General features: G+C 35.0%; 9 protein-coding genes across 11 annotated transcripts; 2 read left to right on the top strand and 7 right to left on the bottom strand.

Annotated features, from left to right (window-relative positions):
- Window positions 1-13,177: 13,177 nt before the first annotated feature.
- Window positions 13,178-14,256, bottom strand: LOC128223432 (keratin-associated protein 6-2-like). The gene is made up of 2 exons (XM_052932713.1): window positions 13,908-14,256; window positions 13,178-13,275 (listed from the first exon to the last, which is right to left on the bottom strand). Exons 1-2 carry the CDS (start codon window positions 14,254-14,256, stop codon window positions 13,178-13,180), a joined length of 447 nt encoding a protein of 148 aa, XP_052788673.1.
- Window positions 14,257-26,375: 12,119 nt separating this feature from the next.
- On the bottom strand, window positions 26,376-27,173 carry LOC128223431 (uncharacterized). The gene is made up of 2 exons (XM_052932711.1): window positions 26,792-27,173; window positions 26,376-26,473 (listed from the first exon to the last, which is right to left on the bottom strand). Exons 1-2 carry the CDS (start codon window positions 27,171-27,173, stop codon window positions 26,376-26,378), a joined length of 480 nt encoding a protein of 159 aa, XP_052788671.1.
- A 5,493-nt stretch (window positions 27,174-32,666) lies between these two features.
- On the bottom strand, window positions 32,667-33,880 carry LOC128223430 (uncharacterized). The gene is made up of 3 exons (XM_052932710.1): window positions 33,608-33,880; window positions 33,138-33,251; window positions 32,667-32,768 (listed from the first exon to the last, which is right to left on the bottom strand). Exons 1-3 carry the CDS (start codon window positions 33,878-33,880, stop codon window positions 32,667-32,669), a joined length of 489 nt encoding a protein of 162 aa, XP_052788670.1.
- Window positions 33,881-44,552: 10,672 nt separating this feature from the next.
- On the top strand, window positions 44,553-60,925 carry LOC128224100 (sulfhydryl oxidase 2-like). Its single transcript, XM_052933761.1, has 10 exons — window positions 44,553-44,830; window positions 46,020-46,120; window positions 46,285-46,433; window positions 46,773-46,863; window positions 48,205-48,341; window positions 50,943-51,116; window positions 52,848-52,977; window positions 53,343-53,459; window positions 53,600-53,738; window positions 54,286-60,925. Exons 1-10 carry the CDS (start codon window positions 44,572-44,574, stop codon window positions 55,020-55,022), a joined length of 2,034 nt encoding a protein of 677 aa, XP_052789721.1. The 5' UTR covers window positions 44,553-44,571; the 3' UTR covers window positions 55,023-60,925.
- A 1,168-nt stretch (window positions 60,926-62,093) lies between these two features.
- On the bottom strand, window positions 62,094-67,953 carry LOC128224501 (ribosomal RNA-processing protein 7 homolog A-like). The gene is made up of 8 exons (XM_052934351.1): window positions 67,885-67,953; window positions 67,128-67,267; window positions 65,887-66,012; window positions 65,465-65,591; window positions 64,761-64,858; window positions 63,149-63,298; window positions 62,777-62,825; window positions 62,094-62,483 (listed from the first exon to the last, which is right to left on the bottom strand). The coding sequence occupies exons 1-8, from the start codon at window positions 67,919-67,921 to the stop codon at window positions 62,398-62,400; spliced, it is 813 nt and encodes a 270-aa protein (XP_052790311.1). The 5' UTR covers window positions 67,922-67,953; the 3' UTR covers window positions 62,094-62,397.
- Window positions 67,954-68,698: 745 nt separating this feature from the next.
- LOC128224200 (FAD-dependent oxidoreductase domain-containing protein 1-like) lies at window positions 68,699-83,986 on the bottom strand. 2 transcript variants are annotated; one of them, XM_052933954.1, is made up of 11 exons: window positions 83,863-83,986; window positions 82,021-82,202; window positions 81,500-81,692; window positions 80,899-81,028; window positions 80,081-80,180; window positions 79,356-79,450; window positions 78,303-78,478; window positions 76,585-76,730; window positions 75,835-75,970; window positions 73,485-73,589; window positions 68,699-73,002 (listed from the first exon to the last, which is right to left on the bottom strand). In XM_052933954.1, the coding sequence occupies exons 2-11, from the start codon at window positions 82,188-82,190 to the stop codon at window positions 72,748-72,750; spliced, it is 1,506 nt and encodes a 501-aa protein (XP_052789914.1). In that variant the 5' UTR covers window positions 82,191-82,202; window positions 83,863-83,986; the 3' UTR covers window positions 68,699-72,747. The 2 variants fall into 2 exon arrangements, with proteins under 2 accessions (XP_052789914.1, XP_052789915.1); XM_052933955.1 differs by lacking the exon at window positions 83,863-83,986 and adding an exon at window positions 83,692-83,712.
- On the top strand, window positions 83,890-106,209 carry LOC128224199 (uncharacterized). 2 transcript variants are annotated; one of them, XM_052933952.1, is made up of 10 exons: window positions 83,890-84,018; window positions 85,217-85,364; window positions 90,886-92,464; window positions 96,086-96,119; window positions 96,865-96,966; window positions 97,690-99,269; window positions 99,414-99,504; window positions 100,505-100,804; window positions 101,111-101,415; window positions 101,954-106,209. In XM_052933952.1, exons 2-10 carry the CDS (start codon window positions 85,218-85,220, stop codon window positions 102,148-102,150), a joined length of 4,335 nt encoding a protein of 1,444 aa, XP_052789912.1. In that variant the 5' UTR covers window positions 83,890-84,018; window position 85,217; the 3' UTR covers window positions 102,151-106,209. The 2 variants fall into 2 exon arrangements, with proteins under 2 accessions (XP_052789912.1, XP_052789913.1); XM_052933953.1 differs by lacking the exons at window positions 83,890-84,018; window positions 85,217-85,364 and adding an exon at window positions 86,237-86,287.
- Window positions 106,210-107,827: 1,618 nt separating this feature from the next.
- Window positions 107,828-110,846, bottom strand: LOC128224842 (complement C1q-like protein 4). The gene is made up of 4 exons (XM_052934921.1): window positions 110,408-110,846; window positions 109,803-109,950; window positions 109,325-109,437; window positions 107,828-108,093 (listed from the first exon to the last, which is right to left on the bottom strand). The coding sequence occupies exons 1-4, from the start codon at window positions 110,694-110,696 to the stop codon at window positions 107,897-107,899; spliced, it is 747 nt and encodes a 248-aa protein (XP_052790881.1). The 5' UTR covers window positions 110,697-110,846; the 3' UTR covers window positions 107,828-107,896.
- A 109-nt stretch (window positions 110,847-110,955) lies between these two features.
- Window positions 110,956-118,092, bottom strand: LOC128224841 (stomatin-like). Its single transcript, XM_052934920.1, has 9 exons — window positions 117,897-118,092; window positions 115,948-116,066; window positions 114,122-114,194; window positions 113,912-113,994; window positions 113,251-113,454; window positions 112,638-112,693; window positions 112,099-112,177; window positions 111,777-111,889; window positions 110,956-111,610 (listed from the first exon to the last, which is right to left on the bottom strand). The coding sequence occupies exons 1-9, from the start codon at window positions 117,934-117,936 to the stop codon at window positions 111,415-111,417; spliced, it is 963 nt and encodes a 320-aa protein (XP_052790880.1). The 5' UTR covers window positions 117,937-118,092; the 3' UTR covers window positions 110,956-111,414.
- Window positions 118,093-118,352: the final 260 nt, after the last annotated feature.

Below are 118,352 nucleotides of genomic sequence, written 5' to 3'. Positions count from 1 at the left end.
CACGATCCTCGCTGTTATTGAGCCTTGTCCGACTCCGTTCGACAGCAATTTTTGCGCGCTATTGTTCAAAAGATCCGCATGAATTTTACCCTACATTGGTAGACATCGCTTCGTACAGGTCAAGAATCGGGGTTTGTGATGGACCTGGACACATTTTGAGTGGTTGGCGCAGACGGTTTTATTGATATGATCCTCTGCATTGTCAAGATTTACGGTCATGAACGTAAGGGTTACAAAATCATTACGACTTGCACAAAGTGATACTAAGGTCCAGGTCCGACAATGATTCATTGAGAAGAACTGCATTTAACTAGTATGACCTATAAATAAAACGCCTGTGTGATGCAAAAAAGTCGAAAGCAAGCAGCACCGGTATTTATCACTTCATGTCGTAACTACTTTGCCTGCTCCAATGTTGTATTCCACATTCTTTACAGTTTGTCCGGATTTAGCAGTTTTGGTCATAAACAGTTTTCGTATGAAGAGATATTTAACATTCTTAACTTCAATGCTAAACTGTTCCAAGTAACCTGCAATTAAACAGAGAAAGTTCAACATTTCTAGGGAGACGCACTGTAACTGGCTACGGTATGCCGATAGTGAATTTGTGTTTGCACATGCAGATGTTAGGCACATAGAATTTAATTGTTCACCATTTAAAGATTGGAAAATGCTGTTAAGGGTTAAAATAGGTATCTTACCAAGTCACAACAGTTCTAAAACACATGTGTATTAAAGAGGTAACCGCGCTAGTGTGATATTTATAAAAAGTTTGTACAGGAAAAACAGAATCGATAAATGCGTTGTTGAGCACAGCTTATTCCGATAAATTATTCGAAAACAGACATGTTCTTATTGCCATAGTTCACCAAGTTATTATAACACTTTCATCACGAGAAATTCCTCTTAGAGGGAGGTGGTTAAAAGATCAAAACCGCGAGGGTAGCAATTTTAACTTCTTTATTAACTGGATAAGCAGACATGATGAACAACTTTCTAACAATCTGAAAAGTAGTCTAAAGAAAGCGAAGTATACATCGCAATTCCAAATGGAAACATTACATGTATGGTTGACTATATACGTGAAAAGATTGTATGTGATGTTTCAAAATGCCAGTTTTTTGGCATCATAGTTGATGAAATGACTGATATTAGTGTAACAGAACAGATGAGTGTTTGTGTGCGGTATATTGTTGGTAAGGAAATAAATGTTTTTTTAGAACTGCCACGAAGTGATGCAAGGACCATTTCAAACAACCTTATTGAAAACCTACACAACTGGACTTAGATCTAACGAAGTGGCGAGGGAAAGGGAAAGGGATTGATGTTGCATAGATAAGGAGAGGCAAATCTAATTATGCACTCAGGTTACACAAATTCACAATTGTATGAGCACCTTTCAACATCTTACTCACTAATCTTTAAAAAGGAAAACATAATCTTAACAGACACATGTCGGGTAAAAGCGCAGTGTCGACCTTTTTAGCCGATGCATCAGAGTGTGAGGAGGAAAACGGGGCTGTCATATTTCAATGTGCCTCGAAACGACAGACTCTCCCAACACTCAGTGTTTCATTAGTACCCTGTTGGTTCATTATGAGCATATGTACGACGCACTAAATGATACTGTTGAGGAATCGTCTGGCAAGTCAGCTATTGATGTGTCAAGTTATTTGTGGTCAATGGAAATAATCGAGTTTATTGTGGAGGCATTTTGACCAAATATATATTGGCATTCATAAGGCCACTACATGTCTGTTAAGCCTGTGACTTGTTACGGCCGGGCTCACATTGAAGCTAACAACCTTGATATCCGCAGAGGTATACGAGCCAAATCCGTCTATTTTAAAAATATCTATGACAGGTCAGTGAGAATAGCTGTACGAAAAATTATTGTGCAGTGTATGTTTATGAACTTATAGTTTTGCTCCCCATAGCTTTACAGAGGAAAAAAGGTATATATAGATGAATTTATATAGATTTATCAATATATACTTCTTATTTCAAAATCATGTGGCACGACGGTTGTAAATATTTGAATCAGTTGCAGGCGTACTGATATATGTGAAAAAGAGTGCCGGACGAGATCGTTGAGGATCTGCTTGAGATATGTGGGCAGATCCGCCGTCTCGTCGGGAAGGCGGCACTTAGTAGTGTCGTCGAACTCCTGCCGAGACGTCACGCGTCAGCTGAAGAGCGGCGGCATGTCTTCCTGGTCGTCAATTCCCAGCGGATCAAGACGGCGGCAGTTGTGCCAACCAGGCACATTTCAAGCGACGGTGTACACCTCACGCACGAGGGTAATCGCGTTCTGCTCAGGTGTCTGTATCATGCAGTACCGGTAGTTAAGGAATATAACGAAACGGCCCTTTTCAGGGCCAATAAAACATTACGTCTAACAATAATGTCTTACAATTGTCAATCAAACACCACCAGTTTCCGTTCTATATTCTGTTAATTAAGTCAAGTTTTATTAGATTTGTTCATACAAAATGACATTAAATGGCGATTAATTGGAATATATCAAAAACACTGTCTTTCATATTAATTATTTGTATCCCCTTTTTATACAAAACGGACAAACGCGGACATCATACAATATATACGTCTTCAATAATAATTCACCATCCTATAAGTGCATTGGATGCAGCGGTCTTACATTTCTCACGACTTACATTTCTCACGCCGTAGTGTGAAATCTGTAAGATCTTGCAAATCTCACGGTCTGATAATTCTCACGCTACACCGGAATGGAATAGCTACGTGCACAGCTGAATGAATTGAAATTTAATTTCAATTTCAATTTCATGATAAAATCAAATAAATGCTATACTGTCCTATTTATAAAGACTTGCCTGTCGCTGAAATCGAAAATAGAAACATAGATGATTTTGATAAAGAAACACTCCTTACAACGTTTCCAAGCGTTCTTGCACGTATGCGAAAGAGTGGCCCCATCTCTTTTAGGAGCTGTATATAAAGAGAGCGAAACCCATTCCGAGCTCGAGCAAAAGAGCTTATTTGCAGGGAATGCAGTGCCATATAATTATGTTTTATCTTCATACGTTAGTTCGGTTATTTTGTCATACTGTTAAAATGGTAATAAGAACGATTCTCGCATCAAACACATACATGTTTACAACCGAAAGTAGATAGATACTCATCAATATTAAGCGTTACTAAAGAAGCTTACATTCAAGATAATGCCAGTGTTAACGAGTTTTTTTTATTTTCTCAGGGATGAAAATGACCGCCTGTTTCCCGGAATAAGCATGTTAATACTCATTTTCTGGGTTGAGCTTGAGCCAAAAGCCTGGGAGCTTGAGCCAAAGCGTGGCGGCTGAGCCAATACGCTGCATGATAATGAACTCAAATCTAAAGTTAGCTTTTGCCACTGATTAAAGAGTAGGTCTTCGGTGGAAACTTACCAACTATATAAACGAATAATGTTTTACTCTCATAAAAACAACGTATAAAAGCATTAAATCCTGTGTTACAGTGAATTCAGAATTGTAAAATTGTTTCCAAAGTAGTATACACGTAGGTATCAGACAGGGGGAGCCAGTCTCCTCTATTGTTTTCCTTGTTTCTAAACGATTTGTACTACTAGTAATGTTTTGCAAGTAAAAACGTAGTCAGTACTGTACATTTACCTTCTACGGGCCGTATTCAATTTTCATCCTTCTTTATCTTGGTGATACACAAACTACATCAGCACTGGGGATGGGAGACGGGGGAGAGATATTTGTATATATAGAACGAATGAAACTTAATTCATGACAAAATGTCGGGTTGATAATATTCCTAAAATTGTGCTAAATGCATTCTCATATTTCGGTGCCAAAAGCGTACACAGTATGACCCCACAGCACCTACATGCTGTATAAAGCTGCACTCTCAGAGATATACCATTTTTACGACTTTTTTAATTTTTTGTCTTGGAAAGAGCAGATTTTTGCATGAATATCTGCAAGCCAATGATATAAGATGACAAAAAATCAGATCGTAGATTTTAATATTTCCGTTCGGAAATTTAGGTTTTAAGGCATAAACCCTTAGTAAAGGTTTAAGAAAAATGCAAATCATATGTTTTTTAACTTAAATATAAAAATCTGCGAACAAATTTTTTGTCAGCAGTCTTACATGACTGGTTGTCATGGATTTTCGCAAAGATTGGCTCGTTCCAAGACAAAAAATAAAAAAGTTGTCAAAACGTTCAATCTGTGAGAGTGCAGCTTCAAGGAATAATTTAGAAGTCGCTAGAGTGAGGTCTGCTTTCATTATTGAATGAAGTACAAAAACGATGCTGTGTTACAATGATTGGTGATATCTTTAGCGTTACAACAGGGAGGAAAAGAATTGTGGACATTCGGAACACCTCGGTCATTTCCATCTAAAACAACCTCGGATCATGAGAAGTAGTTCGTAAAACTTTAAATAATAGTATAAAGTAATTAAAGTGTTTTAACGTGTATTTTGTATCATTTAGTTTAAATTGATTGTCAGTGAAGTGTACTATTGCATAAATAATTAAGATTACCAAGTGTTAATCATTAGGTTTATCTGCTAAATTCAAATTACTACGCGATCTACTTGCAGCGTAGTTAAATGTAAACATTTAACAAATTTAACATTGTAAACCGTCCATATACATCCGAGGTTGTTTTCGATTGAAATTGGCCAAGATGTCCCGATTTGAGTTGTGATTCATCAGGGTTTGTGTACTTATTTGAACTATTTGCCGTGTGTGATGTTACTCACGTATTAAATAATAACTTAAGTACCATGCGTCCTATCTAAAGAGGCCTCTTCAGTTAATATTGTATCTTGATCTTAAAATCATTAATTTCCTTAATGGAATGTTTAACTTTAAAAATAAAACACTATTTCAAAGCATTATTAGTCTTCACAAGAACTATGGCAATCCCAAATTGTATGTAATTATAACATCCAATTTGGGATTGCCATAGTTTTTATGATAGTTAGATGCCATGAATTAAAATCTTAATGATTAAGAATCGGCGGAGTGAGCTTAGCGAACGATCTTAGATATAATTCAAGTCAACTGACTTAGAATACAACCTCATTGACTGATACAGTGTAATCGCTAAATCTGACGCAGAGAGTGTGTATCGATTGAGTGGCAGTGGGCGGACCCTTTAAATACCCGAAAGTTGAAATTCTTAATGACTAAATCTAACAATTAATTAATGCTTTACTGCAATTGCATTGGCTAAAAAAGTAGGTTGTATTCTAGACTTATGTTAATCAATTGGGGAAAAAGGTCGATGCTTTTATAATACGGTCCCAGATTGAACTAAGAACAACTTAAAACGATCTCTTGATAAAAGCCCTTCGAAGAACAAACACAAAAGAAATGAGTTAAGATTTTTATGTTTTATTTTGTAATAATTTAACAACAATAAATAGATGAACAGCCATTGTTGAGTGTGATAACACCGTGGATCGAGATTTCTTTGGAAGCTGGCTGGACTGGATATTAATATCACAGATATCTGCAATAAATAAACACGAGTGCGAAATGTAAGAAAATAAGTAGTATTTTGTAATAAAATGTAAGATGAATATAAGCAATATATGGTAGAACATTTTCAGAGCGGACGTCTTCGATTTAAGTATTAAAAAGTAAATGTTTTTATATTTCTTCTTTGTTTATTTTACTCTCTTTTTATCGAGTTATTTACAAAAATGTGTAGTTATGCTGCAAATAAAAAATCTTGAAGTGTACATGTTATGCTTCCTCATCAATAACATGGAATGGAAAGTCAGCTGTACATATTCATGTCCAAGCCATTAAGTAGGGAATTTATAGCGCAATTTGATGGAATTAACAAAGGTGTCATACCATGATGCGAGGGAGTTTAACCCTCGAGTGTAGAGTTGACGAGGATGATCTGGTCCTGGGTGCCGGAGTTGCCGGAGAGCAGAGGGAACAGCACAGCCAGACCCAGCAGGGGAACTGGAAAAAAAAATATGATAATATTACTTTAAATAATAAAGAAGTCTTAAGAATGTGATTCTTTTTAGTTTGTTTTTCATTCAGTGACAACAATGGAACACCAATCAGTTAGAATGCAAACAATGAATAATATCTACTCACGGAAAGATCCAATGCCACTTCCGGAGCCTCCGGCTGCGGGGAGGGGCACGAAGGCAGCGCTCTGCCCAACACCAAATGAAGCGCCACCGTATCCGTAGCTTGAGTCAGATCCGTATCCGGACCCATAACCAGAACCGTATGATGCACCACCTCCCATGCCGTAGCCAGACCCGGAACCGTAACCAGAACCGTATGCAGCACCACCGCCCATGCCGTAGCCAGACCCGGCACCGTAACCAGAACCGTACGAATCCCCACCGTAGCCGCCAAGTCCACCGTGACCGCCGCTGATACTTGAAATACCGCCACCCATGCCGCCAAAGCCACCACCCATGCTCCAGCCGTCATCATTTCCCCAGTCGTCGTTGCCCCAGTTGTTGAACTCGTCGGCGAAAGAAATTCCGACGACGGCGGAAAGTGCCAAAGCAACGAAAGCTGTGATCTTCATGATGGAGCTGAAAGTAAGTTAACATGACATAATAAATAAATTAATTTATTTCTGAGTAGGTTATAGTTTATTCTTCACATGAAACATTGTGATTGATAACGATTTTATAAATTTAATAAAATAAAACGTTTGAACGTCAGATCGATCAAATTCGTGTTTGGTGTTTTCAAGAACTCAAAATTTAATTGGTAAAAATGTTCACACGAGGGAACGGTTTTGGACAATAAATACAAAAATAAAAATAAACATGGTGTAATTGCTTAATTAATTAAATATAAACGTGTCTGTTTATCGTTTTCATCAGTAGTTTAATACTCATCAATTTGCATATTTATAGATTTTGAGTGAACGTTGACTAAAATATTGTAAAAATTAAAAAAAAATAGCTTTAAAATGTACTGTGCAAAACTTTATAAATGATTGTTATAGTAAAATTATAATTATTTTACACCACTATCTATTAGTCTACTTACTGTGTTGTTTGACTGTCTAGGAAGATGTGACGATATGAGGGGACGACGGGGGTTAAATAGTTGTGAAGATGAGGCGGGGTTTTACTTCAGGTTAGATAATGGGGACCCAGACAGTCACGTGACTTCCGGGTAGGGCAGGTTGACAGGACTCGCCGCGTCCGCCTGTCAACAAATGTGAAGTGTACAGAAGATATTGGACTGTGATAATATTTAATTTAACTAACTGTTTGAAAATTTTAATTATATAAAACAACACATTTAATATACATAATATTCAAATATTCAGAATAATGAATTATTGGAACGCTTTACATATACACAATTGATGTTGACTGTTGTTTTTCGTTCGCTTTCCAGATCAGTTGTTTTTCGTTCGCTTTCCAGATCAAATATATTTATTTTCAATATATCGATCAAAAATCATTATAGTTTGAGCTATAGCCTATACTGTGTTCATTCAAAAGGATAATTCCATATCACAAAAAGCATATATTCAGTGCATCCAATTTGCTTCCATTTATACATATTATTTGTTATGATGTCTATAGATATTTTCGAAACCAAAACACTTCAATTGCTGATTGTTTTTTTTTAAAAGGGTAATAGTATAGAACGTAAAATCATCATCATCATCATCATCAACATCATTATCATCATCATCATCATTATCATCATCACCACCACCACCACCACCATCATCATCATCATCATCATCATCATCACAACCACCACCACCACCACCACCCCCATCATCATCATCATCATCATCATCAACATCAACATCATCATCATCATTATCATCATCATCACCACCACCACCACCACCACCACCATCATCATCATCATCATCATCACAATCACCACCACCACCACCACCACCACCACCATCATCATCATCATTGCAAATAGGCTCACTCAATGTGTGTGGAATAAAAACCAATCTATCGAATGAACTTAAACAATTTACAAATTTGCGAAATTGTTATCATTTATTTCACTGCACCGAAAGAACGTTGCCAGAATAAGATATGATTAATTTTGAGAGTCACACCTTTTTATAGCAGACTAGAAAACAGAAACTCTTGAAAAAATCTAGAGGCATAGGTATTTTTTTAATTAAAAACAATATTATCAAATATTTAAATTGGTTGGAAATCAGTCTGCTTATATTATGTGAATAAAAGTAAAAAATATATGTCCATATATAAGACTTAATATTGGGTACTCTATATAACGCCATAGCTCTCTAAAGTATTTAATCATGATGAAATGCTTATTTTCGAAAAAAAAATCAGGTTTATTTCACCTATAACTCCAGTAGCAGTCGATTAAATATAAAAATTGTAAAGCCCCCAGTCCATCGGACAACATATGCAACGAATTTATAAAGTGAACTAAAATTGTTTTCGAACCCATTTATGTGCATTTCTTCAATTGCATCTCATATACTGCATATTTCTCCAAATCTTTGGCATTATACAATTTACAAAGAAAGAGGATCATCAAACACCCTTGCACACCATCGGCAAATATTTCTAAGTTGTCAAAGTAAATTGTTTAAAGCTGTACTGAACGATTAACACTTTCAGATAAGTATATAACATATGTATATTTTTGTTATGGGATTAAACAAATGCCCATATACAAACCTATCCTGGTCGTTTGTTGATTACTTACTAGCTAGGGATGTGAGTCATAAAAGACTATATATTTGACCATTAAGCAGGTTTCAGTGAAAAAAACTCTCTACCTGTGATTATAATTTCACTCTGCGAATTTTAACTGTACATTTAAGCTTACAGAAACAAACACTATCCGTAGGATACTTTGATTTAAAACGTTATTTTGACACGATTCCTATAATGGAGTTATTCCAGAAAATAATTTCATTAGGAAAAGACGGCAAGATACTAAGGAGTGTGCGTAATATGCACTTCTAACATCAAATATTGTGTCTAACCTAATAGAAACACATCTGCGACCTTTGCTTGTAATATTGGACTTCGCCAAGGTGAAAACCTTTTACCGGTCCTTTTTTATTACTATCTCAATGATTTGTGTGACTTTCTAGGCATTTAAAATGATGACGGCGTAACTGTTGATTATTTAGGGGACAATTTAAATATTACTTAAAAATCTGAGTATAGTTGTACGCAGACAATATAAGTATACTGGCCAGAAGATATTTAACAGACAAAATTTCAGAAACGGTTTCAATGCCTATTGTCAACATCTGGAAGCATCTGGAGCCTTTTCGATAAAGATGTTATCTGATTTAATAAGTCGTAAATTGAAATTATCGTTATGTCATAGTCTTAATATCTAGATACATATTTTTGTGAATTGACCTTTGACAAACATTAAAATGGATCATTTTTGACGTTAAGTCAGATTTAAAATAATTTAAATACGACTAAAATTCTTGATCAAAACGGGTACCAATTAAAAGTGAATAAAACAAAAGGCATGGTGGATTTACCCTTGACAATGAGGAACCCGAGGAAATTGTGGATAACAATGGTCCGATTGCAAAAAAAAATACATTAAGATTTGTTTGGAAAATAACTAAATGAAAAAGTACACCTGCACAAATATGTGTATGGAGAACATTGTTGAGAATGCTGCAAAGTAAACTTAATTTCAAATGGCTTATTTATATCAAAGGCATTTTGTTTATTCCACTGGTAAATCATATTTGTTCAAAATCAATTCAATGTAAATGGTAAGAACGAAATATTATTTCAAAAACACTGAAAGACCAAAATTTTCAGGTCTAGCAGGGGAAAATAAGTTTGTATAATAAGGAAGATTTGACGGACGTTTTAAACAAGAAACTGTGCTAGAACATCATTTCACTATACTTCTCTTTAATTTTATATAAATTAGGAAGCTGTACCTTTAAATTCCAAAATACACGATCACTAAACGCCAGCTCCGACATTTATCGGTTTCGCCAAGAAATGAGCTGTCGAAAAGTAGCTGAGCTACTTGGTGCAGCTATGCCTCGTGTTTACTTCTGCATACGTGAATTTGATTTATATTTTATTTGCTAATTTTATTAATTGGACATATTTCGAAAATCAGATAATGTGGTACAGTGTAAGAACACTTTTACTGCAGCTTGGCTACGATTTTGTTTCAATAGTGTGCGAACTGTGGTGCCAGCAGCTTTGCTTCCGAATCTGACTTGTTCATATTTTGAGGTCAACTAGCATTTCAAGTACACTTCGTTGCCACACACCGTAAGAACGTTCTGGGGCATGCAAATATAACTGTTATGTTTAGTACTTACGCCGGAGCATATAAGCACTTCTATAAAAAAGGAAATATGCACATAATAATAAAAGAGGTGGCGCTGTGGCTCTAGTGATGGAGCTGTCGTGTGGTGGTGGCGCTGTCGAATATGTTTTTTTTTGCGCCCGAAGTAACATAAAGGTTTTGACTTGTTACATGTATCTTTTGTGAATATGTCACAGTTTACATTTAAGTAAAAGCATGTGAAAATTCAATATAATTACATGTTAACACAGGTATGAAGATGTGGGTTATTGGCGGCTTCACAACAGGATTGGAGTTCATCATTATACAAAACAAATATAATTAGTATTGTTAGTAAGGGGAATGTGGTTAGTTTAAGTAATATTATGTTTATAGAAAAACAAAGATTTTAACCAAAATTGCTGTTTTCCTTAATGTATCCGGGTTCCTACTATTTAAAACTTCACTAAAATTTAGGTCTTGAGTAAAAATGACAATGTATGTATTTTTTCTGATAGTATTTAAAAATGGACATGTAAGTAAATAGTGCATTTTGTCACCGATATCGTTAAGATTACAAAACGTACTCTTTCTTACTTGTTCATTGGAGCGTTATGTCTTAGAAAAAGCCACGCATCGATAAATACCCGTAGCATTTGTGGCATGCCTCCTAATTCATTATATTATAATATATTTCTGATATGGTTACCTATCATTTAATTAAAAAGTGTACAATTGTCTTTTAAGGCCTTCCAGGCGTTAAGTTGCCGTGCAGTAGAGACACTAGCAAGACAATGATATGAGTACGGTTCTCTGCCAGTCCGACACTGGGGGTAGTTATAGTTACGTATAATGCCGAATTTTCTAAATTCAAAAAATAAATTCATTCCGCGATAAAAATGGCAACATCCAAATAAGATCAAGTTTCCTCAATTGTTCAATACACGCAATATTAAAATGATTGTTAATTCGTCGTTGTCAGTTTTCGAAATATGAACTGCTTACATTTAGACCAAAAAAAAGACCAAAAAAGAAGACAGCGGAGAGATTTAACTTAAATCATTTCATAAACATGCAAGTCCATGTTTTGATGTTAGGTTTCGATGTACTTAGAAAGACTGTGTGGTGCACTAGATATATTATATTTGAACGGTTTTGTGATTGTGTTTTTGCCATTTTAACTTTTGCCGCCGATGACGTAGTTTCAATTCTTTCCTCATTTTTTCCTCTTATCAGCGAAATTCACTGTTTTCGACTGAGGCCAACACCATGACGTATGGCCTATTAATTAACAGCATTATTTTTGTTGCCATTGTTTTAATTTATATTTTATCATAAATTATTTTAACTGGGTGGTGTTACTAAAAATCCTCAAATAAACTTAAGTACTTGACCCCCAGTAAAGTTCTTAATGGTAACGAGCTTAACTAGTGTATTTCATAAACCTTATTAACTTACTTGATTTTGATTTAACTTACGAAAAGTTAAGTGAGATAAATTAAGAAACCTTTAAAAGTCCAAAATCTCTTAAAAATGCAACCTTTACACAAACAAACTATAGCAAAATAAGAATAATGAGCTTAACTTAATACTGATATAATGATGTTTCTATTGCTAGATGTTATTTTGATATAGACCAATTCCAGAAATTCATACTTGTGTTTACATTTTTTAACGTTTTACCCCAAAAATCATGTTGAACAATATTTGATGTGCCTTAATATAAGGTATGCTATGATGCTGTATAGTATCTATAAAAAGGAGTTATTTTGGGGGGTTAAATGCTAAATCCAGATAAGATACAGACAAATTCCAGAAATTCATACTTTTGTTTACAATTTTTAACATTTTACCCCAAATATTGCATTTTGCACCGTTAGATTTTTCTATACCTTTTTTCCACACACAGCAGTTATCGAACAACACAAATATGCAAAAATCATTTCTGTGCATGTTTTTCCTTTATTTGCATTTTCAGCCACAGGACCACTGGACTATAAGGGACCTGAGATGTTTCGAGAAGTTGGGAATAAGTTAATATTGTATCTTTCCATAATTGCAACAATTTCCTTCATTTGTGTCACTGGTTATATTCCTCCGGTAGAAACTGTTATACTTAGTCTATATTCTACAATTAAGATATAGAAAATTGTTGAATAAAATACTCTTTCAAAGCATGAGGTTTTTTTCAAAGCATGAGGCTTTTACACTAAAGTAAAAATATTAAAAAAAATACTTAGGATGCATTTGAAATAGGATCCCAGATTAAAAATAGAACGAATTTCAATACAAACTACGATTTTTATGTTTTTATTTTGTAATAACTTAACAACAATAAATAGACCAGCGTGATGAAATTTTGGATCGAGGTTTCTTGGACGCTGGCTGGAATCGATAACTTTATCACAGATATCTGCAAAAGAAAACATACGAATGTGAAATGTAAGAAAATGATATATTTTTTATAATAAAACTCCACAGAATATTATAACATCACACATTTTGAGATTGTATGTCTTCAATTTAAGTATTTAAAAGTGAATGCTTAAATATGTCTCCGTTGCTTTTCCACTTTAAATTCTTGTTATCTAGTAACTTAAATCTACCAATGTATTTTCATGCTGCACATAAAACATCATATGTTTTAGTTATGCTTCTTCATCAAGGACATGGCATTTTTGCTGTATATAAATATTCAAGTCTTTTAAGATTTAAGCGCTTCGGAGGATGAGGATATCTCTAGCAAGATTCGAAGTGTGAGTGTATGGGGGTGCAACGACTGAAAAAAAAAGTTCAAGGGTAGTGTGGTAGCAGAGAGTTTGGGGCGTGCAACGAATAAAAAAATATCATAAGATACATACTCAAATAAGAGGTTGTTTAACCCTCGAGTGTCGAGTTGACGAGGATAATCTGGTCCTGGGTGCCGGAGTTGCCGGAAAGCAGAGGGAACAGCACAGCCAGCGCAAGCAGGGGCACTAGAAACATTAAATGGCTTGATTAATTTAAAGAATAAGATATGATATGTATGAATTAATCAATTAACAGGCTGTAAAAATGACTTATAAAGAAAGAACATGTTTAAATAAGGATTTACTTTAGCATTTTTAAAACATGTCCATGAGCATGCTATCGAAAAGATAACTACGCGACGAAAATGCATGACGCGTAACAAATTACGAAAATCAAATTTAAATCTGACAAATTCCGACCATACAAACAATTCATAAATGGGCATTTTAAATTTCTGGCGTCGGTGGAACTGATCTATTTTAGATGTATTGGTACTTGTGACTTAAACTAGAACTAAAACTTAAACAGGATATTCCGTTTGGAATTAAATTTTTCAAAATGCGTTTCATTTTTTTCTCGCTTTATTTTGCAATTTACATTCGACTTTAGCATTGATAATGTTATCGAACGTACAGTACATTAAGTGTATGACTTATTTGCATTTATGAGATGTATAGAAGAATTTTTGCTTAGTTAACAAATGACCAAATACGAAAGCAATTACCATTTCAAGGACATGAATTTTCCCTGTTAGTCATATGCGACTAAAATAGTACACCAAAAAGTTAGATGCAGACATTTTATTATATCTACTCACGGAGAGATCCAATGCCACTTCCCGAGCCGCCGGCGGCAGGGACAGGCACGAAGGCAGCGCTGTGGCCGACACCGAGTGAAGCACCTCCGTATCCGTAACTGGAGCCAGATCCGTATCCGGAACCATAACCAGAACCGTACGATGCGCCGCCGCCGATGCCGTAGCCAGATCCTGCACCGTAACCAGAACCGTATGAATCCCCGCCATAGCCGCCGATACTTGAAATTCCGCCACCATAGCCGCCATATCCGCCACCCATGCCCCAGCTGTCATCATTTCCCCACTCGTCGGCGAGAGCAATTCCGACGACGGCGGACAGGGCGACGGCAACGAAAGCTGTGATCTTCATGGTCGAGCTGCAAGTGAGTTGACATTTTAATGATTTTCAAAATAGTTCCTAAAGTGGAATTAGTTTATCTTGCGCATGAACGATTGCGAGTTTTAACTTTGCTATACACTTTAAGTGACACTCGTATTTAAAATCAATGCATGCACATGTCTAACAAACATACATTATGAGTGATAAACCTATAACTACTTACTGAATAATGCATTTATGGGAAATATTAATTAAGGTTATAACCGTGTATTTAATAGCTAAAATATTTATATTCATTAACTTTCGTCTCATAAGGTAGAAATATTGCACCTTTCTTTCTAATTAAACAAACTAAATCATTCATAAGAACCATTTCATCCTTTTCGGTAAATTAAAACTATTGCATTAATTGCGAAACATCTTATATCGAAGTTAGAGTGCATCTTTAATAAAATGAAATATTTGAACCTCAGATTGATTTTAAAATCACATTCGTGTTTGATATTTTCAAAAACTCAAAATTAAATATCCGTGAAAGAATCGAAATCGGTTAAAATACACTTAATTTAATCAACTGAACAGACAGGATGCTTTTGCAACAATACGTGTGGTTTTAACGCGTTCATCAGAATTTAAAATTTTAACTGATAACAATGAAATATTGCGAGTAACAAAATGTAGAGAGCAAATCTTTGTAAATGACGTTTGCTTTCCATGAATAAATTTTATGAAAAAGAAAAAAAACATTTTCTTTTTAATTTAATTTAATTTTGAAAATTTAAACCCAGAAACACCAGTATCATTATAGTACACTTACTGCGCTGTTTGGTAGACTGCCTAGGTGAGGGGACGACGGGAATTAAATAGTACGCAAAGTGGGGCGGGTTTTACCTCACGTTAGGTAACGGAGGCCCAGACACTCACGTGACTTGAGGGCTCGGGACAGGTTGACAGGATTTGATTGGGTCCGCCTGTCACCAAAATGCAATTTATGTGTGAAGTTAACTGTAATATTCAAAATTTAATGAAATTGACTGCTTGAAAGGGAGTATTCAAATATATAACTAAAACTGTAATTTTCAAGCAGATATTAGAACGCATTTAATATACATACTGTTCATAATAAAAGTTAATTGCTAAGTCTATTGAATATTGATTTTTAAATAGCAACGAAAGCAATAACTTTAGAATTAAACAAGAGGGCCCTGAAGGTCCTGTATCGCTCACCTGATCCAATTCAACTGTGAAATAAGTGTTTTCAGGGCGAGGGCAATTGTGACAGGGGGTTAGATCCTTCCTAGTGACCAAGTTGTTTTTTTTAATATCACGGATGATTTTTTTAATATCACGGATGACCCAGTTGCAAACCTTAGCTTGCTGCAATAAGTACATTCTGACCAGGTTTCATATAGATAAAGTAGAAAATATGGCCTTAACAGTGTTTTAATAATGTTTTCTATGATTTGACTTCGTGACATAGTTTATGAACTCATGTTACCCAGTTTCAAACTTGACATAGACTTCATAAACACAAACATTCTGACATAGTTTCATGGTGATCAAAGAGAGAATGTAACCTCTACTGTGTTTACAATGTTTTTCTATGATTTGACCTAGTGGCCTGGTTTTTGACCTCTGATTGCCCAGTTTCAAACTCTACCTAAAGATCAACAAGAATAACATTCTGATCAAGTTCCATAAACATATGTCATAAATGTGGCCTCTAGAGTGTTAACATGCTTTTTTATTATTTGACCTAGTGACCTAGTTTTTGACCGCATATGACCCAGATTCGAACTTGACCTAGAGCTAATCAATATGAACATTCTGACTAAGTTTCATGAACATACAGTCATAAATGTGACCTCTAGAGTGCTAACAAGCTTTTTCTTTAATTTGACTTAATGACCTAGTTTTTTACCAACATGACCCGGATTCAAACATGACTTAGAGATTATAAATATAAACATTCTGACCAATCTTCATGAAGATACAGTTATAAATGTGACCTCTAGAATGTCAACAAGCTTTTCCTAAAATTTGACCTGGTGACCTAGCTTTTTACCGCATATGACCCAGATTCGAACTTGGCCTAGAGCTAATCAATATATACATTCTGACTTAGTTTTATGAATATACAGTCATAAATGTGACCTCTAGAGTGTTATCAAGCTTTTCATTCAATTTGACCTGGTGACCTAGTTTTTGACCGCACATAATCCAGATTCGAACTTGACCTAGAGATTATTAATATAAACATTCTGACCAAGTTTCCTGAAGATACAGTTATAAATGTGTATAATCTCTACAGTGTTAACAAACTTTTCCTTTAATTTGACCTGGTGACCTAGTTTTTAACCCCAGATGGCCCAAAATCTAACTCTATCATGGGGAAAAAAGTTTGTCTAATAAGGAAGATTTCACGGACGTTTTAAACAAGAAACTGCGCTAGCACATCATTTGATTATGCTTCCCTTTGATATTTAAATTAGAAACTGTAACTTTAAATTCGCAATACATGGTCACTTAACACCAACCTCACCACTTATCAGTGGTGCAAACAAATGAGCTGTCGACACTTCCGTGGTGCAGCTGTGCCACGTGTTTACTTCTTCACACGTGACTTTGATTTGTATTTTATTTGATTTTTTTTTATTGGACATATTTCTAAAATCGGAAACGTTTAATGTGGTGACGTTTAAGAACACTTTTACTATAGATTGACTTGCATTTCAAGTAAACTTCTTTGCTTACACACACCGTAAGAACATCCTGGCGCATGCAAATGTAACACAACTAATAAGCACTTCTTAGAAAGTAAATAATAAAAGTGGTGGCGCTGTTGTTCTAGTGATGGAGCTGTCGTGTATGTTTTGCGTCCGAAGTAACATAAAGGTTTTAACTTGTAACATATATCCATTGTGAAAACGGTGTTCATACGAGCGGTGTGTCTTAGTCAAAGCCATGCACCGATAAATTCCCGTAGAATGTGTATCATGCCTCCTAATTCATTAACTTATACTATTTTCCTTATATGGCTACCTATCATATAATCAAAAAGTGTGCATTCGTCCTTGAAGGCCTTCCATGCGTTAAGTTGCCGTGTAATAGAGACACTAGCAAGACAATGATAGGAGTACGGTTCTCTGCCAGTCCGACACTGGCGATAGTTATAGTTACGAATAAACATGCCGAGATTTCCAAATTAAAAATAATATATTCCACAATAAAAATTTCAACATCAAAATATGATCAAATTTCCTTAACTATTCTATACACGAAATATAAAAACGATTGTTTATTCGTCGAAGTCAGTTTTCTAAATATTATGTTAAGTACTTATATGTAGACATATTTTCCTAACACGTGCCGGCTACTTTTATTGTTCCGGCCGTCGGAACCAGATTTAACTTGAGTCAACTCAACTCAACTCAATATTCTTTTATTATATCACAGTTTACATTTAAGTAAAAGCATGTGAAAACGCAATATATATATGTTAACACAGGTATAAATATGTGGGTTAATGGCGGCTACACAACAGGTTTAGAGTTTATCATTATACAAAACAAATATAATTAGTAAGTAAGGGGAATGTGGTTAGTTTAAATATTATTATTATTTATTTATTTATAACAAAACTAATTCATTTATTTGACGTAGGATACAATATGATCGGTATAGTTATGAGATATCAAATGAAAAACTATAAAATACATGATCAGATTCGTTTAAAGTGATTAACTAAGATTTTAACAAAAATTGCTGTTTTCCTTAAGGTATCCGGGTTCATACAATTTAAAACTTCACTAAAGTGTAAGACACTAGGTCTTGAGTAAAAACGACTACTTATGTATTGTTTTCTGGTAGGATTAAAAAATGGACATGTAAGTAAATAGTGCAGTTCGTCACCGATATCGTTTAGATTACAAAACGTACACTTTCTATTGACATGTGGTACAGCATTCTGTCTCCATCTACCGACTTCGATAGGGAATTTATGATTACTAGTGCGGAAATGCAAGAATGTAAAACGTAGAGATTTGGGTAAAATATTAAGGTACTTCTCAAATTTAATATCAGACTTAAACAGAGAATACATTTTACCCTTAGACGAAAGATTAAATTGTTCAAAACAGTTTTGCTGAAATTGGTCTACAAGGTTAGATTTCACAAGTTTACTGATATGTTTTACAGGTACTCTTGTTTGGTTATGCCAAACGTATGAATAACCCGTTGAATCAAGTATTGACTTGATGTAACTGGTCCAGGCTGAATTATTACTATGTAAAATGCCTTTATATATCAAAAAACTTATTTTCGAGTCATGGGATGAAACGAGTTTACTCCAGTAACTAATCATTCTGGTTTTAACTATGGTGTTAAGGGGGTATCTACCCAGTTCCGAGTAGAGCATGTACCGTGGAGTACTTTTTCTAGTATATGTAATCCGTCGCAAAAAATTACAGTGAAGTTGCTCCAACAGATCAAGGTTTTCAAAACCCCAGACTTCACAACCGTACGTTAGAATCGGGACAATGGTAGAATCAAAAAGCTTCAGTTGTATGTCCAAAGGCAAGTCTAGGTTATTAATTCTAAGAAATAGAGCATACATTGCTTTGTTAGCCTGGCTTATTAAATATTTACGGCAGTATAAAAAGCTACCGGTGGACGAGAAATATACACCTAGGTATTTGTATTCCTTGACTATCTCTAGCGCTTGGTTAGCAATGCTAAAGTTAAATTTCTTTAGATTTCTGGCACCAAAGACAATTATTTTAGTCTTTGAGAGGTTAATATTAAGTTTCCATTGCACACAGTAGTCTTGGAAACAGTTAAGACCTTTTTGAAAATCACGTTCATTGTCTGCAAAAAGTACAGTGTCATCAGCATTCAAGAGAATAAGTAACTGTAGGTACATAATTGTCTCATTAGCATCTACTTCTATAGAAACACTAGAACATGTTCTTTTAAGGAATTCTTCTAAATCGTTTAGGTAAATAGAAAATAAAATCGGAGAAAGATTTTCTCCCTGACGAACTCCACACAAGCTTGGGAACATAGGAGACAGATGCCCATTGATGGAAACGCATGATTTTATATCATTATACATATTTTTTATGACTGTGAGGATTTTACCTTGTAGGCCAGTTTGCATTAGCTTATGCCACAGGCCAGCTCGCCAGACAGAGTCAAATGCGGCAGAAAAATCAATAAATGAGCAAAACAGTTTCTTTTTCTGGGCCCTTAGATTACTTATAAGGAAATGCAATGTAAGAATATGATCGCAGGTTGAATAATTTGCGCGAAATCCGGCTTGGTTCTCGTTTAATAAGTTATTATTATAGAGGAATGTGTTGATGCGTTCATTAAGGATAGACGTGAATAATTTGCCTAAACAACTAAGAATGGTAATCGGCCTATAATTTTGGGGGTCGGTAGGAGAACCCTTGTTTTTAAAAATTGGATTTATTGTCCCGATTAGCCATGCATCCGGGAGAATACCAGTTTCAAGAATTATATTGAAAAGTGTACAGAAGGTTGGCACCATATCGGCGCGCGAGGCTTTAAAATATTCATTGATAATATTATCAAACTGCGACGATGTTTTACCATTCTTACTTTTCAGTATCATTTTGTTAATTTCGTCATGTTCTATTGGCCTATTTAACAGATCGGTTTCGGCGCTAGAGAAGCTCGGGTGGTTATTATCCGATATATGATCATTCGCGTCAACGACGTCATTGATTTTTTTGAAATAATGAAAAAAATCGTCTATAGGGGGTGACTCATGTTTAGATACGTTGGTAACCTTGTTCAAGTGGTTCCAGTAATCTTTAGGATGTTTTGAATGGAGTTCTCGAAGTTTGTATTCTGCTGTATGCTTGTGTTTTGCGACATACGTATTCATTGTAACTTTATAATGCTTACTCGCAGTATGTAATTTTTCTTTGTTCGAAGTCGATTTATTCATATTATAAGCTTTCCGTGCTTTATTGTATAGCGACCGCGCCTTCTTGCACTGTAGGCCGAACCACGGCCTTTTCGTGCTATATGTATACTTTGTTGGATAGGTGTTATTACTTATTTTTTGAGAGAATGTTTTAAAAGCCGATTCTTTGAACAGATTAGCAATATCTTCAGTAATTGTATTGAGCAATAATCGCGTATTTGACCGTGGGGGATTACGCAACCGGTTATCAATAGATTCTTTGTCGGTACTGTTCAGGTTGAACACGAATTCCTCGTGTTTTTCCTGCTGCCATTTAGGATGACGGGTTGGATTTCGCGAGCTAGAGGTAATGTTTACATTTGTTTGTGTATTGGAAATATCGATAGTGACAATTGTTGACAGTAAGCTATGACCATCCGAAAAAAGTGGATCGACTTCAATTATTTCGAAGTCATTCACCGAACAGAGTAAATGAGATGATGCAATACTATAATCGATAACAGAACTATTACGAAATGTGTAATATCCAGAGTGGGCATCGTTACCAAGACGTCCATTTAATAAAAAAAGATTGTTGGACTTACATATATTTAACAACTTATATCCGTGGTTGTTAATTTTACGACATTGTGAAGTGCGTGACAATGGCAGATTCAGGTCAGTTAAAACTCGTGATGTATTAAGAGAACTTAATGTTTCTTCGTCTAATCTGAAGTGCTTTGATAGAAAATCATCAAAATCTTCAAAATCGGGCATATTAGATGTGTATGCATTACAGTCTCCTGTCAGGAAAATCTTTTTGTATGTTATACACTTGTCAGAGACATCATTTTGAAATTCTGAAAATTCGTCTTCGTTAAAAAATCTAGACTGATCGGGTGGGACATAGATGTTGCCTATTATTATACAATCGTTATTTGATAAGCTTAACTTTAGCCAATGAACATATTCATTATTAGATTGGATAATTTCCACTTTATGATTTAAACTATTGTGAACAAAGAAACCGAGACCCCCGGATTTCCGGAGATACTTTTGTGACCTTGGTTTAGAATAAAAGTGATAATTATCCAAACTTATGATATCAAAATTGTCAATTTAAGTCTCCTGGACACAGAAAATATTAAAATTCTTAATTAGATCAACAAATTCTGGATAGTTAAGCCTTGTCTTTAGGCCACACACGTTGAGTGAACCAATATTTAAATCTAAAGCATCATAACAGAGGTCATTCGACAAATTATTATTTCTATTTTCAGGATGCTGTATACTACGAGAATCACTTTTCATCGTTTCGTTATGGGAATTAATCAAAGATTGGAATTCTTCAGAAGAGATATGGGCACAATGAAGTTTCGAAGATGAGCACGGGCGTGTTACACAAACGTCACAGAATGCCACACTCCCCGCGCAACCCTAGAGCTTGGAGCTCTCCGTATGAGGAATACTGTTAGGTTGAGCCAACTCGATATCGGGGGAGCCACTGGGGTTCGAACCGGAAGTGATACTTGGTGCTTTACTTTTGAGGCCCGTCTCCGTGGGGTTGGATACATGCGACGTGGACACTTTGCTCCCCTGTGTGTTCATGGCTGGATGGACATTAAGGAGATAGCCGGGGGCTGTAAGGACAGGACTTGTGCCGTCGCGAGGCATCGCACGTCTAGTAGTACCTCCCTGCGGGTCAAGGTCGACTTCGCATCCTGTTTCGTCGCCTGAACTGCTGTCCACATCGGATGTCACTCGTGAAGACTCCATCGGCGGTTTAGGGGTGGGCTGGGACGCATACGATGTCGCCAACCTGACTTGTCGCTGCACAGACTCGATCTTGAGGGCGGACAGACGCTCACCGACACGAGCAACATTGTTGGCATTCCTCGATCCACGAAGAATATCATACCAGCCAGGAAATAAATCACGAACGACATCTCCATTGACCTTAAGAGCGGCAGGAAAAAGCAATTGGACATTTCTAGGACCACATCTTTTCTGTGCGTCCTTAAAATCCGGCCAAAGCTGCTGCCTGGCAGTGCGAATTTCAAGCGGGTAGTCCCGTATGACACTGTAGGGGGAGCCCTTGAGTTTCCCAACGTTGCTCATAATAAAATTGACATCACAGAGGTCTGAAAATGTTACAAGCACACCTCTTGGGCGAGATCCCGGGCCACCACGCCGGCGGCCGATTCTGTTCGCCTGCACTATTCCGATTTTAGAAACGTCCTCAAACAATCGTTCACTAAGGAACTTACGGATGGTGTCAACACAGTTCTCGGCCCCGTTTGGGTCGGCAATGCCATTGAAAATTAAGTTCCCTTTCAACATCCTGGCCTCGTTATCTATACTTTTGTACTCCAAAAGGCGAAGGCGGCTCTCAATGACATCGGTGGTAGCCTTTGTGTGAAACAAACATTGCTCAATATTATCCAATTTATTGTGAATTGGACTTGTGTAAGTGATAAGGTCAAATAAACAGTCGAGTTTGTTGTCCAACGACATACAAGTAAACTCCCTACGCGGTGGTGCCGTCTCAGGGAATACAGATGGGGTGCCACGTCCACCATGATGACCACGCTGGCCATCATACTGGCCGATATCCGGACACGTGTCCGGACATGATGAAGCACTTGTCCCTCTACGTTTGCGCTTCTTTTCACTTTGCCACAAAGGAGAAAACCTGTTAGAAGTGCTGGCCATTGTGTTATAAATCCACACACAAAAAAAACTAGAATAATCCTGTTGTACACTAAGTAATTAAAAATTGCTTAGAGCAAAAAGCACGTGCCCGCCATTAACCAAGGGCGATAATCAGTTCATAATCATGCAAGTTCATATTTTGTTTGTTATGTTTACATGTACTTAGAAAGAATGCCTGGTGCAATAGTTTTATTATATTTGAACTGTTTCCGGCTTGTGTGCTTGCCATTTAAGCGTTTGCCGCCGATGACGAAGTTTCGATATTTTTCATAGATTTATCCTCACATTAGCGAAATTCACTGTTTTAGACTGAGGCCAACGCCATGACGTCATGTATGGCCTTTTAATTTACAGCATTATTTATGTTGCCATTGTTTTAATTTATAATATGTCAGAATTATTTTATCTGTGTGGTGTTACAAAAGATCTTAAGATATAACTTAAGTTCTTAATGGTAATGAGCTTAATAAGCGTATTACATAAACCTCATTTACTTTCTTAAGTTTCATATAACTTACGAACAGTTAATTAAGAAAAAAAATCAGAAACCGTTTAGAGTCCAAAATCTCTTAAAAATGCAACCATTACACATACAACTATAAAAAAAAACAAGAATAATGAGCTTAACTTTATTACTGATATAAGGGACTTAAGATGTTTCGTGAAATTGAGAATAAGTTAATATTGTATCCTTCCATAATCTGCAATTAAATCTGCACTTTTACCGACTGAATGTTTTAACAATTTTTGTCATTTTTTGTCTTGGAACGAGAAAAACGTTGCGAAAATCCATGGAAACCAGTTATATAAGACTGCTGACAAAAAATCAGATCGCAGATTTTAATAATTACGTTAAATATTAATTAATTAACTAATTAGGCTTTAACACTGAAGTAAACATATTTTTTTAAAAATATCTTAGGACGTATTTGTAATACGATCCGAGATTAAACATAGAACGAATTTCAATACAAACTACGATTTTTATGTTTTATTTTGTAATAACTTAACAACAATAAATAGACCAGCGTGATGAAATCTTGGATCGAGGTTTTTTGGACGCTGGCTGGAATCGATAATTTTATCACAGATATCTGCAAAAGAAAACATACGAATGTAATATGAAGAAAAATCAGATGTTTTTATTTTATTATTAAATGTCTGAACACCAGAAGGAATATTAACAACACACGCATTGAGATTTAATGTCTTTAATTTAAGTATTTATACGTGATTTTTTTAAATATATAAGTAAAGTTATATTTCTTCATCAAGTACGTGGCATTATTGCTGCATACACATGTTAAAGTCTTTTAATGTCTTCAATTTAAGTATTTAAACGTGATTTTTTTAATATATATATATATATAAGTGTTCAAGTTTTATGTCTTCCTCAAGTTCATGGCATTATTGCTGTACATAAATGTTCATGTATTTTAAGACTAGTAGAGGTTCAAAGGATGAGGATATTTATAGCGCGATCACATACCATGATGAGAGGGTGTTTATAGCGCGATCACATACCATGATGAGAGGATATTTATAGCGCGATCACATACCATGATGAGAGGATATTTATAGCGCGATCACATACCATGATGAGAGGGTGTTTATAGCGCGATCACATACCATGATGAGAGGGTGTTTATAGCGCGATCACATACCATGATGAGAGGATATTTATAGCGCGATCACATACCATGATGAGAGGATATTTATAGCGCGATCACATACCATGATGAGAGGATATTTATAGCGCGATCACATACCATGATGAGAGGATATTTATAGCGCGATCACATACCATGATGAGAGGGTGTTTATAGCGCGATCACATACCATGATGAGAGGATATTTATAGCGCGATCACATACCATGATGAGAGGGTGTTTATAGCGCGATCACATACCATGATGAGAGGATATTTATAGCGCGATCACATACCATGATGAGAGGATATTTATAGCGCGATCACATACCATGATGAGAGGGTGTTTATAGCGCGATCACATACCATGATGAGAGGGTGTTTATAGCGCGATCACATACCATGATGAGAGGGTATTTATAGCGCGATCACATACCATGATGAGAGGGTTTTTATAGCGCGATCACATACCATGATGAGAGGGTGTTTATAGCACGATCACATACCATGATATGATGAGAGGATATTTATAGCGCGATCACATGATATGATGAGAGGATATTTATAGCGCGATCACATGATATGATGAGAGGATATTTATAGCGCGATCACATACCATGATGAGAGGATATTTATAGCGCGATCACATACCATGATGAGAGGATATTTATAGCGCGATCACATACCATGATGAGAGGATATTTATAGCGCGATCACATACCATGATGAGAGGATGTTTATAGCGCGATCACATACCATGATGAGAGGATATTTATAGCGCGATCACATACCATGATGAGAGGGTGTTTATAGCGCGATCACATACCATGCTGAGAGGATGTTTATAGCGCGATCACATACCATGATGAGAGGGTGTTTATAGCGCGATCACATACCATGATGAGAGGATATTTATAGCGCGATCACATACCATGATGAGAGGATATTTATAGCGCGATCACATACCATGATGAGAGGATATTTATAGCGCGATCACATACCATGATGAGAGGGTATTTATAGCGCGATCACATACCATGATGAGAGGGTGTTTATAGCGCGATCACATACCATGATGAGAGGATATTTATAGCGCGATCACATACCATGATGAGAGGGTATTTATAGCGCGATCACATACCATGATGAGAGGGTGTTTATAGCGCGATCACATACCATGATGAGAGGGTATTTATAGCGCGATCACAAACCATGATGAGAGGGTGTTTATAGCGCGATCACAAACCATGATGAGAGGGTGTTTATAGCGCGATCACATACCATGATGAGAGGGTGTTTATAGCGCGATCACAAACCATGATGAGAGGGTATTTATAGCGCGATCACATACCATGATGAGAGGGTGTTTATAGCGCGATCACATACCATGATGAGAGGATATTTATAGCGCGATCACATACCATGATGAGAGGGTATTTATAGCGCGATCACATACCATGATGAGAGGGTGTTTATAGCGCGATCACATACCATGATGAGAGGGTATTTATAGCGCGATCACAAACCATGATGAGAGGGTGTTTATAGCGCGATCACATACCATGATGAGAGGGTATTTATAGCGCGATCACAAACCATGATGAGAGGGTGTTTATAGCGCGATCACATACCATGATGAGAGGATATTTATAGCGCGATCACATACCATGATGAGAGGATATTTATAGCGCGATCACATACCATGATGAGAGGATATTTATAGCGCGATCACATACCATGATGAGAGGGTATTTATAGCGCGATCACATACCATGATGAGAGGATATTTATAGCGCGATCACAAACCATGATGAGAGGATGTTTATAGCGCGATCACATACCATGATGAGAGGATGTTTATCCCTCGAGTGTCGAATTGACGAGGATGATCTGGTCCTGGGTGCCGGAGTTGCCGGAGAGCAGAGGGAACAGCACAGCCAGCGCAAGCAGGGGCACTAGAAACATTCAAAGGCTTGATTAATTTAAAGAATAGAATGTTATATATATGAATTAATCAATAAATATGAATCTAGCAAAATCCGACCATATAACAAATAAAGAAATGGGCATTTCAAATGTTTACCATCGATGGAACTGATTTATTTTAAGATGTATTGGTACTAGTATCTAAACTAGAATTTCTTATGAAGTTAACTTTTCAAAATGAGTTTCAATTTTTCGCTTTGAACAAATTTTCAGTACAAAAGTGTATACATAATTCGCAAATGGAACACCAAAAAGTTAGATGCAGTCATTAAATTATATCTACTCACGGAGAGATCCAATGCCACTTCCGGAGCCGCCGGCGGCAGGGACAGGCACAAAGGCGGCGCTGTGACCGACACCGAGTGAAGCGCCTCCGTATCCGTAGCTGGAGCCAGATCCGTATCCGGAACCATAACCAGAACCGATCGATGCACCACCGCCCATGCCGTAGCCAGATCCGGCACCGTAACCAGAACCGTACGAATCCCCACCGTAGCCGCCGCCGATACTTGAAATTCCGCCACCATAGCCGCCATATCCGCCACCCATGCCCCAGCTGTCATCATTTCCCCACTCGTCGGCGAGAGCAATTCCGACGACGGCGGACAGGGCGACGGCAACGAAAGCTGTGATCTTCATGGTGGAGCTGCAAGTGGGTTGCCATGACATTATAATGATTTTCAAATAGTTTCTAAAGTGGAATTAGTTTATCGTGCGCATGAACGATTGCGAGTTTTAACTTTGCTATACACTTTAAGTGACACTCGTATTTAAAATCAATGCATGCACATGTCTAACAAACATACATTTGGAGTGATAAACCTATAACTACTTACTGAATAATGCATTTATGGGAAATATTAATTAAGGTTATAACCGTATATTTTATAAGAACCATTTCATCCTTTTCGGTAAATTAAAACTATTGCATTAATTGCGAAACATCTTATTTCGAAGTTAGAGTGCATCTTTAATAAAATGAAACCTTTGAACCTCAGATTGATTTTAAAATCACATTCGTGTTTGATATTTTCAAAAATTCAAAATTGAATGTCCGTGAGAAAAAATCGAAATCGGTAAAAATACACTTAATACAATCAACCGGGCAGACAGGATGCTTGTGCAACAATACGTCTGGTTTTAACGCGTTCATCAGAAGTTAAAATTTTAACTTAGAAAAATGAAATATTGCGAGTTACAAAATGTAGCGAGCAAATCTTTGTTAATGAAAGCTGCGGTTAATTTACGATCGAATTTCATGAAACTTCATTTTCTTTCTAATTAAATTTCGACAATTTAAACCCTGAAACAACAGTATCATTATAGTTCACTTACTGTGCTGTTTGGTAGACTGCCTAAATGAGGGGACGACGGGGGTTAAATAGTATGCGAAGTGGGGCGGGTTTTTCCTCACGTTAGATAACGGTAGCACAGACAGTCACGTGACGTTAGGGCTTGGGACAGGTTGACAGGGTGTTGATTGGGTCCGCCTGTCACCAATATGCAATTTATGTGTGAAGTTAACTGTAATATTCAAAATTTAATTTAATTGCCTGTTTGTAAGGGATTGTTAAAATATATCACTTAACTTTAACTTTCAAGCAGTGAATTATATATATAAAAGCTTCACATATACACGAACATTGCGCTGTAGGACCTTATTGTTCCCAGATCATATTCTTCACATGTCTGGGAATAATGGGATCCTATTCTTCACAGTTTTAGACTAGTTTTCAAAATATAATTGACCAAAATGGTGGTAAGCAAGAAATCATATTCTTCACAGATTTTGTCGATGAAATTGCTCTTTGATAAATTTGATATTAAAAATAATATAATAAAAAGAAATAAAAAAAAATAAAAAAAATAAAAATAATAATAATAATAATAACAGCAGCAGCAGCAACAGCAGCAGCAGTAGCAGCAGCAGCAACAACACATAATCTTAAACCTACGTCTTATACAACTACAATAAAACATATTCTTACAACAACAACAACAACAACAACACCAATTCACTAAAATTTTCTCTATATTTATCTTGGTCAGATTGTGTCCCCGAGGGTGAATTGTTACACTATCGTAAATGCTCGACCATATCAGGCAAGCTCGGAACAGAACTATCTTTAAACCAAAGCTCTTCTGGCACTGCGGTATTCACTGGTAGCCCGAAATTTAGCCGTTAAAAGCGTTGCAAATACTTTATCCAGTACATCTGTCTATGCCAACACAACTCACGGCAACAAACACATTGCCATCTACCTTTACTAGGTAACACCAACTATTACGGTGCCAACAAGAACCAATACTATTCCTACTTATACCACAAAATACCCGTACAGCAACATCATAAATAAAATATAAAAAAAATAAAACAACTATCTCTACAACAACCGCCACTGCGCCTACAACTGCAGCCAACTAATAGCAACAGCAACAACAACAACAACAACAAAAACAGAAACGACAACAACATAATCAACGATTATTTATGACTAGAATATATACGCATACATGTTTATCAACAAAATATATCTGCAATACTGGAAATAGCAATCTGTGACAAATGTGACTCAGTTGTAAAATTTACTTTGTTAAAAAATATGTGATTTCATGGTACATGAAAAACCGGCTTCGATCACAAATTTTCCAGGAGCTGTGAAGAATAGGATCCTATTTTTCCCAGGTGGGAAGAATATGATCTGGGAAAAATAAGGTCTTACATTGCGCATTCAATTCTTGTTTTATAGTGTTTCTATTTGATTGATGACTGGTATTTTTTCGATCGCTTTTCCTAATAATTTTATTGATTTTCAATATATCGATCTGAAATATTTATCATTTACGCTAAATCATCATCATCGTCGTCGTCGTCGTCGTCGTCGTCGTCGTCATCGACGTCGTCGTTTTCGTTCTTATCGCCGTCGTTGTCGTCGTCATCGTCACCACCAACATCATCATCAGCAGCAGCAGCAGCAGCAGCAGCAAAAGTTTTCAACATTTACACCTAAGTGACGGCAACTTCCAGCCAACGCCAAAGAAACGGGCCAAAGACGAGCTTTAATAACACCACGTCGACCGAAGGGGCACGGACTCTACCATGTTAACCGAGCCCCAAGCTCTAGCACAAACCAAACAGTGTATACATCTCTAACTAAAAGTAAAACTCCTATTTGTAACATCTTAGGGGTTTTAGGAATGAAGATTCCACACGCTAAAGGTCTATATATTATTACTTCTAAAAAACTACATGTTTTCTAAAAATCTACTGAATTGAACTCAATTATAATATTTGTAGGTGTTGCCAATATTATAATAAAAAATGGTGTAAAATAAGAAGTCCATTGAATAAATGGTATTGGAGATCTGAATTAAAACCCAAAGTTGCCCTCAAACTTTAACCATACTTTTCGAGTCTATCAAATGCCTTCTTTTGTATTCAGGCTAAAATGGTGTAATGCAACCTAATTGTATGATGGTTGTCAACAATTGTGTATAGTATGAAGTCAATTAGTTTAAGGATATAATAATGAGTTACCGGTGAATATACAAAATCACCCCCAAACTTTAACAAGACACCATGTGCCATAAAACTTTAACGTCAATTAGCGGCCGTAATTTGTAGTTTGTATGATATGGTGTTATGTAAACTAGTTGTGTGGTGGTCCTGAACAACTGTCTGAAGTAGGAATTCAATTGAATAATTGGTATATGACTTGAGTGAAAATGCCAAATTGCCCTTAAAACTTTAACCGGACGCCGACGCCAGGGCATGTATACGTATACAAAAGATCAGATCGCAGATTCTCATTATGTCCATTGTATACAGCAGCGTTTTGAGTTGATTTTATAACGCCAAGTTCAGCTTCATAAAATCTTAAATGTATCCTCTCCCTCCAACTGTGTAGATTTTGTAAATCCCTATAGTTCGCACCTGTATATAACTATATATACATTGATAAAACAAAGGATTTTTTTAAATAAATGACAACAACATGTTCAGTGTTTTTAAACATTTACCATACAGAGTTTGGTATATAGTTCAATGTAACACCTAAAAGTTCATCTTTTTAATAATCTCCAAATGTTCATTTCCATATACCCAGTTCTTATTTCGGTTTGTACCACCTCTTTGTGAAACATTACTTTTTTGTTTTAGTAATGTACTCGTATACCTCTAAACCTCAGCTATTACAGTAACTATGGAATATATCTAGTGACATTTGTAAATCTTCTGTGGTTTCACCAAGTACAACAATAGCATCGGCATATAATAATAATAAAATTAGAACGTATCTCCCCTTGTCGTAATGCTGTCCACCCTGCCAGTCCAACATTGGCGATAACTATCATAACGTATTAAAGTTGTACATTGTAGATTGTTAATTTAAACTAATTCACTGGTAATTGAATTACATGTATTTTAATCCAATAGTATGTCTTTTGACATTAATAATAAAAAAACATATATGAAATGTATACAAATAAAAACATATTAGCCTTTATAAATTTGCCTTTTTCAATTAATAGCTACGTTCAATATAGGTTAAAGAGATAAATAAGTTATTCATTTATTTTAATTTTAATGCATTATCATGTTTATCTCATTTGACTGTCATGATCAAAATAATAATAATAACAATAATAAAATGATTTGTGTACAGATAAAAATGAATTTTAAATTAGTACACACATTATTTTTTTAATCACTTAAGTCAAAAAGTGTTCAACATGAAAATGCATTAAAATAAGAATAAACTATTTTTGCATCAATCTTTATTGTGTATAAGTTAAGTAAATATTGGATCTGCACCTACATCCTAGTAAATACATCATGTATTGTAATCGAAACTATATTTGTTCTCCCAATTATCCAACCTACTGAATTAATGAAAAGATAACACTGTTTTGAAAATAATTTTATTGTTCGAATTAGAAATTCTGGATAAGGTTTTGCATATAAGCACACGGGTTCTTAACCTCTACTTGGATGTATTGCATTGAGACTTTATAAAACGGTACTCAACAATCCAATCAACTTACATACCTAAGTAAGATAACTCTATTTCGCATGTAACCACAGTTAAGTCCACATCTCAGCAATTGTATTGAAACGTTGAGCATGTGTTTCCAACTACCAAACAAAACATACTTTATTGATTAAACTATATAAGTATATATCGAATATAATGTATAGTGTGGCCCTTAATTATTTGGCTAAAACCTCTGATCAAGGTTTTTACATGGAAGAACATGTTGGCTAATATTTCAGTAACTACTTGATGTTTTGCATTGAAACTTCATACAACGGTACTCACATATCAAACTTACATACTTAACCAAGTAAGACAACTCTATTTTGCTTATAATGCAAATTATGTCCCTTTATTGTTTGACTTAGAAACTCTGCTTAAGGTTTTGCATGTTACCGCATTTAAGTCTATATATCAGCAAAAAATCCTTTCTTGCATTGAAAAGTGTGTTTCCAACTATCCATCCTACTTAATTAAACAAGTTAGATTACACTTTCTTACACGTTATGGCTCTTTACTATTTGATATAGAACTTATGATTAAGGTTTTGAATGTATGTACATTTAAGTCAATATCTCATTAACTACTGGATGTATTGCATTGAAACTTCATTCGATCAATATGACAACTGTTTTTGCATGTAATGAAATGTATTGACCTTTATCATTCGACTTAGAAATTCTTGTTAATGTTTTGCAGGTACAAACACGTATGTAAATATCTTAACAACTTCTCCATGTACTGCATTGCAACTTTATACAACGGTTTTCAGCCATCCATCGTACTTAATTAGCCAAGTAAGAAGCATAATATGCAAATTATGGCCGTTCATGATTAGGTTTAGACATTCTAGTCACGGTTTTGCATGTAATCTAAGTTTACAGTCAATCCTTAAAAGTTTTAAGCGGCGGAAGAGTCGAGCGCGCTGTCTCTGTGACAGCTCTTGTTTTTCAAGAAATTTAACAATCCCAAATTTAACACTTAAAACATGTTTTTTAAATCTTAAGATGCTTTTGTGATTCAGTCTCATGTTTAACTTACATCGAGTAACAACGACGTCTTGGTAAAAGCACATTCAAGAACAAACACAAAAGAAATTACGATGTTTATGTTTTTATTTTGTAATAAATTAACAACAATAAACAGATGGCCAGCCATTGTAGGGCGTGATGACAACGTGGGTCGAGATTTCTTGGATGCTGGCTGGACTGGATAATAATATCACAGATATCTGCAATAGGAAATAACAAGTGCGAAATGTAAAAAAGTGAAGTTGTTTTATAATTAGACGTCAGAGAAACCCGACTAATATTCACATTTTGAGATTTGATATTTTCAATTGAAGTATTTAAAATTAAATTGTTGAATATGTCTGTGTCTTACAACATTTTTTTTATCGAGTCTTTGTTGTAAATGCTGCAAATTAAACATCTTTAAGTACAAAAGATATGTTTCTTCATCAATTTCATTGACATTTTGCAGTACACATTTATATTGACGCAGGGATTCGGAGGATAGGGATATTTAAAGTGCGATTTAAGGGTAGGTGATAGCAGGGGCTGGGGCGTGCAACGACTAAGTATTTAACATAATTACATACCATGAGAAGAGGAAGTTTAACCCTCGAGTGTAGAGTTGACGAGGATGATCTGGTCCTGGGTGCCGGAGTTGCCGGAGAGCAGAGGGAACAGCACCAACAGGAGCAACAGGGGGACTGGAAACATTTTCAAAGACTTCATTAATTTCAATGATAGGATTTGATATGTGTGAACTATTAAATAAACATACTGTAAACATAACATATAAATTAATAATTTTATTGAAATAAGGGTTTCCTTCAGTAGATTTTAAAACAAGTCCATCAGCAGATCACACGCAACAAACTTCATTTATATATTTCAAAAAGATAATCAAACTGATTTTAATACTTTTTAAGAAAAATATGCGAGTGGTTGCCTTTCAGGCATGATCGAAAACGAAAGCTAGAACTCTTTTTAGTTTGATGGTCATTGAAGTACAAAATTCCTACACCAATAAGTTCGATGCAAACATTTAATTAAATCTACTCACGGAAAGATCCAATGCCACTTCCGGAGCCGCCGGCGGCGGGGACAGGCACAAAGGCTGCGCTTTGGCCGATACCGAATGAAGCGCCTCCGTATCCGTAACTTGAGCCAGATCCGTATCCGGAACCATAGCCAGAACCGTATGATGCGCCACCGCCCATGCCGTAGCCAGATCCGGCACCGTACGAATCCCCGCCGTAACCGCCGTATCCACCGAGACTGGAAATGCCGCCACCATAGCCGCCGTATCCGCCACCCATGCCCCAGCTGTTATCATTTCCCCACTCGTCGGCGAGAGCAATTCCGACGACAGCGGACAGGGCGACTGCAACGAAAGCTGTGATCTTCATGATGGAGCTGCAAGTTCGAAAACATAACATATGATTATAATTTCAAATCACTTCTGAAGTGTAATTAGTTTATCTTTCATATGAACCATTGCGATTTTAACTTTGCTATAAACTTAATAGAATAAAACCTTTGAACATCAGATTGTGTTTGATATTTTTAAAAAATTAAAATTGAAATTTTGTAAAAAAAAAGTTTACTCGAGGAATCGTTTTAAATACAAAAAAAATCGAAATGGTGTTTTTACTCAAATAATTAAATATATGTGTATGTTTAACGGTTTCATCAGTAGTTAGATACTCAATTATTTCTTGAGTAAACGATTGCATTTAAGAGTTCTCTTTAATATTGTAAATATGAAATATTGTGAATTTTAAAAAGTATCGAGTAAATCTTTGCATGAGATGGTTGCAATTTATTAATGATTTAATTTCGTTTGCCACCCAATACATTTACAACAATTTAAACCCACAAATATCACTTTCAATCCACTTACTGTGTTGTTTGTATGACTGTCTAGGACGAAGTGGCGATGTGAGGGGACGACGGGGGTTAAATAGTTCACTTCATGGTAGATAAGGAAAGACCAGACAATCATGTGACTTCCGGGTGTAGGACAGGTTGTCAGGACTCGGGTAGGTCCGCCTGTCATCAAAAATACACTTCACGTGTATAATATACTGTTGATATTGTACTGTAATAATGTTAAATTTAATTGATTTCTTGAAAAAGGGATTTTATGTATATTTTTGAACGCATTTTATGTACATAATATTTAAAATTAAGATTAATTGCAACGCTTTACATATACACGTACATAGCCCGTACAATTTTCGATTGTGTACTGTTATTTTATTTCAACTGCATTTAATAATACATTAATTTGTTTTCAATATTTTAATCGAAAATATTTATAATATAGGCTGAACTGAGGCCGGTTAAACAATACGTTCATCTAACAAAAAAAAAATATTATAATGATCGAGTGTTTCCTATCCTCATGAACATCATTGTCGTCGTCGTCATTTCGTCGTCGTCATCATCATCATCATCAGATAACGGTGTCCCTTTCATTTTCATACATCCTTTATATCATTATATCATGTTATATATAAAAAAAATATAAGCGATATTTTGGCGCTTGGAATTTTGTTGCCACTAAGCTCTTAAAAAACATTGATAAAAGCTATCATTGTTTTATCTGTACCCAAAAAATATGCCTTTTTGTTTATATCATTAAATTCAAATTTCTTAAAAATAAAAATGCATAAAAATGAAAAAAACATTTGTTGGCATCAAGCTATATTGTGCGCCTTTAAAGCTGTACTCTCATAGATTTATCATTTTTACAACTTTTTTATTTTTTATTGTCTTGGAAAGAGCATTTTTTGCATACATATCTGCAAACCAATAATATTAGATTTCTGACAAAAAAATCATATCGAGGATTTTCATATTTCCGTTTGAAAGTTATTGTTGTATGGCTTAAACCGTTCCTAACGGTTTAAGAAAAATGCATAAAACGTCATTTTTTTATCTTAAATCTGGACCAATAATTATCTTACTCCCAGCTTAAATATAAAAATCTGCAATATAATTATTTGTCAGTAGTCTTATATAACTGGTTTCCATGGATTGTCGCAAAAATTGGCTCGTTTTAAGACAAAAAATAAAAAAGTTGTCAAAACGTTCAAACTGTGAGAGTGCAGCTTTAACGGTTCAGTATGATGCGGTTTCACATAGGTTTGATAACATTTGGAAACAGTTCTGAATCTGTTCATCTAGAACTTGAATAACTTGCTAGAGCGTGATTCTGGCAACGTAATCATCGGGATTTCTTTAGATTTAAGATTGGTTCATAATGCTTTATTATTCGTTTATTTTCACCAATAATGCATAAGAGCATTCAGTCACGAAGTGTGGTAGCATTACACCCATGTATGTATGTTTTATCATTACATCATTGACATGTTTTGTAGTTCGGTTATATCGAACCTTCGTAATCTCGAAGAATTTCCTGACGTCCCGACCACTTCGACATAGCGAGTTTTTACTGTAATATTGATAGCAAAAAATGGTACAAGTTGTAAAAATTATAAAACCAAAACTGGTTTTTGTAACTATTGAACCCCCCTCCCGAGGTTTCGTCACAACTTCATTTTAAACCACGTGATATGCCTAAGTCTTTCATTGTTAAAACTATCATCAAAATATCGAGATCTCAATGTATACAGTCTAATTTGTTTTTGCAGTTTTCTTTAAAGAATGCCTTAATTTATATAATCTTCAATAATTTGATATACGACGTCAACAAAATATATTTAAATATATTTCACATGCCTTTTTGTAACATGTTGCAATAAAAATAAAGATTAAACTTTAGAAAAATATTATCAACTCTAAAATGCATTGCAGAAAGAGAAAATTACTCGATTTCAATAGAAGGGAAAGAAGAAATGTTAAGAATATGTGTGGATGAATGATAGTGAAGAAAAGTGATAATAATGACATTGTGAATAGCAGTTTACCAAAACGTTATATTAATTATATTAATTGTAATACAATCGAAACTCGCTATCTCGAACTCTGTTATCTCAGTGTTCCGGTTATATCGGCCTTTTTTCGAATATTTTGGGTTCAGTTTGACATGTTTTGTAGTTCGGTTATATCGAACGTTCGTTATCTCGAAGATTTTCCTGACGTCCCGACCACTTCGACATAGCGAGTTTTGACTGTAATATTGATAGCAAAAAATGGTATTAGTTGTAAAAATTATAAAACCAAAACTGGTTTTTGTAACTATCGAACCCCCCCTCCCGAGGTTTCGTCGGTTTGTTCCATCCGAATCCTAGTTAACTTTTAAGAAACAACATGGCGGACAGTGATCCAACACATGCGATTACTCACTATTTATGTAAGACAGACAAATGACCATCTGCGATATCATTGTTTAAAAGAAATTTAGAGGTTATGGCTACACGCAGAAGCTCCATCGTGCAATTGGAACTGTACACACAACCATGCATTTGTTGCTGCAAGCAAAACTTTCGAAACATGTTTCCAAACCGTCAAAATCCTTGAAACCAAAATTGAAACTCGTTTGGTATCATCAAAAACGCCCTTAGATGACATATTGTAACATGTTACTAAAGAATGAATGGGCGGGTTGAGTGCATGGGCGGGGCCTTCATAATCATTAAAATATTACTTCAGGTCATCTAACTGTCTTATAAGACTACCTCATTGGCTGACACATTGTCAACGCAAAATGTTACACAGGAAGTGTGTATCGGATGAAAGGCAATAGGTGGACCTTTAAACACGAACGAAAGTTGAAATTCCCAATGATAAGCCAAGTACTGGAATACGATTTATTGGTTGTATTCTCATTCATGTTCGATTACATCAAATAATGATGTAGAATAATTAACCGTGTTAGTGTTAGTATTAACAACTAAAGTTCTTTAACTATTACTTTTGGTATTCTATCTGGTCAGGATTTTTTTTAAACTAGGACAGTGTTTTAATTCAATACGTTGTCCGCTAAGCACAGATGAGTTATTTTTGATAAACTTACTTATTACCAACTGCGCTAACTCAGCCTATTCTTAATCATTAAGAATTTACTACATGTTTTCTAACATATCCTGTTTTAGCAACGGCTCAGAAATATGGGGTCTTATAAAAAGTCAACAAATAGTAGGAGCTCATTTTTTCTTAATGGGTTTCTTAGGGTAATAATACAAACTCTAATAATATCGTTTATTTCGAACATATGTAGGCAACGTGCTTAGGCGTACACAAGCAATACCGCATATTTGATACATTACATAGTCAATGGTCAGCCAACTATATAGTTATACAACTTTTTTTAAAAAGTGTATCGATCAAAGGTTGTTCAAATATACGAGGGACATTGGGTAAAGGTCAATATAAAATTAATTGCTAGATTTTCATCCATGTTTTTAAATGGGGATGGGGTGACATTGTTTTTCTTAGACGACTGTTTCGTTGAAAATGTATCATGCTCTTTTTTATTGCATATGGGACCATATACATGTGTGTCTAGACGATATAACGAACACGATTGTAACAGTTCTTGTTTATAACATATGAATATTATACATCGACACCGTAGGTTTAAAAAAAAAACGCCGTTCCCGGACAGTACTGGACTGATACACAATTACAGATACTAGTTGTTTTTTTTTTTATTTGATTCAATAAAATTTAGGGGGCGGCGGAAAAAAGAGGGGGCGGGTGGGGAGGAAAATCTAGCAATTGAATTATAGTCGCTGAAATATTTTCTCTTATTCCATTCTTTTTGTCTTTTTTGGCGTAAATATCTGCAAACCAATTATATATTATTGCTGACAAAAATTTAAATCGTAGGAAAATGCATTAAACATCAAATTTTAAACTTAAATATAAAAATCTGCGATCTAATTTTTGTCAGCAATAATATATAATTGGTTTGCAGGTATTTTCGCAAAAATATGGCTCGTTCCAAGACAAAAAAAGTTCTCAAAACTTTCTATCTATTAGAGTGCAGCTTAAACTCTTTCTTGGGAAATGCAATTATGTTTGCAATATTACACCTCACTGGCAATCAATTTAAACTTTGATCAATAAATACAACTCTGAAACACTACATTTAATAAATGATATTATTAAAAAAAATACGAACTACTTCAACTGACGTGCCGGCATACCTCATTGGTTGTTTTCGATGAAAATGGCCGTGGAGTTCCGAATGTAATAGGGTAGCACATACATATTCAGGCGTCATGTTTCTCATAAGTTTTAACGGTTTTCGGACTATTCTTTTTACATCTTATGTTCGATTTTTTTCTTAGAATAATCCTGACTTAAGCCATAGACAAATCCATTTTCAAGCGCGAAGGCTAATTTCTTGCATTGCTTATTTAGCAATATGTTATAGCATATTTAGTCCAATGGGATGACAGTAAACTTAATTCAGAAATTCAGCCATCATTTATTTTTTTGTTAATCAGCATTCAGTCGTTATTGATTTTAATTAAGTGAATAAATAATATAATTATATTTCACAGACAGTAGACAAATTATAATCTGGAACACTTAGCTGGTTAAACTTAAAGGGTTATTAGTAGTAGATATTGACCAAAGATGTGACTGCGTAATATTCAACCGTTTATTTCAAGAAAAAACATACTAAAAACCTTTTACCATTACTGCCATTTACTTATAACTATAAGAAACGATATTTTGATAACTAACGACCATGGGCGGTTCCACAATTGGACGTAAGAGGGAGTGTAACTCGGGGTGCGTTACCTTGCGCCCTTACCTCAGAACAGAACACAATTTGGTTTAAAGTGTTGACAGAGGGTGTTGGGGGTATTCCCTCCCCCATTTTTTTAACAATTTCTAGTCCGAAATGGTGATTATTGGACGTATTTTATTACTTATTTTCTCCTTTATTGAACTAAAAAGTACACTAGGCTTCGCTAGTGATAACAGTAAATTAATTAATTAATTAATTTAACGGATAGGTGTTTTTTGTGCTCTGGCAAACGTATTTCATTATTGCCGAATATATCTTGAACATATCTTGATAGTTTGTATTTTTTATGCCAAAGGCTTTCTTGCCGACTCACCAACAAACTCTAATAAACATAAAATAACCGAGTTATAACTTGTATGTTTTATTTTGTAATAACTTAACAACAATAAATAGATGAACAGCCATTGTTGAGAGTGATGACATCGAATATCAAGATCTCTTGAATGCTGGCTGGTCTGGGTAATAATATCACAGATATCTGAAATAAAACAAACCAAATCATTAATTAAGTTGTTTAAAACTAGCGTAAAGAACTCTCTGTGCTTGGTCGGGTATATGACTAAGCTTATATTAAAGTGGATGGTTGTGACTGTATTAATTCTCGGTCGCACCCGGGCAGAGACAATTAATCGGCTAGTGACCAGATAAAATTGCTAGTTGTGTAAAAAAAGTGTATTTTCTTATCTTTTTCTTTTTTCTTTTCTTTTCTTTTTTTTTGGAGGGGGGGGGGGGTGCGGATTGGAATCTTACCCTTTATTTGTCGATATTTATCCCATAATCACTATTGACCAATGAAATTGCTTTGATGTGCAAACAAGCCAAAAACACACGTTATTCACTTATCGAATTGTGTACATAAGGTTGAGGATGTCTAATTATATGGATTTGGGATGACAAGTTACCCCATATGTTATTTGTTATCAATTGTGTAGAGAAAGAATACATCAAAGTCATACTAGATAATAAAATTATGTTCTAGCTTTTACATGATATAAACATAAGTTACATACCATACTGAGAGGAGGTTTAACCCTCGAGAGTGGAGTTGACGAGGATGATCTGGTCCTGGGTGCCGGAGTTGCCGGAAAGCAGAGGGAACAGCACAGCCAGCGCAAGCAGGGGCACTAGAAACATTCATTGTCTTGATTAATATAAAGAATAGAATGTGATAGGTATGCATGTACCAATAAACATGCTGTTAACATGACATTTAACGTATTAATATTACTGGCCCCAATTTCTCGAAACTTCTTAAGTCCCTTATAACAGGATTAAGCTAAGCTCTCTATTTTTGCTTTTCAATAATTTGCATAATGTTTACTTCTTTAAGAGTTTTTATACTTAAGATAGGAGTTATGTTTATGATTATCACAATTAACCATTTTTTATTTATAAAATTTCAATTTCAGAATGTATTTTGACGTATTGAAATAAGCTACTTAAGCCTGTTAAGCTTAAGAAGTTTCGAGAAATTGGGGCCTGATGATCATGGGCATTCTTCGGCGTTTTTAAAACATATCGACTTACAGGTAATATATAAAAAAACAATACTTCAGGGCACGAATCTTTTCAGTTCTTTTGTCATAAAATGATAAAAAGTGTAACACCATATAGTAGAATGCAACCATTGAATAATATCTACTCACGGAAAGATCCAATGCCACTTCCGGAACCGCCGGCGGCTGGGACGGGCACAAAGGCGGCGCTCTGGCCGATACCGATTGATGCACCTCCGTATCCGTAGCTTGAGCCAGATCCGTATCCGGAACCATAGCCAGAACCGTACGATGCGCCACCGCCCATGCCGTAGCCAGATCCTGCACCGTAACCAGAACCGTACGAATCCCCACCGTAGCCGCCGAATCCACCGTGACCGCCGCCGATACTTGAAATACCGCCACCCATGCCGCCGAAGCCACCACCCATGCTCCAGCCGTCATCATTTCCCCAGTCGTCGTTGCCCCAGTTGTTGAACTCGTCGGCGAGAGCAATTCCGACGACGGCGGAAAGTGCCAAAGCAACGAAAGCTGTGATCTTCATGGTAGAGCTGCAATTAAATAAAAAAAAGTTTTAAATATAACATCCATTTAGTTTTATCAACATGCCATAATTATGACGATAACTGGAAATAGGTGATCTTTCAAAAGAAGCAATTGACATTGCCAAATGAAGCACATTCTTACGTATAAACTTAGTTATCTAAACACGACATTCAATTAACCAGTTATAAGTTCATATTTATACGATATGAGAATTATAAACTTAAATTTTGTTATGTGTTCAAAATTATATTTGTCTATTGGATAAATAACGAAAGACGGCTGTTTTTTCCAAAATAAATGCAGGAAAAAAATAAAAACACTACCATTCCATATGACAATATACCATTTTGAACAAAATAAATATTCAATAAAAAATGTTTTAGTCCACTTACTTGTTGTGTGTTTGACTGTCTAGGACGAAGTGACGATGTGAGGGGATGACGGGGTTATATAGTTGTGAAGTTTGATCTTTGCATAACAGGGGCCCCGGACACTCACGTGACTTCCGGGCCCGGGACAGCTTGACAGGACTTACCATACTCTTACACATTACGTGTGAAATATACAACATCAGATCGTGTTCTTTGATAACGTTTATTTTAATTGGATGTTTAATACAATGAGTTTGAAAATGAGTTCTTTTTGGTTTTGATATAAATTGTATACACATATTTTTCTGAATAAAGATAAGTTGTAGCGATTTGCGGCAACATATAATACATTACTAAAAGATTAATTGTAGCGCTTTGCAACATATGTACATTGCTTAAACACTTGCTCAAATTCAATTATCTTGTATATAGTTGATCTCTATTGTTGGATTGCACTTCATAATTATCTAATTCATGATCAAAAATATAATTTTAACTATATTGTGTCCTAACTGGGACCAATTTCAATCCTTCTCCTTATAATAATAATAATAATAATAATAATAATAATAATAATAATAATAATAATAATAATAATGATGATGATAATAATAATAATAATAATAATAATAATAATAATAATAATAATAATAATAGTAATAATAATAATAATTATAATAATAATAATAATAATAATAATAATAATAATAATAATAATAATAATAATAATAATAATAATAATAATAATAATTTTCTTTACAAATATTTAGAGATGGAAATTACATTATGTCTTATCAGATCTGGGTTGGTTTTTTTCAAACATGTCATACATTTATTTCGGCACTCGGATGTTATTCATTTTAATCAGTTGATCGGTAAATTAAAACAGAGGCTGGATTCGATGACGAAATATCACCTCAAATACTAAGCTAATGAAAGGGTCAATAGTATAACAAAAGCGCCTTGAGCTTTGACTCTTTACCATTGCCAACGAATCCCACCGAAGCAAATAGGGTTCTTATATGTCATGAAAACAGGTAAAATACATCCGTATGATGTTACATGATCCTTGGTCAAACCGCTCTGTGCTAGTGAACTTCTGACATATTTAAACGTACCAGGGTTCATCTCCTGGTCCCAACTTCTCGAAACTTCTTAAGTCCCTTATAACAGGATTAACCTAAACTCACTATTTTTGTTGTTCTATATGCATTGTATTTACTTCTTTAAGAGTTTTTTTATAAATTATATAAGAAAAATCTGTATGCTAATTAGAAAAAAAAAATCATTTATCAAACTCCATTATTAGTATGCATTTTGGCTAATTGAAATAAGCGACTTAAGCCTGTTAAGCTTAAGAAGTTTCAAGAAATTGGGGCCAGATGAAACATGCCAATAAATTTTCACAGAAAATACTATTGTCGTGGTATTTCTAGCGCAAATCTATAAGAGCAAGATGTGTTTGTAAAACATAACGCACCACCTAGTCAGTAACATTTGCATCGGATTGTACAGAGGATTAAAAAGAAAAATGTTGACAATGACCTTGACCTAAACTGATTTAACCCCAAAAACATTAGGTTCATCTGCTGGCCAAGTGCAACATACCAGTGAAGTTTCGGGGTCCTAGATTTTAAGGTTAACCCGATTATACGAATAACCAAAGCAAAACTTGGTACATTATTAAGCATTTTTACTAAACGATATTTTACTGGTTTCAAGGGCTGAAAAAAGTGCTTTCAAGATTGTTTTTGGATCCACTCTTATGCTTGTGTCTATTTGCATTAAAGGGTCATTCTCACATTTTATTGATCTGACATAGACATTTTAACTGTATGCGGAATTATAATAAAATTCCTGTTAAAATGGTGGCACCTCAGGTTGAAACAGAAAATATTTTGTTCATATGTATGTGGGTTTTTTTTCATTTGAAACAAAATTTCAATAACAAAACTATTCATGATGATATTTTCTCAGGCACTCCGGCGCAGACCGTGCGCGAGGTATCATACTAGATTGTTCAGCTCATTTCCTCGTGCATACCAGAACACGAGTAAAACAGACGCTTCCGACTAATTATCCAGCGTGATTGGTTAACACCTTTTAGTTTCCACGTTTCTTCACTTAGAGGTCCGTGACCAAGTGCATTCCGAGAGCCTACTTTGTATGAACTTTGAGTTCCTTCGTAAGAGTTGTAGATATTAAATGTGTTGCTAAGCTAGATCGTTTGTTTCGAATCGTTGTTGGATCTACCCGTTCCCCTTGCATTTGAACTAATTGTAAGGGGTTCAGGTGATTTTAACTTAGTGGTTTAAGTACACAAGACGTTAGGTATTGTTAAACTACCCTCTTTGATAAACTCATAACTTTTTATTTCGTCCAATTCGGTAAACTATGTGAAAAGTTATGCCATTTTTTAGCTTCGTTATCGGGGGTCTATAAAGTTTATAGGTCCGTGTAATTATGTAATCAAATGTATCATGAAAATATAAAGGGTTTACGGCACCATTTTGATAGGGCTGTTATTCCGTTACAATTTAATGCTACATGTAGAATACATGTAGTTACACTTTCCATTTTTTGTGTAAAATTTAACGTCAATTACATATTGGACGTCGCAAACTGAACCCCCAACTAATTGGCCCTAGTTTTTGGCTCACAATGTTAATCACTTTCGTCTTAAAACCTGGTTCTAAGGTGTCATTTTCCATTCCTGCACTTGCGGTTGGCATAAATGCACCAGAAGAAATAATAAATAAAACAAAACTGCACGAGTAATTAAACCACGTAACTAGTGCGGCCAAACGGTAGGATTCTGAACGGAAGTTACGCGTACCCGGTTCTAGTACTCTCCAATTTAGAGGAAGATGAGACGTGGAAAATGTCAATGATGAAATGTTTGACATATTGTGTTTTAAATATTGTGTTAATCGTTCAAATTGCTCATAAATTAGCATTGTCTGAGACTCTAAAAGGCCTTTATGATAACAACGATAAAGTTTACGTGTTAAATCACAGGAATTTCGATAAAAATGTTGTCGGTTCTGAGTCCGTTTGGTTGGTTGAATTTTACAACAGTTGGTGTGGACATTGTATCAATTTTGCCCCTAAATGGAAGGAATTTGCTGCTGAGAAGACAGGTATGGTGGAAATCATTCATTTCCAAACGTTTCGTCGTTCACGTTCGTGATTTTCCTGTTTTATTATTAACTGTTTTTGCCATCATGACTAAATTTCGGATAAGTCGAAATTCGGACATTTTAAGAGGGTCTTGAACCTTTTTTGCATTTATTGGCTTAATTGTTTTCTTTTTACAGCCCACAGTATAAGTCTAATACTAGACCATTTTTTTGTGGTCCATAATGATAAGTAGTCCAAATAAAAAGCCGCTTCAGAGTCTTTGACGATTTTTGTTTTGGCGACTCTACGCGTCCATATCCCACTTGTTGTTTTCCTAGCCAAGAATGACAGATCCAAGTGCTAAGTATATTTAGCGGAAAAATAAAGGGCACCTGCTAGATAGTTCAAAAATGGAAAAGTTTTGTTGACAGATCAATCTAAATTTGTGTTTCATTAAACACTTAAAGAGAAAGGTATTGGCTAAAAATAATTTATGTGTAACTTTTGTGTTTTTATTTAACAATGCAGTGTTAAATATTGTGGAGTTACAGTTAAAGAATATGTTTTCAATATATGTTGGTATGAATCAGTTGACTTGTGTTCAGGGACAAAATGAATATCCAGATGTTAAAAAAAGCCCTATACGCGCATTATTGTGGCTATGCGCCTCTGGTTGTAAATTAAATTTCGCTACACATTTTAATTGTGCCATGTGTTAACATCTGGTAGATCTGTGATCTTGTCGAAAAAGGGGAAAAAACAGTAGGTCCGCATAGTTACATTAATAACTGTATATTATAGGCTTTAGAGGTCAATGCTCCTCTAAAAAAATATAAAAAAAATATTTAAAGGGGTACCTGGGTAGTGGGAAAATACACCGTTTCAGAAATAGAATGGGGCCAGATTTAATATAAAAAAATCTTAAAAGGGAATTTTTAACCTGGGTAGTGGGAAAATATACTGTTTCAGAAACAAAAAATGAGTGACGCAGAAAAAAAACACTAGACTTGTATTGAAAACTATATGCAGTTGATTCATGCCAGCCCTGTCTTGGTTCAACTTAAGTCTCCAAATAAGCAACATCACTTCAGGTTATGTGTCACAGTGAGGAGTGTAACCTAGTAACTATCATATATATATATTAGCATTTGACTTTACCAAGAAATGTTTCATTTGGGCTTTATAAGATCATACTTACTGTTTTTTCAGCATGGTGGCCAATTGTGCAGATAGCAGCTGTTGACTGTGCTGTGGAGGAGAACACAGAGTTATGTAGAGTCCAGAATATAAGAGGATTCCCATCTTTTAAGGTGAGGTTTAGATTTTTGTAGCAAATTCTAGGAAGCAAGTGCTTTTCTGAGATAAATTCAAGGAAAAAAAGAGAGTTTGTTTTGTTTTATATTATGTTTTGCCGAAATAAAGCTAATACCATTACTCTTCAGCTCATAACACAACTAAAATATCTGTATTGCAGTTGTTCCCACCGCGCTATAAGCCCAATGGTACTGTGGTGCAGTTCCACGCGCAAGAGAAGCCGGAGATCGAGGACCATGTCATCAACTTCATTTCAAACACCACACTGGTTGAACCTCCTAAATCCTGGCCCAACCTTGCACCTATCAAGTAAGTGGGAGCTCCTTAGACTCCAGTTTGCTCCTAAAGCTCCTAAGGAATCTAAGACAAAACAATAGAGATACTCAACTGGCAGTGGTCGAAATAAGCACAAGCCGGCAAGCCCTGCACTGGTAAAACACTTTCCTGGCTTGCTCAAATTCTGGATTTTATAAAGCTGGCCTTGTAAAATTGTTTGATGCCAAGCATAGGTTTAAAAAAAAAATACAGTTACAAAGCATTGTTTAAAAAAATCCTAAATTCTGACTTATAAATCAAAAAAGGCTAGGGTAAATTGAATGAGATATGGCAGACACATGTGTACTTAATATAGACTGATGTCTTCTGTAGGTCCATGGAGGATATCTGGGATGAAGCGAAAGATGAGCATCGTCACGTGGCCTTTGTGTGTGAAGACGAGGGATCACACATTGGTAGGCAGGTATGGCTGGCTGGTGCTTTAAAGAAATCTGTTACGTTTCCATCACTGGATTGCTTAATAGCTTGTATGGATACATTTCAACTTACTGTTACAATGAAATTAAAACTTATAATTTTGTCACTCAATCCTTTTATGGCTTGCATTGAAAATTACTATAACAAGATTTCATGTGTTTTAATAGTGTTGTTCAATTGATCGATTATAATCGAAAATTGCTTGGTTGGGCCTGAAAATGTTGATAATTGATTTTAATTGATAATTGACTTTATTTGGTCATTATTTTAGTTTTGATTTTTGTTAGAGCATCACTTCATTTATTAATGTATATACATACCTGTTAATCATATGACATTTCTGTTTCCACTGTAATATAAACATTGCATATTTTTTTTATTTTTCACCTTGACAATGATGTCATTTTGCCCTACTAATTTAACATTAAACTTTTTACCGAAAACTTATTAAAAAAAATCTGGTTTTATTTGTGATGAATCATGTATCACGTGATCAGAAGAATCATACACCTGTTGACATTTAATTCAGCATTTTATGAAAATCATTACAGACTGCTTGTTTCATCTTTTTTTGTATAAAATTGCAACTACTGTACAGTCCTATTCCTAAATAAACATTTATATACATTTAAATAATTGCAAAATGTTTTGATCAATTCCTAGATACATGTAAGTAGATAATATCACCTATATATAAAAATCTAATGAAACAGTTTTTTGTGATATATTTATGAATCAATAAAGTATTTATATTGATGTACTGGTTATCGTACATGTTGCCTATGAATATGATATTTTCCATTTAGTTTGTTTTGTATTTAATAATAATGTATACATACTTTCAATATTGATTTTGAATATCTTACATATGTCAAAATCTAGTCTACTTCTCTGAGAAAATATGATTTGTAATACTTAACCCCACTAGAGTAAGTATTATGTTGATGTGGGAGTTAAGATCTTATAATTGCTGTTTTTTTCCCAATACCCTGAATTTCTCTGATCAAAATTTAATTGACCATTTAATGCATTGCTTTTCTTAAAACTAATTTTAAAGGCCAATCGCTCACCCTTGTATAAACTTGAAGATAGTACCACTTACTTTTTGATGACTAAAAATAGGTGAAATACAAATTTATTTTTAGTCATCAAAAAAATGGTACTGATATTTATTCCTCAAGCGTAAATGTTATCATTCTTTTATTTAATGAAATAACAAATTTAAAAGAAAGAAAACAATACTTTGCAATGAAACATTATATTTCTCATTATCATTATGCCAAGTTGTTTAAGGTCTCTTACATAAATACCATCTTTGTTCTCGTAGATAATACTGGACACATATCGCTACAAGCCTCTGCTGGTCAGAAGAATGTTACGAGGGGCGGTCAAAAAGTTTGGGGTTGATGACCTGCCTGCTCTCTTCCTGATCAACCGGGATGGAACCTTCACAAATCTTGCCAAGTAAGTAACTGTTTAATTAATAAATTGGCTGTTTTGTAAATTTTGGCAAACATTTAAGAATATAAGGAGTCTTCTACAAAAAAACTCTTTTGGCATTTTTAGTTCGAAATTGGAATTTTTTTGATATTTTGGTCTTTTAAAAAAACTTGGTAAATTACTCATATCACCCAGGGTTATTTTCTGCCCTATTTATCTTCTGAAAAAGAAGACTAGTATATTTTCCCCCTGCCCAGGTAAAAATATCCTCTTTAAAAAAGGATTCTTAACAGTTAGCATTTATAGCAATATAAGGCCATTCATAAATACTACCATAGGTTTGTTGAATAAAAGATTTGAAAACCAGTTGAACTTTATATCAATCGTGAATCGTGATAGTATTATTCCCCCTTTTGCCAAAACGACACTATTTTTCCCCATTAAAGGGCCCCACTACCAATCTCATAAAGTTGAAAAAACATTGTTAACATTGAGTCCTCTTACAATAATGTACAGAACAAATATGCTGCTTGGGTCCGGAACAATAGCAATTGTGTTTCATTATAAAAATTGACATTTCTCATTTATTATGCCCCCCTTCGAAGAAGAGGGGTATATTGCTTTGCACAGGCATGTCGGTATGTCGGTCGGTCCGTCGGTAGACCAAAGCTTGTCCGAGTGATAACTCAACAATTCCTGGACGTATGGTCATCAAACTTCACATGAAGGTTGGGCCTGACCAGTAGATGACCCCTATTGATTTTGGGGGTCATCGGGTCAAAGGTCAAGGTCACAGTGACCTTTAATGGTAAAATAATTTTAAAGCTTGTCCGAGTGATAACTCAACAATGCCTGCACCCATGGCCCTCAAACTTGACATGGAGGTTAGGCCTGACCAGTAGATGACCCCTATTGTTTTTGGGGGTCATCAGGCCAAAGGTCAAGGTCACAGTGACCTTGAATGGTAAAAGGTCGTCCGAGTGATAACTTGACAATGCCTGCACCCATGGCCCTCAAACTTGACTTGGAGGTTGGGCCTGACCAGTAGCTGACCCCTATTGTTTTTGGGGCTCATCAGGTCAAAGGTCAAGTTCACAGTGACCTTGAATGGTAAAAGGTTGTCCGAGTGATAACTCAACAATGCCTGCACCCATGACCCTCATAATTGAATAAGAGGTTGGGCCTGACTAGTAGATGACCCCTATTGTTTTTGGGGGTCATCGGGCCAAAGGTCAAGTTCACAGTGACCTTGAATGGTAAAAGGTTGTCCGAGTGATAATTCGACAATGCCTGCGCCCATGGCCCTCATAATTGAATTGGAGGTTGGGCCTGACCAGTAGAAGACCCCTATTGTTTTTGGGGGTCATCGGGCCAAAGGTCAAGGTCACAGTCACCTTGAATGGTTAAAGGTTTTCCGTGTGATAATTTGACAATGCCTGCACCCATGGCCCTCAAACTTGACTTGGAATTGGGCCTGACCAGTACATGACCCCTTTTGTTTTTGGGGGTCATCTGGCCAAAGGTCAAGGTCACAGTCACCTTGAATGGTAAAAGGTTCTCCGAGTGATAACTCGACAATGCCTGCACCCATGGCCCTCAAACTTGACTTGGAGAATTAGCCTGACCAGGAGATGACCCCTATGGTGTTTGGGGGTCATCTGGCCAAAGGTCAAGGTCACAGTGACCTGAAATGGTAAAAGGTTGTCCTAGTGATAACTCGACAATGCTTGCACCCATGGCCCTCAAACTTGACTTGGAGGTTGGGCCTCTCCAGAAGATGGTCCCTATTGATTTTAGGGGTCATTGGGCTAAAGGTCAAGGTCACAGTGACCTTGAATGATAAAAGGTTGTCCGAGTGATAACTCAACAATGCCTGCACCCATGTAAAGCGAACTCGACAATTCCTGGACCTATGGTCATCAAACTTGACATGAAGGTTGGGCCTGCCCAGTAGATGACCCCTATCGACTTTGGGGGTCATCAGGCCAAGGTCAATGTCACAGTAACCTTTAACGCAAAAAAGTTAACAAATCTTCTCCCACTGATATCTCAACAATGCCTGAACCTATGATCATTAAACTTGACATGGATGTTAAGCCTGACCAGTAGATCACCCTTATTGATTTTAGGATTCATAGAGCCAAAGGTCAAGGTCACAGTGATCTTGAATGGTAAAAGGTTGTCCGAGTGATAACTCAACAATGGCTGAACCCATGGCCTTCAAACTTGACTTGGAGTTGCATCTGACTTGTAGATGACCCCTTATGATTTAAGGGGTCATTGGGTTAAAGGTCAAGGTCACAGTGACCTTGAATGAAAAAAAACTTGTCTGTGTGATAACTTGACAATGCCTGCACCCATGGCCCTCGAACTTGACATTTAGGTTTCTGGTGACCAGCTGATGACTCTGGATTTTGAGTTCATAGAGTAAAAGGTCATGGTCATAGCACACTCTATCCTCACACTTTAATGGTCATAATCTTAAAACTGCCTTAACGGCAACAAATCAGCTGTCATTTCGGTCCATGCATATTTCATATAATCCTGACAACATGGCGCTCAGGGGGGGCATAATGTTTGACAAACATCTCTTGTTTCACTATACTTCTTCCATTGTGTCGTCAGGAAGGACAACTCCCGCGAGGGTATGTTGCATGATCTACTAGAGTTACTCAGCGCCGATGAGCTGGGGGCTGGGGACAAGTACATTGCTCAGAGGGAGGAGGGCCGGAAGGCAGATGGTGTCATTGAGATGGAACAAGCACAGCTGGCAAAGATGGCAACCATACCTGAGAAAAAGTTTGTTTTTATTTTTAACTTTTATAGTTTTCTAAAAAACAAACTAAGTATTGTCATAGCCATGACTATGCTGTGAGAAACATTGACAGCTGTTGGGATCTACCTATGATTCTGTGCTTCAGTTTATGTGTTTTGGGTAGGAGAAGTGAGGGGGATGGGTGGTTTGGTCATGGTTTGATGGGGGGGGATGAATTAAATTCATTCAATTTGTTTAGACAGGAGATACGATTACAAATTATAAGTATTATTCTGGTGCTTATCAGATCATTCGACCTAAGGGCATGTGTTTAAGCTGGTATCAAGGAATGCCAAGTTACCACATCGAGGGGTGAAAGCGAAAAGGTTCTAAGTAACATTAAATAACGAAGCAGATAGAATCTTTTCGCTTTTACCCCTCGATATACACACTATGCTTTAGGGTCGTAATGTTCATTCTGAAACAGCATTATGATCTACAAATATGCAGTTTTGTACATTACACCAATACATGCATGCATCGTTGTAAACTGACTGCAATTTAATGTGAAATATTTCACTTCAAATAGTTCCTATAATTCATCTTTAGCTCAACTAATCGAAGAATAAGGCAAGCTATACTTATCACCCTAGAATTGTTGTCTCACCTTGGTTAATGTTTTGCATGTAAGCACATTTAAATTATTATCTCTGACAGCAAATACATTATGTATTGCATTTATACCTTAGATATTTATTCCCAACTATTCAACCTACATAAATTATGAAGTTAAATAACACCTTTTTAAATATAGTACCAAAAATAGGCCTGTATTATTTGGTTTAGGTTTTGCATGTAAGCATATATCTAGGTCAATATCTCAGTGAAAACTTTTGCATTGATACTTTATACAATGGTACTCACTCATCTAACCTATTTAAATAACAAAGTTAAATAGTTCTATTTTGCATAAAATGCAAATTATGGAAGCTTATTATTCAACTTTCTCAATTTGGGTTTTAAAAGGTTTTGCATGTAGCTAAATTTAAGTCATTTTAACAGCAAATACATCATGAATTCAATTGCATTGTAAACATGTGTTCCCAAGTATCAAACCTACTTAAAAAAATAGGTAAGATAACTCTATCTTGAATATTGAATATTGAATCTTTTTAGTTGGACTTAAAATTTTGTTTTAGGTTTTGCATGTACTCCTGTAACCTAATTTAAGTCAATATCTCAGCAAATACATCAATAATCATTAAATCTTTATGCAAGGACTCTTAAACATCCAAACTTCTAAATTAATCAAATCAGATAACTCTATCATGCATATAATGCAAATAATTTCCCTATACTAGTTGACAAATAAATTGTGGTTAAATTTTTTATGTAAGCACATATCAGTAAATACTCAGGAACTACTTCATGTATTGCATCGATCTTTTAAACAATCAAGTGTGATAACTCTATATTGCATATAATAAAAATTTTGCCCCTTTATTTTTTGTCTAAGAAATTCTGGACAAGGTCTTGCATTTAATCTGATTTTACAGTGATCCGTGTATGTTTTAGTAAAACTTCGCAATCCTTAGATTTGAATTGGGAAATACATGTAGTCAACACACTGTCTCTGTGACAGCTCTTGTTCAAATTGATTTTTAACTTTGTCTTAAATGCCTTGATATTATCAGATCGCATGCTGTTGCAAGATCGATTTTTCCAGTACCATCACATAAAAATTGCACACAACCTAACAATTTGCATTATTCCAGACCAGCTGTATATATGTCAGACCTGGAATCCACGCTTCACTACGCATTCAGACAAGAGGTCGCCATCTGTAGCCAGATCAAGGGGGAACAACTTACAGCCCTCAAAACATTCATAAATGTCCTTATTAAGGTAAAATCATACTTGTGTTATGAGATTTGAAGTACCCATTTATGGTGTAAATTTGAAGGGCCATCCGTGTATACTCTGAGGGGCTTTAAAACGCATTTAAAACATGCACTTTGAAAAAAAGGATAAAAAAACTGGCCTCTTGTTTTATATTTTAAAGAATAGAATTACTATAGTTAAAGTGCCGTATACCAGCCCTGAGTTCAGTTAACACTAACAGTTGCTCACAATGCAAGCATGTACGAGTTGTTTCCCCACTTGTATTGTATAGGATACAATAAAATAATGGAATAAACTTGGGAAGTTCCCATATATTCGAAGTTGCAAAATTTGCGATTGACAAAGGATTCCTATATTTCTTGTTTCAGTATTTCCCAGGTCGGGAATGTTTGCAAACCTACCTTGAGAAGGTTGCCGCCTGGCTTGCTACCGTGACAACAGAGATATCTGGGGAACAGTGGCTCAACAAGATTGATGAACTGCAGGTGGGTAGAGGTAGTTTTAAATGCAAACCTTTTTAAGTTACATTACTAAGATGTTTTTTGAAGAAGTAAAATATGTTTGTTTTCACCCTTAACCATTTTCTTGTACTCATATTTACAAACTGTTTTGTCTTCGCTTGCAGACAGTGTCAGATTACCTGAGAGACCGTGTTAGGTGGGTGGGGTGTAGTGGGAGTGAGGCCCGTTACCGTGGTTACCCATGTGGATTGTGGACTCTCTTCCACACCCTCACTGTCGGCATGTTCACACACACAAGGCAATGTGAGTAGCTGGTGAAATGGTCTTGTTCACAGATTTTATATTTAAGTGATGTGTTGTCTGTCTGTCTGTCAGCTTGACTTCCGCCTGTCTGCCAGCTGCCCGCCCGTGCGCTCGGCCATATGGCAACATGTGTCAGTGTCTGTCTGTATGTCTGTCACACTTAGAGGTCAGAGGTCATATGACTTTAATATGACTATATCATTTTTTTTATTACAAAAACAATTGTCTAGTTTTTCCTACTTTTACTGACAAACACCAAAAAGCAACTGGCCCTAACTTATTTAAATAGATTAATTTTGTAGATTTTAAATTTGATTTTTGCCCTTTCATTGTCAGTGATGCGAGCTTACTCCAGTGGCCTCTGGTCAGATTTTTTTTTATCCAGAGCGGAACGAATAAAATAAAGGCATAATTTCTTTCTCACATGGTTTTGTATTGGTTAGTAAAACCTATAATGTGTTTTTGTTCTGGCTATAAAAAATTATATCTACCTGTCTTTCTGGTCTGGATAGAAAAATCTGATATACATATCCATCTTTGTTTCTAGATCCTAAGGACTTGCCCATCGATGTGTTGTCAGCAATTGCTGGCTACATGAAGCATTTCTTCGGTTGCGAAACCTGCGTCAAACACTTCCTTGGGATGACCAAAACCATAACAGTCGGTGACCGGAAGCCTAGTGGCTCCATCTTGTGGCTCTGGCAGGCACACAACAAGGCCAATGCTCGTCTCCGGGGTGATATCACAGAAGACCCAAAATATCCAAAACTTCAGTTCCCACCAAAAACATTATGTCCAGAGTGTCAGAGTGATACAGGTGTATTCATCAAAAGTCATGTTTTTGATTTTTTTGTGAAATTTTATGGAAAATCTGCTATTATTTTAGAATCTGATGACTCATTCCAAACAGGAAGTGAAATTAATCCTGCAGTAACTCCTGAAAGGGATTTAGATTGGTGGGAATTGCACCAGAGAAGAAAAGATCTGGAAAAAATAAGATCTTTAAGAAAAATTAAGAAGGAAAAATCTAAAAGCAAACAAGATGACAGAATAAATGCTCTGGTAGCAGTCAACAGTAAAGCATTTCACCAAGAAGTTGGACAGGAAGTAGAGTTTACAGTCCAGCAGCAAAGGTATAGCTGGGGGTTCACCAACCTGGATATGGGCATGTGTGTGCTCTTCTATGTGCTCTGTTCTCTTGTCATTCTCATCCTGTATTATCATTTTATTGTAAGGAGAAAATACAGACCTTGTCATTTTTTTATGAAAAAAGTCATTGTATGATATATGATTATATTGGTTTCTGTTTTAGCATTTTAAACACTTTTCAAGGCATTTTTATTCAAGTTAACTATGGAAGAAGGTGCACAAGTTGTTCAGGTAGAATTTTAAAACATTCCAGGTCTATATTTAAAACATTAATGTACCTTCAGTTTTTCTTTAATTTTTCTTACATGAAAGTTGACATACTTTGGTTTTCATACCAACAGGATAACTCATTATTACAAGTTAACTTTAATTTATTAATTGATGTTGAGTGATTTAGTGTCACTAAAAACAATGCTCTTTTTTTCTTATATACACATTTTGGTAATACCATACCTTTAAGTATGACTTACTTTTAACTTTTACGCTCATTTTATGAAATTTGTCATATACAAATGCTTTACTGTTTATTATATTGTTAAAAAAGCCAATGATAATCAGCGATTACTGCTGAGGTATGTCTGTATTGTAATACTGTTGTTATTGCTTTATATTTGTTCTGTATTTTGAAACTGTTGATCATATTTATTTTTTTAACAATTTTTTTTTTGCCATGACATTTTAGTTAATTTTTTTTTGTAAATGAGGTTTTTAAACCTTTAATATTGCCATAGTTAAAAGTGCTGAATAAAGGTCAGTAAGTTAACTGAAATAAAAGTCAGCATTATAGTCCTGTGGGGGGGGGAGGGGGGGGGGGTGTGCATTCGAAGATTTAAGCCCCTATTTCTTGAAACATCTTAAAGCTTACAAGGTTGGAGTAGTTTATTTCAGTGAGGCAACATTACAAACTTAAAGTTTTGATCGACAATGGGTTTATTTTGATTATCAAAAATTATTTCCTTATTAATAAAGTCTAGAAACTCGTGATGAAGTAAATATTACTTAAATTATAGAAAAATTATAGTAAGCTAAGTCCTGTTTTAAGTAACTTAAAAAGTATGGAGACATATGGAGTCCAGAACTCATTTTTGTAGTGAGTAGAGGTGGGCTCAAAATTGTTCGCATTTTAGAAGAATAGTTCAAGCTGACATTGGTTGAAAAAAAGCACAAGCCCGCAAGCCCTGCATTTGTAAAATGAGTTCTAATTTTGCTCTGATTAAATGTTATAATATGACTTTAAATACACACACATTTTACATATTTGCCAGTTGAAACCTAACATTACTTTTGATTAAACACAATTATTTATAATAATGACTTTTTTGATAAATTCAAATTCTTATCAGCCGGATACAATGTGCACTTTTCTCCAATAGCACCATGGTCCTCTTCTGCATAAAAACCTGACTCAAACCCTAGTGATAGCCTTGTTATCAACATGGGCTTCAATATGTGAAAACTATAATCAAAGTTGTAATTTAAAACTGTTCCAAGATATCTGCTCATGACTTGGTACACAAGCTGCCAGAGACAATTTAAACATGTACAGCAAGGTGCTTAACACTAGTTTATACTTATTTCTTTTAGCTTGATAGTGACGAAAGCTAATAGCTTATAGAATCACTCTCAAGTTTGTTTACTTGGAAGAAACCAGTAGCGGTGTCCTTTTGGAGAGGCCGTGAGAAAGTATCCCTGCTGGGGATCGAACCAACAACCTTTTTTCATAACTCTGACTTGCATAATTGTTAAGGTGTTGAAGAAATTGACAGATAAGGGTAGGGATCTGCTATTGTTTGTGGTGTTATGATTTTCAACCATGCTTGTGCCAAAGTACGGCTTTCTTACATGTTCATACAAACTTGTATTTGAGTATCGTTATCTTTGATATGTGTAAGGATGGTGAAGTCACCGTTTTACTGTCTAGTTTCATATTTAAAATACCCCTTGATGTTTTCATGACCGGCTCATAGCCTTTGTTTCCTGGGCTCATGCTTACCAGTATTTTATGAAGCATTAAATTACCTTTTATTGAATTTGTCATGCAAGGGTTCTAAAGTTGAGGATTAATCCTGAAATCAAGATTGAGAGTGTTTAACCTTAGACTATTGTACAGTTGTAAAGAAAGGTTTTAGCTTTGAGGTTTGCATTATAAACAGTAGGAAGTACCTTGAAATGAATACAATGACTTTAGAAATGATTCAAATAGGGTTTCAACACCCTTACCCGCCCGTACTCAAACTGACCTTCAGCTACCTTTCTAGATTGACATTAATAAGCTGTTAGAACCCCTGGTACTCAAACTGACATTTATCAGCTGTTAGAACCCCTAGTACTCAAACTGGCATTTATCAGCTGTAAGAACCCCTGGTACTCAAACTGACATTTATCAGCTGTTAGAACCTCTTGTACTCAAACTGACATTTATCAGAACCCCTGGTTCTCAAACTGACATTTATCAGAACCCCTGGTACTCAAACTGACATTTATCAGCTGTTAGAACCCCTGGTACTCAAACTGACATTTATCAGAACCCCTGGTACTCAAACTGACATTTATCAGCTGTTAGAACCCCTGGTACTCAAACTGACATTTATCAGCTGTTAGAACCCCTAGTACTCAAACTGACATTTATTAGCTGTTAGAACCCCTGGTACTCAAACTGACATTTATCAGCTGTTAGAACCCCTGGTACTCAAACTGGCATTTATCAGCTGTGAACCCCTTGTACTCAAACTGACATTTATCAGCTTTTAGAACCCCTGGTACTCAAACTGACATTTATCAGCTGTTAGAACCCCTGGTACTCAAACTGGCATTTATCAGCTGTGAACCCCTGGTACTCAAACTGACATTTATCAGCTGTGAACCCCTGGTACTCAAACTGACATTTATCAGCTGTTAGAACCCCTGGTACTCAAACTGATATTTATCAGAACCCCTGGTACTCAAACTGACATTTATTAGAACCCCTGGTACTAAAACTGGCAATATCAGCTGTTAGAACCCCTGGTGATGCCTAGCAAAACATGAACATGTACATATATATTTTACATCTATATATTTGCAGTTTGAAAACATTGCTAAATATCTGTAGATCAGGTCGTGCAATGAAATCAAACTTTTTTCTCTGGTCAGAATGACTTCAACTATATTATGTAGTCTTGATATCTATTCTATGCTATTATTCTTATAAAGCCATTCTTGTCATTTTTAGCTTGGAATACGGTGCCCACCTGTAGTCAGATATACCTCAATACATAATTATGAATATAAATTTGAGTGCTTTGCGCAAGACATTTGTTACACCTGCTATTTTTATATGGAGTTATGACAGTCTTGCGATGGTTGCCTTTGCTATCATAAAGAGTTTGTACGCAGTCAGCTGATTGTTCAGAACTTTGTTTAAAGTTTGTTAAATTTTTAAATGTGAATTATTAGATGATGTGATCATATATTTAAAGATTTGGTACAGTTGGCTCAAATCTTGCTAGATATACGGTAGATCACAAGACTATCCATTTAACTTCCACAGCAGTAAAAATTTGAAATAATGACGTTAACAACATTGTATAACGATTTTGAACAATCGGCCTGATTTGAATGAATATCAGCAGGTTTATCAAATACACGAATTCATTCATCCTCATTATAATGACTTTTGATTGCAATATTTTATGATGCTATGTGGTGTTCAAGTCTGCTTATTGGTAAAGGCTGTATATTTATATTAATTTATGAGATATATTTTCTCTTTTACATGAATTTCTGTAAATCTTGTCAAGTTGAGATGTGTTTTGAGTTGATTATTGCCCCTGTTCTCTTTTACATGAATAACTTGTAGTATATCTTAAATTAACATAACTCTGTTGTGTAGTTTGAATGAATTATTTCCCTTTGATTTGTCAACAATCAAGAAGGGCTAAAACAAAATAATCACCAGCAGTTCAGTTTAAATGAGGATTTTTTTCGTTTTGGTCAGCCAAAATGTCTATTGATTGGTCTAAATTTATCCAATATTAACAAACTAAACTATCATTTAAATGTGAACACTTCAGTTAAGATGACTTTTATACAATTGGTGGCTGTACATAAAATAATGAGAATTAAATGTTTGTTTGCTAAACATATCATGAAAAAAATATCATGTTGTTGAAACTTATATATGTCATTGTATTGTTCATAAAAGTTTTGTAAATTATTCTGAAAACATTACTGGTTTCTCGATTTGAATATTATTGTGCTCAAGTATAATTTAGTTTATACTATTGTTTCGCATGCTTCTTTTATATGGATGGTTTCCTCGGTCTGTGAACTAGTCCAGTTTTATTATTTGTGATAGCTATTTGTTTTGTGTCCTTTGGTGGATTTTACCCCCAAATTTTTCTTATTTTCTTTCAGAAAATGACAAAAAACATCAGGCCTAGCCCGGGCGAGTAAGATTCTCAAATTCAAATATTAATCCTATTTATTTTCCAAAATGAAATGATTGCAATGATGTAAACAGTCAAATCGAAACGGCAATGTGATCTTATGATGGGCAAGTTATTTTGTATAATTTTGTTATCAAGTGCTCATGGAAGAATGCGGAGACGGTTTAATTTATTGTACGTTGTAGGTAATTCTTCTGGGAATCAAAGAACTGTAAGTACATAGGGTACATAGGTTCTTAATAATTAATCTTTTTTTTTTTTTAAATAATTTATAATCTGAATAATTTATAATTGATTACAAGCCGGTTATAGACAATCTGGTTCCCAACTTCCTCATAAATGAATGGCTGAGCAGTAAGTGGCCGGGACTAGGTAAAAGAACACTGTTTCTATAATCAAGCAAATCAAAGTTTATTGACTTTTAGTGTAAATGTGAGTGGCTGCAAAACTAGCATATATGTAATCAGTGTAACCTGATTTTGTTGAAAATATAGGGCAAGTAATTTTTGTGCAGGGCAAGTAGAAATAAGGTTAACTTGCCCAGCAGGCTGAGTGACCCAAAACAAATTTGTCAAGGCCAGAACATGATTTCAAAAATAAGTTACCAAGCAAATATTTTGGCAGCATGATTGCATACGGTTTATTTAAAGCAAACACCAACTATTATTATGTTTTCCACTTTGCATGTTTATAAACAGAATATGACATGATACAGGTCATCCTATCATAATTGATTGACTACTTTCATTAATTTTGTCTTGTTACACACATCTCTTAGTTTTAATCAAGGAATCCGTTCAAAACTTTACATGAAATTTCCTAGAATTTCCATTCCGGAAAAGGCGTTTATAAATGAATGATTTACTGCATTTGCTTGAATATAAACAAAAATCAGCAGTTGAATTCTTCAAGAATATTTTTTTAGGAAATGCAGTATGCTCCTGAATGAAGGTGTTATTGATTTATTACTTTAGTAAATATCATAAAAGATTACATTCAGACAATTGCCCAATTTAGATTTTTCCATATGGCCTGTTATATTTTTGCTGTTAGATATGGTCACTAAAATTGATAGGCAAAATATAACTATGATTATTACTCGAGGATACTGATCTGATAAAGTGATTGTATGAATTGATCATTGATGTGAATGTAAAAAAATTAATTGATCACTACATTTCTCTTACAAAATTAAATTTTTTATGAAAACCTTAAAACATACAGGATGAGAGAGCCACCAAGTTATTGATGCACAATATCTCGGTCCATGATTACGACCAGTCTCAAGTCAGTGTTAAAACTCCATCTCGGAAATGCACTTTTTTGAATTATAGAAAATCATACATATTCCGTTGGATTTACAAAAATAAATTTATACGATAGAACAATTTCAAATAGTGTTAATATTCAGTCAAGTTCATCATTGATACTCACTTCTCTAGAACAAGGTTCCAATAAATGAGGATTTACAGTATAGTCACTGGAGTCTCAATTCAGACTAATGACTGTTCGTAATCATTATAATCCCCAGATTTTTCTGTCTCATTGTCACTTATGTTTGTATGTACATGTATTATACATGATGTGAAAAGTGTGCAATAGAATTTTGAAACAAAACACTTTTCTTTCTTATTGATATAGATAGTAGTAGACACTGCTTCTGACCTAAAAAAAGGAGATCAGAAGACCCTGCTATCATCTATATGGAGTGATCCGTTAACCTATTAACTTGTGTCGAGATGGAGCTAAAATTTGTGGATTGAAATAACAAGAAAATGTATGGGAAGTCGGCGACATAGTTTACACTATGGCGGTTCCATGTATTGTCAATTTGCGTCTATCTGTCTAACTTGACTGAACTTTGACCGTGCATTATATATGTCATATATTTGACCATGCATTATGACTCAAAAAACTTGCCATGAAGGTTCATCATGATTAGGTGGTCTGTCACGCTGCGACCTGGGTCTGTACCTCCAAGGTAAAAGTTAAGGGGTTAAAGATTGAAATGATCAAATGAAATATATCTTGACCATGCATTATAGGATTTTCTAAACACTTGCCATGAAGATTCACCATGATGAGATGGCATGTCCCACACAAGACCCAGGTCTGTATCTCAAAGGTCAAGGTTAGAGGTTAAAGGTTGAAATGATCAAATCAAACATCTTGAACATGAATAATATGATTTTCAAAACAATTTCCACAAAGATTCACCATGATGAGATGTGTGACACACTGTAGGGGGTTTAGACTTGTTCTTATATGGCCAGTTGCTGACCCAGCTAACTAAATAATTAAGTACTGACCGAATCCTGCAAGGTTCCAGGGGGGGTGGAGGAATGGGGAGTAAAGATGTTCATATAGAAAGGTATCGCATACACCCAGTGGGTTGGTCTTTAATTTGGAAAGGCGACAATAAACAGGTGTAGTAATATAACTTTTTTCAATGTGTGTCTCATCAGTATATAAGTAAGCTTATTACTGATGAACTTGCAAATCATTTACTGATGAACTTGCAAATCATTTACTGATGAACTTGCAAATCATTTACTGATGAACTTGCAAATCATTTACTGATGAACTTGCAAATCATTTACTGATGAACTTGCAAATCATTTACTGATGAACTTGCAAATCATTTACTGATGAACTTGCAAATCATTTTACTGATGAACTTGCAAATCATTTACTGATGAACTTGCAAATCATTTACTGATGAACTTGCAAATCATGGGATTTAGTCACAATATGGATTTAGATAGACAGAGAAAACAAATAGGTTACTAAGTTTTATTTACAAACATAACAGCGAAGTTCAATTCTGGTCATCATAGCTGGACACTGGTCAAAAAGACAGGTCACTGACCAGTAGGACAACCAGAATGACTAGACATTCACCTGCAAGGCCAGACACTTGCCATTCTGTAGTGTTATACATGTATTAGCACAGTCAGCAAGTGTCAATGTGGTCATTCAAGCTGAAGTCAAAATGGTTGGTCAATGTGGTAAAATATATCAGTGACTGGTCAGACCACCAGTCAGCCAGGCCAGACACTGGTCAGTGTGACCATTCCCAATGGTCAGTAAGGCCTGAACTTCCTTGCCTCCTTCATAAGGGAAATCCTTTGCTTATCTTCCTCAAACTTCTGCCGCAGGTTTGCTATCTCTGTAAGGAAAAAATCATGGATATATATAAGTACTATTTTAATTTTTCTGGTAAGAATAATGTGTCAAGAAAATGGGCAAGTATTAAGAAATGATGAAGCCATAGTGATTTCAGTATGAATTCAACTATGGTAGGTATATTTTTTCATCAATGTCTATGTTCAGTTACCTGACTGAGTAAGGTTGTATTTACTTGACATCATTTTAAATATCAAATGTTGTTCAAAAACAATATACCAAAAATACATAAAAAACAACTAATCAAAAACAGGACATTCTATTAGTTACACTTACGATCTCTCTTTGTCTGCCTTATCTGAAAGCTGTAGAAATTCAGCAGCTCCTAGGAATAAACGATATTCAAGCAATTAGATACAATCTATATATGTTGTCAGCTAACTCACAGGCAATTGCAATTAGATACTATGCTGAAATATGTTTGCAGTTACAAGTAACTCACAAAAAGTTAGATACAATGTTTGTACTTTATAACTTATAACTTTTAATTCATTAAAAGCAATGTGGTCAATAAAAAAAAAACAGCGGAAATCATTCAAATTTGTTTGAATTTCAGTATAGCATTAGTGCTAGGTAAGGCCCCCTTCTGATCAAGTTGATCTTTCTGTTACCCCTAAAATAGAACCCAGGAGAGTAACATCGTCATACCTTTTCTTTCCTGCGTCTTTTCTCCTTCCCAGAGATTGCCTTCTCGTGAGCCTCTGTGCGGGGCGCAGCCTTGTTCTTACCAAACCTCGTCACAGTAACCCAGCCCTCGTCGTCCGGCACACCCTCGCTAGCCTTCGCTCGCTCCATCTCCTGAAGGGGTGTGAAATTAGATAATGATAGAACGATCATGTATTTAATAAAGGGCAAGACACCATTATCATCATCAGTGCCTTCACTCACTCTCCTGATATGGGTGTACGGTATATCAACACTTTACAACATCACCTTTATGTAAATTATACTGACTGGCTTAAATGGTCACCTGGCCCCAATTTCTTGAACATCTTACTACCCATGTTACAGGATTAAGTTAAGCTCAATTTTTTATGTTCTAATATAATTTGTGTAATATTTACATCCTCAAGAGATTGCAACTGCAAAGGGAAATTTCTGAACATTTCCATGAACTAATAATAAGTAAAATTAAGATTAAAGGGACTGTAAACCAGATTGGCACCAAAAAAAGTTTTTTTCTGTAACGAATCTCAGGACAATTATCCAATAAAATGTGTTACGCTTTGATATAATGATTGTAAAAAAAGTACCAAAATGTAAAAAAAAAAAGTGTCAGAGACTGGGTTTGAACCCATGTCGCCAAAATTGCAGTCCAGCGTTGTATCCACTGAGCTACAAAGACTTACTATAATAGGATGACATAATTAAGCTATACACCCACCTCGGTAATATCACGTGCTAACATCGACTAGTCAATCACGCATAAGGAATAAATTCTACCTGGTAGACATACCCAGTAATCTTTTTTAATGGAAAAATACGAAATAACTGCTGAACTTAAATAAATTGTAAACTATTTGGTACTTCAGGTAGTAAGTTTCAATGCATTGTACACATCAATGCCAAGTTTATGTCAGTTTTCAACAATTTTCTTTTTTTTCTGCTATTTCATCATACGGAGTACAGCCCCTTTAAGTAATAAATTTGCCTGAATGACATTAGCTACTTTCACTTATTACACTCATGACCTTTGAAAAATTGGGGCAAGCTTGACATTAGGCCTAAGTTTTTAGAAATATCTGAAGCATTTAAGTATCTTATTTCATTAAGCCAAATTTTTTGCTCAGACATCATGGTAATCTTAAATCAGAATCGGCATGATCTTCATGAATAATCAATAGGGGTCATCTACTAGTCATGCCCTATCTTCAGGTCAAGTTTGGTGACCATCCTTCAAGGAATTGTCGAGTTATCACTCGGACAAGCTATGGTCTACCGACGGACCTCCGACTGACTGACATGTGCAAAGTAATATATCCCTCTTCTTCAAAAGGGGGCATAAATATAAGTCTTTCTTAGATGTAATCAGTGTAAGCAATTGGCTTCATTCTTGATGTTTCACAAAATATTTGTTCGGTAGAATTGCAGATGATTGAATATTCCAATAGATTAGGTTGACCACCTCTCACAAACAGCCTCCATCAAGTGGCTTGACAAAGCTAAGCTCCAATTTTCATCATGTTAATATGCTGGCAAGTGTGACATGGAAACTCGTTTCTTAAAGAGTGTCAATCAAACTTGTAAAATCTTTTCCTACCTCCTGTACTTTCCGGTCATATTCCGCCATATACGTGTCTATCTCCGCTTGCAGGGTGGACCGATCTAACACGTCAGCCTGGTAGTCACTGCACCACTCTGGAAGGTAAAACAGTGACTTCAATACAAGGCATAGGTTACCTTAGCTTATTTATACAATCAGCATGGTTTTCACATTGGCTGAACCCTCGCTAGAATATTTTGATTACTCCACAGACTACACTATGAGAAAAAAGGCTAACATAAATTCATGAATATTCTTCTTCAAAAGTAACGTTATGTCAAATAAGTTATGTGCAGTCAATTTCCCGAAGGTACTCAGTAACGAGTAACATATCATGAACAGACTGGGTACTGACAATGATACAACTGTGGAAAGCAACTCTGATTCATCCCTTACTGATATTTCATCTTACTTACAAAATGTTGGGAGTGACACATAAGAATCAACATCTTTAACTTCATGTATAAAAAAATGACCTGAATAAAATTGAAAATAATTAAAAATTTAGGTACAATGACACCTTTATGAACGTCAAGTTCATAATGTTGCCTCTAGAACCTTAACAATGAATGTATTAACTGCACCATAACTATTGTATTATAATAGTTAAAACAACATGTATGCATAAAATACTGTAAAAGGAAAGCTACCGGTACAAGTTTGAAGAACAATTTTCCCAGCTTTGAGCCAGTAGTACTTACTCTCAATACCAGATTTGATGGTCGGGGCCCCTTTCCCTTGCATTATAAGGGGCACATCAAAGGGCAAGGACCTGGCTTTCTTCACAGACGAGGCCTTTTTAAACACCACATACCCCACCTTGTACCCCTGGAGGTAAAACACAATGTTCTATTACAGTTACAGTATGGTTAACTTTTACATGCAGTAGGGAAATCTTTGAATATGTGAAGGATCTCAATTGTCTAAAGGATATAAAATTTCAAACACTTTTCCAAGAGAAAATATGTCAGTACTAATAACAACAAACTTAAAACAAGTCCGTAGGTGGACAAATTTTTGCCCACAGCTATTAAATTTTAAACACACGTAACTGCTTGTATTTGTACTGTCAACTTGAATATATGTTCCAAGATTCATAACACACTACCAAAGAATACCTTACCTGAATAAGGGGAGCTGTAGGGAAGAAGTTTGACTGATTCACAGCTGAAGGTCCAGATGTGGGTTTATTGTGTAGGTGCACAGTCTGTACTTGGCCACATCCACTGAACATGTACTGTAACACCTCCTGCAGAAACAACACACACTCACAATAATTGATTGTATAACACATCAGTACGGATGCCAGTTTCAATTAGACGTCCATTAATGAATTGTATACAAATAATTAGATGTAACATCTTTTTGGAAACAAACACAAAGCAGAAACTGGCATTTACTCATTCAAACAGAATTTTGTCAATTCAAGTCTAAAATAATTTATCTTTCAATAGCGCAAGTCATTACTTACAATTTTTGGCAAAAGAGAGCATTTTCTGTCACATTATAAGTATTTCTTGACAAAAAAGCTCTAAATTTGTTAACTTAAGGTTATAAGCATTTCCTTCACATTTCACACAATTTCAATTTTGGCGAAGTCTGTCCCTAAAAAACATGAACTAAACCCTTTAAATAAATATGTAAAATCATAACAAAATGAGAATCTGATACAACATTTACAAGATTAAGTCTTCATTAAGATGGGTAAATAGATTAATCAGAGCTGCGGTGAATGCCTCCAGTTGCTGCCTGGAGCGTAGGTGCGTTACTTTTGGTGCTATACGCAACACAATATTTTGTATACCTATTTCTTATTAAGTCAAGAGCAATAACTCTTATTAGACCAATGAAATTTGACCACAGCCCATGCCGACCAGCATTCCATAAAGTTTGAAGTTTCTTGAGTGCAGATACAATTCTTCTGTTACTACATGTAACACAAAGTTTTTCAGACAATCTTTTTTAAATTCAAGGGCCATAACTCTTATTTGACCAAGTGAATTGTGACAGAAATGCAGGCGCACAGCAGCACATGCTGACAAACATTAGCATGAAGTTTCATGTTTGTAGGTGCTTTTGAGGTACATGTGACACAAGATCTTTATGATATTTTGTTTAACTGAGGTTGGAGGAATTGCATCTACCCTGGCCACCCATATAAGATAGGTTCATCTAAACTCTCGCATAGGGTACTTTGCAAAAACTTTATTTTGCAAAACAAACTACACTCTGATTGCGATGAACTGCATGTATCTTACACTCTCAGCCATGGAAGATACTTATTATCTGGGGGAGTATAAAGATAATTACAAATCATTTTACAATGTCTGTTTACAAGAGAAGAATGAATGTTCAGTAGGTTACCTCTGTGCAGTATGGTGGTATGTTGAGCACAAAGAGAGTACGGTCCCTGGGTTTGCAGGGATTGGCCTCTCTCACACTATGCTCCTTCATGTACAAGTAATGGCTGCCATGGCTTTTCTCATCAACCTTCATAGGAACAACTGTAAGTAAAATAATATGTGTACAGTGCCAGGGTTTGCAGGAATAGGCCTTCCTAAAGTTCTGTCCAAATAATTGTTGGTGGACCATTTTTTACGATGTTTTGAATGGCAAATCCTTCACATACAAACTGTTTGAAAGCCATAATTATCCTGTTATTCCTATTTGGATCCTGGCTTGAAGCATATAGTGCATATTTGTCAGTTGCTTAATTTGGTTGACAGCAACTAGAACCCCTTATTTAAGATAAATGATGTGATCTTAATATGCCAATGCAATCTTTCTTGAAAGACTTGATACAACCTATTGTTCTAACAAGCTCATTTAATTTAAATGATGATCGAGTAACAAGTAACAGAACAATAATCCAACGATCAACAATTATTTTGCAGGAAGGCAAACAACTAGTGATTATTTATTTATAAGTGGTTAAGACTATATACTTGTCAAAATTAATTAAGTATCCGAAAAATGAACACATCCGGATTTTATACATTATCATTACTGTTTACAAATTAATTAACAGCTAATATAGGCAGTACACATCATTTCACCTTATCAAATGCTTTAAATAATATAAAATAAATATAATGACATTGACGATAAAAGCAACATTTACCAGTAAATCCTTCCACAACTACATTTTCTGACGGCATGTTTGTGTTTATTTTTTGTGGCAGCAGGCAACAGTTTTAAGGGTATCATGAAAGATGTCTTCAGTGTAAAACGCAGTAGAGCTCGTTACCTTTATAAGTCAACACACAAAATTTATATGCGAACAATGTTTTTCTTATTTTATAAAATTGTTATATATTAGATCAGTCAGTACAAAATAAATTCTGACAAGGAGCACAAGCAGTTTTGTTGTTGTTTTTTTATTTATTTATTTATTTTATTTTTATTTTATTATTTATTATTATTTTTTTTTTTTTGGGGGGGGGGTGCGGGGGGGAGGGGGCACCATGTCAACCTAGATCCAACACTCGGGAGCAAAACCAAGAATGATCGTCCCACATTCTGATTAGCATTCCAAAACAGATTCCTCTTATACTCGCAAACAAACATTATCAAACATATTTACCATACCATTAGCAACTAATGATCTAGTGCCCTTCATGGGTTACATGTGGCTCTTTTGAGTTAACCGCAATGCCAACTGTTTTTATCGGATTTATTTCATTCACATTGTACAAATGCAGGGTTTGTTTTCTGTAAAAAGATTTTCCGATCTCTGCTTGTGCTTAGTATTTTGCCCATATTGCAAGAATACTCTGTTTTGAGGGAAGTGATTGCTTAAGATAATGGTGATGATTATGATGATGGGTGACAAATGACATTTAACCATTTAAATCCAAATGTGAGATTATTGTATCAAGACTAAGATTCCAAAGCATGGGAATTTTAATAAGCATTATGAAGGATTAATAGTTTTATTCATATGAATAATAATAATAATTAGCTACAACAAACTGATAATTATTACTTTAATATATCACAATAATATTAAAATGATATAAACAACAAGAGTGATTCAATACAAATTGATAAAAAATACATGAACAATGCTTATACATTTATCAATGCTGTCTTTAATGACTATCGAGATTCGTTTTAAATATAAAATTCCTAAATTATTTCATATTTAAATAAAAATTTATGTAAAAGTAGCAACATGACATGTTAACATACAACACATGACTTTGTACAATTAATGAATTACTCATTTTGAAACAAACCGTACAATTAAAAGTCGTTTTCAAAAAGTTGTTATCTGTACATGTTATTCTGAAAAAAAACCTTTACACACAAAATGTTTATTTTTTTGAAATGTAGAGGTAGTGAAAAAAAAACCACATTAAAAAGGATTACTTGCCTAAAGATAAAAATGACATCACAACCAGAATAAAACAACTCAAAAATGACACCTGGTATTAGGGATTAAAAATCAGCTGAAATAAGTATCGATCAATTTTTAACCATCAATTTTGAAATCAAAGTAAAAAATCGTTTATTTTCTTAAACAGAACTGATGCAGTATGAAATAAACAAGCTGCTATCTTATGAATAAAGATGAAATGACTGTATTCTGCAGTACTTTTGTATTCAAAATACTTTAATATTGATGGTAATCTTTATGTTTTAGGTGAATTCCAAAACAAATAGAGGACTCACTATACATTTCTAATTTTAGAGAATACCATAACATCTTAATAATTGATTCAGAGATTTTGCCAATAGTTATTGGGAACCTCAGTTGTTAATCATTTATTCAATCATCCCTTTATACTAAACGGCCAACCCCATACTATTATATACAAGTAGGGATTAAAAATTGGGACAAATACCATTGTTGATAATTGGAAATAATCAGAGATGCCGATTGATAGGTCCTTGATTTCAGATACTTTTAAAAACTGAAGATGTTGTACAAAAGTAAGTGTACAATACAGTTATTAATACCCGGTAGTTAAATTTTTAATAGTATTATAAAATGGTATTTCAGACCCCTAAGCATTGCAATAAAAGCCTAATGTGGGTGTGGCCTTGACAGATAGCTTGTTATGTTTAAATAAATTATTATATTTCTATTTTAAAACTCCCCTTGTGAAGATTTTAACAATAGACTATTATAGAAGACGATGAGGTAATGTTTCTTGTTTGCATATAACCGATTCTAAATAAAGATTTTTGTATCTTGCTTGCAATAATCACTTTCTGAAAATGTTATAGATTACCGCAGACTTCAGAGGCAAACAATCGATTTTCATCAAGACTAGATTTATCTGATTATCCTTATAAGTACATGTTTAATAGCATCTTGGTCGTATTTTAATTCTAATAAAACATTCAAAACATACGATACTCATGCATTAAATGAGACTTTTTATTAGTAAATTTGTTTATATCTGCACATAATGCAAGACTAGAATTTGTTCCTGGAACATTTCAATAAACATTCTATGAAAGACAATGAAAACAAAAAATAATTTGCTCAAAACAATGTAAAAAATACTGTCATTGCATAGAGTTCCACACTTGTTACATTTCAAATTTGCAAATTTTAAACGTTGACAAAATGGAATTATTTCTGTGCATTTTCTGTAGCAATTAAAATGCTAAATGTGTAGCTATTAACATGATATTATACCACGATTATTTTTACAAAGATTCTATACACTAACAAATAAAGAGACAAAACTTGTTCAGACAGCAAATTCATCCAAATCTGAACTATTTGTGGAACATTATCTGTGGCCAGTTCACAAAGTCACACAAAGAAAATAGTAACTTCTCTTGGTCACTCTTCCAAAATTTTGATTATGAAATACAGCAATTTAATTTCTTTAAAGTCAAACACATTTATTATCTTTGGATGGAAAAGTACTTCCACTGTTCATACATTTAATTAACACTAGCACCTGGACCTACATCTTGAGTTTTCATCTACTACACTAATTAATAACCAAATTTTACAATAGATAATACGCTATCATATTTCAATTTTAACCTATGATTTATGAGATCTTCTGAGATTAGCCTGAAATTAATTTTTTTTCAAACTTAGTTGCACTCTAACAGATTGACTGTTTTGACTTTTTTTATTTCTTGTCTTGAAATGAGAAAATCTTTGCATAAATGTTTTGAAACTAGTGATACAAGACTGTTGACAAAAGATGAGCTGAAAGTTGTTCATGTTTTATAATAATATGTTCCAAAGTTGATGAGTTATGGCTGAAAGCATTACTAACACTTTATGAACAAGAGCTGTCACAGAGACAGCGCGCTCGACTATTCCGCCGCTTTTCAGTGTAAGGATTGAAAAGTTTTGGCGAAACATGCATGGATCACTGTTAGATTAGATTTCAATGCAATACATGATGTGCGGAGATATTAACATAAATGTGGTTACATGCAAAATTTTAACCAAAATAATAAAGGGCCATTATTTGCAAAACACAGTTATCTAACTTGATTATTCAATTAGGTTGGGTGGTTGAATACCATTGTATAAAGTCTCAATGCAATTCATCCAGTAGATGCTGAGATATTAACCTTACATGCAAAACCTTAACCAGAATTTCTGAGCCAAAAAATAAAGGCAAGTACTTGCATTAAATGCGAACTAGAGTTATCTAACTTGGAAAATTAAGTAGGTTGAATGGTTGAGTACCATTGTATAAAGTCTCAATGCAATACCTCAAGCAGTTGCTGAGATATTAACCTATGTGTGCTTGCACGCAAAACCTTAACCAGAATTTCTAAGTCAAATAATAAAGGCCTATTATTTGCATTAAATGCAAACTAGAGTTATCTTACTTGGTTAAATAAGAAGGTTGGATGGTTGAGAACCATTGTATCAAGTCTCAATGCAATACCTCAAGCAGTTGCTGAGATATTAACCTATGTGTGCTTGCACGCAAAACCTTACCCAAAATTTCTAAGTCAAATAATAAAGGCCTATTATTTGCATTAAAAGAAAACTAGAGTTATCAAACTTGGTTAATTAAGTAGGTTGGGTGGTTGAGTACCATTGTATCAAGTCTCAATGCAATACCTCAAGCAGTTGCTGAGATATTAACCTATGTGTGCTTGCACGCAAAACCTTAACCAGAAATTCTAAGTCAAATAATAAAGGCCTATTATTTGCATTAAATGCAAACTAGAGTTATCTTACTTGGTTAAATAAGTAGGTTGGATGGTTGAGTACCATTGTATCAAGTCTCAATGCAATACCTCAAGCAGTTGCTGAGATATTAACCTATGTGTGCTTGCACGCAAAACCTTAACCAGAAATTCTAAGTCAAATAATAAAGGCCTATTATTTGCATTAAATGTAAACTAGAGTTATCTTACTTGGTTAAATAAGTAGGTTGGATGGTTGAGTACCATTGTATCAAGTCTCAATGCAATACCTCAAGTAGTTGCTGAGATATCAACCTATGTGTGCTTGCACACAAAACCTTAACCAGAATTTCTAAGTCAAATATTAAAGGCCTATTTTTGGCATTAAATGCAAAGTAGAGTTATCAAACTTGGTTTATTAAGTAGGTTGGATGGTTGAATACCATTGTATAAAGTCTCAATGCAATACCTCAAGTAGTTGCTGAGATATTAACCTATGTGTGCTTGCACGCAAAACCTTAACTAAGGGGTGACGCCGACACCGACGCTTGGGTGAGTAGTATAGCTCTCCTTATTCTTCGAATAGTCGAGCTAAAAATGAAATTATTGGCAGTTTACCTTAAAATTGAGATCTGCTCTATAGTGAGTTATCTTATATAACCAAATTGAAGACATTGATTGCAAAATCAGCTTATCCTGGGGCAATAAATAAAAAATGTTAAACTGCCAATCTGTGAAAGTGAAGCTTTAATACCATCTATGGTATGCAAGCAATAATTGTGATCAACTTTAGAGGAGAATAACCACCTACTATCTACAGTAAAATTCTGTTATAAAAATATAAGACACCAAACATAGGCTAGACAATAGCTTCCTCAAGAACAGGTCGTTTTTCTTTGAATCGGCCAAAATCAAACATGGAGAGGTCTATAGTTTTGTATTCAGAGTAGAACGCAAGTTCAAACAGCGCCCTTCCTATGGCGAGCCCTTGTTGCACCCCATGGCCACTCATCCCGTTTGCAAACAGGAAGTTACGGAACTTTGGGTGAGGGCCGATGATGAGGTTCTGATCAACAGTGTTGTAGTCATAGAAACCAGCCCATGCGCTCTTCAACTGGAAGTGGAGAGGAGAAGAAGGTATAATATCATTATAATATGATTTTTATACGCTTAAACCAAAAGCCATTTTGATATATGTTAAAAATCAATACATTTTAAAAACTTCTTCTAATTGGATACATAATTGAATTCAAAAAGCAGACTATTTTTAACATTATTCTATGTCAAATAGGCTATTGCAATTTGCATACACAAGTCTTATTTCCTCACTAAAAGAAGACTGTGCATATACTAACTGTATGCTGACCTTTTAGTTATCCAAACACTATATACAGATAAAGGAATTCACAGTCCACTACTAGATAGATTTATTATGCACAACAAAAGTTTATTTTAGGGGAATCCCATGAATGCACAGTAAGTTGGAAATGGGGTCCCTAGCAAGAAATTGAAGACAATGACTCAGGTATTCTGTTTCAGTGAAGTCCCTGACCTGAGAAGAAATACATGAAACTGATAGTGATCTCAAACACATACCTTTGAATTGTTGAATGCCGGTACCCTGTGAGCAATGCTGGGCCACACAACATTCTGGTAAAAGTCATAGTCAACGCTGAGATCAGCTATACTCGGCTCCTGATCCTGAAGGGAACACAGGGATGCAATTAGTATTAGAAATCGGTTCCACTCAAGTAATCAATTTATGATTATAATCGATTGTCAGAGCATCACTAGATGCAATGATGATGGTTCACTGTATGGACATTCAATTAATTCATGGATATTACCTAATATCATTATTGGGGATATTATAACAATGACATTTATTCCGTTAATAATTTTATGTAATGCGTCATGTAGTTTATACTTTTTTCTTGTAGCTGGAATAATGAAGACAAAAGCTGATGTACTAAAATAAAATTTTGATCAAACATATATATATGAGTAATTTAAAGTCAAAATTCTCTATGTCAAAATCGTTGCGACCTCAGGAAATACTTCCAAGAAAACGAACGTTCAATATATACGTAAAACAAAACATGTCTTTCTTAACCGAAAATATACCGTTAAGAAAAAAGTTAGACTTAACAACAATATCAAGATAACACAGTTCGACAAAGCGGGTATCCACTGTATGATCAAATTCCTAAAATAGTTTTATTAATTGAAAAATTGTGGAAATGAAAATAGTTCTAAATTGTTTTGAAACAAACTCATCATGATCTTGAACCATTGAAACAAACAAAACAAACTCATCATGATCTTGAACCATTGAAACAAACAAAAAAAACAAACTCATCATGATCTTGAACCATTGAAACAAACAAAACAAACTCATCATGATCTTGAACCATTGAAACAAACAAAACAAACTCATCATGATCTTGAACCATTGAAACAAACAAAACAAACTCATCATGATCTTGAACCATTGAAACAAACAAAACAAACTCATCATGATCTTGAACCATTGAAACAAACAATAACTAACAAACCAAAACAATTTTTTTTATACAAAAACAAATGTCTCCCTTTATTTCATCCCTTTGTTTTCAAATTAGTGTATAAATAGAATAACATGGCGCCGCAGTCCTCAAATACATACTGTAATTGAAACTGCATATATATCCAAAAAGCATAAATAATTTAAGTGATTTCATCAGAATAAATAATTGAAGTGATTTCACTAATATATACAAAACAATAAATGCACACCTATTTATACTAATTTTAACTATGTCAAGGCCCATTACTCTGCTGTAACTGGGGTTCAGCACCAACAAAACCTAGGTGAACAACTTCTCATGCTGATATTAGCATTCTTGTTATCTTTCATAATTGAAACTTAAATACTTTTGCAGGTAAGCACAAAACAAATTTGAGATGGACACACAGGCGGACGGACAACCCTAACGTCTCCCTTTAGTTAAAGAGGAAATATAACAACGTAACTTGTTACAGTAGCCTTACCATTTTCAAGACCTGACAAAAAACACACAAAATTTTGCTTTTGCTCAAATATAGTACATCTGCCAATAGAAACTCACATATAATAGCATGCTCAGGGCTAGGATACATTTTTAATTTCATTTAAAAACAACAATGAGGTGTGTTTTTCTTAATAAATACAATCAATCTTTAAACCAATTTAAAAAATAGAAAAAAGAAGGAGAATTATTAAGTACAAAACTACAAATGAATAAAAATAAATCATACATTGTACGACCCTTTCTTTGAAATCGGTAATTTCAAGCAGTTACAGTTTATCGTTAATTCCAACAATATGAACAAATTGTGTTATTGGTCACTTAAGACACAATTTATTTGAATTTGCAAATAACACTTCATTCGTTTAGTTTCATTAATATTTAGCTAAAATTCTTGATCACACAATATTTATATTTTGTCATATGCACATTAAAAAGAGTTATTTCCAGATAGTTTGTGTATTTGCTCTTTATTTTGATATGGTGATAATTAAAGAAGTCCAACTTCAACACAAATTATTTATTTATGAAACAACGTTTCGGCCATTCGGCCTTCATCAGGTTGTATGTATATAATGAACAGGAAATGACGTCAACATCAAATGACGTCAACGTTGATAACGTCAAAATATAGCATACATTTTTTGCGCAAAATAATGTCTTATAGGATCTAAAGAGATACAATTAATTATATTAATTATAATTGTATCTCTTTATTTTGACTGAAATTGGGTATTAAATTACCTATTTTCCAGTCTTTTAAAGCCAAAAACTTAATTGTTATACTTAGTGTATAACTTGATTTATTCACATATTTGTGTATCAAAAGCCTTGGTTAAAGAATTTAGAACCTGCTTAGTTTCTTCTTCTCCATCTTACTATCAACCTTAGATTCTCACCTCACTGGGTGAGGCCCCACAAATGTAGTGTCCCCCGAGCCCCTCCCGCCGGAAGTACGCCCCAGAAGTATCAATCAGGAATGGACAGTCGAGGGTCGGGCCTTCTGGGCAGTGTACAGTGTACACAAATCGCTTTCTGAAACAGTTTCAAAGGAATTGAAAGATTTGAATGCATAAATTGATTTTGCACTTTATATCAGATTAAGCTGAAATAACAGGTGTTCACAACTAAATCTAAGCCAGTTTATCATGGAAGATTCTTTGAAATCATAAACTTGATTGGTTACTTGATTTTTAACTTTGTTGGTGCAAATGAGTATAAACAAGAGTGCTGTAAAGTAATTGCTAATGCTTATCAGTTAAAGGATCATTCAGTCAAAAATGAGACATAACTCAATGAAATTTAAGCAAGAGTTTTTGGCCTTGAAAAACATGTGCATACTGTGTATGGTAATATATTGTACCAAATTTAAATAAAGCTATAACATTATTTAGTCATGAATGGGACATAACTCAATCAATATTTTAGCAAGAGTTATTGGCCTTGATAAGCATGTGTATACTGTGTTTGCCAATAAGCGTACCAAATGTAAATGAAATTAGTTGAACCGTCTTTGAGTTTTGAACAAAGTTAATTAAGGTTTTTGCAGAATGCAAATAATGACACTGACAAGACTGTTTTTTCTTCGAACAAAAGAGCTTAAAATCACAACAGAACATGTAGTCTTTCACAGTGCATCACCGGTATACCTGGGTTCCACAGGTAGGACAATATCGTCTGTTAGCTCTGGGTCCCCAATTCCGACCATTCTAGCAATCTCTCCTGCCCAGGGCCCAGCGGCATTGACCATGACTGAAGCATCACAGCCATATGTCTTACCATTTGGGTGCTCTACCTGGAGAAAAACAGGGAATTATATAAGGTATACATATTTTTGGTCTGTTCTGTAAAGGTACAACTATTAAGGTATCCAACAGACAATGAACTGTGATATTTATACCTGTTACAACTATATAATTTTGCTACCAGTTGAACTTGAGTAGAAAAAGAATATAAGTCACTTTGACAACTTGAAAACCTCGTGCCTTCATAGAATTAAATGCTTAAGATAATCAAATATATTTCTTTTGTTTCAATGAAAAAAACAACAACTCTGATTATAAGTACAAATAAATTAGACATTCAGCAGTTGTAACCTTTAAATACATTATTTCAAATAAACACAATTTTTGTGAAGTTATTGATGTTCCAATTCTTCACAGCCAGACACAATGTGCACCTTTTTCTCCCTGAAAGTAAAAGCACCCTGTCTGTTTTCTGCAACACTTTGTCTTTTAACAAAATCTGGGTAAACCTGGTGGTCATTTCAATTAAGGGTTTTTGTCAAAATTTCAATAATCTAAAATCCATACATAAGTCAACAAGAGCTGTCACAGAGACAGCATGCTCGACTATTACGCCGCTTTTTAGTGTAAGGATTGATATGTTTTGGCAAAACATGGGTCACTGTTTAAATAGATTAGATTTCAATGCAATACATGATGTATTTGCTGAGATATTAACATAAATGCGGTTACATGCAAAAATTTAACCAGAATTTCTAAGTCCAATAATAAAGGGCCATTATTTTTTGCGAAATACAGTTATTTATCTTTGTTATTCAAGTAGGTTTGAAAGCTTGAGTACCATTGTATAAAGTCTCAATGCAATACATGGTTGGTGAGATATTAACATATGTGTGCTAAAATGCAAAAACTTCACCAGAATTTCTAAGTCGCATAATAAAGGGGCAAAAATGATACAATATGCAAGATAGAGTTATCTTTCTTGATTAATTAAGAGGGTTTCATGGTTGGGAGCCTGTGTATAAAGTTTCAATGCAATTCATGATGTATTTGAAATTCTATTTCAAATAAAAAAAAGGGCCAAAATTTGAATTTAATGCAAACTATTTAGAACAAGTTATCTTACTTGGTTAGTTAAATCTATTGGATGGTTGAGTACCAGTGTATAAAGTCACAATGCAATACATCAAATAGTTGCTGAGATATTAACCTATGTGTGCTTAAATGCAAAACCTTAATCAGAATTTCTAAGTCAAATAATAAAGGCCCATAATTTGCATTATATTAAAAAAGTGTTATCCCACTTCATTAATTTAGTAGGTTAGATAGTTGGGAATACATATTTAAAGTTTCAATGCAATACATGATGTATTTGCTGAGATATTGACTTAAATGTGGTTACATGCAAAACCTTGACCAGCGAGAGTAGTAAAGCTCCCCTTATTCTTTGAAATAGTCGAGCTAAGAATGGCAACAAATTTATTTTTTTATTTTCTCTTCATTCTCATTTTAACAATTTACTCAAATATGCAGCAAAATAAGGAAAATATAACACTACGATGATTTCAATTAACAACTATAATTAACAAAGATCTTTACCGCCCCCAGATGCCCATACTCACATCTACTCCTATAGGTTGCTTGCTCATGCGGAACCCAGCCCCCTCTGTGGTCTGTACATCTTCATAGCGGAACTTGACCACATCGCCCTCACAGTAACGCACCCCTAGCTCGATGTTTTTTGCCTTCATGGCCTGCACGAGCTGCCAGGGGTCAAACCAACCCTCTCCCTCAGTACCTTGACAGGGACAAATAACGGCAGGCTTTTATTGAGTCTAATAACACAAGTTATAAATCTGGCCCCAGTTTCTCCAAATTTCTTAAGTCCCTTATAACAGGATTTAGCTAATCTCTCTTTTTTTCTTTGTCTAAATATTTCGTGTAATATCAACTTAAATAAGAGTTATAAGATAGGAATTACTGTTATGGTTATCACAATAAACCATATTTTATATACCAAAATCACATATAAGTATGTGTTTTGTCTAATTGAAATACATGTACGTTACCTACCGGTAAGCCTATTTAGCTTCAGAAGTTTCCAAAAATTGGGGCCAGGAATGGTGTGATAATGTAATAACATCAATTTTCACTTATTTTTTTTACATCAAATACCTTATGTAATAGATTTAGCTGACAAATCGTTATATCTTAACATTTAATAAACAGCTTTTTATATATATATATATTATAATACAATGTATTTTCACTACAATTTGGGAATAGGGCGGTAGCTTTAAACGAAATGACAGAGAAGATAGAAGATGGTAATAAAGTTTTTTCATTTCAAAATAAACAAATTCTTCTGTGTTGAATCAGTGTGATCCAATATTTTAATGAAATAAATTTAAAAAAGAAAGGAGAAGAAATTTCTTTCACTTTTGGGAAAAAAGTTATACCGTATGTCCAAGAATTGGCAATGGGGCCAAAAAAAACACTGTATTTGTTTCCTGACAAAGATGGATAGCAAGTGCTAGCCTGACCAGTCCACTTTGCAAGTAGCCTATTCAGTCGCCTACAAATATCTTTCTCTTGCAACCAGATAGCAGCTAAATCCTTTCTCATAACATTGGAATGTGTAAATATAGAAATGTTTATTGTGAAACTAGTCTTACCATATGAGCCACACTCAACCCCGTCCAGATTTATCCAAGGAAACTTCTCTGCCAGCTCTGATTTACCGAGAATAACGGTCTTTGCTCCCTGTTCTCTGCAACATACACCCATCAAAAACTTATAGTTCATCACTTCAAACTGGCAAATCAGAACCAAGTATTTTGTGCACTCAATTTTTTCTTATTGGTGTATGTGACTGAATCAATTCATATATTTGGCTGTGACATCATACTTAATGATTGACTTACCTGAGTTTCCTTGTCCCTTGGAATAAATTTGTTTAATTTGTAAGACATGAACTTTAATCTTTATACAGTGATCAAAATTAGCCTAATTAGCATATTAGCATAAGCCTGCAAGTCTGGAGCAAGCCAAGGATGGTTAAAAGTCTGGATTTTGTCAAATGTTTTTTCGAGTCCGAGGTTTATAATCTCAAAATAATATAATCATTAAGAGTACAAGCTTGTTCATGAAAACCTTAATTTCGATGACTCTTAAGGTAACTCTTAGAAATGACATTTGATTAAGTTTGTTTAGGATCCAACTCCAAATGTCTAGTTGAAAATAGGTTTACACAGTGTCTTTGGACATGGTCTCCCCAAAAATAATAAGCTTAGCTTAATCAAGATTTAAGGGACTTAAGTTTGTTCGATAAATTGAAAACAAAGCATTAAGTGCATGACATATATCAATTTCAGTTCTTCAAATTTACATTTACACAAACCTCTGCATTTGAACACATTCCAAGAGGAACTGAGCACGGTCTTCCGGGGCTAGGAACAGGTAACCATGGGGATGGAAGTCCACACACGGAGTGTCCTGGTCTGAAATAGGTCATACAAATTATACATGTCAAGACATGTGTGTCATGAATACCGCACAATGCGACTTGGCATTACCATGCATTTACTGTGATGTCACATGAACCCCCAATGTACATTCATTGATGTAAAGCAGGATTCAACATTACCAATGCAACATACCGAAACTTTCTCAGTTCATTATACAATAGTTGAAATAAATGATTCAAATCCAACACAAAGGGCTGATTGTTCAGAACTTTGTTAAAGTTAACAACGTGATCAACATATCGTTGTTAACTTTAACCTTTTTGATGATGTGCTCACATGTTTTAATAAAAAATACAGCTGAAACAGTTCTCTCAGATCTATTTTTAGAAATACAGCAGATCACAAGTATACCCATTAAACTTAGAAAAGAATATTTGAAAGTTAACAATTTTGATGTGTACAATGTTGTTAATTTAAACAAAGTTCAGAACAATCGCCCAAATGTTTCAATCCCCAGTTTTCATGGACCCTCCCAATATTTATTATAGATAATCTGTAATATTGAGGTTTAACATAAAAGTGCAATCCTACATAAGTCGATCCTAATTGTTCTTCAAGTAGGTTTTGCTTCATGGCATTTCTGGAAAATTATTCAAATTTAAGTTGTTTTCTTAAATTTATATATAATGCTTTCGGAAACATATTTCAGAAACATATATATATATATAGCCTAATTGATGTTTGACCTTACTTTTCACTCCGAGCAAGGTTTTGTAGGTTTTAAGGAACTCTGTGGTATACATAGACATCTGTACATTCTCTGGTATAGTAAACTGGTGTCGCAGTCCGCCTGCTGATAGCATGCTTGACGCTCGTGTGTACTGAAATGGAACATTATATAATTATTAGGTTGGAGCCAAAACGGGTATTGCCTCACAAAATGGACACCAGTACTTGTTTCTACCATGATAATGAACCAGAACGTGATTCTTATGATCAGCTTTTATCACAGTCAAGCATAACGAAATAAGTATAACGTAAACTAAAATAAATCCCTTAGTTTATGCTTTATTTTAAAGGATTTGTACAGTAATATTCTCTGAGGAATAATTACAGTAAACTAAGATTGAAAATATTAATTTCTTTCATTCTGTAAGCATATGTCAATCATAATGCTTGGCAAGACCAACACTTATATGACTAAAAATCTGTTTGCACAATTGCTTAATGAATATTGTTAAAATAGTTCACCTATCTTAAAACCTAGTTATAGCACATTACCATTGTCACTAACTTTGTTATAACTTTGTTATATTTCACGAAAAATTGAGACAGAATAATTATATTCTCACACAATAGTCCCTCTCCACAATTGTAACATCATACATGTCTGCGTGCTGTTTGAGAAAGAACGCCACGGCGGTTCCCGTCAACCCTCCCCCAATAATCAAAAAGTCTGTTCTTCGTGGCACTGTAGCATCCTGCTTCTCACCTTTCCCAAAAAACATTGGCTCGAACTCATTCTTAAGTACCTTCAATGCTGACCTGGGTAACGGAAAAATGGAAAGATTTAGTATAGCAACTCTTTGAAACTTCATTAACATATCATTAATTATATAAAATTATTGATCAATGCAATATTCTCCACACAACTTAACACAATATAACTATTTTTGTCTCACAAATGTATATATATAAAGAATGATTCCTTTCACTTTTTAAATGCAAAAATGTTTTTTTTTTAATTCAAACTCATAAACGTTTTATCTCATATCATGATATACCGGAATATACCCATATAATGGTTCTATTGCATGTGTAGTGGTAATAATCAACAATTGTGAGCACATAAGGATTTATCAACAAGACAAACCTTGGCTCGCTTCCTGGTCCCACATACTCCCTTTCTTTTACTTCTTCCTTCTCAACTTTGCCTTCCTTTTTATTTGCAGGAACTTTATCACTGAAAAATCTGCCACATTGCTGTAATACCCGGCTGTTTTGTCCCAACACCAAACTTCTGTACGTCATATTCAACATCATGATGCTGCTTCTCTGAAAAGAGGCATAAATTAATTGATAAATGCATTATATTAATATTGGCTACTCTGACAACAGCAGTACAAAGGGTTGCCATGTTGGTCTTTATTTCAGCTGATAAGGGGCATAACTGTAAAATGTATTAAAGCCTGAGTTATTGGCCGTGAAACAGGTATATTTTATACCTACTGTCAGTATTCATTGGTAGCGTGTGTACAAAGTTTCAATGACATGTGTTAAAGTGACACTCTTATTTAAAATTAAAACATACATATGTAAAACAGACATAAATTTTAAGTGATAAACCTTTAACTACTAACAAAATAATGCATTTATAGGAAATATTAATTACTGATAACAAGATTGTAACTGTGTATTTAAATGCTAATAACGCACAAATATTAAATGATTGGTGAGTGCTAAATGATTTACAATGATCAACTATCTCTCATATAGAAATACCGCTTTTTCTGCACCTTTCTTTCAAATAAAACATGGAATCATGCATAAGAACCATCGTTTGTGGAATTTAATCATCCTTTTTGGTAAATTAAAACAATTGTATTAATTGTGGTACATCTTATTTGGGAGTAAGAGTGCATCTTTAACTATTCCATATCATGAACATTTTTTAAGCTATGGCAAATGTGATCTACAACATTGACAATGCTGCCTCCAATGCTATTACAATACCATGACCTTAATTCTCCCAAAAATGGACACTCTAATCATCAGCTAAGTGTTGCTTTTAATTGATTGGGGTAATTTTATGAAAGTGCATTACAAATGAAGTGTTTTGTTTTGGAGTCAATAAAAATATTCAAATGTTAAGTAACATGGCACCTGCTTGTTATATGCCAAATGTCTATCAAAATCAAGATAATGAACCAACAGCACTGGCCAGTAATAATAAATCAACACCAACAGTCTTTTTTACATTTTTTTTTTTTGAGAAATTCAAAACATTTAGTTGCAGGTTAATTAAAAGGACAACATTTTCAGCTGAATTGGCTCCAGTAGGACTATCACCAAGTGTTCAAAAGGCAGGGCAGTCTTAATTTGACTTAGAATTGCAGTCACCTATACCTGATGTCTCTTTAAGCATTTATGAACCAGTCAATTGTAACCCCCGCACCCCAGAGACATCCTAGGAAATGCACATTCCCTGCTATTATCGGCTCATTCACACACCTACCACCTGGTATGTAAAAGCATGGCCCATTTCCCCCGCTATCACTTGTATACCCCCAGACCCTGCTTTGGTTTCATATGACCAGTAAAATGTTAAGTGACATTTAACCACAGAGATTTTTTTTGCTTCAGATTTAGATTGGAATTATGTATTTTTGTGATGTTGGGCCAGATTTTTCTTTTAACGGTAGTTCTATCAAAATTCAATTGCTATGTTACAGTTATATTAATGAGCTTTATGATTACAATTATGTAATTGAAATAACTGAAATAGTCACAGTCCGAATCTGTTTGAGTACGAATCAGTGCATACAGACAACAATTTCTATTTTCATCCCTTCTTCTTGATTGTCATGATATGTTACATTCGCTTTACAACAATAATTGTTTATGTCAACAATTATTTCACACTGTGTAGTTGGAAATATTTGTGATAAGTGCATTATAGACTCCAAATACTAAATAAAATGACAAACATGTTTACCTCTCTGGATCAGCACAAATTCCGATGACGTTTCGTGTTACTACACAAAGCTTTCATGAAAGTGAAAATACGAATATTTGGAGATGCAAAAAGTTCAGTGATTGACATGAGTTTTCAATTTTATGTGATGGGATAAAATTATTTACTGGAAAGCAGGTATAAATATACGTCTACGTTTTCAACTAAAATTAAGCGATTTTATTAGACACACCAAATGTGAGCCAATTATGAACGCACCTGTCTAATTGAGAATTCTGTGATCGATTATTCATGTACACTTTAATGAACACCATACAATAATAATGAAATATGCTTTTTTACACACAAAGCCTTTAATCTATTTAATTTACGGTATTATTTATTTGTTTATTTATTAATGTGTACAAATTGTATATGCATTTAACACAGACATATAAACCATAATTTATTGTAGAGCTCTACATGTACATCATAATAAAAATGTACTTGTTATTTATCTAATATCTGCATATATATGTCCTTATTGGCTTAAGTACATTTACTGACTCTGAATTTTTATCTTAATTTTTTAAAAATGTTAAAATCTTTGACTTAAGATTATTATTGTAATCAAATTCACATACATGTACCACATTTATTTAAAAAATAGTTAATGGGGCTGTACTCCATATAATGAAATAGCGAAAAAAAATTAAAACTTGGTATCAATGTGAATAATGCATTGAAACTTACTAACTGAAGTACCACATAGTTTACAATTAAAATTTATTTTCACAGTTTTTTGGTTATTTTTCCATTAAAAACGATTACTAGGTATTTCTACCTAGTAAAATTCATTCCTTGTGCGTGATTGGCTAGTCGATGTTATCACGTGATATTACCAAGTAAGTTATTTAGCTGAAATATTCCAACTGTTTCGAGTAAGCCTTCGTAGCACAGTGGACTGCAATTTTGGCGACCCCGGTTTGAACCCGGTCTCATGCTTATACTTGATATATTTTTTTACATTTTGGTATTTTTTTACAATTATGATATCAAAGAGTAAAACATTTTATTAAATAATTGTCCTGGGATTCGTTACAGAAATAAAAAAAAAATTGGTGCCAATCTGATATACAGTCCCTTTAATGTTTGTTTGAATACTATTTTGATAATACTAAGTTACAATTAATTATAGTATTTAGCAAAACTTGGAATTAAAAGTTTATGAGTATCAAAAACATGCATTTTTTAAAAATCAAAACCTGCATGTTATATGCTGCTATATATTATGACTTGATCAGTGGTCATAGTTTATTCTTATTTAAGTGGTTGGGAAAATTTGAACCAGCATTCCATTAATTATTGATTATTTATACTTTTTTTATTGTTACAGGATGGCGTCAATGTATGACCGTGGTTCACCCCCACGTTACAGGCGCCACACAACGTCCGTGCTCCAGTCTCTACAGTCACGAAGCGTTCCCAATTCTGCTAGACTCTCCTCAACACCTCGTCCTACATCGGCTCTGGACCGCAGAATGGTACGCTGACTTGCAGGGATTCCAGTATTATATCTAGATACAGTATAGGAAATTCTGATTTAACTCTCTGAAATTTCTATGTTCTGGTGTATTCTTTTAAATTCATTGTAAGGTTAATCCAGGTTTTAAAAGAGGCAGGGTACTGCAGTAAAGGGACAGAGAGCTGGGGATGAACGGGCACATTATATTGAGCAGTGAAGACTATATATATTATTATTATATAATTATCATTATTATTATTAAATATTATGAATCCGACAAAAAAAGAGCAGTTTTAGGATATATATTAAGTGTGTATGTATTTATTATCTCATAATAACAATACATCACAAAGAAAATGATTAATTGATTATCTAAAGCATTCAATTCTTGGCAGAAGGTTTGCCAATGCTGGTCTCCCCTATTTTTTTGTGCTCGAAAAGATTGCAACATCTGTCATTTCACGTCCGATTTCTGTTTAAATAAAGAACAAAAATACAAATCATAATAACTTTTGACTTTGACATTTATTTCACATATAGTAATAATCTGCAGGCAACACCCTTTTAGATAACACTAAACTTATACGGGGTCACCAGACACCAAGATTTAACATTATCGCCAATGGCATGTTAAAATGACAAGCTTATTGATATTGTGGATCGGATACCTCAATATCAAAGACAGCATTGATCAAAGCCAATAACGATGGTGCATAAGATTGGGATTTCTTGTTCTTCATTATCTTGTCCTATTGTTTGAGTTTGGTTTAAAGATGGCAGTCTTCTGCTGGGCTCACTGTCATAAAACATTGTGCCAAATATTCCGGTCATATAAAATGTAAATATTTACCAATTGAATACTTAACATGTCTTCTGCCGCTGTAAAGTGGTATTTTAATCTTAGTACTAGGCTCTTTAAATAGCTAAGGACAATGTTATAGGGTGAGGAATTTTAAATAGATTGTATGGCGTATGGGCTTATGTCGGTTATAATAATAATGTTTGAAAAAAATGATATAGGGCTTGTTATCAAAATCATTTTTGGGGCCTAAAAATTCTCTATTTTTGTTTTAGTATAATTTGTGTGAAAATTGTTCTCATTTCGAAAAGAGCTCTGAGATTTTTGAAGAAAATTATCTTTCTGATGATCATGATAAAAGATGCATTGGTCTACTTTTAGTTATTAAAAAAATAATACAGTTGTCAAGAAGGCTTTTCGAGAAATCGGAGCCTGTTTTCTATTCCTTTACAATGATTTAAAGGTACTCGCTTATTTTTTTGTAAAATGCACTTTTTTTGAATGACGAATTAAAGTGTGGCAAATCATTAGAGTGTGAAAACTAACATACCAAAAGCTGGAACCCTTCAGCAAATGTTGATATTTGCTCAAATATTGTCTTTAAAGACCACAAATTTCATTTTAGTTGTCTGAACGTTTAATGGATGCATGTGTGATTATTCCTAACAAGATTTGAAACAACTGTTTCGGCCATACTTTTTTATATCTTAATATGTGAGCACATAGTAAACATTTCACTTTTAAAGGTTTTACAGCAAGATTGTTACTTATGTTGTTAACTTTAACAAAGATCTGAACATTGTAGCATCATTGTTTAACCCCACGCTTGCTTTATAGTACATGTGCACGGTATTGAAAAAAAGTATTCCAGTCATTTGCCTTTTAAGCTTTCTTAAAATGTTTTTAATTGCTCTTAATGTATTTTAAAACCACAATCTAAGGAGAAAGGTTGCTGGACTTTAAATGGCTTCCAGGCAGTGCATTGACCAGGGATTATGTACATGTTGACCGAGTTAATTGTTTAAGGCTATATATATGGGCATCATAAAGCCAAAAGAAACTCAAATATTTGTCAAACCTAACCAACCTTAGTACTCTTGCACTATATAAATGAGAGTTAATCCTTAGATAAACATCTTCTCCAAGGTGTCAATATACTGATCTACAACTTATTGGAACATATTTCTTTTAAGCCACTTCAGTATACAAATGCTTTACTACCTTTAGTTAACTTCAAACGTAGTGACATGTAACAATTTGGTATGATATGATTCTTAGTTATTCAACTTCAAGGTGGGTTTTAGTGTTATTTTTTGGGATTTTGTTAGTGAGGATCAACCGTAATATTCTTGGGTAGAGGTAATTGACATCATAATTTATCATTACAGTTAAAGTGACACTCTTATTCAAAATCAATACATACACATTTTGTTTACAAACATAGATTTTGACTGATTAACCTTAAACTACTTACTAAATAATGCATTTATGGAAAATATTAACTACTGATTTAGAGTTTTATAACCGTGAATTTAAAAGCAGAAAGCGCAAAAATATTAAATGATTGGTGAATGCTTAAAGATTTACGGCAGTCCACTATAGTCTCATAAGGTAGAAATACTGTGTTTTATGCTCACTTCTTTCAAATTAAACTCGATATCCTTCATAAAAACCATTATTTTTGACATTTATTAATCACTTTTGGAATAATAAAACAATATTATTAATTGATGTAAATCTTATTTGGGAGTAAGAGTGCATCTTTAATGAAATTTAACTAATTTTATAATGATTGGTTTTTGAAGGGAAAAAAGGAGTAGGAATCAACATAAATGAATGTTTATGTATTTGATCTTCTAGCTTGAAGTGATGTTTTAAAACATACATTTACCTTTCATTTTATAAGATACTTTACATAATAAATATTTATGCATGTTTTTAATGAAAATATATTTAATATGCGAGTTGTAAATCTAATTTCTTCATCTTCAGATCGAGAAAACCAAATCTTCCCCATTCCAAGTGTATAAATATATGAAGTTACTTTTCTAAATTTATGTTGAAAATTGTATGTTTACTAACTTACATCATTGTAATATTTCTTTGAACTGAAAGCTATTGAACTAACATTTCTACATGAAGACATACAAGTAACAAGAGACTTCTAAGCCAATTTTCTTTTGATGTCTTCAAATTCTTCTTATAATAAAAGTGACAGTTTTATCCTACTGCTAATTATCCTGCAAGCCCATCTGCTATAATAGAGTCTCTGGGGGTGATGGCACCATATTGATTGTTGGATCTTGACTTATTGATTCTTAATTCCTTGCAGGTTTGTTAGACTTTGTTCTTAGTAAGTCATTATACAGTGTATTCTGTAACAAGGGCATGAGCTAAAGCAGGTGCCAATAGTATGTCATAATACAGTGCATACTGTAACAAGGGCATGAGCTAAAGCAGGTGCCAATAGTATGTCAAACTACAGGGTATTCTGTAACAAGGGCATGAGCTAAGCGGTTGCCAATAGTATGCCATTATACAGTGTATTCTGTAACAAGGGCATGAGCTAAAGCAGGTGTCAATAGTATGCCATTATACAGTGTATTCTGTAACAAGGGCATGAGCTAAAGCAGGTGCCAATAGTATGTCATAATACAGTGTATTCTGTAACAAGGTCATGAGCTAAAGCAGATGCCAATAGTATGTCAAACTACAGGGTATTCTGTAACAAGGGCATGAGCTAAGTGGGTGCCATAGTATGCCATTATACAGATGTCAGTGTATTCTGTAACAAGGGCACGAGCTAAAACGGGTGCCAATAGTATGCCATTATACAGGGTATTCTGTAACAAGGGCATGAGCTAAAGCAGGTGCCAATAGTATGCCATTATGCAGTGTATTCAGTAACAAGGGCATGAGCTAAAGCGGATGTCAAAAGTATGTCATTATACAGTGTATTTTGAAACAAGGACATGAGCTAAAGCAGGTGTCAATAGTATGGCATTATACAGTGTATTTTGTAACAAGGGCATGAGCTAAAGCAGGTGCCAATAGTATGTCATTATACAGTGTATTTTGTTACAAGGGCATGAGCTAAAGCAGGTGCCAATAGTTTGTCATTATACAGTGTATATTGTAACAAGGGCATGAGCTAAAGCAGGTGCCAATAGTATGTCATAATACTGGGCATTCAGTAACAAGGGCATGAGCTAAAGCAGGTGCCAATAGTATGTCATAATACTGGGCATTCAGTAACAAGGGCATGAGCTCAAGCAGGTGCCAATAGTTTGTCATTATACAGTGTATTTTGTAACAAGGGCATGAGCTAAAGCAGGTGCCAATAGTATGTCATAATACTGGGCATTCAGTAAAAAAGGCATGAGCTAAAGCAGGTGCCAATAGTATGTCATAATACTGGGCAGTCAGTAAAAAGGGCATGAGCTAAAGCAGGTGCCAATAGTATGTCATAATACAGGGCATTCAGTAACAAGGGCATGAGCTAAAGCAGGTGCCAATAGTATGTCATAATACTGGGCATTCAGTAACAAGGGCATGAGCTAAAGCAAGTGCCAATAGTATGTCATAATACTGGGCATTCAGTAACAAGGGCATGCGCTCAAGCGGTTGTCAATAGTATGTCATTATACAGGGTATTCTGCATGAACTAAAGCAGGTGTCAATAGTATCATTAGTATGTCATTATACAGGGTAAGAAAGGCATAAGCAGGTGTCAATTGGCCATAATGTTGTTTCATTCATAGGATTACATTTGTATCACAAGTACCAAACATTTGTTTTACAAGATGAACTGCCAAATGTCAATAAGATAATGTCTGTACTATTAAAATGTAATGCCGAAGTATCCTCAATCAACTTAGTTGATAAAATTTATTTACCATCAATGGTGCTCTAACAGTCATTCTGAACCCATAAATGGGTGGCTGGGGGTGTAGCAAGGTTATCAACCCCTATTAAGTACTTTAAAAACTCTTGATACTACTCTCAGAGCAGGTATTTGATACAATCAGCCATGTCTTTTATTACAGTAAACGAGATGGTCTGTACTTCTTAAGTTTTTTTGTCATGAAATTATGAATGGAACATTAAAAAGGGAGTGTTAGCGTTTCGTTGATGATGGCCTTAAACAATTATGATATTTAAATGACAGTAATTTGTTATATAATAAACAAATTTACACAATTATATTGAAAGATCAAAAAGTTAAGTGAAATAGTCACAATTGAGCCTTGGGCAATTGTTAAGATGTAATTACTGTGAATTTAATAGGCTGTACAGAAATAATGTTATTTCCTTTAGAAAATACACCAATACAAATATTTGTACTGGAGATTGAATTATGATCGGCTATAAGATCATAATGATAACCTTGCAATGAAAACATAATGTAAGAATTTTTGATATACTCTGAAATAGTAATAGTTTGGGGATTGAACACTTTTCTTAACAAAATGTGAAAACGTGGAATTAAGCTTTCACCTCAGTGTTTAAGACCTAAGATTTGAAAAGAACATTCTTTATGTGAGAAATAACATACAAATACAATGTCAAACAATTCTGTAAACTAATTAAAAAAAACTGAAGAACATCAAATGAATTATTGTAACACCAATATTTTTCAAAGGAATTATCATTCCAAATGAATTTCTCAATTTCCGATAATGTTAATACTGTTAAGTTGAAATTGTTCTGCTCATAATCTTATAATTTTCTTTCCTTCCAGGTCCACAGGTCATACGTTGATGTAACGACAGACATGGACTCACCCTCAGCACATTCCACCCATCAACAAGACCACTTCTACACAGAGCTGTACAGGAAGTACCCACATGCGTTTCGACGTCGCCTAGAGGCTCGTGATGCAGGGAGACAACTGTTCAATTCCAGGCACCACGTGAGATTCAAGGATGAGATTAATGATGAATCAGAAAATTCTGTCCATTTACACAATGGTTCTGTGTCGGCAAGGACTTTAACTAACTGGGATAAAGAAGTTGGGCATTATTTTAGACAAGGTCAAAGTTCAAGGTCGCAAGAACGTTTGAATTCAGATTGCGAGGGTTCAGAAATGTCTGTGAAACAGAGGCTGCGAATGAATTCTAAACACTTGAATAATTTGTTGAATGAAGGGTCTCCTTTTAGGAAAAGAAAGAGTGGGGATCATGTGCAATATGACAGTGGGATGGAAAACGGGCAAAGCTTGCAGGATTACATGCTAGAAAAAAGCAAGGAAAGAAGTCGACACAGGAAGAAGCATCATAGAATTATAATACAACGAAAAATTACCAAAGATGATGATAGAGATGAAAACAAGGAAAATGAAATCCGCCAACGCAGATGGATGAGCAAGTCAGCATCTCCAGTTGCCAGGAACCGGCTCACCTTCAACCCTTATGTGATGAGTTTACCTAGAGACAACCACCATGTTGATGTTGATGCTTTGATTTCAAACACTGATTTACAAATTGATACTGTTTTAGAAAATATCAATATAGCAGGTCAAGAGTCGCCGCCTGACAGTGCCATAGACATCGGGACACCCTCTGTGCAGTCACTGGTAACAACAGGCAGAGGGGTGCCCTTTAGTAAGTCTATGGAGAAAAAAGAAGAGTTGCCTTCTCCTGACTCTGAAGGAGGGAGAGTAAATTCAGGGGAGATAATTGGTGAAAATGTAGAATCCAGTCCAGGAAGTAGTGCTAGTGCATGTGTAAGAAACAGTAAGACAAATGAGGAAAACCAATGCACGAACAGTGAATCAATAATGAGTAATGTTGATATTAATAAAGAAAATGAAACAGTAGTAAACACAGCTATGAATACAACAGAGCCTGCAGCTGTTGCCGGTGACACATGTAGGATGCAGGAAATCAATGAGATTAACAAACTAGTTGAGGAATACATGCTTACCTCAGAACACATTGACCAGCTAGAATCTAGGCAGGGGGAGGCTGGTCTGTTACAGATCTTCAGTAAAGAGATGGGATATGACACTGAACACAGCAATTACAAGTGCAATGCTCCAGATATTAATTCAGACTTTTCGGATCAAAACAGAATTTCTGAATCAGTAGTAACATTTTCTACAGGTGAAACTTTGAGTAGTGTTAAAGGTGCTTATAAAGACAATACTGCTGAGGGGAATGATGATGGTATGGCAGTGAATGGTTCTAATTTCAATAATAGAGAGTTGACAGAAGCCAATTACCATGCTGATGATGAACGGGAGGGCGAGGAAAATGTTGCCATGGAAATAAGATCAAAGTCAGAACATGAAATAGCTTCAAAGAAGACGATGCATAAAGGTGGGCGGAAAAGTGTTTTGTATCAAACTAGTCTTTATAATTACTAATTTTAAAAGATAAAAATAATGTTCTAAGTTTATAAAAACGTTGTGGCTTTTGTATTGATTTTAAATGGAAATCATATGTCTTATTTCCAAACCATTTCCATAAAATTTAATCTTCTAAAAAGGTTATGAAATGTAATACCACTTTATGTTTTTTCTGTAAGTTGTCTTCAATCTTTTTAAGGCCAGAATATTTTTAAAGCTATATTAAAAATAACCTTTAACTTTTTAAACACATAAAAAATGACAACAGTGTCAGTTTTTAATTGAACTGAATGTATTTTTTAAAGAGCCCATTCATCTGTGCCCTCAAGTTGTTCAGTATTGATAGAGCCATTAACATTTCGATTGAAAACATTGAATACAAAACCAAACTGTTTTACATTTATCATGATCGCCACTTTGAGTATCAATTGAGAATTTGTATTGGCAATTATTTGTCATATTTCTCAATAGCATTAAATTATGCCCAATCACATAACTTAACGCTAGGAGCTGGTGCCATTAATTAAAAGAATTCAGATACAATTTCACACCCATTGGTGATACCTTATACTCCGAAGCATCAGAATACTTATTGAGCGATTATTTTCCGATAGTTCATGAATAATTGACTTAGATTGTAAAGTCATACTTTGATAGTGACCTGGATTGTATCAATATTTAGGTTAAAAACAGCTAATTATTGGCTTAATTTGATATATAAATTAAACTTGATATATATACAAAATTGGATGTCAAACAACAGTCTCTTGAATAGTCTATTATAAACAAAATTTGTTTTAGAGTTTAGCCAGGTTTTAAAAAGGGACAGGGTGCTGCAGAAAGGGTGGGAAGGGCATATTTTATCAGCCTGTGCAGAACTTAAAAAAATATAAATTTGAAAAAAAAAAATGTTTGAAATGTGTTTTACTAGAAGTAGTTTAATCTAATATAAAAGCTAGATATAATAAGTTTGTATGGATTTTTAATCATATAATAAGCTTTTAACCAAAACAAAAGAATTATTTGATTATCTTAAGCATTTAATTCTAACAAGGTAGAAGGGTGCGCATGCTGGTCTCTTTAAGGGCAGAGGGGCGCTACCAAATAAGGGCAGGGTGCAGCACCGTCCTACAACTCTTTAGCTCAATTTGTTTATAGATGAATTTGTCCGTATTTATTTATACATTGGTAAGTTACAGTGCTTCTGTTGTACAAGAAAATGCAACTTATAACGACAGGGCTTTTTCTATAGTACCCACGGGTCCGACTATCGGACCCATTCCCAAAGCAAAATATAAGATATTTTTCCCAATCTTCAGAAAAAAATCCCAATCCAAAAAAAAAAAAAAAATTGTTTTTTTTGAAATTATTTTTTCCTGTACTGGTTCATTTTCAACATCCTAATAAATTATGTCATGTGAAGTTTTTTTGGTAATTGAACTCAGAAATCATTGATTTTCATCACATTCAGAGATCGGAAATATGAAATATTATCTGTCATGATTTATTGCAATAGATATTTACACCCCAAGGATTGATATTTCAGCCATTGCGGGTCTTTTAAAGGGAAAAAAAAACTAATATTAAATCATTACCTATTTCGCAGGAGACTAGACAGCTTTTTCTTTTAACTGTAAAATTTCCCAATTTTGGCATTTTCACGACGCAAAATTTCCCAAAATGTCTAGGGTCTTTTTCTCAAAATGGGCAGAAAAAGCCCTGAACGACTGTGGTAGAAATAAAGGTTAAATTTAAAGGTTAAAATTAGGACATGCCGGCAAGCCCTGCAATTTTTCCGGACAGGCTCAAATTCTCGATTTTATTTAGCAGGTCTTGTTGAAACAAATGATGGCAAGCATCAGTTAAAGGAATCGGGCTTGTTCATTTAAATTTCTAATTTCTATGCCTCGCCAATGTAAAGCAAAGCCCATTACTCTTGCTAACATAACTGTGGAGTTATTTCCCTTGGCATCTTGTTGTGTGCTATTAATGCTCAACTTTCATCTTATTTTTTAGAACAGAATTATAACAACAGTAATATCAGCTGTCAGGGCCAACATGTATCCTTCTGTAATTGTTGCTTCCAGTTAATATTTCGAAAATTAATAAAATACCAGGCTTCTTTGGAATGCCATAATTCAGAATCAAATGACTGACATTATCAGCAAAATCATTAGGAAGAGCTCTTTAAACTGGTAGTTAATAGGCTGTTATCTCTTAAGTATTGCAAATCAATAATATGATTGATGACAAAATCTGCTTCATGTGTCTTTTTAGACTTAAGAACTCTGCACAATGTCCTTAAGCTTATCAAAGACAAAATTTATTTGTTGTATAAAATCTAAACGTTTCTGAAACAATTAAAGGCAAATCTACATGAGATTTGGTTTTGTTATAAAGCTAATGAAAACAATGTAGATTGGCAAAGCATAAAAAGTCACTGCTTTGTCCATCTACCTGTCTGTCACACCATTGTCCAAAGAATAACTTCAAAACTACTGATGGGATTGAAATAAAATGTTAGGCCATCATTGGCCCTCTTGTTAATTCATTGATTTTGTTCATTGCATTTAGTTAAACCAGAGTTATGGCCCTTGGATTAGCAAAATTGCCATTTCTGGATTTGTGTCCCTAAACCCCAAACTGTATAACCAAAGTCATGAAAACTTTGGGAATGTTGTTGGGTGATGAAGTTGTGCACCTGGGATTTTGATCACCACTACACATTGTAAAACCAAGGTTATGGCCCTTGAATTAATAAAAAATACATATTTGGACTTATGTCGATCAATACCCTGTACTCCAAAACTGTTTCACCTAGAGTCATGAAACTTGACGGAATGTTGTTCAGTTGATGAAGTTGTGCTCTTGAGGTCTTGTTTGCTGCTGCAAATAGTATATCCAGAGTTATGGCTCTTGAATAAGCAAAAATTGGTAATTTTGCATTTGTGTCTTTCAAACCTACAAAGAATTTCACATAGAGTCACGTTACCTGTGGGGAAATTTGTTGAAGCAATGAAGTTGTGCACCTGGAATAATTTTTCCTGCTGGATATAGTACAACTAGAGTTTGGTCATGGAATAAAACATATTATTATGATGATGATTTGTTGAGTTAATTCCCCTTGACAGACTATGGTAATTGAAACAGACAAGTGTGGGTCTATTTGTGGTGCAGCAGCTGTAACACATGTTGATATATTTATATCTATTAAGATGGATTAGAATTCAATATTTTTTATGGAGTTTTTATGCGCAATATTGTGTTTTTGAATAATAAACCATTTAAAATATATGAATACGGTTTCGGAAAGACTGTAATTCAAAATAGAACTTCTGGCTCTGTTTAAACGTAAATATGCATGCTTGTATGTTTTTCATCTAGCTCTATAAGTATAAGCATCATGCCACATTACTTTGAAATACTTGACAAGAGTCCAGGACTTTTTTCATCTTCATCAATCATTCATACCCAGGATGTCTGTTCTATTGTTAAAATTGAACAAAGCTATTTTTACTCGGTGACCTTTATATCTTCATGTAGAGTATAATATATCAATGACATCTCAGTATTTGAATGTTTAATATTTCAGACTCAGATGTCGACTCGGGCATCGGACATAGCAGGTATGATGAAAGAAAAGATATTTTTTTATATTTTTCAGTTTTTGATATTCTCTTAATGTACATTTTTTTTTATTTTTCAATTTTTGATATTCTCTAAATGTACATTTTTTTTATTTTTCAATTTTTGATATTCTCTTAATGTACCGTACATTTTTTTTTATTTTTCAATTTTTGATATTCTCTTAATGTACATTTTTTTTTATTTTTCAATTTTTGATATTCTCTTAATGTACATTTTTTTTTATTTTTCAATTTTTGATATTCTCTTAATGTACATTTTTTTTTTTTTTTCAATTTTTGATATTCTCTTAATGTACATTTTTTTTTATTTTTCAATTTTTGATATTCTCTTAATGTACATTTTTTTTTTTTTTCAATTTTTGATATTCTCTTAATGTACTACTATGTCTCTATGTCTATAGAGATTGGTATTCTTGAAGTTTGGATGTTTTGATAATATTCTATATTCATATTCTTCGACAATTGTTATGGACTGATTAGTGTAACATTGTAAGCCTTCCGCATTGGAGGTTTGCGTGTAGCTTGGTTTGTGATACGCATTGGAGTCAAATGAGTATCTTTTTAGTGTAACACCTTTAACGTATACACGCATAGCTAAACACTATTTTTGGGGAGAAATTCATTTCATTCTCATTGAGTAAAAGTCATGCCTTAGATATTTATTTGCATAATAGAAGTAGTTTTGTTTTTATTAAAATCGGCATTTTGACGGTTTTATTTCCAGTACCTGCACAGAATCACTTCCTCCGAGGGGTCGGGGCAAGTCAAGGGGGGTAACCATGAAACCACAGCCTGTCAGGGCTGACCACAGTATTCTCCCTTTGAGGTAATGGACACTAGCTTAGCTCTTGTATAAAGATTTGATAATGTTAAAACATGTTTTAGTGTTCATTGCATAAAATCATGACAGAAAAAATGAAATTATATCAATTGAAAACACAATTTTAAGAAAAAGTATCCTAGAAATGGCATTTAGTTTGATTGGGTTTCAACTGCCAAATATATTGAGTTTATATGAATTTGATAATCATATAATAAGCTTTTAAACACAACCAAGAAATTTGATCATCTTAAGGCATAATTTTTTTTTGTTTGTTTCCACTAACTCAACCAACCCTATTTTTCTCCTCCCAACCCTACATTTTTATTTTGCCGTAGTGTGGATTTTTTTTGGTAACTTCATAAGAGTGAACATGTAAAATTTTAAAAAAATTCTTAAATAGGAAATTACCCTGATAAAGGTCAAATTGGAACAGAGATCCAGGTTCTCAAAAGAAATTAAAACATTTATTCCTACCTACTGACCCTAATTTTTTGAGATGTTAGCGGAAACAACAAACTTTTTTTGCCGAAGCCTTCAATTCTTAAAAAGGAGGATGCACATGGTGGTCTTCAGAAGGGTGCAGCACCCTCATATGTATAAGTTCATATTATTTCTGTTAATACAAATGACTTGTGTTGAAGGCCACTAACCTTTTTCTATGCCTCATGAAGTTTAGTAGTTTTGACATTGAGCCCTTTCATTTAATTTGACTTGTTATTGATCCAGGTCAGATGTTGATGTCGACATAGCAGAAGAGGTTGACCTGATTGCAAGGCTGTCACATGACCTTGTCAGAGGAGGCAATCCTATAGACAAGGGAGATGATACAGACTTCTCCCTAGGCACATATCGCGAGTCCATGAGGGAAAAAAAAGTGGCAGAGAAATACCGCAAGGCCCGATCACCATCCCCATTCATCTTGTTGAAAACTGGCCAATCAGCTTACAGCAGGAGACCACTAAGTGCTCCTTCGTTTGTGAAGAGTGACACTGACATGAAGGTCGTAGATATTTCATTGTGTAATGAGAGTTTGTCTGACCTGTCTTCAAATATCTCCAGTCCTGGAGGAATTAACTCACACTCAATGCCAAACAGAACGAAGGTTAGTTGTGAATACCAACAAGAAGTGAACACTGCTGGAAAAGTTTCGGTTCAACAAAAGTATGCCTCCACCCCAAATTTGACAAAAAATGATATTCATCGAGACTTTCACAACAATGATTATGACTACCATAATCCAGTGTCTTCCAACGTGCAAAATTCCAAACATCAAAAACATTCAGTGACCTCCCTTTCGTCCCGAGGGAGTTCAATGTCTCCTATTAGTGAAAGTGACTCGGATCAGCCTACGCAAATATACAAGGAAGATTATCATACCCAGCAAACACAAAAAGCTGATAATGACAGTGCCATAACAAATCAAAGACATGCTCAGAAGCAGAGTGAATTGAATCATAAACCAAATGTAAATGGAAATGTGCATCATGTTGAAGCAACCATACATTATAACACTGACCATGTACACAGTGATCAGCATTTACAGACTGGTGCAGCGAAGATCACGGACAAGAGAGGAGTGTTTAAACCTGGTGTTACTTCACCAAGAGTGAAGGAAAAAAGACTCAAACTTCGCAATATCCTGAAGAACAAGAAAGGCAGCTTTAATCCCATCGAGAGTGAGAGCTGGGCACTGGCAGATGAAAGAAATGTTGTGAACAGGATCTACGCTAAAGACCGGGGACCAGAAAGTGATAGCAATCATAGAAGGTTCACAGACACTGGTATGGAACAGACCAGTAACCATGGTGATGGTTCCAGTGTTGGTAGTCATGTTTCCTGGCAGGACTCTATAGAATCTAGAGGCAGAAATGGTGCTTCTGTGTCTAACACTGAATCTACTCGAGGTGCAAGTACACCCAGTGTTGGTTATTCCCCACAAAGTAGTGTAGAAGAGCGATTGGATTTAAATAATTCACAAGACCATCAGAATACTGAAGGTTCAGTGGAATATATATCAAGTGAAAATGGTGCAGCTTTAACTAATAGTGGGAATAGTGCAAGAAATAATTCAAGACAAAGTGATACCTCGCCATTATCAAATTCCAACACAAGTATTGGTGGTGAGTCACCCCAGAAAGCCCTACCTCCGAAGAAACCTGCCAGGACAAAACAGAAATCTAACATTACAGACCTCAACTTCTCCAACTACAAGATAAAGACTCAGAATGGTCAGCAGAACCCACAACCAATGACCAGTTCCACGAGTGGAGTTGCCACCAGAAAACACCCAGCGTATGGAAATACAGGTATAGTAGCAATGGAAAATTTCTATAGTCAGTCTATGAACCGTCAGAAAACTACAATAGATGCATGTATTGTATTTTTTCGGAGTAACAGGTACAACCTCGCATTTTCTGATTCATTTAAATACATGTAGAACTGTTTTGCAGAATCACCCAGGCCAGTATCAAAGGAGGCAATATCCAGTGTACCACTACAGCATCACACAGAGGACATCATAGCTCCACAAGACAAACACAGGTGGGCTTTGAAAATTTGCGTTAATGAAGAGTGATGTGAGAGTGGTATTGTGGTATAGGTGTTCGCCTCTCACCTATGAGGTTGTGGGTTCTATGCCCACTAGAAGTACTTCCTAATGGTCTTTCAAAAAGGACACAGTTGTGGTTTCTGCCCAGGAAACGGACTTGAGAGTGATTATATAAGCTATCAGCTTTTGGCACAATCAACCTAAAATAAACTAGTAAATACTAAGACAGCTGAAAGCAGAAAAGAATCACTCTTGAGAATAAAAAATGTCTTGTAATCTTAAATACACGGCTGTATAAACAGTAAAAATAAAGTAAAAAATACACACATTTGAGCATTTTGAGAGTCCAAGAAGACATTTCTTTTGAAGGTGAGGCGGACAAAGGTCTATACCTCTAAACCACTTTCACCTTAGTTATATCAATATATGATTTAAAACAAATGATACATGTATAAGTAAATTGAATGTGTTAATTGGCTCATGTTATGTAAGCTGGCATTCCTAGAGGAAATCTTGTGGCTTGGTGACCTCAGGCAATGTTCAATAAGAAACTAAGATTCAATTTAAATTTAGGATTATAGTCCAAGTGTTTGGATTGGACTGTTAAAATATAAGGCTAAAAAATATATCAAAGCAACGAAGTATGACAGATGGTCATGAAGGATAAGTACTTGTATTATATTAAATATGCCCCTAGATCAAAATAACTAAAACTGAAATTGAAATTGGTTTCAATTTGACAAATTGGGCAACATAAATGTCATTCTAATACAAACTGCTCAGTGAACTTATGTATGGTCTATATAAAATGCTCACCATACAAATCTGTTCACTGTCGTATTCAACTCAACTTTTTTAGAATATTCAAGTATAGATATATCTTTCATGTGCTGTAATCTTGTGCAGATTGCACAAGTATTTCATTTAGAATTCAAATTGCAGTAACCATGGTACTGACCTTGAAATGGCATCATCTTTTCTTTCTTTTTCCAGTACCTTGGCCGAGTCCAGAGAGAAGAGTGCCTCCCGAGGATCCCTGCTGGAGAAAACAAAGGGCAAACTACGCAAGTTCCGTAATTCCGTCAGTCTAGAGAACGGCCTGGACAGTGCAGGGGTGGATGGTCATCCTGGTGGCAGTAGCCTTCCAAAGGGGAGTAATCCTAATAAACCTGCCAAGGGAGGGCACTCTTTCCTGCCCTTGATGAAGAAAGCTCCATCATTGAAGTCACTTACCTCCCTTTTTAAGAGAAAGAAGAAAAAGGGAAAGTTTAACATTGAAGACAGTGAACAAATGTGAGTAGCGAATTCAGTGAGCCAAAAACTTGAAAAAAATATTTGTCAAAATTGTTTGCCAAACAGTCAAAAACAGCAGGATAGTAATGGTAATGATTTTATGATTACAAGTAGTTATTATTTTGATAAAATTTTAGGTAATAGGAGTATTGTTAACATAAGGAAGCACTGCATTGCATGCTCTTGAAAACAGATGTAGTTAATTATATTTTATATTCTGGTTAAATATGTCTCTGTTAATACCAGTAGTATTTATTACTGCGTAATAATAATAAATTTAATATGATTTTGTCTTCCGATATTTAGGTACGATGGTTCTACCCTCACTCTCAACAGCGTTGGAACTGGCAACGCCCCTTTGTCAGCCAGACAACGACAGCAGTGGTCTTCATGCCACACTCTTCCCTCTAACACACCCACACACACCAATCAGCCAATCAACATGCAGCAAGATCCCACCCATCCAATCACAGGTGGCCAAAAATCAAATCATCCAATAGGAAGGCTTCAGAGGTTGAACCCAGATGGTTCCCAGCAAATACAGCTGGTGAAACCAGATGATGGCCCTCTTGGATTTTTTATCTCTAAGGGAAACGCCAAATTTGGAAATGGTAAAAAAAATCATCCGACACTTAAAATAATAAATATAGACCAGTTTCAAGTGGTTTAACTGTAAATATTTTAGCATGACATGAAAACATTGTTTACATTAAAGATAATGATACATGAAAGTTTTTTTAATACTTCCCTTTTGTATTTGAGTTTTTATGGTGACCCCATAGTATTTTGGTTTCATTTGAAATGATTTCGAGTGAAGAAAGAATATGTAAAAAATAAACCAAAAATTATGTCACAAAGTTTTTTCCGCCTTTGAAGATTGTAAATTAGGATATTCACATGCGATTTCAGTTGAAATACTAGACAATAATACAAACTTTAATAACTGTATCTCTAATACATTTTCAGTTATTTATCTTACACATGGGAAAGCCAGAATCAGGAAGCAATATACCCTTTCAAATTATACCAAAATTATATTGGGTCACCAGGATTCAAAATTCATCATTATTGTCAATGACTAAATTAAATGACAAGTATAAATGTGTCTCAAATACCTTAAACACTCAGATTATTTTATCACTATTACAGGAGTGTTTGTGTCCAGATTTTCAACTGTCAGACCCGAACGGAGTTTTGCTGGTTTACTGAATGTCGGAGATGAAATACTGGAGGTTAATGGCCACCCTGTTCGCGACCTGTCTCAAGACGCTGTTTACGAGCTGATCTCTGCTAGTCCTGTCATCGTCATGAAAGTTTTACCATTTATAGCCAGAACAGATGTATGAAACATCTATGTTTATAACGTTATGTGTATAAGGACAAACAAATGTAATGTTTTGTTTTACGGACTTTGACCAACGCAAATTGTAGTGAGCAAAATAAAAGTACTATCTTTTTCATTTTGCTTAGAAACAGAAGTGGGCAAAGGCAAAATACTGCTTTTTTTCTATATTTATATAATTATATTTAGAAAGATATTCACAAACAATAACAACATTATTTACCTATTTAATTGTAAGTTAAAGGAAATAGTCTCAACACGATATATATTTATTTGGCATACCTATTTAAGTCTCCCCGAAGTTCTCACAGAAGTTCTCATGGTTTGCATTGTTTTATGCATGTTGCCTTCACATAAAACTTTGTTTGACTTTATTTTTTTTCAATTAAAAACAAAGGCATTCATGAAAAATTGGTAAACATCTGGAACCAAACATCAGTTCGGGGTGATCATGTAATTTAAATTTCAAACACACTTGAGTGTAAAAAAAAATGTTAGCAGCTATTATAAAGGCGGTGTATTAGACTCATTCCAATTTTGGTTTACTGGTAATTGTTGTGTGAAATGTTTGATTTGTTTTCCATTTTTAAATTCATTCTATGAAAATATTTATGATCTTTCTATAAGAAATCCATTTAGTTAAGAAATCCAAAGGTTTGTTATAAGTTTTGTATGCTGTATGTGATTTTTCATTGCAAATTTTGAAATCTTAATGAAATAAACTTTGTGAGGAGAATGTTCACAGTATCTTTTACGCATTCGTATTTCCTTTTTTCATATAAACTATGAATTTAAGAACAGAACTGAAGTATGATTTATTTGGATTTAAACATTATAGCATTTCTCAGCTATAGAAGGCATAGACAAGTCCATATGGCTACATGTATATCTTAAACCAGGGTCGTCAGATACCTTACTGTACACTTTATTTAAAAAGAAAATAAATTTCTAATAAATGCATTTTATAAAAGTTAATTTGTTTTAATCTGTTTTACAATTTTCCTGTGAGGCAGATGTACGGCAGGCAATGATCAACTGTAAAAGCACATCTTAAGACTGAAACTATGGTTTATCATGATAAATGTTAAAAATAACAAATCGCCTAATGCGCAAAATTGAGGATTTAAAAAACAACAATTTAAAAAACATTTAAAAATGTGAAGTGATCATTTTTTTTTGTGGTACAGTGTACCGCCCGAGTTTTAGTTATAGCCATGCATACAGCTTTGTGTATGGCCTGGATTTTGTTACAACCATGGCATATTCATGTTTGTCTGCTCTTATGTCTGCTCTTGTTATATTCTTAAATTGTATGAAATGTTTTATCTCATAAAGATTTCAATGTTGAACTTTACTATTCTCCGTGCAAAATAGTTTTTGAAGATTGTTATCATATTGCAATATATAAAGGTGAGTTAAATTGAATTGCAATAAATGATACCGTAATTGTTTTTAATAGCCCTTTTTGTATGAAAAGCGTTTGGGCTAGGGTGATTGGTTTGGTGCTGTCTGCATGCAAAAACTACAAACTTGGCCATAACATATAAAAAAACGTTCCAAGGTATTCAAATGAAACTTTTTACAAATGTTTACCAGAGACGATACAAACATGTAATGCAAGGTCCACGACTCTGATTTTATCAAAGTTGTGCCCCTTCCAACAAAACAAAACAATTCAACAGGCATGCGATGGCATTCTCGCTGAAGCGCCCCTGTTTCATAGTTGAACTCAACAAAAAGGTGATATTAATTTTTATTTTTAGATCATTTCTTCATAATTGCCATAACTCAACTCTTTTTGTTATTTGTGTATTTTCGCGTATATTATTGTTCAATTTATCTGTTCTATAATTAAGGAAAATAGTTCCTTTTTGTACAATGTATTGTTACAATATTTGTCAAGCCAGTATGAATTGATATTTTATATTTTTGTATTCAACTTTCAAATTGACGTTAAATTTATGATTAATCTGATGGCCAGTGTTATGAGATAGACTTAGTATATTATAACTTACCAATATAGATAAATAGTATTGGGTCATTTCTTTAGTGATGTACATAAGTATTTGCCTTATATGCAAAACATATTACATCCACTAGTATATATTATAGGCCTTTTTTCATACAAGTAATATATTAGGTCACTCAAATAACTGATAATTCTTATATCATACTGACTTTAATTGTTGTCATCAAAATAGAGTAAGAGAGAATACCAGTTATAAAAAAACCCATCACATATACATGGGTCAATACTAACTATATTTCCCCGGATTCTGAAGGGACACCAGAAACTGCAATCAAGTTTCTTTCCTGAAGTCCGGTGTCCAAGTTAAAATTTGGACATGTTTTTCTCTAATTTCTCTAATGTGTTTACACCAGTTCTTAAGGCTAACCAAAAAGATTGCATTAAGTATGGTGTAGAAAAGCTCTTCAATTCTACAGTTTAGTTTATTATTGGCGTCCAGTCACATGCTTGTAATTAATGTGTCTTTAAGGTTCCTATCTATCTTAATGCATAAAATTTACGGTGCCGGCATCGTTGGATAGCCCTGATACACTGCTGCGCTTTGCTTATATGTGTACCATGGGCAATTTGGTTTGGAAAATCTTGTAATCATGAATAATTAATGAGGCAGTTTCATTGATTCCACAAGGTACCAATGCAGAAATATGCACAGACACTGAAAAAATATTATGGTGATTGCTTGAAGTGAACATGGTCAACAAGTTTACTACAAGAGCCACGAAGACCACTCGCCTGTTGAGCCAGCTGACAATTTAGATTTGTTTTAAGAGTGTTTAATTTTAACATCCTTTCATGGAAAAGAGAGTTGTCTCCCCTGACTCATGCATGGCCCTTAAAACGAGATTTTGTCAGTCAATTATATCCCACAGTATTCATTATTGAGTGTAATAACGAAAAAAAGTATCATGGTTGCTGATGCTGGGTGTTCCTTTGGGATGCTTGACTAGCTGGTTGTCCCTTCAGTATAATTGGTGTCCTCTGGATCCGGGGACACTGTTAGTGTACAACGGGGACACTGTTAGTGTACAACGGGGACACTGTTAGTGTACAACGGGGACACTGTTAGTGTACAACGCTGCCTATAATCATATTGAAATGTTATGCCCTATGTTATACAATAGAGGTAGTATTAAAATATAAAGTTAGAAGTATTAGCATTTAAATATATATATGTTAATAATACGATTTTTTTTTATGTGTAGACTTTCAAGATTGTGTTTTGTAAACAATTCAGACAAGTGTATGTTTTAAATGGGCCATGATGGGAATTCCGTCTTCGGACAATGTTTATTATTACCAATTTTGATTCAATTTTATAAATTTTTCTGTCTTTCTAATCAATCTATTTCAAGCTAATATCATTACATTTAGAAAAATGTGAGCGAAACATTATGTAAGTGTAGCTTCATGGAGGTTACATTTTATACGTTTTTGTATTTAAATCATGGTTAATGCTGTTTCCCTCCAAACATTTATTTGCGAGATATGTCTTTAGATATCACAAAAATAAGAAATTTGTCAATATGTTTTTGAACTTTATAAGTACCAACTGCTTTTTTTATGCTGAAAATTTAAGCATTATTATTTAAATGACTGGTCGCTATGGAAACTCATTCGTTTATTATGCATTTAATTATACAAATAATTGTATTTTATTCATAAAACAACTGACTGAGCGTAAAGTTAAATGCATACAAAACATAACATTTTCTGCCAAATTTGTTCATTTTATGATTTAACTTCATTTAAAAAATATCAATTTTGTCTGAAAGACCTAAATTGTTGTGTCGCGCCTAAAATGTAGTTGGATCATTATTTATCTACTTGCAAGTATTTTAGTACATTATTAAACAAGTCTTTAGGATAATATGTATATGTATATTTTGTATAAGATGAAAACTTTTAAATTAATTCTTCCAAACTCATAATAAATATATGTTAAGTGTGCTTATACCACCGAATATCAGTGGTACTCTGTAATTGTTTGTAATATCTATGTTACTCATAGAATGTTTACATAATGTATGTACTAAACAGCAAATACAAAAACATAACATTTATAAATTTGTGTTATGTTTTGATTTTGATTGGCTGTTAGCCTCTAGATGTGTGTTGTCAACAAGCTAGCTACAAAATCATCTCCCCTTAAACAGAGACTCCTTGATGTTGAATTGGACTCCTACCATTTGCAAGAAGGTAGTCCGACGTACTCTTATGCAGCCTAGAAGGATGGCCTGCTAAGTGTTTATTAATTGCCTGGTTCATTTTCCTGATGATCTCATGGACTGATAAGCCCTTTTCTAACCCTCCTCCTAAAATGGTCCAAGTTTACTTTTTATGTCAATATCAGAGAAGAAAAGTTATCAAATGGCTCAAATGCCATATAAATATGTAAAAGCATATGTGGAACAATATTGAGAGAAGATGTCATTCCACATCAATAAAGCGTTTGAGTCGGAGATGTACGGTAACGTCAGAAAGGGCGGACATCCGGTAGATGACGGTGACGAAGGAGTAAAACTTTTGACTTGCCTTCATGGCATAAGCTGATAAAACTCACGCTTTTGACTTGCCTTCATGGCATTAGCTGATACATACTCACAATTTTGACTTGCCTTCATGGCACTAGCTGATATTTACCCACACTTTTTACTTGCCTTCATGGCTTTGGCTGATATATACTCACACTTTTGACCTCGCAATTTTGACTTGCCTTCATGGCATTAACTTATATATACTCACACTTTTGACCTCACAATTTTGACTTGCCTTCATGGCTTTGGCTGATATATACTCACACTTTTTACCTCGCAATTTTGACTTGCCTTCATGGCATTAACTTATATATACTCACACTTTGACCTCACAATTTAGACTTGCGTTCGTGGCATTAGCTGACATATACTCTCAATTTGACTTGCCTTCATGGCATTAGCTGCCATATACTCTCAATTTGACTTGCCTTCATGGCATTAGCTGACATATACTCTCAATTTGACTTGCCTTCATGGCATTAGCTGCCATATACTCTCAATTTGACTTGCCTTCATGGCATTAGCTGCCATATACTCTCAATTTGACTTGCCTTCATGGCATTAGCTGCCATATACTCTCAATTTGACTTGCCTTCATGGCATTAGCTGACATATACTCTCAATTTGACTTGCCTTCATGGCATTAGCTGCCATATACTCTCAATTTGACTTGCCTTCATGGCATTAGCTGCCATATACTCTCAATTTGACTTGCCTTCATGGCATTAGCTGCCATATACTCTCAATTTGACTTGCCTTCATGGCATTAGCTGACATATACTCTCACTTTGACTTGCCTTCATGGTATTAGCTGCCATATACTCTCAATTTGACTTGCCTTCATGGCATTAGCTGCCATATACTCTCAATTTGACTTGCCTTCATGGCATTAGCTGACATATACTCTCAATTTGACTTGCCTTCATGGCATTAGCTGCCATATACTCACACTTTTGACCTCACAATTTTAAATTGTCGTCATGCTATTATCTGATATATATACTCTCAATTTTGACTTGTTGAGATGAGTGCATTCGAGTTTAGTTAAAAGAAAAAAAATATCAAGGTCTGTCATAACGACTGCGTGTCATATGAGTATATCTTTATTTTACGTCAGGTTCAGTGTAAATAAAAATTTAAACTTGACCATGCGGTTTCAAATAATAACTGTAGGAAATGAGGCGTCTTTACAACTGGAAAAGCAGGAAGCCTGTAAACGAAGTCGCCTTGTTTCCGGCGTCCACCGCCCCCGTGGTCATGCTGCTCACTTCAACCCACACGCGTTGTCCTTGGTTACATGACGTCACCACACAGTTACTTCCTTGGTCGTACCCGTCCCCAGTGTTGTCGCCTCTGGTGCCAGCCATGGTAAGGCTAGTACCCTCTGCAGAAATTGGTAGATTGTGAATCAGTCAGAAAAGCCATATATAATTCTAATAATTTCCATTTTCTAACCACAAGCAAATCTAGTGTGTGTCTGTGTGTGGAGGGGGGAGTGGGCGTACACTATTGTGCAAGTTTTGACGTCTGGTTTTGGACTGAAGTAAAAAACATCTCCGAAAAGGGAAGGTCGATCGGAATAACGTTTTTCAGTATCGTGACAATATAGTTTATGATTCATTTATTCAAACATTTACTCAAATTTTGCAATAGAACATTTGTCATAATGGGCCAATTGTTCAATAATTTGTTAAGTTAACAACACGATTAACGACACCGTTGCTAACCTTTAAATGTGAAATATTGGATGTTGTGCTCACACATTTAAATATGAACAAGTACAGGTGAAACATTTGTCTCAATTTTTGAGTGAAATACTGAAGATAACAAGTGTACTACTTCAAGACTTGTAACGTTTTTAAAATTACCAGCGATTACGTCAACAAAGTTGTTAATAAACATCTGAACAGTCAGCCAAATATTTTCTTCTTTTAAAAATGTTTCATATATTTATTTTAATAAACAATGGTTAAACTACTTTTAGACCAAGCTTCTGATTTGGCAGTAAAATAATAGCCACAGTTAGATAAATGGAAACAAACGTTTTATTTTGTACGCATTTTATATCGCAAGAGTTTGATATGGGATTATATAAAATCTCAGAAAGTATCGTAGAAAGTAATATCTATGGATTATTTTGTTTCTTTTATCGCTTATGCACCAGTCAATTGTAACCACGGCCCTCCCAGGCCCGGGGATAGCCGGGGAAACGGGCCGTGTTTTTACTTTCCAGGTGGCCCCGCAGTGCCGGGTGAATGCCGTGGTTTTGTCTTCACGCCAAAAATAGCGGGGAATGGGCCTTAATTAGGGTCCCTGGGTTGCGGGGGCATTTGGCGGGGATTTAACCAGCAGTTCGTCCCCGCAGGGCGGTGATCTTGCCCGGGCTAGGCTTGACCGAAAGTCCCCGCTAATTCCCGAACTGGGGGGGGGGGGGCGTGGTTACAATTGACTGGTGCATAAATCTTACGGCACAGTCGTAACATTTGATGTATTACGCATGTTAACGCAAGCGTTCGATATCGGTTGATATCAAATCTCAGAAAGTTTTTCATAAAGTATCACCTATGGATACATTTGTTTTAAAATCAAAATTTATTCTCTCAAGGGTCTGTTACCTTTGACGATATTGACCTTGGTGATGTCTAGACCTCGTGCGTACAATCCCGTATGGAAGAAATACACGCCGTTCTCTGGGCACGTGAACACGTGCTGACTGACGTCATATCCGCTACCTACATGCGGATAGTACAGGCACGTCATCATGTGCTAAGACCTCTTTAACTTCCTTTTAAATGGTATCTCTAAAATATCTTGATCAAACGGTTAAGTTTACAGTGCAAAGTAATTAGCCGTTGTGTAAGCCCAAATTATGATTTACACTATATACTGTATTGTGCATTTTTGATTACGCCAATTAAGCAAACATTCTATTCCAAATAATTGTACGTGAAGTGATTTTTTAGACTTTTTTGTAAGGCAAATTCTTTTGCGGCTATTATTTTAGACCAGCAAACATTCCAAATCTACCATAAAATCTAAATGTAAAATTCTACGTCTAAATTAATACGACACACGGGTTGTATAAAACTCCACATGCCTAAGTCAATATCCACTGTATTGTAAGGGATCTTGGCCTTGTTTGCCGGGGTAAATTGTGGACCGGCGACGTGCACGGAGAAGGCCACCTGCGCGTCCGGCGTCACGATAAACCGCTTCCTGGAGGCTGGGGGAGTTGGCAGAGCTGAAGGGTAGATATGCGTTGTTTAGAAAAAATGCACACTTTCTTTATGTCACAATAGTGTGATGATTTGTATGCATGTCTCATAAGGACAACTTTAATATAGTTAACATTGCACACGCATCCATATATATGAGGACTTATGGAACAGTATAAAAATCCGTAGCTCCTCAAGCAAACTTTAAAAAATTACAAACTTTCCAATTGTGTTGATTTTCAAAAGGATACTTTTTTTAGATTTTTTCTTTGCGTTGGAAATCTGTTTTGAAATTGTTATTTTATTTCTATTTTGCCTGCTTTTCGGAACTGATTACATGCACATGAAGTAGAATATGTTTTACCAATTATACATAGGGGCGGATCCAGGATTCCACATTAGAGGGGATGTAAGTTAGGGCCGTAACCTTTTTAATTGCGTCCCTCCCTCGGAATTGAAATAGGCAATTAATTAGTGACTTACAATTGCTTTCTTGTAGTCTAAGCTGTTCCTTAAAGTTTAAATTCTCGGCGCCCAATTCTGAAACCGTGTGTTGTAACTCGGAGTTAACTCTTTCCAAATGTTCCAACCGGTTATTGTCAATGGCTCGTAATTCTCTGAGTTCAGAAATGTCCTTCATGTACTCCTTCATCATCGCCTTAAGCTGTTCTATATCTCTCTTTAGATCAGCAACATCGTCAGTTTGTTCCGCATTGAGAGTTAAACAACAACAATAACAACAACACAATAAGAATATCCACAACTCGCGCATATCAAAACCTTGAAGTTGCCGTATTTCCAATAGTCTGTGACAAGATTCAAAACTGATTAATTATGTTATGAATATACATGCACACTATAGTCACTGTATTAGATGGCGTGTCAAAGATAAGAAAATAAAATTGGTTTAGTGTAGCCCATTGCAATTGGCGTAGATGGGACGATTTTTTTTTATTTATCCAATTAGTCTCTGAAATGCAAACATGTTTTATTCAAACATGTTATAAACCACTTTAAATGGTAACAATATAATTATTCTAAAATTTATTCGCAAAAACAATAATATCATTTATTTCTAGAATTTAAAATCATGCATACAAAAGTTAGACACCTTTATATATTATGGCTATGATAAACAGTCCCTTTACATAAATGAAATTTGAAAAAACAACGTTTGAAAACCAGTATGACATAATTTCCATAAAGGGACAAGTTCTTTTTTTAAGCGTTCTTCCCAAATAATTATCAAGAAAATTCTACCATCGGGGTGGTATACATCAAACACATATGTTTATAAAGATTCATTTAACATCATTAAGTATTTGTACTTTAAGTTGATACATATGTTCAATACAAATAAATCTGTTGTTCTTTAATACAATCGTTATTCCATGTGTATCCGGTCGGTGGATCGCTACACGTAAGCAAAGCTGCACAAATAAGTATTGCAAGCATCCGGCGGAGAAACTTCAAAAACAAGCAATATTGAATTAAAACGGGGTGTTAACTTCAGTGTCCATCACCGTCACCAGCGGTTGTTCAGCACTTTCGGTACCCTTGGTTCCCTGGACAATCTTTTGTTCCTGCATCCCGGCTCCGAGTAGTCTCGGTAAGGCAGTTTGGGCGTTTTGGAATAAACTCGCCGGTAAAGGGAAAACAATTGTGTGGTTCTGCTCTTCGGATATGCTGAAGGATAAAACATAAAATTAACGGTTTTAAGTCGCAATTGGGAACGTGAGTATGAGACGTTTAGACTAATGTCAAGACGTTTTGACTAATATGAGGACGTTTTGACTTAATTTGTTCCAAAATATCAATATTGAAAATACAAGGTAGTCATTAGTAAAATCACCTGTGAAGGGTCTGTAAATATCTGAGCTGAATTGATGCCGGTGATTCCTGGAGGACATCCGCGGCCTGCTTGATACTCCGGGCCGCCTTCATCTCGCCTTCCGCGGATATCACCTACACGTAAAAACAGAATATTAATTATCTAAAGAGAAACAATCGCTCATTGCATTTGATAGCTTTACGTGCTGCGTTTATGATCCAGCGTAACCATTGGGAAACTAACGCTTTTAGGTTTTTACACTTTCTTTGTGATCCAAGGGCGTAGGAAAATTGCTTGACAAACAAAAGGGCCTTTGAAACGTACAACAAACTTTTGCAGTTACCTTTGCCCTGGCCATCCTGCCGGCTTCAGCTTCCGCCGCCATGGCGCGCTGCATCTGAATAGGTAGCCGTACGTCCTTGCTGAAACATGTGCAACATGAAGTTGTTTTATGCACATTATTTAGATAGGAAAATGTGCAATGACAAATATACTTGTAACACACAAGTGTTGCATTGCAAGTGCGAGGTTCCCAATCGCAATAGTCTGGCAGCCGAAGTCCAGAACCCTGCATGGCGGTGTAAAGATTTTATTTTTGTGTGCATATTTTGGTATATCAGACATTCAAATAAAGAAACCGATTAGTAGCCATCAATCGGATATTGTATGTGAGCTTTGCAAACAATGCAAACAAAATATACAACGCCATGCCAGGTTTAGCTAAAATACCCCCATATGACAGCCGGACTACAAGTTTTGAAATGTTTGCTTTGCAATAAAACTATATTTCACTGTGGTTTGCCCTTGTTTAATGTATACATTCACGTACATTGGGCATAAAATGGTGAGGCAAAATAATATATTTTTCAAACAAGATCTTACATTTCAACCCTCTCCACTTTGACTCCCCAGTAATGTGTTGCATTGTCTAATGTGTTCTGAAATAAAAACAGACTATGAAATGTTTCCGAAACAAAATGGTATCAGAATAATAATTGTGTTTGGAAGTCGGAACGAAACATTTTCTGAAAATCAAAGCACTGAACGCACTTTTGGAAAGTCCCCATGCGAGTTATTTTTGTAATTTTTGAGGGCCGTGGCTTTGTCTGACATGGTCATCCTTATCTAACTCGAATGTGAAGGTATTTGTAAGCTGATTTAATTCACTCTCGGGTCCGTTTCCTGGGTAAAAACCAGTTCTGAGTATTTTTTGAATCACCAAGAGAAAGTACCCCTGGTGGAAAGCAAAACCGCATCTTCTTGGATGAGAGGCGGACACCTATACCCCAATACCACTTCACCATTGTCTATAGTCTAAATATAAGTATTATGATGTGCTAAAATTATCAAATAAACCAGAAGAGGTGAAATAGTTGTCTTAAAAAAGTATAGATTTGCAAGTTTATGACGATGACGTAACAACGTTGTTAACGTAAATAAAGTTTTAAGAAAACGGCTCATGGATTCATTCGACAAGGGTTATGAAATGATCTACCTGCATGTCCCTATCAATTCTATCTCTGTCCGACAAAATTTCCGAGAGGCCGACAGTTCCCAGCATCGTTCTGAGAGTTGTCGCCCCTAGCAGGTTCGTTGACCCACGCGCGTCCTTGATATTCACCGTTGCCATGGTGGCATCGTAAATACGTGCGTAGATTACAGCGTCCACCACAACAGTCACTGAGTCTCTGGTCAGAATCTGATAATTGAAAAGAAGTATTTAGTTCGACCTTATAGTAGCCACAATAATGCGCGACAAGGGAGCTTTTTTACCATTTTGACTTCATTATGTTTCCCTCAACGTAAAGTCGCCAAAACAAAAGACCCTGACGTGGCTGTTTATATGGACTATACTCTACTGTAAAGCAATGTATGTGATTCCTTTCTATGAGAAATACAATAGCTCCAAGACTTAAGCACATGCTATTATATCATTCACCGTCAAGGTTGTTTGAATTTGAATTTTTCGGAAACGTTACTGATCTTTTGCGAATTTCGCTAAAGCATAACGTCACATTCTTTGTATTAATATTATACACCTGGTACGTTTAAGTAAACTTGTCAATTCAACGAACCCTTCAAACACCATTCTAATGATAATGACACGAACATTCAAACTCAAATTGAACTACATAGACAAAGCCAACTTCGCCTACCTCCTGTGGTGGGATATTGAATGTAAATGTGCGCAGGTCCACCTTGATGAAGGTGTCCACACAAGGCATCAGGAAAAACAGGCCTGAAACACAGGGACAAATAGGGATTTAACAACATGGGGTCAAACGACTTTTGTCTTTGGACCGACGGCCATGCCATGTCCTAAAGATTTATGAGGATTGTGCCCAATGTGTATACATCTAACTTACCTGGTCCCTGTGCTCTTCGTCCCTTTATGCGACCTAGCCGGAAAATCACCGCACGTTCGTACTCCTGTACCACCTGTAACACCGAATGTACGGGTTTGTTAAGTAACATTGGTTGTAGGGGGTAGTTTATTTACACCGAATGCAAGTGTTTGATAAGTAAAAGTGAATGTACGGGTTGGTTTAGTGACACCAAATGTAGGGGTGGGTATAGTACCATTGGTTCCAGGGGTTTGTTTAGTAACATTGATTGTATGGGTTGGTTTAGTAGCATAGATTGTAGGAGTTGGTACAGTAAAATAGATTGTAGGATTTGGTATAGTAACATAGACTGTAGGGGTTGGTATATTAACATGGATTGTAGGGGTTGGTTTAGAAACATAGATTGCATAGGGGTTGTTTAAGTGACACTTAATGTAGGGGTTGGTTTATTGAGACTGAATGTAGGTGTGGGTTAATTGAGACTGAATGTAGGTGTGGGTTTAGTAACACCAAATGTAGGGGTGGGTCTATCGACACTGAATGTAGGGGTGGGTTTAGTAACACCGAATGTAGGGGTGGGTCTACTGACACTGAATGTAGGGGTGGGTTTACCGGCACTGAATGTAGGGGTGGGTTTACCGGCACTGAATGTAGGGGTGGGTTTACCGGCACTGAATGTAGGGGTGGGTTTGCCGGCACTGAATGTAGGGTGGGTCTACCGACACTGAATGCAGGGATGGGTCTACCGGCACTGAATGTATGGGTGGTTTTACCGGCACTGAATGTAGGGGTGGGTTTACCGGCACTGAATGTAGGGGTGGGTTTACCGGCACTGTATGTTGGGGTGGGTTTACCGGCACTGAATGTAGGGTTGGGTTTACCGACACTGAATGTAGGGGTGGGTTTACCGGCACTGAATGTTGGGGTGGGTTTAGGAACATCGAATGTAGGGGTGGGTTTACCGACACTGAATGTAGGGGTGGGTTTACCGGCACTGAATGTAGGGATGGGTTTAGTGACTTCGAATGTAGGGGTGGGTTTAGTGACGCCGAATGTAGGGGTGGGTTTAGTGACGCCGAATGTAGGGGTGGGTTTAGTGACGCCGAATGAAGGGGTGGGTTTACCGACACTGAATGAAGGGGTGGGTTTAGTGACGCCGAAGGTAGTAATATAGAATGTAGTGTTTGGTTGAGTTATAAAGAACACATGGCTTGTTTTAGTTATATAAAAGGTAGTGTTTGGTTGAGTAATATAGAATATAATGCTTGGTTTAGTAATATAGAATGCAATGTTTGGATTAGTAATATAGAGCACATGGTTTGGTTTAGTAATATAGAATGCAGTGTTTGGTTGAGTAAAATAGAGCAAATGGCTTGGTTTAGTAATATAGAAGGTAATGCTTGGTTTACCTTCGATAAACTACAAGTCGCTTATACTACCAGAAGGTTATAAGACATGTATTACATATTAAAACAATTTTTGCCATTCTTTTGAAATATCCTCCTTGCATGATGCGTTTTATTTGTTTAACATGACACACTAACCAGAAGCGATGACCCCCCCCCCCCCCCCCCCTCCCTCCCCCTTTAATAGCCCCAGTTTTCATTTTACTAATATAGGAGACAGAAGTAATAAAATACGATCAAAAAGCATCATTTCGGATTGCTAGGAGGAGTACCCAAATACACCCCCCCCCCCTGCCAACACTTTAAATCCAATTAGATTTCGATTCGAAGGGAGGGACGCAAGGCAAAAGGTTGAGCCTCTTAGGCCTCTTAGGTACGCCCCCTCTGACGTCACATCCTAGATCCGCCCCTGTGAAATGTACGTAAAACGCATGTTCTTACCTTGAGACTCCATATGAGAGAGAACGGGAAGAAAAGAATCAGAATGAGGCTGGCCATTGCCACGAGGACGTAGCCACATACTCCATAATGTGTCGACTCGTCAAATCCCTCGATGTCGTCTGAAACATAAATCACATGACACAAATAAAACATGGTGAAACTATGATGTAGGATTCTTAATGGGCGTCCGATAGGCAAAGACACATAATGCATTTAACAGTATCCAGCTTAGCTCTAAACCAACCATGAATAGCCACATATGGCACCCAGATCCATCTGTTTCAATTTTCAAACCATATATCTGCTTAAGTCAGATTCGCATTAGGATTTTGCTCTCGTCAAAACATTCAACATAAAAGTAGAATACCAAAAAATACATGATGCATGTCAGGTCACCAGAAAACATCCATGACCACAATAGCTTACTTCCATTGTGGTCTGAATGTAGAAGACAGAAACTGCATGTGTTAGCGCTTTAAGAGGGGGAGAGCGCATCAGCCCCCCCCCCCCAAAAAAAAAAAAAAAAAAAAAATAAGAAAGAAAAGAAATCGTCCAAGTTAATTGGGAATGTCAATTTCAGAGAAAAAAGTAATAAAATAAGCTCAAAATGTACCATTTAGGACAAGCAATTGTTAAAATGTTCTTCAGCGAGTAAACTCAGCCCCCCGCCCAACAATGTATGCCATATGCATTTCAGTTTTGAGTTTTGAGGGAGGGGTGCAGGTCAAAACATTGCGCTCCCTAAGCTACGCCCCCTCTAACGTCAATTCCTGGACCCGCGCATGGCATGATAATATTTTATAGTCCGTTGGTAAAAACACACCTTGAATGTGTGTGTGTTTTGAAATGTATTTTAGAGACCTTTAAAGCTTTATCGTTTAAACACAATATTACTTAAACGCCATTTCCCAAATGATGACACAAACGATCTTATATAAAGCCTAATATACAAAATAATAAAAACATGCCTACGTACACTACCTGTTTTAAAAAATAATGCTACCCTAACCAAATCATTACTTTTGGCCATTAAGATTATTAAAATAAAGATACTGATGGCTGGAACCCTTTAACAAATGTTGATATATCATTAAATATTGTCTTTGAAAAAAGTCCACCATTTTGAAAAAAAAAATCGTTACGGTAACGCGATTAAACAAACCGCTGTATCGTGATTTTTTACATTAACATTTGATGCTACCAATGTATTCAATAAATGTTAAAACATCCATCAGCTAACTATGAATCCTTGTGGGCGAGTGGATATGGTACGGTTTTCTAATATGTTTTTACTTAACATTACCACCTTGGGTTCGCTCTCCACTACAGCCAGGTTTTTTTTTAATACTTTAAATGTATTTTTTCTGCAATTTCGGTATCAAAGTGTAAAATAATTTAAATATAAGTGTTTTCAGCGGCATTACCGGGAAACCTCATTTCTGGTGCAAAAACATGAGCAAGTCCCTTTAGATGTCACGTTCTTGTCACGAGAAATATTTCTATAACTGGAAAACGGAAATTAAATGACGCGTAGATTGCATGTTAACCAGAATACAGTCATACACAACATAGCTTAGTTTAAATGTAGACAGAAATCGATGTCAAAGTCATGGCAACTCTTGCTCTTTATAAAAATCAGAGTAAATATTATTTGTATAATAAGTATTACTGACACAATACACTATTTACAATCTTAATTGATTTGCAGTCAACAAATTTCTTAGAAGTTCTTTTAACACAAATGCAAAAGAAAACCGTGTATTGATCAAGCATTTCGAAGTCACAGATTGAATCAATCACAAAGTAGATATATTAAAACAACACTCGTTTCATTCTTACGAGTGATAAAAAACATGTAAAATAAATATACAACATTTTTAAAGATTTTGCTATTATTTGAAGCATATACTTATAAGTACAATGTAGTATGATATTAATATTCTGCTTACTGAGGGGTTTGTGCTGTATTCTCGAAGACGTTTTATGCATCTCCACAAACTTTATAATCACAGGCAATTAATATCCAGTTAAACAATAGTCACATATATGTCACTTGTATGGTATAATACAGCAGTACATGTAAACACTGATTGCAACATTCGTTAACATCGAGTGTGTGTATACATCAGTGTATTTTGAAATAGATCTGAATCCTTCCGTTTCATATGACTGATAGTAATTATTTTATCTAATGAACAGCGTGCGCTTACAAAGGTCTCAATCTAGATTATCCTCATACTGAATTTTTGACTAATACTTTGATGATGATGATGATGATGATGATGATGATGATGATGATGATGATGATGATGTTGATGATGATGATGATGATGATGATGATGATGATGATGATGATGATGATGATGATGATGATGATGATGATGATGATGAAATGATGAGGTGAT

Source organism: Mya arenaria, chromosome 17 (assembly GCF_026914265.1).
Source record: "Mya arenaria isolate MELC-2E11 chromosome 17, ASM2691426v1".
NCBI classification, from domain to species: domain Eukaryota; kingdom Metazoa; phylum Mollusca; class Bivalvia; order Myida; family Myidae; genus Mya; species Mya arenaria.
This window is presented reverse-complemented; position numbering and strand designations above follow the sequence as displayed.

Excerpts from the sequence above, each read along its gene's own strand:
- LOC128223432 (XM_052932713.1), bottom strand. The coding sequence starts at position 14,256 with ATGAAGATCACAGCTTTCGTTGCCGTCGCCCTGTCCGCCGTCGTCGGA. Across the intron at positions 13,276-13,907 it reads AAGTGGCATTGGATCTCTCC|TGCCCCTGCTTGCGCTGGCT; the intron begins GTGAGTAGATAT and ends TAATGTTTCTAG.
- LOC128223431 (XM_052932711.1), bottom strand. The coding sequence starts at position 27,173 with ATGTCATGGCAACCCACTTGCAGCTCCACCATGAAGATCACAGCTTTC. Across the intron at positions 26,474-26,791 it reads AAGTGGCATTGGATCTCTCC|TGCCCCTGCTTGCGCTGGCT; the intron begins GTGAGTAGATAT and ends GAATGTTTCTAG.
- LOC128223430 (XM_052932710.1), bottom strand. The coding sequence starts at position 33,880 with ATGATAACAGCTGGGGCATGGGTGGCGGATACGGCGGCTATGGTGGCG. Across the intron at positions 33,252-33,607 it reads AAGTGGCATTGGATCTTTCC|TCCCCCTGTTGCTCCTGTTG; the intron begins GTGAGTAGATTT and ends AAATGTTTCCAG. Across the intron at positions 32,769-33,137 it reads TTAAACTTCCTCTTCTCATG|ATATCTGTGATATTATTATC; the intron begins GTATGTAATTAT and ends TTCCTATTGCAG.
- LOC128224100 (XM_052933761.1), top strand. The coding sequence starts at position 44,572 with ATGTCAATGATGAAATGTTTGACATATTGTGTTTTAAATATTGTGTTA. Across the intron at positions 44,831-46,019 it reads ATTTGCTGCTGAGAAGACAG|CATGGTGGCCAATTGTGCAG; the intron begins GTATGGTGGAAA and ends CTGTTTTTTCAG. Across the intron at positions 53,460-53,599 it reads ACAAGATTGATGAACTGCAG|ACAGTGTCAGATTACCTGAG; the intron begins GTGGGTAGAGGT and ends CTTCGCTTGCAG.
- LOC128224501 (XM_052934351.1), bottom strand. The coding sequence starts at position 67,921 with ATGCCGTCAGAAAATGTAGTTGTGGAAGGATTTACTG. Across the intron at positions 65,592-65,886 it reads CTACAGCTCCCCTTATTCAG|GGGTACAAGGTGGGGTATGT; the intron begins GTAAGGTATTCT and ends TTTTACCTCCAG. Across the intron at positions 62,826-63,148 it reads AAAGACGCAGGAAAGAAAAG|GAGCTGCTGAATTTCTACAG; the intron begins GTATGACGATGT and ends GTTTATTCCTAG.
- LOC128224200 (XM_052933954.1), bottom strand. The coding sequence starts at position 82,190 with ATGATGTTGAATATGACGTACAGAAGTTTGGTGTTGGGACAAAACAGC. Across the intron at positions 81,029-81,499 it reads TTGTGGAGAGGGACTATTGT|TACACACGAGCGTCAAGCAT; the intron begins GTGAGAATATAA and ends GTTCCATTTCAG. Across the intron at positions 78,479-79,355 it reads GGTTGAGTGTGGCTCATATG|GTACTGAGGGAGAGGGTTGG; the intron begins GTAAGACTAGTT and ends GTCCCTGTCAAG.
- LOC128224199 (XM_052933952.1), top strand. The coding sequence starts at position 85,218 with ATGGCGTCAATGTATGACCGTGGTTCACCCCCACGTTACAGGCGCCAC. Across the intron at positions 92,465-96,085 it reads AAAGAAGACGATGCATAAAG|ACTCAGATGTCGACTCGGGC; the intron begins GTGGGCGGAAAA and ends TTAATATTTCAG. Across the intron at positions 101,416-101,953 it reads AAACGCCAAATTTGGAAATG|GAGTGTTTGTGTCCAGATTT; the intron begins GTAAAAAAAATC and ends TCACTATTACAG.
- LOC128224842 (XM_052934921.1), bottom strand. The coding sequence starts at position 110,696 with ATGCGCGAGTTGTGGATATTCTTATTGTGTTGTTGTTATTGTTGTTGT. Across the intron at positions 109,951-110,407 it reads TAGACTACAAGAAAGCAATT|CTCTGCCAACTCCCCCAGCC; the intron begins GTAAGTCACTAA and ends TCTACCCTTCAG. Across the intron at positions 109,438-109,802 it reads GTGGATATTGACTTAGGCAT|CGGATATGACGTCAGTCAGC; the intron begins GTGGAGTTTTAT and ends GCATGTAGGTAG.
- LOC128224841 (XM_052934920.1), bottom strand. The coding sequence starts at position 117,936 with ATGCATAAAACGTCTTCGAGAATACAGCACAAACCCCTCA. Across the intron at positions 113,995-114,121 it reads ACGAAGAGCACAGGGACCAG|GCCTGTTTTTCCTGATGCCT; the intron begins GTAAGTTAGATG and ends CCTGTGTTTCAG. Across the intron at positions 111,611-111,776 it reads TATTTACAGACCCTTCACAG|CATATCCGAAGAGCAGAACC; the intron begins GTGATTTTACTA and ends TTTATCCTTCAG.